This window comes from Haemaphysalis longicornis, unplaced genomic scaffold, assembly GCF_048455015.1.
Source record: "Haemaphysalis longicornis isolate Haplotype H1 unplaced genomic scaffold, Haemaphysalis longicornis Haplotype H1 scaffold_12, whole genome shotgun sequence".
Lineage (NCBI taxonomy): Eukaryota > Metazoa > Arthropoda > Arachnida > Ixodida > Ixodidae > Haemaphysalis > Haemaphysalis longicornis.
In genome coordinates this window covers 50,394,130-50,538,308 of record NW_027526225.1, presented here as the reverse complement: position 1 = coordinate 50,538,308, position 144,179 = coordinate 50,394,130, and the positions used below count along the sequence as shown (strand labels likewise).

General features: G+C 49.2%; 2 protein-coding genes across 3 annotated transcripts; one reads left to right on the top strand and one right to left on the bottom strand.

Moving 5' to 3' along the window:
• Nucleotides 1–88,398: 88,398 nt before the first annotated feature.
• On the bottom strand, nt 88,399–100,881 carry LOC144162627 (uncharacterized). The gene is made up of 3 exons (XM_077693241.1): nt 100,641–100,881; nt 94,194–96,102; nt 88,399–89,035 (listed from the first exon to the last, which is right to left on the bottom strand). The coding sequence occupies exons 1-3, from the start codon at nt 100,690–100,692 to the stop codon at nt 88,732–88,734; spliced, it is 2,265 nt and encodes a 754-aa protein (XP_077549367.1). The 5' UTR covers nt 100,693–100,881; the 3' UTR covers nt 88,399–88,731.
• Nucleotides 100,882–101,283: 402 nt separating this feature from the next.
• Nucleotides 101,284–143,793, top strand: Vha44 (V-type proton ATPase subunit Vha44). 2 transcript variants are annotated; one of them, XM_077693239.1, is made up of 13 exons: nt 101,284–101,437; nt 101,820–101,984; nt 108,801–108,868; nt 110,061–110,146; nt 118,771–118,865; nt 122,876–122,967; nt 123,956–124,054; nt 124,434–124,502; nt 128,542–128,634; nt 135,963–136,056; nt 138,390–138,487; nt 140,704–140,833; nt 143,510–143,793. In XM_077693239.1, the coding sequence occupies exons 2-13, from the start codon at nt 101,853–101,855 to the stop codon at nt 143,618–143,620; spliced, it is 1,167 nt and encodes a 388-aa protein (XP_077549365.1). In that variant the 5' UTR covers nt 101,284–101,437; nt 101,820–101,852; the 3' UTR covers nt 143,621–143,793. The 2 variants fall into 2 exon arrangements, with proteins under 2 accessions (XP_077549365.1, XP_077549366.1); XM_077693240.1 differs by having other exon boundaries at nt 101,285–101,437; nt 143,525–143,793.
• The last annotated feature ends 386 nt before the right edge of the window (nt 143,794–144,179 follow it).

Below are 144,179 nucleotides of genomic sequence, written 5' to 3'. Positions count from 1 at the left end.
TCAACCGGTACATTGGTTCAGGGAGGACTACATCACACACGTCTTTACACAACTTTTTTCCTATTTACTTGACACAAGTATTCCCAAGAAAATCGAACAGCCAAGAAACGGCATGACAGTACAAATTCTCTCATAAAACCATGCAGGCCGCCAGGTATAACATTGGACGTGACTATAATATCCGGTGACGCTCTACCCAAGCGCAATTGACAGATAGTTCTTAACGTTGGGTCCTTAACATCGCGGAGAAACAAGAAACGGTTTACAATTTGACGTACAAACAAGTGTGCTAGTCCCAAACCTCCGTCCCTGATCCTACGAAACAGGTTTGTCCGGCTTGTCCATTCCCAGTTTGACCCCCATATAAACACAGCGAATACACGATGCAGTCTTTGAACATTTGCTCGGGAACAGTGAAGAACCTGAAGGACATACCACAGTCTGCTTACAAAAAATAAGTTGCACACAGTCGTTCTTGAAAATATTGATAAGCTCCACCCTTTCCACTTTTCTGCCCTTTCTTTCATTACTTCGGCTTCCTTCCTCCAATAGGGATCGCTGTCTTTATAAAACTCCAAAGGCACACCTAAGTACTTTGCCGGTGTGCTGACCCAATTCATGTTAGCGAAGATGCTAGGGGTTGATGGCCAATTACCATGCCAAAACCCCAGGCATTTTTTCCAGTTTACGGCACTCCCATTCGCCTCACAGGATCGTTTGACGATTTCCACTACCGCATTGATGCTTTCGACATCTGAAGAAAAAACAGCAATATCGTCCGCATAGGCTAAGAGTTTAACTTCTGCCCCATGCAGCCGAAATCCGTGTACGCTGTCACTGCGTATAATACTTAAACAAAGTGATTCAATGTATAAACAAAAAAGTAACTGGCTAAGTGGGCATCCCTGGCGTACAGAGCGCTGTACTTCTATGCTTTCTCCCACAACATTATTTACTATTAACCGCGTCTTGCAACACCTGTGGCTCCGTGGGGTTCGTTGTAGATTATCTCTTCACTCTACGAAAGGCGCTTCTTCCGGTTTGTCTCTTTTAAAGAAGATAGTCTTTCTTGGGCTACTTAAACCCAGAACTTTTGGTCTGTCTGTATGTCTGTCTGTCTGTCTGTCTGTCTGTCTGTCCGTCTGTCTGTCTGTAACTCGATTCAGCCACCCGGCCAAAGTAGAACGCTTACTACGCAATAGCCTTATATACTCAGAACCAAATGTAAACGTCTAAGCCCGGTTTATATGTTCATACTTGTCAATTTTGTTGAACAAAAACAAGACATTACGCAAATATAAGACAGGAAATTAGTACACAAGGGATATTTACACTGTCCCTTTATTAAAAAAATTCCCGGATGCTTGGTTTTTCGATAGCAAATGATGCTTTTCATCTACTGCAGAACAACGTGCACCGCCTGCTGTTGTGCGCGCCACCTCCTGGCGACATATGAGAAAGCACGCGGCAACAGCAAAGGATCCACTAGCTAGGTTTCACGTTCTGCTTGGAACGCACGTGGAGCACGGCAACGCGGTTCTATAAATTTTGAAGTCGGCCGCCTCGATTCACGCGCGTCTCCGCCGTACTGCAGCGCTGACATCGAGGAACCCGGCCTGTAGCAGTGGAACGCGGTAAATTGAAATCGCCTTGAGCAAACCTTTAGTGTGTTTACCTTGGGATGAGCGCGACGGAACAGGAACAGCATGAGAGGTGAGCGGGAAAGCGAAGAGGGGCATTTCCTTGGCAAATATCTACAAAGACTATCGTCTTTCGGCGACATTTGCAACGAAAGGAGCAGATACGCGGCCAATTTTTTCGAAGACGGCAGTTCCGGCGAGGCCAGCTTTTAAAGCAAAGCTTTCTACGTCTACCAGCCAACGGTTCTTTCGTGGCGTGAGAGAAAAGAAACTCCCAACGCGGTTGGGGAGAAGGAGGGCGCTTTTCACTCGCTGAACAGTGTAGATGACGCGTCGATAGGGCGGTAATAGGGAGTTTTAGCATAGCGGGTACCATCCGCTACGCTAAGGTTAGCGGGTAGCGGGGCCGACTGGGGAGGTGCAAATTCGTTCCGGGGTGGGTTAGTTCCGCGGGCCGGCCTTCGTAGTGCCTGCGCATTCGCTTTGCTGAGGGGTAATTTCCTCGACCTCCCCGCGCGCGCCTGCGCAGCCGGTTTCCGCTAGCCCGCCGCCCTAGCCTGAGCCTCCGCAAGCCGCTATGCTAAAACTCTCTATTATCCAGCGTTCCCTGTAGTCACCCCGGCGAGCGCGTCGGCGGGACCCTTCCGTCCACTTTGTCGTTTGTTTTAGCGACGGTGTTCGGCCTGTTTTGGGGCAACTTCGCGGCCATTGCCCCAAGCACCTTCTGACTCCTGAGTAACCCGGACTCGACGGAATCCGCCACTTTCACAACGCTACTGCGCATGCGCATGGTCCTGGCGGAGGAGGCCGGAAACAGTGTGACAGGGGCACGTCCGGACTGGAGGGACGGCGAGCGCGCAATGAGACTGCGCGCCTGCCGCTCCTCCAGCCCGGCCGGTGCAGGGGTCGGCCGGTCTGCTCCGCGGTGATTCCAATGCTGTATGCGGCTGTGACTGAGCCCGTGTAGTGAAAGCTTGCCTTCGGGTTCGGCCCCCATCGAGAAAACAAAATGCAGTACGTTTTACAAATGCAACTGTGGGCCAAACTATAACATGAAGGGTGAAATTTTAAATGCAGAGCATTTCTTAGCCTCGTCTGTTCCTGCGTCGGACGGTGTCAACAGTTCCGCGTCCGCAGCAGGTGCGCCTCTCCTTCCCTCCTCTCTCTCAACAGCAGCTGGCGCGCGCATGCGTCGTAGTCAGCCCGTTCGCTCCGTCGCGGTCTCGGCGTAACAGGTGCGTGATAGCAGCGCGGTGGGGCGTGGAAGGGCGCGCGCTGCTTGCGCATGCGCGCTCTCCCCCCCGTACTGCTCTCCCTCTACTGCGCGCGCTGCAAATATAGCGGCTAGCGGTCGCTCGTGTTTCAGTCACTGCGTTGCTCCTTCCTTCCTTGGTTGACGCTTGTGTCCACGTTTACTCGTGTCTGCTACTCCAGCATCACGGAAGAAGCGATGGAAGCAACACTGTCTTCAATCAGTACTGAGGCCCCAATGCTCTGCATTTACTCGTGTTCCCCTCGCGGGAAGGCGCGGGGATTTTTTTTTGTTCCTCTCGACACACGCCAACCCCGAAACGAAAGTGAACAAATAGGAGCTCTCCGCCACGGCACCATGCATGAACGCCCGATTATGCGTCCCGTCGTTGTCATACTAGGCATTCACACCACCGGTGAGAATAACCTGCTGGCATGCCAAATCCAGAGATCGCCTTGTCATGTTACTCCGACGACGACACGAACACACCGGCCGACCGAAAGTTGCCAATAATCTTCGTACTTCTGTTTCGTAAAGCGCGAAACAGAGGTACAAAGAGCACATTTTTTACCGACTGGTGGACTCGCTATCTCCTTCCGAGCTAAAATACGCTATCGTATTTCCTGGCTTAATTAAAGTAACTAGAGTAAGAGTCGCTTAGTAGACAAGTGCTATTCAAAGAATGATGATCAGTTTCTGTGCCAGCAATACTATAAAAGAAGGTTTCTCAGATAGGTGCAAAAATATTACGTAAACCTCAGCTTTGTGTGCGTGGCATTCCAGGACGGTCGCTTGCTGCGCCGTGGTCGAGTGTTCTAGAGCGTCAGAAACACCGGCCTACTCGAATATGGTGGTACGAATCCTCTTGGGGATCTCTCTCTCTCTCTCTTGCTTTTTATTCTGACATTCTTGCGGAAAGTGATTTTTTTTTTCTCGTTGTAATCTGCCTACAGCCCTCCACTGCTGGGAAAAGTATTCATCCAAATGACGAGGAGCTTGCGATTTCAGTAGAAATGTAGTTCCGTGCACCGCTTTTTTCGCCCGTGATATATTGCCGCTGTTTAAAATGAATGAACCAATACTAACTTTTCAAACTGACAGTTATTCTAAAGAAGAAAATTTAATCGTACGACTACGATGAACAAGTGCGCTTAAGAATAAAAATGCACCCCAAAAATCAATTTTCTGAGATATGTCGGGACTTAGGTTGATTTGGACTTCGCTTTCTTCGGTCAAAACGCTTACAAAAGTAATCTGCACATGCATTTATGCTTGTTATGATAAGAAACAAAAAAAAAAGAACGGCGGAATTGAACAAATCTGCAGCCACGTATAATATTTTGCATCGCTGATATCCACATACCAGCTTCAAGAAATGATTTGTATAAAGGCCACATTAAGGGCCTGCGTTTATGCTGCTGTCTTACAGATACCCATGTGCCCCTCCCATCTCTTTAAGCGTTAGAAAAAAAATGAGGTGAGAACATCGCTTCCACAGCCTCAGATAGCCACCCTCCAGTACTGACACTTGCGTAACTGCTGCAAAAAGAAACGAGCGTCGCACGCTTGTTAGGATGTTTCTTACGTTGAAAATGCACGTCTTACAGCACATTCTTTTTTCAGCTTTAGGTTGGCAATACAATACACGTGAAACAAATAAACACCAGCAACGCAGCCCTGATTCCCCTTCCGCTGCGGTAGCAGCCCGCTCGCACCACTGCCATATCGATTCTCGGCGGCGCCACCAGAGGCCGCCACAGCGCAATGAAAAAGGCGGATTAAGTGGTCGTACGGCAAATATACGTTAAGGATTGGTTTGCAGGCGGGAAAACAAAATTTAGCTAAGAAACGGCATCTTTTGCGCACTGCTTGCCACGAATGGGACTCCGTTTTCTAAATTGCTGAATACCATTGCGGTAGTGTTACAAAAGACGAAGTGTATTACAAAATACGAATGGAGCGACTGGTTCTGATAAATAGCGATTATAAAACTTGCGTCATCTTTGTCGCAGTTCCCAAACTTACGAAACTATTTAGTTTAAATCTGTATAAATGGGAATCGGTCGCGGGTTCGATTCCCGGCCGCGGCGGCCGCTTTTCTGATGGAGGCGAAAAGCAAAAACGCCCGTGTCTACGAGATTTCGGCGCACTATAAAGATCCCCAGGTGGTCAAAATTAATCCGGAGCCCTCCACTACGGCGCGCCTCATCGCCTGCGTTGCGTCGGCGCGTTAAACCCCACAATCAATCAATCAATCAATGGGAATCACTAAGCTCACAGGCCGGATTGTTTCGGGGTCTGCGCTTGTGTCGCGCGGTGTGTAGCGCCGAACTAGCACATCAGGATGGCAAGGTTGCGCCCTCTTACCATTCGAAAGACTGTCTTCGCCGTTTTCTTTCTGCCGTCGCACGTCAGGGCCACAGCGACGGCGTCCGCCGCTCTATCCCGGCCATGGCCGACGCTGCTGCGTTCGGGACGGCGCCTCCGCGAATTCCAGGTAACGGCTGGCCGAATCTCTGGTTTCACTCTTTCTAGAGCCACGTGTGTGAATTGAAGTGACGTAGCATGTGGAATTGTTGTGAGGGTCATTCACAGCTTTGCTTTCCAAGCACCTCCAAGGCGTGGATTGGGGCCAATTTTTTTTTTTTTTGTCTGCCGCCTCGTAATGCTCGGAGACGGGGGCTGCGTTCTTTGTTGCCTGCGGACGTCGTTCTTGCACTGCCTTGTCCTCTCGGTGAGATTTTGGGGCACTCAGCACGTGGGGAACACCACTCCGGGTGCTTCGCCCATTGCAGCATGGTCCTTAGGGCAAGGGGATTAAATGGGCAATCGATGCGAAATACTTGTGACCGTGTGAGTACGCAGGCCGGGAGGCCGGTGCGCTGCTGGCTCCTGGTTCTCAGGGCCCTGGCACGCGTTTCAAAGGTCACACGGTTGATGCCCTCAGTGAGTTCATTGCTATTTGCTTTTTAGATGCGACGCATCTCTTGCTCTGAGGCATGTCCCTCCTGCGTCGGCGTCGGCGGCGTCCGCACGCCACCTGCGCATGCACGACTCTCCTCCGCTCTTCTCTCCGACAGCTTCATCAAAGCTATCTGGGGGGCTAGTTGGTCTCTTGACATAATTGAAAAATGCGCTAACAGGACGGGACTGAGGGTTTCCTTGTGTTTCCTTCCCTCAGTCCCGTCCTGTTAACGCATTTTTTAATTATCTCCGACAGCTGTGCGCAACACTCTCACTCCGTCTCATTATCATAAACAACAGCTGCGTGCGCGCGCTTCGCTCGCTTCGCTGCGCTCCTGTCGCGCAAGTGCGCGCATGCGCGACTCCCCTCCGCTGTCTCCTCTCCTTCAGGCGCTGTGAATATAAAGCGGGTAGCACGCTGCGGCGGTTCAGTCAGCGCTCGCTCTGGTTCTACTTCGCGTCACAACACGTTTCACCCGATTTAGAGAATAAACCTAACGGAAACACCAATTGAACCCCCCGATGCGTCGCATCACACCAGGGTTCCCTCGCGGGAAGATGGGCGTAATTTTTTTGTTTTGTGCGACGGACTAGGAAACAGATACCCCAATGACCTTTAAGTACGCCAAAACGTTTCTTGCCCGTACTGTCATGGACAATTGAAATACGAACCGCGGAGCGCACAGACGAAGATACCGGTTCCGTCACCTGGCAGCGGGCGTGGAAAAACGCACGGACATGCGCAGTTGAGATGTCGGGAGCGAGGCTACGTGTCCCACTGCGATATGTTGCCTTCTGCTCGCTCGCATGCTCGCCTTGTTGCCATGTCACAGGAGCGCTGAAAACAATTCTTAGCCATGCGGCGCGAGGTAGTATCTGCGGCCACTGTGTGCTCGGCTCACACGAGTGCCTGCTCCCCGTGTGTGCCGGCGCCACATTGCCGACATAGCTTTGCGTATGGGGTGCAGTAACTTCAGCAAAAAACAATGGACACTCTGGTCACACCCAAACTATGCTCAGTGCTGCCCGCTTAACAGATTTGTACAAGCACTAAGGTGCTAGCAAAAAAAAAATCGGGCTACCAAAATTGTTGCGCAATGGCAACTGGCCTTAGAATGGTTGGACCTGCCTGTATTCTTAATTTTTTGTTAATGCTAGAATTCCGCTGGCAGTAATTTTCCCTGCCCACACAATGCTTGCAGTTAATGTATGTCATTGGAGACGAATTCTGGTGGTATATCTATTGTTTGCTACAAGCACCGGACCCGCGAAATGACTCAGGGATGACTCCGTTAAACAAAGGAGCATTCTTTGCGGCCAGCTCATTCTTCAATTCCCGAGCCACTGCACCACGAACGAAAAACATAGCAGTTCCTTCAGAAATTAGGCTAGGCGGCATGTATTTATTTTATATGTGGAGCATCTTATAGTCTGGGCATGTCCCGCGTCGGCGTCCGCACTCACACTGCGCATGCGCAACTCTCCTCCTTCCCTCTCTCCCACAGCTGCGCGATACTCCCGCCACTTCTCTCGTACCAGCTGCGTGCACTTCGCATTCGCTTCTCCCGCGTTCTCGCTTCTGCTTTCGCGGCGCATCCTCGGCGCTTGCGCATCTCTCCTGCTCTCGTCTCCTCTCCTTCAACCTTGAATGTAAATCAGGTAGCGCGCTGCGCGCGTTCAGTTCAGCGCTTGCTGCGGTTGACTCCACTTCACTCCGTTCTTCCGATGAAGTTCTACGAACACAACGGAAACACAACGGAACCCCGAGATGCTCCTCATCTACTCAGCGTTCCCTTCGGGAAGATGGGGCTAATTTTTTGTCTCCATTCCTGTGCGGTGGTTTTCTTCAAGAAAGTATGATATGCTCAACAAAAAGACCTTACGAGAGCGCGCATGCCTTTCCCACGCAAGCACTGGCTACAGCTGCAGGCAATTACGCGCCGCATTGCTCTCAACGCGACCAACACATTCAGCTGCAGCGGCCGTAGTACTTGCAGTGCTTGCAGCGCTCTTGCGGCATGGCGACAAGCCAAGCATGCGAGCCAGGAGAGGGCGACATATCGCAGTGGGGCACGCACACTCGCTCGCGGCATCTCAACTGCGCATGTCCGTGCGTTTTCCACGGCTGCTGTTAGGTGGCGGCACCGGTATCTTCGGCTGTGCGCTCAGCGGTTCGTATTTGAATTGTCCATGACTGTACGTCTTCACTTTCTCTACTCGTATGCATGTCCGAATTGCTGTCTGTTTTACTGCCTGTATTTTTGTTATGTGTGTGCTATTGTTTGGCCCCCACCCCTTATGTAATACCCCGGAAGGGGCCCTTAGGGGTACTAGAAATTATTATGATTATGATGATAATAATGAAAGGTGGGCCTTTGGGGTACGATAAATTATGATGATCATGATGAAAATGGTGAAAGCTGGCACCGGCGGCACGGCGTATCCTTGTAAGGAAGGATCTCGATCGTCGCTACCCGAGGATATGTGCGACGGACTGGAAAAAAGTTCATTTTTCAGCTGTGGATTGAAGTGGTAGATTTTATGAAACAGGTTAAGCCGTGACCGTTTACTGCGAAGGAAAAGAGGAGGCGGGTTTAGCATTCGCTTTATTGAGGATACACTGGCCTTGCGAGCGTAATTAGATAGGATAGCAGCTAAAACTTGTCACCGCCCGCCAGAGCGGGACTATTGCTGAAAATCAGTTTGCAAATACGTGAAAGTTGGTGATAGTGCAGGGCACGGAGCAAGATATAAAGAGGAGCGCCGACTGTGGCCCAGAAAAATTATTTTGCTCGGGCCGATAATGTCCACGCGCCGCCGGCCGCCCAGCTTTCCCTTTGCTCTCTTCCTCCTTAGTTTGCCCTCTCGTCGCTGTGCCTCTGTACATGGCTCTTCCCTTCTTCGCTCTCCCCAGAGGCGTCGTTTCTTTCGCAACGACGTCTGTCGTATGCCTGTCCTACTATGCAGGAGGAATGCCTGCACGCGCGGAATATAAACACCCGTGCGCAGCCGGAATAGACGGCGCAGATAATCGCACGCCACCGCATACATGGCGATCGCTTATTCCCTATCGGGGGGGCGTTTATTCTGACATGAAGACCCGCTAAAAATACTGTACTAACCCAGCAGATGTAAGACGCAACTGAACGACGACGACTTTAGAATCACCAAAGAATTAGCAAGAGTAATATGAAACGCCACAACATGCAGGCTAGCGTGATTCTGCTTACGACAAACCGATGCAGCGCAAAAATTACCCTCTGTTGTTGGCCCGCTCTCCGGCCGCCTGCTTAATTATTTATGCCGCTTCTGCGCACGAACAATGCTTACAAGGGTCGCCCGGAGTCTCCATCGGCAAACGGCAATGAGACACACATTTCTGTGCCAATGACTGAATTGGACGGCTGCCCTGTTGTAATAAGTGTATACAAAAACACTGTCATCTTGATCAGGCACCCAAGAATATCAAACGCAACCTTCATTGTAACCCATACCGCAACTTAGCGCCCGATGTTCACTGTCGCTCTACGGTCGTGTTATCTCGTCGATAACGCCGTGGACTCCAAATAAAATGCTACGATTTGTATGGCTGCAATTTTGGGCCTACCAGAGTTCCCGACGTTTTTTTTTTTTTTTTTTTTTTTTTTTTTTTAAGCGGCTGACCAGCAAAACAACCGGCTCGTCAAACCTTTTCTTTTGGCGAGTCATCACCACAGAGATATAGGGTCCGGACGAATTCAAATATCGCGAAATGAAGGCTTGTAAAAAGACCGCACTGTCATTGCCTCGATCTTGAGCAGATTGCTACGTCGCGGGCAGTCGCGGGTGATGTTATCGCGTTTCTGTTATTTTTTGATGAGCGTGTGAATGCCGGTCCGTGTTCTAGGCACACTCTGTTTTGGACGTAAGTTGGAGAGCTGCGAGAAAGCTGAGGGAACTTTTATAATCGCTAGTGATCAGAACCAGTTCCTCCTTTCGCCTTTCGTAAAACCTGTTAAAACACAGCCGAATTGGTATTCACAAATTTACAAAACGGAGCCACATTTTCGGCAAGCACTGCGTAAAATGTAGTGTTTGTATAGCAGCCATATGTTTGTAAGTGGTCTCTACATTTTGTTTTCCCGCCATGCAAACCAATCCTTAACGTATCTTTGCCGTACGGCCACTCAATTCCTTCGGGTCCGGGTTACCCAGAAGGTGCTGTCGAACAAGTTAATCAAGCTGTGCGAAGGAGGAGCGCAATGAACGCGAAGCGGCGCCAACGCAGGCCCAAAGCACTCCGTGCCCAAAACTACCGTCGCCGAAGCAGACGACAAAAGCCGACGGAATGCGTTCCGCCAACGCGTCCGCCGGCGCACGGGGAACGCCGGCCGCTTAGCTGCCGGACCATTCGCTGCGCAAGACACGGCCGGACTGGAGGAGCGGCGAGCGCGCACTTTCATATGAAAGTGCGCGCCCGCCGGTCCTCCATCCCGGCCGTGATTAAGAGCCCGCAGGAAAGAGCGAAGTCGGCGTTCCTGTTTATCTTGCTCCGTGGTGCAGGGAAATATTCCGCGGGGTATCGTCGTCGTCGCGGCCTCGCAAAGCAGTGTCTGGATAACTGCGGCGATGCAAAACCTTTTCCCTGCCCTCGGTGGGACCAGTTCACCGCGACAGCGCCGCATGCCGAAATGCTAGCGAGCCGCTGTCGTCGGTAGCAATCTTCCAATGATTGTCGTCAGCGAGCATGGTGTGTTTGGAAGCCCCCCATCTGGCCTTCAAACGCTATTTTCCGCTATTGTAAAACTGACGTGCCGACGCGGGCACGGCTGGCGCGAGGTGCCGTTCGATGCGGGCCGGCCACCGACCGACCCGCCTGAGCGGTATCGGATGTAGTAGGCGGAGCTTGGCCGTCGTCGCTAAAAAAAACTACGCGTGCCGCGCCGCCGAGCGCAGCCAATGACTGCGCGCATCTCAAACCAACCCTGTTTCTCTAGGTGGTCTTGCGCCTGGTCGGTGACGTCACCGCTTCCAGAGTGCTTTGGAGGCGCGGTGAAAGAATAAATGCGCCAGGCCTTGTTGTGGGCCCTTTTTAATGAACAATAACTGTGCTAATACTGAACGCTTTTAAATTTTTGTTTTTGGGCCACGGCGTTCTTTGACTAGTTCTCCAACGATTGCGCATGTAAAATAGCAACCTTTGGAACCCTTTTTAGGGACGATTAAGGTACGTCCTCACTTGCGCATTTAATCTCGCCCCGCGCCGGGCGCTCAAAAACGCCTCCGCTTTTTTAAGGCCGTACTACTGGGAGCCCGCGATCGCGAAAGCGGCGGCGGCGGACGAGGGAACCGGTCGGAAGCCCTCCGACGGGGAAGCAGGGAAAAAACGGGTCTGCGCGCTCCGCGCCGGCGTGGCGTGCTCTTGGGGAGAGCGCTGACCTCACAGCACACGTGAACCGAGCGCTGATTGACTCGGTGAGTTTGGCGCATAGCACCTTGCCACAAAAATGGGTCCCAGACCTATCCTTGCGCGGCAGAGGGATGTTGCCGGGAAAGGGCGTTTTGCAGCGCGAGCAGCGCTGCGAGCACTTGCCGCCGCAAGGAGGGCGCTGCGGTCGCCGAGACGAGCACACGTGCCTCGCAACGGCTCCGTCGATTATGCTCAATTGCGCCGATAATTATCCGCTTATTGGAAAGTCCTTAGCACGAGGAGTTTCGATTTAACGCAGTGATCACGTGGACACCGAAATTTTGGTGAGTGGACTCATTTTCACCAATTTTCGGGCCTCGGAAGACAGCACAACGTGGCCCCGGCGCAAAGCCTAACAAGGCCTAGCACGACTCCGGGCCGGCGTGCCCCGGTCGCTCGTCCCATGGCGGCCGAGACGACAACCACGACCCTACAAACCGAAATGGACACGACTCCTGCCCTGGAACCCGGTCCTGTGCTGAGTTTTCAAGGCGGGAGAACAACGATTGCCGTCCCCGGGTCCGATGAAGATCGAGACGTCCCGAATACAAAGGCCGGTTGGCTCCACGTTCATCGTGGCCGTGGCCTACGCTCGCCCACCAACACCGAAGAGCCGCGACAACCCTCTTCCTCGGCAAGCCCCACAGTAAAGGTAGGCCCGCTTCTACTCCCACTCGGGCCCAGTTTGTCCGGAAGATAAATGCAACCATGGAGAAAGCCGCGCGCATGCCACGCGACATGGACAGGAACGAATACAAGGTTGTGATCCGACCACGTGGTGGACTCGTCGTCGGGAAAGCTAAGCCTACCACTCTCACGCGAGCCATAACGGGAGCGGCGGGCATGGATCCACAATCAGCGGCGGAAGATACGGTGTACCCCAACATCGCCCAAAATATAATTGTGGTGAGCATCCCGAGCAACGAGAGAGCTCACCGTTACTCCGACATTAGAAGCCTCATCATAGATACTCAAGCATACGAAGTCTACGCCTACGGCGCGGCACCGGACAATACAGTAAAGGGGGTGATACATAACATCCCGCTCGAAGACACACAAGAGGACATCGATCGCCACATTACAAACAGCTACAACTCGAAGATCATCGCAGCACACCGCATCGGGTCGTCGGAAGCGGTGGTCGTGTTATTTCAAGGCGACAAAGTACCGACACAAGTCAAGTACGCGGGAGTCATGATCAAATGCACCGTGTATAGGCAACACAGGGAAGTGTGCAGGACGTGCGGACTGGTCGGGCATAGGAAGGACGTGTGCCCCACGCCCAACATTACAGTGTGCTACGCCTGCGGGAAGAGCAACCCGGGACAAGACCACGAGGGTGAATGCAAGCCACACATCAAGTTGTGCGGCGGCCGCCACCCCACCGGGGACAGGCACTGCAAAAATTGCTTCAAAGTCCCCTTTCAGATAAAGAAGCGACAGTGGGAAGCTAAGAACGCGGCGGCCGCAGCAGAGGCTCGCCCGTCACCAGCGCTTAAAATCCGGGCCTCAAGAAAGGACGAGTTCCCAGAATTGCCGGGAGCGGGAAAACAACAACGCCATCCGTCATCGCGGGGCGCCAGCCGCGAAAGGTCGACCAGCAAGTCGCGAAACACGACAGCGCGTGGCGCCGCCGCCGGCGCGGCATGGGCCAAAGTAGCAGCTGCCGTAGACGGAGCCAAGCAGCCGGCGCGCCCGATGCGCCCGCGCTCGTCTAGCCGCAGCGACAGTAGAGTACAAGCGCTCGAAAAGATGGTCAAGGTCAAGAAACAATTGCAAAGCTAACGAGACAATTGGAAGAACTTTTTGTTACGGGACGATGCAACCCGACCGTGCCGCAAACGATACCCGGCAAGACACTACAGCTATCGGCGCCAAACCCGCCACAACTACTACAGCCGTTCGCACCAAGTCAGACCCCAACCATCGGAACAACCCCCAACCAGCAAGCACCAGTCCAACTCACCGCCATGCCAGTGACGCAAGCCGACACAAACGAGGAAAGGATAGAATACGAAGAGGAAGAAGAAGAAGAGGAGGAGGACTACGAGGACGGCGAGGCCGACCAAGAGAACCGCTCCCGACAACGAACACACACAAAAGACCCGTGCAAACTGGGGTACGTCACAAATGCAGCCCGGATTAGCCGAATATGGAAAAGAACGAACAAGTTAGAATCGTACGTAAAGGGACGCCTGGATACACAAGACGCAAAGATAGACCGACTCGCAGCCCGACAGGAGGAGACCAATGCCCGACTGGACCGACTCGAACAATTCTTATACGAAAAGCTAGGAGCCCCAAACCCCGGCACGGTCGGACACAACGCCGCAACAATCCAACAACAACAACAACATGGCTAGGAACGCCCGAGCAAAGCTCAAGATCTGGCATTGGAATGCCAATGGCCTCCAATGTCGAAGAGCGCTACTACAACAGCACATCAAATCCCTGAACGCCCCACCGGACATAATTATGGTACAAGAGACCCATTCGGAACGTACACCGACACTCCCCGGCTACCGGGCGCATGCTGTACCCCCAGCGCACGCACCAGCTCCAAGGGAGCGGCACAAGGGGTATGCACATTCGTCCGGAAGGGTATCACCTACATCCCACACGACCGCTTCCTCGATCAACACACGGCCCTCGAGCAATGCGCGACCGAGGTAGTGGTCGGAAGAAAGAAGCAAGAAGCGCTCTACATAGTCAATGTATACAGCGACCCGCAGCACCGCAGCCAGAGATTCAGGGCAATGTTTCACAAGACCCTGCGCAAAGTCACAAGCCACCCCACCGTAATCGCCGGGGACTTTAATGCACACCACAAGGAGCTCGGATACGGACTTACCACGGCCAAGGGCAGGAATCTACTCGAGGAAGCTACGGAGGCGGGATTCGAGCTCATCACGGACCCACAACAACCGTCCCGAATAGGCAACTCCACCTCCCGGGACACCAACCCCGACCTCGCTTTCGTGCACCTACCCGACGGTAGGACCGCAAGCTGGCGAAACGCGGGCCACAATTTAGGGAGCGATCATTACATAATTGAAGTGGAAATCCCCTTGCGAATACCGGAAGCCTCGGCAGCAACCAACAAGCGCAAACACAAGCTGACAGACTGGAACGCCTTCCGTCGGCATGAAGTCGCACCAACAATAGAAGACATCGAACAGTGGACGGCGGAACTGGTGGAAGCTACCAAGCAAGCCACCACGGAGGTCGAGACGGACGATCACATACAGAGCGTCGACCCGCGTTTGGCGCACATGATCGAGGCACGACAGTTACTGCAAAGAGGATGGAAGAAGCACCGTCACCACCGCAACCTACGCAAACGGATTGCGCGCCTGGGTCGTGAAATCGAACAGTACAGTCGTCAGCTTTGCGCCCAACAGTGGCATGTAATATGCAACGAGGCTGACGGACAGCTGCACTCAAGCCGGACGTGGAGACTGTTCCGCCACCTCAAGGATGAAACACAAGACAAAACATACCAACAACACAGACTAGCGCAAATAATACACACGGCAGCCAAAACTCTTGGTGAGAAAGAGCTGGAGAGGAGGCTCAACGAACACTACCTACCAGTCACCCCTAGCATCGATCACCCGGACTACCGAGGGACCGCAAACCCCGAACTGGACGGAGATATAGAAGAATGGGAGGTGCGCATAGCAACACAAGAATTAAATTGCAAGTCAGCGGCAGGACCGGACAGCATTCATAATAAGACCCTTCGCAACCTAAATGACACCGCAATCAAAGCACTGACAAAATTCTACAACGAGTGCTGGCGAACGGGATCGCTTCCAAAGAAATGGAAGACAGCCCGCACGATCCTGATTCCGAAACCGAATAAGCCGCCCGGCATCGAAAATCTACTGCCAATATCACTAACATCGTGTGCAGGCAAGGTGCTCGAGCATGTCCTGAACAACCGGTGGCAGAGCTACCTCGAAGACCTTAACATATACCCTGCAACAATGCTGGGTTTCAGGGCCAAGCTTTGCACGCAGGATGTAATGTTACTCCTGCAGCACGATTTGCTCGAGCACCCCAGCAGAACCGACTGCAGAGCGATCCTGGGCCTCGACCTCAAAAGTGCCTTTGACACTACTCCACTCCACCATCCTGGAACAAGTCAATAGATTGGGCCTGGGTGAGCGGACGTATAATTACATCAGAGCGTTTCTGACACACAGAACCGCAAACATCCAAGTGGGACACCTGCAACTCGAAGAGAGAGAATTGGGCAGCGTCGGCACACCGCAGGGGTCCGTCATCTCCCCCTTCTTATTCAACATCGTGATGATACCGGTGGCCGAGCGCCTTACCCGGCTACCGCAGGTGCACCACACAATATACGCCGATGACATTACGCTCTGGATGTCGAGAGGCACAAACGGACACATTGAAGAATCACTCCAAGAAGCCATCAACGAGGTCGAGGCCTGCTTGAAACACACCGGACTCCGCTGCTCCCCACAAACGTCGGAGCTGCTGATCCTGCCACCTCCTGGTCACCGAAGAAATGAGGCCGAACGCGAAATGCTCAACATCACCCTCCACACCGAGGACGGGACGACCATCCCACACGTCCGAAGTATCAGGGTACTGGGCTTCCACATAGACACTGGCAACACTAATCACACGGCCCTGGAAAAGCTCCTGACGAAGATAGGCATCGCGACCCGCCTCCTGAAGAGAGTGTCCACGAGACGTGAAGGCATGCGCGAACCTAACCTTGTGTGACTGCTGCGGTCGTTCGTGGTGAGCCACGTATCGTACGTCAGCTCGTTCCACCGATGGTTGCAGCACGAGCGAAAAAAGATAAACGCAGCAATCCGAAAATCACACAAGACAGCCTTGGGACTCCGGCAGTGCACGAGCAACCGGGCCCTGGAGTCGCTCGGAGTGCATAACACTCTGGAGGAGATATGCGAGGCCCAGCGCACCACACAGCTCGTCCGCCTTGGCACCACAAGTGCGGGTCGGCAGATCCTACAACGAGTCGGCCTCAGACCACCACTCGAGGAAGACACCGAAAGACACGGAAAGAAGATCCCCACTGCCATCGCCAGACATCTGGTGGTCTCACCGCTCCCACGCAACATCCATCCGGAGCGCAATAAGGAGCGAAGACAGGCAAGGGCACGAACACTCGCTGAAACGTATGATACGGACCACACTGCAGTGTACGTGGATGTCGCGCAGGTACCGGACAGGCCGGACACCTTTGTGGCTGTAGTGATCCGCGCCGCGAACGGGGACACGATTAACGCCTGCAGCCTTCGCGCACCCAGCGCGACACAAGCTGAGGAGGCCGCAATCGCTCCAGCACTACGGAGCGATCACAACATCACGACAGTCTTGAGCGACTCCCGGTCGGCGATCGCCAGCTTTGCCAGATGTGAGATTGGCGAGACAGCAGCCCGTATACTACCAACACTGAAGACCACTACTACCACCATCAGATGGTTCCCGGCTCACGTCGGACCCATCAGAGGAGGCACGGCCAACCGTAACGAGAGGGTGAACGCCGTCGCACGCGAGCTCGCGCACCGTGCGGCGCCCCCCTGCCCCCCGAATGCGGACGGCACAGTCCCCCACGCGGAGCCACCGACGGAGTACGGCGACATCCTGGCATGGCACAGGGAAGAACGTCGAACACTACCCCCACCTCACGGGAAGCTGGACAGACGCGAGGGCGTCCTCCTGCGTCAACTACAGACCCGGACGGTGCTTACGCCCGCCCTCGCCCGATACGTGCGTCCGGATCTTTTTGTGAGTGACCAGTGCAGTATGTGTGCGAAAGGAACTGCAACCTTGGCCCAAATCATGTGGGGGTGTAGTGTGATACAAGACGATACCGTGCAGGACTCACTACCGCCGGACATTGTAGCTCACATAAGCTCCTCCGACTCGGAGGCACAGCTAATGGCCGTCCAGCGGCTCGGGGACGCCCTGGCCCGGCAGGTGCGAACGGGAGACCTTCCTCCTCCCTGCGGGGGGAAGCGGTCCCGCCAAGTAGTCAACGCCGGGACACTGGCCTAGTGTTCCTCGAGGTCTAGATACTAGACAAGGGGCGGTGAAGCCCTGCGTGGCCTGATCCGCCCCTGCACGCCGGACTACTCAATAAAGGTCATTTTCTCTCTCTCTCTCTCGGCGCCGCAAATGGGGACGTACCTTTATGCTTACATTAGAAAGCTTCACTTTCGAACGAGATGAAAAGACCATGTCTTTTGTCTTGAAAATTTTAGTGTAACTGGTCTAGGCTTGTTATCGACAAACTTACCAAGCCTATGGGCGCGTTCGATTGCCCATTCGAAAAGCGGCGCTTCTAGGATAGAAACACCTCCCGAATTTTATTTTCAGACTGAACCCATGACTCAGTTTCACAGTTGGGTAGCCCATAAAAAACTTAAGCTTTCACGACGTTACCTATCATAAAACTCGTCAAGGCGGTGCGTAAGAGAATCCGTTTCACAGCGTATTGCTTCAGCGACGAAACCAGGTATGTCGGCCAGTGAGCATCCTTCCGACACCGCCATTTTTTTGTTCTACTGCCAGAAGTCTTTCGTTGATGTCAAATTTCTTTTTGAAAAAATTAACTGAATTTCTTTCACCTCGTTCAGTTCCGAAAGCCCTTCAACGTGATTTTTATCTATTTGGGCGTTTAGCGACTTCATCAGAGACAGAACATCGCTTTTCTCACTCGGGTCCTCAGGGGGAACAGTTTTACTAACATAATTAAGAGGGCCAGGGTTAACCTCGATGTTTGCCTTAGAGTAACTGGTTCACAACAAACATGCATTGACAAACAAAGTCACATACAGTTCCCGGGCTTGAGAGAGGCAGCAAGTTAACATTGCTAGTGCGTTTAGCAAACAAATAAGGTCTGGGAGCAGCCTGTGCAAAGCTGAGCAAAACTTGAAGCAACCGCGCGGCAGGTGCTCTCCCAAGCCCCCTCTGACGGTGTTGCATGATTTTGTAACACCGAATTGGATTTGTCAAACTTCTGTCCCTGATTGTATTCTATCGACCGGAGCAAATCAACTTTCTTTCATCGGGTACAGTTATGAAAGCAGTGTTGGAATTGCAAAGGCGGAAAGCAGAGAAAACAGTATACGTTGCGTGCAGTGGCGACAACATCTAAGCGCGAAGCTTTTTGCACCGCAGGTGTCCAAACCACCTTTTAAAGTTTTCGCATTCGCGCTCGCGGTTGTGTCAGAGGCAGCAAGTTAACATTGCTAGTGCGTTTAGCAAACAAATAAGGTCTGGGAGCAGCCTGTGCAAAGCAGAGCAAAACTTGAAGCAACCGCGTGGCAGGTGCTCTCCCAAGCCCCCTCTGACGGTGTTGCAGGATTTTTTAACACTGAATTGGATTTGTCAAACTTCTGTCCCTGATTGTATTCTATCGACCGGAGCAAATCAACATTCTTTCATCGGGTACAGTTGTGAAAGCAGTGTTGGAATTGCAAAGGCGGAAAGCAGAGAAAACAGTATACGTTGCGTGCAGTGGCGACAATCATCTAAGCGCGAAGCTTTTTGCACCGCAGGTGTCCAAACCACCTTTTAAATTTTTCGCATTCGCGCTCGTGGTTGTGTCAGAGGCAGCAAGTTAACATTGCTAGTGCGTTTAGAAAACAAATAAGGTCTGGGAGCAGCCTGTGCAAAGCAGAGCAAAACTTGAAGCAACCGCGTGGCAGGTGCTCTCCCAAGCCCCCTCTGACGGTGTTGCAGGATTTTTTAACACTGAATTGGATTTGTCAAACTTCTGTCCCTGATTGTATTCTATCGACCGGAGCAAATCAACATTCTTTCATCGGGTACAGTTGTGAAAGCAGTGTTGGAATTGCAAAGGCGGAAAGCAGAGAAAACAGTATACGTTGCGTGCAGTGGCGACAACATCTAAGCGCGAAGCTTTTTGCACCGCAGGTGTCCAAACCACCTTTTCATCTTTCATCGGGTACAGTTGTTTTTTTTTTTTGATTGAAACAAGGTTTATTTATTAGATCCTGGAGAATGTCATACCACACAATATACAGAAAGAGGTCCCAAAGTGAACACTGTAGTGGGACCTCTTGTTAGTAAATGCGAAAAGTGATATAAAAAGGTACAGAAAATGCAGTCGCGCGTACAGTAGATAACGTGAAAAATACGACAAACAAGGCCAATAAAATAATATACGTTTGTGTTTCGAAGAAATATTTTCGAAGACAGAATACATAATTATACAGTGCAACAGATTTAAAGGTTGGACATGAAGAACATAGGCGTAATAATGAATTTTCTAAGTAATCACAGCAAAAAACAGACCACATGAATTAGCGGGATAAAAATGTCCTTAGTGAGTGTTTGAATGAAGAAATAGGCGATAGATCTTTAAGTTCAAGAGGGAGGCTGTTCCAGTTCGTTATAGCAGCGAATTCTACCGTTTGTTTTCCATAGTTTGTGCGCACTCTTGGAAGCAGATAGTTGTGTTGAAGTGAGAACCGTGTGTTGTTAGGATTGGTAAGTTGCTTTCTATTGATTATGTATAAGTGTTCCGAACTTTTGGTTAAACGGTAAGCAAATATTCCCAGGTTATACAGAACGAGTTTGTCAACGGTAAAGAGGTTAAGTTTTCGAAAAAGTGGGGGCACATGCGCGTTGTACTGGCTGGATGTTATCAGTCGAACCGCTTGGTTATGAATGTGCTGAAGGGGGGTGAGGTGCGAATGATAAGTAAGGCCCCAAGACACGATACAGTAGTTGATGTGGCTATGAACAAATGCATAGTACAGGGAAATGAGCGTTGATAAGCTAAAATATTGACGCGCTTTTAGCAAAACTCTAATACCATATGCCGTCTTCTTTTTTAAATATTGAATGTGTGCAGTGAATTTAAGGGAGCAGTCCAGTTGAACACCGAGAAACAAGCATTGATTGCTTGGGAATACGGGGTGGGAGTTAATAAGTATGGTCACATTATCGTGCCTGAGCTTACGGGAACTAAATAACATGAATTGTGTTTTAGATGGATTAATTACTAGCTTATTCCTGTCGCACCACATGCTAAGTTTACTAAGGTCGTTATTTAGCTGCTGTGTTATTTCATGGATATTTTCATGGGCGGTGTAAATGGTTGTGTCGTCAGCATAAAGTAGGCAGTCGGCTGGAGTTGTTAGACAGTTTGGGAGGTCATTAATGTAAATTAGGAATAAGATTGGACCAATGATAGACCCTTGTGGTACGCCTATATTTACAATTTTTATATCCGACATTGCACCTGATACGTTAACGGTTTGTTCTCGATTTAGCAAGTAATTCCTAATGAGGTTTAAAGGGGGACCAACTATACCATATGAGGATAATTTTTGAAAAAGAATGTCATGATTTATGGAATCAAATGCCTTACTAAAATCTATGAAAACGGATCCGACTATTTTACCTTCATCGATTGCCTTCTTAAATTGATCAGTCAGCGCTATTAGAGCAAGATTAGTGGAGTAACCGGGCCGGAAACCGAACTGTCGAGGCGTCAAAATTGCGAGCTTATTGAGGTAGTTTAAAAGACGTCGTTGAATTAGCTTTTCAATCACTTTACTAAAAAATGGAAGTATAGAAATTGGTCTGTAGTTATTCATGGCAGTCTTATCCCCCTTTTTGAAGACAGGAATTAATTTACTTCTTTTCAGCTCTCGTGGGAAGACAGCAGTTTTAAAAATTAAATTTACAATGTAAGCTAGTGTATCAGATATAATATCAACAGTATCCTTGATGTAGCGCGCATGAATGTTATCAAGGCCGGCACTGGTTGTTTTAAGATTAGTGATAGTAGAACTAACTTCACTGGATGAAACTGGGAAAAGAAAGAATGATTGTGAAACTTTTCGTTGTGCAGAGGTAAAGGGTGCATTCGTTACATTTGATGTTGTCGAAAAAAATGAGCTGAAGGCGTTAGCGATTTCTTTGTTTGTGCTGAGTGAAAGACCGTTGTGTTGTATTTCTGAGATAACATTCGGAGGAGATTGTTATTCAGAAATTCGTGAATGATACGCCACTGCTTTCCGCTGTTACTACCGGCTTCACTTATTCGTCGTTCGTAATAATTCTTTTTAGCGGTTTTCAGCAATAGCGTCAAAGTAACAGAATATTTTTTGTACCGTCTGAGAAGCGCGGCGTTGAAAGGTTGCCGCTTAGTTTTTTTGTACAGGTTTTCTTTTTTACGCATGCTTTTGAGCAATCCGGGAGTTAACCAGGGGTTCTCAGGGAATGAGTAGTTTTTACGACACTTTACTGTAGATGTAGATGACGTTATGCAGTTGTTTATTATCGCTGTAAATTCACTGTACGATGACTGAGCATCTTGACACGACAAGATTCGGGACCAGGGGGCGCATGACATTAACTCTCGGAATTGCTGTTTGTTGAATATTGTTCTGTATGACTTATCTTTTGAACAGTTTTTTGCACAGTGAAAACGAAGGGCTATTGGATAATGATCAGTAATGCTTGCTCGAATGATAAACGCTTCAGGTGGGGTGAGGGCATTTGTTAGCGCATGATCAATAAGTGTCCCTGCGTTGGTGCTCGAAGAACGGGTTGGTGCGTGAATTAGTGTCTCATATCCATAGCCAAGAAAGCAATTAGTGTATTCATTAACATGCGCGGCCGAGTCATCTAGAAGGTTTATGTTTATATCCCCTAAGATCACGACGTTTTTGTTTTCGTTTGACAGAGAATACAGGAGATCATCAAAAGCGGAACAGAAGTTTGTGATAGGAGAGCTCGGCGAACGGTAAATGCAGCCAAAAACGGTTTTCTTGTTATCATTAAAAAAATTAGGACTATCAACTTCAATCCATACAGATTCGCAATCCGGTACATTAAGAGAAAGGTCAAGTCTACGTTTATAGGTTACACTACCTAGTACAAAAATGGCTGATCCACCATGGCTTGAATTTCGTCGGTGGCAGTATTCTGCGGTATAAGACGGGAAGCCATACAGGTTCTTATCACTTTCTGATAGCCATGTTTCCGAGACACAAATGACAGAAATGGGGGAGGTCGTTGACGAAAATAAAGTGTGAAATTCGTTGTAATGTTTACGGAGGCTACGGGCGTTAACGTGGACAGCAGAGTAGCACGTGTGGTCACTGATCGATTGGAATTCGTTCAGTCCAATGTAGGCCATATTTTGCTGTTATTTGCTTATTTGGGTGCCATATTAACGGAAGATGGAAAGGTCAGCCTCGTTGCGAATACGGTGAACTTTGCTGTCTTCGGTTTTCCTGGCCTTAATTTGGCAATCTTCGGTCCAGAGAAACCGCCAGTTGTTTTCTTTTTTCAGGTTTAGAGCCTTCCCAAACAAACGTTTGTTGGCAGGGGTGAGGTGGTCATTAATGTAGACCGGTTTTGGGTCAGTACCGTGAAAGTTGATTTCGTCTGTTTGCAGTCGTGCCTTCCGCGCCTTCGCGACGAATTCAGCCTTTTTGGCGCGAGAGCAAAAGCGAACGATTAGGTTTTTGACGTTTCTCTTAGCAGGAACTCGGTGCACGACATCAAGGTCAGCTTCGGAAACAGGAATTTCTATTTTTTCCGCGATTGTTTTCACAATTGCTACTACATCTTCCCCTTGCGTTTCCGGAACTCCCCTGATTTCGATATTATTTTTCCTTGAGTATTGTTCAAGTTCCGCTACTCTGCTTTCCAGTTCTTCGTTGCGTGCATTTAGCCTTTTATTGGCAGCCTTAAGCTCTTCCATTTCAGTCTTTACTAGTTCCACTAGGCCATTCAGCATGGTCATGCTTTTCTGGCATTCAGCGACTTCATTCTGCAGGGGTTCGTTCACCGAAGCGGACTCAAGCTGCAACTCTGACAGAGCGGAAGAAACGGCTGCCTCCACAGCTTTGGACAACCTATTGTCAAACGACTCCTCCAACTCCTCTATTCGCTTCGCCAGTTCAGCATTGGTTGGCATGGTTACACCACAAAAACACTGTAGCAGCAGCAGTCGCAACACAAAAGGGGTAACTAAGAATGCAGGGTACAAATGAAAGTGTGCAAACCTGTGTGCAAAACGGGTGGAATTTAGCCACTGTCACCGGCCGCGACCGCTGCTGCTGCAATGGTGATGTGGGCTCGGGATGGGCGTCCTTTATGGCTGCTGCCTCAGTGCTGCCGCCAGCGGTGGGAAGCGAACGGACGTTCGTCTGCGCAGGCGTCGAGTCTGGGCACGTGTAGTAACCGGCAGCGCTGAATCAGATGCGTGTCCTCAGCAGCTCGACAGCAATCAAGCAAGTAGAAACCTGTGTGCAAAACGGGTGGAATTTAGCCACTGTCACCGGCCGCGACCGCTGCTGCTGCAATGGTGATGTGGGCTCGGGATGGGCGTCCTTTATGGCTGCTGCCTCAGTGCTGCCGCCAGCGGTGGGAAGCGAACGGACGTTCGTCTGCGCAGGCGTCGAGTCTGGGCACGTGTAGTAACCGGCAGCGCTGAATCAGATGCGTGTCCTCAGCAGCTCGACAGCAATCAAGCAAGTAGAAACCTGTGTGCAAAACGGGTGGAATTTAGCCACTGTCACCGGCCGCGACCGCTGCAGTGTTGGAATTGCAAAGGCGGAAAGCAGAGAAAACAGTATACGTTGCGTGCAGTGGCGACAACATCTAAGCGCGAAGCTTTATGCACCGCAGGTGTCCAAACCACCTTTTAAAGTTTTCGCATTCGCGCTCGCGGTTGTGTCAGAGGCAGCAAGTTAACATTGCTAGTGCGTTTAGCAAACAAATAAGGTCTGGGAGCAGCCTGTGCAAAGCTGAGCAAAACTTGAAGCAACCTTGTGGCAGGTGCTCTCCCAAGCCCCCTCTGACGGTGTTGCAGGATTTTTTAACACTGAATTGGATTTGTCAAACTTCTGTCCCTGATTGTATTCTATCGACCGGAGCAAATCAACATTCTTTCATCGGGTACAGTTGTGAAAGCAGTGTTGGAATTGCAAAGGCGGAAAGCAGAGAAAACACTACGTTGCGTGAGGTGACGACATCTAAGCGCGAACCTTTTTGCACCGCAGGTGTCCAAACCAGCTTTTAAAGTTTTCGCATTCGCGCTCGCGGTTGTGTCAATATTACTTTTCTTTTAAAGGAAGAACTTCAGTGATATTTTTGCGACCATTGTATGTGCCGGAACGTAGTTGTGGTTTTTCCGACACAGTGGTCCTCGCCAATTTCCGTTCTCTGCAAAAACATGCTCGGCGTGCGAGTTTGATCTGAATCACCGTCAACAATGATTGGCTGATGCTGTTATCGACCGCGCATTGGTTGTTTCGAGCGGACTTGGAGTGCACGTTTTCTGTACCCCAACTTGATCGGTGATTTTAGCGGGTGTTCCAGGACTTCAGTATACTAGCAGAAAGCTCGCTTTGTTTTTTAACAGCGGATCCGAGCTCTTGTCACTGGCCGTAAGCTCGCCGTTGCCGAAAAAATACAAGGAAAATGCAAAGCGATCGTGCCCGCGTTCCTCGCGCGACCGCCGAGCGTCCTTGGCACCAACAGTGGCTTTAGCAAAAAAGAAAAACAAAACTGGCAAAACCCTGAGGAGCGAGAAAATGGCGAGCACTATGTGACCGCCGAGTGCCAGGCCCGGCCAGTGGCTTTATCAAAAAAAAAAAAAAAGAACAACTCCAGCGCTGGCGTCAAGCGCTGCCGTGCATGTAAACAAAACTCCAGCGCTAATGCTAAGGATGGAAAGACACCTTGCTTGGGAGAGGTCACCGCGGCCGCCGCATTATGGATAATTGCAGATATGGTTACGAGTGCACGGTGCACCAATCCTTCCCGGTGTGGCGTACAGATACCGCCACCACTGCCTGAGGAGGAATTTGAGGAATTTGCAATGCTGAGGAGGAATTTACATCCGCTACTCGCCGCAAAGCAGACGACGACTTATTCCTTCATTTCACGACGATTACTACCACCACAACTATACAAATAAGCAATGACACAGAAACTTCACTATGTGTTCGGCAATGCTTACCTAAAACAGCTTCCCCACTCAAGTCTTGCGTGCCAGTACAAGCTCCCCTGAACTCTTTTTTGTATTTTCAGGTGATTTGGTTTGCGCTGCAAGTTATTAACCTATAATGTATTTGCAACTCCTATACCATATGCAGTCGGAGAGGTAGATATGTATCGGATGTATGTATCGGACCTCCCCGATACATTGCATACATGGCGCATTCAAAATACCGGTCCCTTGGTTCTGGTGACAGGGAAAGTCTTATTATCCCTGCGGAATAGTCCCAGCTGTGATAACAAGTGACCGCTTACCAAAACAAGGAATAGAAAATCTGATCGATTCCCGGCCGTGGCGGCCGCTTTTCTGATGGAGGCGAAAAGCGAAAACGCCCGCGTGTACGAGATTTCGGCGCACGTTGAAGATCCCCAGGTGGTCGAAATTAATCCGGAGCCCTCCACTACGGCGCGCCTCATCGCCTGCGTTACGTTGGCGCGTTAAACCTTACAATCAATCAATCAATCAATCAATCAATCAATTAATCAATCAATCAACCAACCAACCAATCAATCAATCAATCAATCAATCAATCAACCAACCAACCAACCAACCTTGTTCATAAGTTCGAAGCAGCCGAGGGGGGAGTCAACAGCTGGCACACCCAGGCATTCCATGAGTGGGACTGAGACCGCAGCAGAGACTCCGGAGATGATGTTCCAAGCCGCGAACAAGCCGAGGTCGGCGAACCCGGAGCGCTGCGTCGACTGCAGCATACTTTCAAGCACCGGACCGATGCCCTCGAAAACCAGCACGGGCGTGACTTGACCCACCTGGCTGCCTTGTGGTAGGTGCTTGTTAACTGCAGCTAGCAAGTCGTCCACGGTAGCGCCGCCTGTGATGTTTCTGGCCAGACCACCAAAGTCGCTGAAAACTAGTCGTAGTTTCTTCTGCAAAAGCAGCGATAACGACGCAACAAAGTTTTGGAGAGCTTTAGTGATCCGCTCCGCAACGTCCGACACGACCTGTTGGCTTGCGGAGGCCGCTGTGATGGAGATGCACCGTCTTAACGTGGACTGCTCGAGTTCTGCGCCCTTCTGCATAGGGGCAGTGTCGAGGAAAAGTGCGAAGCCGTAGCGCCTGGCCGTGCCGTCGGCATTCAGAGTTTTCAGGTTTGGTACAAGGGTCAAAAGAAACGGCGTCGGCAGCCCGTAGTCGAGCGGCAGTCCCAGCAAAAACTCCAGCACGCTGAATTCCGCCGGCAGGGACGGAGAAGGCCAGTGGAGATTGAACTTCTTGAACAAGTCCAGCAGCACCTGCGAAAAGCATGCGGGACCCTTTGCTAACAGCACCGATGGTGAACGCCCGAAACTAAATTAGTTGTACTGAAATGGCGTATTTGTACTCTGACTGGAGCTGCGCACACACACAAAAAATGGGACCAGGGAAGAGAACACACACAACGCTGGTCCCGTTTTTTTTATGTGCGCAGCTCCAGTCACGAACTATTCTCAACTATCCCGGCTGTCCACTCCGCTTCAGTATTTTTACTCTGACACACTCATTTCAATATTACCTTATTTTCTTTTTATTCTGACACATTCATTTCAATATTACCTTATTTTATACATCCAGTGTTAGAAACCCTGCTCTTGAACTGAATTCACACTGTAGGGCGCGTGCATGAGAAAACGTTTCCCGCCATTTATAACGTCCAGAACTTCGCATTTTAGCTGAGGTTCAGTTCTGATAATTTAGCAACTAAGAACAGAAAATTATTTTGATCATAAGACATGTGCCGGACCTGGACCAATTAAACTTTTATGGCATAAGTGTGGCATAACATTCTGTCAGTAACACATGCTTCTTTTCAGGTACCTGCCAGCGTAACTAGCACAACACCAAGAAAAGATTTTGCAAGAGTGCCAGGTAGGGCTCTTTTCTCACGTGCTGTTCGCGCTCAAGTGGTATAAAATGTTCGCGTGCACCGGTAGTGGCACTGTCCGCATAAAATACATGCTCTTCTATTGCATTAATCCAAATACCAAGCATCCTTTGGCAATATTGTGTGTATGGTGGGAAGCAGGAGCCCGTCAAACAGCCGCTATCTTATCTACACTTCTAGGCAAAAGGGAGTAACGGGTGGGTAAATTATGACCAAACGCAGCCGTCGCGCGACGGCGCGCGTCGCGCGATGAGGCGTTGAGGTGGTGTTCGCACTTGCGATGAGCGATGATGCGACTGCGTTCAGCGCAGCTGCTTCCCGACTTGTACATACGACCTCGTTGGTGCGTCAACCATTCGAAGTCAAAGAATACGCGACAAAAGCAGGTAGAAATCAAACTAAAACACAGGCTACTAACCTGGAGCAATGCCGAAAGCATTTGCGGGTTGCGGGAGGAGCAGAAAATAACAAACTCACGAAGGCTCTTTTCAACATATTATTGCACGAAGAAATGCACACGCTTGCTTTCACGCCACAACACCCGCATCACGGCCCACAAATGTCGCTTCTTTTCACATGCGCAACGTTCTGACGCCTCCGAACTCTACGCGTGTTTACCAGTCGCCGATAGACGAAGAGGCTGCAAGTCAACCTACCGTCTCGCTGTCCACCTAGCTCCATTTACAATCCATACACGATTCTCCACACTGACGAGTTCCACGCTATTCGTTGATTAGTGCACGCGCACGCTGGAGCCACTGACCAAAGAACCGATGCACACGGGAAGTTGCTTGCCGGCCCGACCCGGCGGGTACAGTGATAGCAGGCCAAGCGCCTGGCCGCCTGGCCGAGCCAGCCGAGCGAGGCAGCGGCGGTGGCGGCGGCGGCTCGTCCTCGCCCGCCCGCAGCGTTCGAATACCGGATGTAAAGAAACGTTTCGTTTCCGGCTACGTCAGCCTACTCCGCGGCCATGATTGGCTTACCGGTGTCGTCGCAAAACGCCGAAAAGCGACGGCCGGCTCGTCGCTTTGCGATGTCGCTTTTAGTCGCGTGACGAGGCGCATCGCCAGTGGGAATGTGCCTTTAGTCTTCGCAGGCCGCCGTTCATCTTCCAGCGGAGTAACTGCGGCAGTGTGTGTACCGTGTGCACTAACCCGCACTAAATGTTCGCCCCGTCGATTTATAAAAAGCGCCGGGAAGCCGAAACGAAACATCTTGTCTCGCGGCTGCGTCATTCATCTCCTGTAATAGCGTCGTCGTTGCGATTTCGCGCATATGTCTGAGACCGTTCAGATTGATGATTGATTGTGTGGTTTAACGCGCCGACGCAACGAAGGCGATGAGGCGCGCCGTAGTGGAGGGCTCCGGATTAATTTTGACCACCTGGGGATCTTTAACGTGCGCCGATATCTCGTACACACGGGCGTTTTTGCTTTTCGCCTCCATCAGAAAAGCGGCCGCCGCGGTCGGAAATCGAACCCGCGACCTCGTGCTCAGCAGCGCAACGCCTTAGCCACTGAGCCACCGCGGCGGGTGGACCGTTCAGATTTGCGAAACACAAGTCATTGCAGTCAGCGGGTGTTTTATGAGGTACCATCTGAGAAAAAATTATTTTTAATGATAAGAAAAGCGCCTAGGTGTGTGGGTCATGGCAAGGAGTGGCGAAGCGTTACGGGCAAACGCTTCTCGGTGATATTATATTAGTATACGCTCTGTTGCATAGAATTTGCACGATTTATATGAAAGATTTCAAGTGCATCACACAATGAGACAGGAGGTAGTAAACGTAGCAAACGTTGCTCGCAAGTGTAATGAATATGTATATGTTTAATAGGCGATGAAAACGCACTAGTTGCTGAAGACAACACCGACAAATTCAAAAATTACGCCCATCTTCCCGCGAGGGAACCCTGATGTCAGCCCACTCGCTGAGGGGACCGTCGCTTCCATCACGTCTTCATCCGAAGAATCAAGTCAAGCACGGAGTCGTCAAGCAAAGTCACGCGGAGTCGAACGAGAGCGAGCGCTGAGTGAACCGCCACAGCGCGCTGCCCGCTGTATATTCACAGCGCCTGAAGGAGAGGAGACAGAGGAGGTGAGTCGCGCATGCGCGCACTTGCGCACCGGAGCAGACGCGAGCGGGGGGAAGCGCGCACACAGCTTGTTATGCTAATGCGACGGAGTGAGAGTGTTGCACACAGCTGTCGGAGAGAAGAACGGGGGAGAGTCGCGCATGCGCAGGTGGTGTGCGTCGCGCATGCGCGCACTTGCATTCGAACCACGCCCATGCCTGATGCTGAAGGTATGTAAGCGCCGGAATATAAGATTACTGTCGGGAGATTTGTATTTTCCGTCGGAGCTATGTATGGTCCCCCAAATGCCGATCGCAGTACGCTGCACGCACGGGCAGATTATATGCAACGTCGTGTTCAGGAAACTAAAAAAAATTATACTCACGGGTGACTTCAACCTACCCTCAGTAAACTGGGAAACATTAGATCACGGAACTGCGGATTCGTTCTGCGCAGAAGCACGTTGGAAGTTACTTTTAACTTTGGACTTGAACAGAATATACACGACCCAACGCGAGTCACTCAGAACCGGAGCAGCATATTTGACCTCACCTTTTCAAGTGACAGTGTTCCAGATAACACAATTTTTGGGGGGACACACTAAGTCAGATTCGTTAACGCTATACAACCCGCCACAGGCCCGAAAGAAAAATACCCAGATATATGACTGGACAAATGCGGATGACGTCAGTGTCCTCGACTTCTTAGAAGATTCTTATCATGAATTCATTTGGTGTTACAACGATGAAAGTATGTCAACTGATAACCAATGGATGCTTTTCAAGGTCAATGTTCACAAGTGTCTCATAAAATACATCCCCCCCCCCAAAAAAAAAAAAAAAACTACGACCGTACACAAATCGAGCCCATGGATATCAAGAGAGATTATACACTTAAAAGGCAAAAGTTCGAGGTTTATACTTAGACACAAAAGAATTTCATTCTTGCATTATTCAAAACCGATTAGGGGACTGTCTCGCGTGATGAATACAGCATTTAATACCGCTAAACAAAAGTACTTGGATGTAACGTTAAGTAAATTCACTAACACAACCCCTCACAAATTTTTGTACTACCACAAATCTAGGGATCCTAAGCGGATCAACGTCTGAATTGTTTTTTAATAGTTAATCACCGTAGGCAATAACATTATCCCAAATAAGTTTGTGCTCACACAGGGCATAGGTGAGGTACCGGGCGAAGTTTTTACAACGGAAGCAGGAATTCTTTCTTTTTAATCAATCTGGATATAACAACATTCAGCGGCCCTGACAATATCCCATACGCCTTTCTTAGAAAGTATGCTGAGTGTTTTTAAATACTTACTGTTGATATTTACAAAATTATTACAAACATGCAAAGTCCCATAAGAGCGGAAAATTGCTAAAATAATTCGAATACACAAATCTGGTGATGCTTCAAATCCTTCTAAATTTCGCCCTATTTCGCTGACTTTTACAGCAGGCAAAATTTAGAGCATTTAATACAAAAACATATCGTAGCCTCTGTTGAAAGCCCTTTCATAATTAACCCAAACCAACAAGAATTTAGGAGCGGTTTATCGACAGTAACCCAGTTAGTAGTGACCGTACATGACCTAGCGCTACCGATTAATAAGCAGGGACAGGTCCGCATAGTGTTCCTGGATGTATCAAAAGCGTTCGATCACGTGTCGCACCCGAAACTAGTTTATAAGTTGCGAAGCATTTTCGGACACGGCATTCTTACGAAATGGCTAAAAGCCTATTTGTCCGGACGTAAGCAGTTTGTTCACATCGAAGGCCAATCATCACAATGTGTTGACGTCTTATCCGGTGTACTTCAGGGCACCGTTTTGGCTCTCATTCTTCTTATGCTTTTCATCAACGACATAGCAAGAGATATAAAAGCAACAGTGCGCATGTTCGCATACGATTGTATCATTTGCAAAGAAATACAGACCGCGGATGGTCATAGTTTTGAACGATGACGATAAATGTAGAAAAAACTGTTTGCATGACTGTTACCAGTAAGAAAAACCCTTTATTTTTTCCGTACCAAATCCAGCACACTGAACTACAAAAGGTCAAAGAACACAAGCACTCTGGTATCATTATTTATTCTGATCTAAAATGGAACAAACAGATGCCGTACACAACAATTAAATCACTCTCATCACTTTTTCCCTCAAACGATCCCTCTGATGCGCTTCGGCAAAAACAAAGCTACTTGCATACTCGTCACTCGTTCACCCGCCGCGGTGGCTCAGTGGCTAAGGCGTTGCGCTGCTGAGCACGAGGTCGCGGGTTCGATTCCCGGCCGCGGCGGCCGCTTTTCTGATGGAGGCGAAAAGCAAAAACGCCCGTGTGTACGAGATTTCGGCGCACGTTAAAGATCCCCAGGTGGTCAAAATTAATCCGGAGCCCTCCACTACGGCGCGCCTCATCGCCTGCGTTGCGTCGGCGCGTTAAACCCTACAATCAATCAATCACGTCACTCGTTCGATCTATCATCGAATATGGCGTCATATTGTGATGATGCCAAAGAAGACGCAGTTTGCTTGAAGGAAAAAAATAAGTTTATTGGAGCGAACTTGTGTTCCCCTATTAACTCAAAAATACACAGGCGGCGAAGCAGCAGTCAACAAAGAGACGTGCGCAGGCGAGTGTCGGGGAATCGAGTATACCACGGCGTCTACTCTGTGGGCATTTATCTCTCAACGCGAGTGTTTCTGGAACCGTCGAATTGCCTCCAGAGCACTGTAGGTTAAAGAATATTATTCTAGGCTGGTATCCAGTAGTTGGATACACTCTCCCTCTCAGAGGAGATAACACGTGCGGCATAAAGAATGGAACGCGCGCTTCGCTTGGCCCAGGGATAACATAGGCAAGCATCCATTGGTTATCAGTTGTCATTCTTTTCTCGTTGCAACACCGAAGGAATTCAAGATAAGGATGCTCTAAGAAGTCGAGGACACTGACGTAATCCGCATTTGTCCAGTTATATATCTGGGTATTTTTTTCGGGCCTGTGGCGGGTTGCATAGCGTTAAAGTACAAGTGGTTGCTTTATGGTCTGCAATCGCACTTGCTGTTTCCCCAAAAAAATTGTGCCCGGCGCAGCCGGTCGGCAAAAACAAAACACAAATAAATAAACAAAATCCATGGTTCACGGCAAAATGCTGGTTCCCATACGCTAAGTATGCAATAGCAAAGTTGGAGGATGTACAAAGAAGAGCAGCTATATTCATCTATAAGAAATACCGTCGTCATGATTCACCAAACCGAATTGCTACGATTAGCCGGGCTCCCAAGAAGCAGCGATAGCGCGAGATACCTTCGGGTAAAATTTTTGTTTCTGCTCTAGAGCAATTTTCTAAAAATAGGCAAACAACCGTTTCTAACATGTTCTGATACTAGGAATTCTAGAAAAAAACACAATAAACAATTTCTCGAATACAGATTCCACAGCGGCACCTCCAAGCATTCCTATTTTGCGCAAGCCATCAGAGAATGGAATACGTTACCCGAAGAACTCATTGATTGTACGTCTCTTGACTCTTTTCTGTCTGGTTTGTGTTATCATTATTTTGTTACTACATAATAATGTAGTTTTCAGATCGTTTCAGAAATCGGCTCGTGACAAAAACTGATTGCCAGATACCTACAAGGTAAACTGGCAATTTTAACTGCAGACGACCCGTTTTGGATCAAAAATTCCGTTACAGACTACCTTAAGATTCGTACGGGAACTCTGCCGCTTGCGCAATTGACATACAGGACCTTTTCTACTCTCTACCCCATGACGAACCCATTTATACTCTCTACCCCATTTGCGTGCAGGAATGCATTGACAAGCGTGGTGTTGCGTTCTAAACAACGCAGGCACATCTGCCGGTGGGTTTTTGGGGCTCCTATCCGTGTGCCTTAGGTTCACTTATGTGTGTTTTGACGATAAGACTTTCATTCAGAGGAACGGAATATGCATTGAGTCATGTATAGCGCCAGTACTTAGCGACTTTTCCCTCGCAAAACTGGACAGAAAAAATTAACGAATATCTGGATGATTCGAAAGTGTTGAAATCATTCCGATACGTCGACGATTACCTTGTTGTTGTAGACTGCGCGGCCCAGAGCCTGGAAGCCCCCGCAGAGCGTGTCATCTCGCTCTTGAGCGAGCACCTGAAGCCTTCGCTTATTGCTAGCGAGTTACCCCATGAAGCCCACATAAGGCTTTTAGAGCTCGACCTACATTTCACCAGCAACCCAGTGGGATGATCTTACGCTCATAGGGCGAACAAACCACTCCCTCCGTTTACGTCTTCCCGCTCCAAGCTGGTCAGGAGAGCCATCGCTTCCCTGTGCGTGAGGAATGCCTTATTGTTCTCAAAATCATGTCAGCACATGATGACGGCTAGCCTGGTCCAGCAAGCTGAGCGATTAGCGAGTTCCGGCTACCCCACACACTTTCAGTGGCCGAATAGGTGGCCGAATAGGTGCTTAAAGAGGCTAAGCTGGCAGAGCGAGGCACGACGATGCCGGCAGGTGGCGCGAATCTCAATGACAAAAAAAAATGAAAATCTCGCTGATTTCTTACATCCACCAGCTGAGCCACAACCTTAAAGGGGCCCTGAAAGGCGTTTTGAGCACACTAAATGAACTAGCGGAATCGTTAGATTGGGTCGTCAACGTCATCTGTGCCAAGTATTACTCTTTTACGCGCAGCGGAAAGCTCACACTTTTATTGCAAAGTTTGTCGCTTTTTTCTCACCCTTCCCTTCATGTTTTTGGACGCCGCCATCTTCACATGTCTACGTCAACGATTCCCAGATGTTCGTCATGAGCTGGACATCCTGCTATTGGGCGACTTTTTCACGCACTTCCGGCAAAGAGATGAGTCGTCTGCTCAGCGTCGGCTCGCCGGCTGATCTGCCAGCGTACTGCCGCAGTGCTTGGACATTTTACGACAAACGAAACAAGTGTAAACAAACGCTCAACCGTTTGTATTGAATGCAACACGGCCATAACATGACATGGATATTCTCTTACCTGAGTACGTACGTTCCATAAAGAAATCGTTGAAGCCCCGTGGCACTTCTTTCGTGCAATCGCAGAGAACACCCTGAGCCGAATGCCCAGGTTTGACGCACACATTTTATTCAACTTCAAAACAATCCAGGGATGCGTTTCGAACGAACACAACGTCACAACATGCGTTGCAAGTCTCAACCGCGATTGACAGACGATGGGTTGCCTCCTCCTGCCCGTCGTAAATTCGGCACTCGCCTCGCGCGCGGTTTGCGGGGACGAACAGCAAGTCACTTAACTCTGGCGCGCAAGCCAAGATGGCTTTTAGCCACGCACACTGCACATACCCCATGCGAGGTTGAGTCGTACGTCGCTCGAGAAAGATAATCCAGAACATGGGAATCACTATCCACCCGCAGAAGCACAACGTTGCATTTCATCGCGAAACAAAGGCGCCCACAACACACACACCATCGTCTCCTGTAATGCCAAACGCATCTCGCATTTCCCAATGGGAGTGAGTGGTACGCCTGCAGTACCCACATGTCGCGAGGTGGGGCCCCGAGCTGAACCGGGATCACGGAACCGTAACTGACTTCTAGAGTGGTTTGTGCATTGTTGCCAAGGTAACCGGTGTTTGAGATTGTCAAAGAAAGGGCACTCGCTCCAGCGCTAGAAAGCTCAGAGCCGCGGTGGAGCATGTTTTGCCAACGTTGCCGCTCTCCACCACGCGTCGCCCCAAGCTGAACTGGTCACATGATTGAAGCGTTTTGTGCACGGGTTCTGTATCGGTTTAAAATGTGTTTTTCACATGCCGCCGCCAGGAATTACCACCGCCGCAAAATAAGACCCGGCACCAGCGGGGCGACATCTGATACGGCGCTTTTTGGATAAACAGTGCGCGGTGCATCAAAGAGAACGAGCGTTCGATCCTCCCCGTGCGGCTGCGAGTTCGCCGCCGATAAAAATCACGTGCCGCCGATAGAAACTGCCCCAACGTACACCGCGAAAGGGCAAGGCCAGGCCGCCACACACATGCGGCCAGATTTTTCGTTCGCTTGTCCTACCTTGAGCGGATTGCGGGATTCATGGTGTCAACAAAGCTTGCCCGTAGCAGACGGCAGTCTGGGCAGCGCAATAGCGGAAGTTCGTCACCGCTGAGGAGCGCAGCATCATGGGAGGGAAGGCTATCGCACCGTCAACAGCAGAGAGTAAGTTGAAAGGAGGAGGAAACGCGGCGCGACGATAATGCGCGGTTTTTGATTTACGATTTCTCAGCTAATACTCATCACTTTAACAAAATTCTTGCGGGAGGAGATTGCTCACATATTGCTTTATTTGGTCACATGTACATCCATGCATCGGCGGAAGGTATTTCAGGACCCCTTTAAGCGTATCGCTCGACGTGCAGGGACGAATGTGCACCCGACAAGCTTGCAAACCTTTGTCGCCAGGCCAACTGCACTCGAAAAGAAGAGAATGGGTGCCGCACGAAGCACCAAAGTAAGTTCGTTGCCTGCACGGAGGGAGTGGTTTACTTGATTCAGTTGCCATGCAAAAAAATATCCATCGTCCAAACTGACAGAAGCATTAATGATAGACTTTGTGAGCACTGTAATAATGTTGCTAACGCGAAAAGCGGACATCAGTGTACTCCAAAGAAAAAAAACTAAGGTGCACGCGAGGAGCGGTGACTCGCTCACGCTGGAAATAATACAGGCACGTGAAATTGTGCGCGCGGGTGATGTTTGCATTAGTGTCGCTTCACTATCATTGCTGGGAAAGAACTCGCGTTTCTGGATGTGGTCTAATCTGTTGGACACGGCATGTGCGTCATGGTGAAAGTATGCGTTTTTTGACGTTTTTTTTGCAGTTTTAGTTTTGTATTTTAAACTTCTCTGGGTTCCACGTGTCTACTTGCATAATCAGTCCAGTTTCATGCGCATATACGGTAAAACCAATGCATTCAATTCATCCGCACTGCCTCGTGTCATCCGCCTTTGGAATGATCTGCCTGATAACATTGCCACCATATCTAACCCCGAAACATTTCGCCGTCAGCTACTCCTGCATTACACAATTTAATGCTGTTAAAATATTTTGTGTATCACCCATTACCAGGATTTTCGTGTATGTTGTGTAGGTGTGTTTTTTTCTCACAAATTGTAGGCCACAAGTGTTCATGTACGGTGAAAAAGTGATCGCCTTGTTCTTGCAAAATATGTATAATGCATTTACAATTTGTTGTTACGATGTTCCTGTCTTCAATTTATGCTTTGTATTCTTATTGCGTTTCACACGCCCCCCTTACTCCATGCCCTCCAGTAGGGCCTGTAAGGTTTCTATGAATAAATGAGCGTGGAAATCAACTCAGTTTGGCAATCTGCGCTGTGTGGTGTATTCTTCTGTTCGTCCTGTCCTTTTGGCGCAATTTCATTTCCATTATGTCAGACCAACTAGCCCGTCAGTGTGCTTTGATGATCCAGAAGCGGCGCTTGTAGACTGAATAGAGGGCGCAACGGGCAAAGTGAATTCTTGCCGGCTACGGTCATGACCCTCCGATCGAAGCCTATGTATTGCTGAAATGTGTGTGCGGCGTGCCAGTTATCAGTCAATGCCGCATCAGTGTGCCACTTACGTTCTATTAAACATATTCCCACTTGCGGCCTTCGATTTGATTCTACACCCGTGAACGATGCGCAGTTTTTCGCATACTCCCTGAAACGTTTATCAGATTTTTGTATCCTATTCTATTTGTATGCTCTTCCCAGAACACCGCGACGACGCGCTTTTTTTACAGATACTAAGAATATGCCATATACAAACCAGTCGTGATATTTTATTAGAGCAATTACTGATCTTAATCGGGCTTTGCATAAACATAAGGCTTCTGTCTAGCGTACTTAATTATAGTTGGGAGTGCAGATACAACGAATGATTGGGAACTGCAGCAGGGTTTGTAGTTGGGCACGTTGGTACATAATTGAACGAAAAACGCGGTGCACGGGACAAAGCGAAGAGTCCCGTGCATCGCGCTGTTTCGTTAAGTAATTGGGAAGACTGCTTCGGCGGAATTAAAGGCCGAAAGCACGAGAAGTGCTAGCAAATGGATTAGAGTCCACATTTGAAAAAACTTCGATTCCCGGCCGCGGCGGCCGCTTTTCTGATGGAGGCGAAAAGCGAGAACGCCCGTGTGTGCGAGATTTCGGCGCACGTTAAAGATCCCCAGGTGGTCAAAATTAATCCGGAGCCCTCCACTACGGCGCGCCTCATCGCCTGCGTTGCGTCGGCGCGTTAAACCCTACAATCAATCAATCAATCATTTGAAAAAACGAAAACCCTTCGCCCAAACATTGGCACTGGACCGAGCCTACTTTGATCATTAACAGCAGCATTTCGCGATAGTGAAGAACCGCCGCATCAGCAGAGCAAGCTGTAGCTGGCCAACATGTTTGTCCATGGAAATGTAATGCTATGCTACTTCGAAACTAATACGATTTGTCATGACTGCTGCGAGTGGCGCATCCTCGCTCAAATACTTCTACATCGGGTGTCACATCCTGGGCACACCACAAGCGATTCTCACTCGTTTACCATCGATAAAGTGCGTGCAGTTACGCTGTATGTAGCGGTACTCGAAGCGCAGCTCGCACACCGCGCAGCTTCGTTCCTTAGGTTGATCTTCGAGCTTTGTCTCTCGATGCTAAGGTGTAATAGCCTTTTGATACGTCATGATTGATTGTAGGGTTTTAACGCGTCGACGCAACGCAGGCGATGAGGCGCGCCGTAGTGGAGGGCTCCGAAATAATTTTGACCATCTGGGGATCTTTAACGTGCGCTAAAATCTCGAACACACGGGCGTTTTTGCTTTTCGCCTCCATCGGAAAAGCGAGCTTTGACACCTGCGTAGCCGGCGCGGCATCCCGGCGCGTAGAAGAGGCGAAGGCTCTAGGCATGCCGACGACGTGGAAAGTAAACTATGAAGGCTAATCACATCACAAAATTCAATAGAGATTGATAAACAGAAGCAGCGGTTCCGCACTGTTTTAAAACCAATGACTGAATCCGACTGCGTGATCTCCGATCTGTGGCCACCCTATGCCGGCGATCGCACTTCTAAACGGCACAACCCAATCCACTGCGACCGCAGCCCCGCCAGCCAACTTTCTCAACAAACTGCGCTTCGCGAAGAAGCAGGCGCGGGGCCGGCGGATCCGTAGAGTTTCATACTAATATACGGTAGAGGACTTTTCTTTCCTCAATGGGCAGAGGGCGCTGCAATCGTTCAACTACCATGGGTAGAGTTTAGTACACTCTACCGTGGGGGTGATTGTGTGACGTATACTCTTGATTTACGAATTTGGCTTAACTTGAAGCTTGGGGGTGGTTAAGTGCACTTGGCTTCGGATTTTTCTGTGCTATCAGTTTCGGTTTCGGCATCGAGAGCGTCGAGGGCTCGTTCCGGGGCGGAATTGCTGTTAACGCCCGATTCCAGAGGCTGCCAAATACTGCTCCGCTGGAATGAAGTAGATGCGGAAAGCAGTAGCATCGCCGTGTAGCCCCTACACTAGAACTGGCCATGTCCTAGAGCATTTCTGAAAACAGGCGCGAACTCGATATTCCGCACAAGGTAGACGGTACGAGCACGCTGTTCCATGGTTCCAATCTAGTCCCGTTCATGACGGCGCTTGCGAGAACAACACGAGCGCCGTAGCCGCAAAGCCAAATAAAAAGCCTTTACCAGGAGTAAATATCTGTGTACAGCCGTCTAATTTTTATTCACAAAACAATATCGGGGGAGCTTCGTACCGCGGGTACCGGTCTCCCCCAAGTTGATCGTGGTCAGCACCTTACCACGGTAGAAAGCGGCGAAAGAAGTGAGGGTAGCTCGCATGCTCAGAAATATTCCGTCAATGCAACCGTCATCTGCTAAGCTGGCCTTTTCCGCCGGTAATCAGCAATGCGTAGTTATTGGCGTGAACAAGGCGCACGCTCAATCGCTGTCACGGCCAGTGAGCATGCAAACTCAATCACTCAATCACTCAAAATGTTTTTTTTCACCAGCACAGCATTCAGTGAAAAAGGGTTGTGGCCGGAGAAAAAGCCGCTTGTTTACGGCTTGACAAAGCTACGGGCTCCCACATGGTCGTGACAGGTCGACGCTCAAAGGAAGTAAAATAATTACAATAAAATACACAATCACAAACGCATGCTTCTTCATGACGGGTCCTCATATTGAAACATAATGGCAAGCACTACATAACAACGACCAAAATGAAACCTAAAAACCAAAAGACCACTTTCTGACAGACTCATGTTATTTCAAAACAACAGACATATATTTGCGCGTATCTTAGTTAATTAGCATTGCTCCAATTCATGCATATCTGCTACAAAAAGTTCCTGAATATGAGCTTTGCTTAAAGGGGTCCTGAAATACCTTCCGCCGATTCATGGATGTACATGTAACCAAATAAAGCAATGTATTAGCAATCTCCTCCTGCAAGAATTTTGTTAAAGCGATGAGTATTAGCTGAGAAATCGTAAATCAAAAACCGCGCATTATCGTCGCGCTGTATTTCCTCTTCCTTTCAACTTTTTTCTTCGCTGTTGTCGGCGCGAGAGCCTTCCCTCCCATGATGCTGCGCTCCTCAGCGGTGACGTACTTCCACTATTGCGCTCCTCAGATTGCCGTCTGCTACGGGCAAGCTCTTTCGGCCTTTTCATCTTTGTTGACACCATGGACATGGATCCCGCACTCCGCTCAAGGCTGGAAAAGCGAACGAAAGACCTGGTTACTTGTGTGGGGCCTGGCCTTGCCCTTTCGCGGTGTACGTTGCTGCAGTTGCTATCGGCAGCACGTGACTTTTTATCGGCGGCGAACTCGCAGCCGCACGGGTCGTGCGCTCGTTTCCTTTGTGATGCACGGCGCACTGTTTATCCAAAAAGCCGTCTCAGATGTGGCCCCGCTGGTTCCGGGTCTTATTTTGCGGCGGTGGTAATTCTACCAGCGGCATGTGAAAAATAAATTTTAAACCGACACAGAACCCGTGCACAAAACGTGCCGGATCGGATCGCTTTATCAGTGGCGATGAACGGGAAAGCGCAGAGCAAACCAGCGCCGCACTCGAGCAGCGAGCACCCGTGTTCTGACAAGCTGCACCCATGTGTTGCATTCAACACTGACGGAAAAGCGTTTGTTTGCACTTGTTTGGATACTCCTAAAATGTCCAAGCACTCCGGCACTCCGCTAGCAGCTTAGCCGGCGAGTCATTTCGCAAAACATTCGACAGATGGCACCGTATGCATTAGCGTGTCGCTACGCAAAACTGATGAGACGCTCTATTAAAACTCTCCGCACGGTGTTTACGTAGCGGGGCGCAAAAATTTAGCGTTTAGCGTATGCGAACGCAACAAACTCTGTACTAAAACTCTCCATTAGCAGCAAAATAGAGTTCGTACGTGAGGCCTCAACATGCCGGCAAATAGCGCGAGATGGAGGAAAGATTTTTTTGCTTCCGATGAACCAAGTTCTTTGCCACTGTGTTTTATACGTCATGTGGTTAGCACGTCGCCCTCACGCATTTCTGTATCGCCGTAACATCGCTGACTGTCCGAACGAAGCTTGCAGCTAAGCTAAGGCAGCGACCGAAGCTGTGTGTGTGTGTGCATCGCCTCCTGTGTTGTGGACGCGTTCGTTTCGCGATGAAATGCGACGTTGTACGTCTGCGGGTAGATAGTGCTTCCCATAGTTTGGATTAACTTTCTCGAGCGACGTACCACTCAACCTCGCATGGGGTCTGTGTAGTGTGCCTGGCTAAAAGCCATCTCGGCTTGCGCGCCAGAGATAAGTTACTTGCGGTTCGTCCCCGCAAACCGGGCGCGAGGTGAGTGCCGAATTTACGAGGGGCAGGAGGAGGCAACCCATCGTCTGTCAGTCGCGGTTCGGACTTGCAACGCATGTTGTGACGTTGTGTTCGTTCGAAACGCATCTCTGGATTGTTTTGAAGTTGAATAAAATGTATGCATCAAACCCGCGCATTCGGCTCAGGGCATTCTCTGCGATTGCGTGAAAGAAGTGCCACGGGGCTTCGACGATAGAATCGGTTAAGCGTTTGTTTACACTTGTTTCGTTTGTCGTAAAATGTCGAAGCACCCCGGCACTCCGCTGGCAGGTCAGCCGGCGAGCCTACGCTGAGCAGACGACACATCTCTTTGGCGGAAGTGCGTGAAAAAGCCAACCAATAGCAGGATGTCTACCTCATGACAGAACATTTGGGAATCGATGATGTAGAGATGTGAAGATGGCGGCGTCCAAAAACACGCAGGGAAGGGTGAGAAAAGGGTGACAAACTTTGCAACAAAAGTGTGAGCTTTCCGCTGCATGTAAAAGAGTATAATACTTGGCACAGCTGACGTTGACGACGCAATCTAACGATTGCGCTAGTTCATTTAGTGTGCTCAAAACGCCTTTCAGGGCCCCTTTAAGGTCATGACTTCCCTGTGGTGACGATGAAAATTATTTAGTATGGAAGGTAATGTATGGCTCAGTCGTTGCTGACCATAGTTTGTGCGGGAAAACGGTATTGGCCATCCTGGTTGGTATCTGTAAGAATATACAAATGTACTCGCAGGTAAGTTTGCTAAACATAGAAAAGAGTCCAAATTTCCTTGCACTTCCCTTTTGTAGCTTTGGATTACCTTATAGGCGTATATAGAAGGAGATTTTATAATTTTATTTTTAATGAACTCTCTTGTGTGTTCAAGGTAGAAAACATTTTCCACGGCCCGAACTGCTTTCTTCTGTAATAATGTTAGTTTTTGCAGTTTCTGGGCAGTGGTGGTTCCCCAAATTAACGAGCAATAATTTAGTTGCGACTTAAACAATGACTGCTAAAGTAGCCTTTTTATAGCTTGGGGCAACACGTAACGATGTCTGCTAAGGATACCAACAATCTTTTGCAGCTTCGAGCTCAAATGATTAATGTGCTCATCCAGGGCATGTGCTCTGAAAACACAACGCCGAGAGTGTTCACATACTTGGAAATGTTGATTTTCTGTGGGCCTAGTATAATAGTATCCGGAAAGGTGGGAAGGATACCTGGTGCTTGGAAAATAACATTTCGTTTTTGTTTCATTGAGGACAAAGTGGTTTGAGTGGGACCATTCTTTAAGTTTGGAGCAAACTGAGCTAGCCAGTGGCACAATACTTGTTAAACCTTTACCAGGCAAAAATACGGTACAGTCGTCCGCGTATGTAATAAACTTGCACTTTTTTTTCAAGTTTCGTAATGTCACTGACATATATCCTTGTGGCACCTCATTTTTAACTGCTTTTATTGTAGACCTAACGTTATTAATTTCAACGAATTGAACACGTTGCTTTAAATAGGACAGAGAAGTTTAAAGGCAAGTTCCGGAAACCATATCTTTCCAATGTTGCTAGTAGTAATGTATGGTTTACTCTGTCAAACGCCTTACTGAAATCCAGATAGAGGCCTAGCGTCAGCTGCTTTTTTTTTCAAACTTGTGGGATACAGTACAGCCGCCCTCATTCAGCCGCACGCCATCGCCGACTCGCACGCGAAAAAACAAACGCTTCGTCGCCTAATCAGCCTCATCCTCCGCTCCGCTACGCTCAGCCGTGTATTCCCTTAACAAATATCTTCCCGTGTGATAAAGGAATTTTCTAAACCTCAATATAAAATTAACAGGAAGAACAATTTATTTTCACGAATAATCATTTGTACACTGATCAACATTAGTTAAAGCTTTTGTATTTAAAAAAAAAGTACTTTAAGTCAATATAACTGCTGCGTCAAGCCAAGTTCGAAAATCACGCAGCCTCGAGGCATGGCCGCCTCCTGGGGGGTAGAAGCCGCCAGTAGGCGGGTCGCATAGACACTAGCAGCGCCACTGTCCCCTATAGCGTATATTAGTATGAAACCCGCGGCTCTCGTCCCCCTCAGATGCTTCTAGTACGCTCTATTTATTTATTTATTTATTTATTTATTTATTTATTTATTTATTTATTTATTTATTTATTTACAGCACTGTTAGCCCTTGCGAGATGGTCCAGGGGGGGGGGGGAATGATTTTCCACAAACACGGAACGCCACTTCCGCGATAGACAAACAATGCATTGAGAAAACGCATAATGACAGCTTACGCTCACATGATTCAGTGCTGTGTGTGTCAATAAATACATCTGCGTCATGGTTGTTCCCCTTGACTATAGTTTTTACAAGATGAGAAAATTTGAAGACAACAGCGCGTGGCACATACGGCATCATTGCATGAGAGCGACCTGTTGGTGGCGACACTCGCCCTGAGGGGGCGGGGGTGCAAGTATACTCTGGAATCCAAGTGATTTTATTATTATACAGCTGAAACAGGAATTTCAGCCTAGCTATTTTTCTGCGCGTTTAGAGTTCGAGGAAACTGGCACGCAATAATAACGCAGATACAGACTGCGTTATATAAGCACCGAAGATAAACCTTGCGGCTAGTCTTCGAATTCGCTCCAATTTATTTATCAAACCCACTTGGTGCGGATCCCCAACTATACTAGCGTACTCCAGTGAAACTCGTATTGACCTCGAGGGCCACCACTGGAGAGGCTGGCGCTGCGATCGTTTTGACGTCACTTGTAGGATCACCGCTTTCCTACCTTGCTGCACAGTTGGCTTCCAGCGTGTGACCATTCGTTTAGGACGCACATTCTAAGTGCATTTGCGTGTTAATTTTCGGCACTTTAAGGTAATTTTCCGTTTGTGAAGTGTAGTTTGACCTCATGGGGACCTAAAACCGTGTCAACCGTGGTGGGCTGCCCACAAATGACTTCGGCGTGGTGGCGGACGTATGCGACCGAACCGGGTGAAAGCGGAAGCTGCGGCTCGTTTCCCCGATCAACATTGTAGGCTACGACGATCGCCGAGCATGATTTCTAGATTTAGCTTGTCGTTCGAGACGACTAAGGCGAGGGGGAGGGGCAGGATATCTGCGGCGGCTGAGGCGGTAGTGGGTGAGGAGATCAGGGGGGGTGAGAGGGGTATCTGGGCAAGGAGACTGCCGGTCGCAGACGGCCTGGCGTGCGCAGGCAGCGGCGTGGGCCGCATCGTTTCCGGGGAGGTCAGCGTGGTCGTTCGCAAGAAATGGATGAAGCAGGAAATCATGAAGCGTTTATGCTCGCAGAAACGCTTCGCACACAAGTCCGCCGTGCCTGCCTGCAGGCGGCTCGAACCGACGCAGGTCGCAACAGCAACACCTTGTTGCCGCTGTTTAAAATCACAATGAATGCGGAAAATGAGTTAGTGAGGTGAAAAATTGTGGATGTTAGTGTGGTGAAAAATTGTGCTAGGTAGTGTCATTAGCTGGGATTTTCAAAGCGAGGCTTAAATATCTACCGCGATCTACGCCGACCGGCCGCGGACGTCGGTCCCGGCACCGCCGGCCCGTTCACGCACGGTGCGGCGAGCGGCCGAAGGGTGGCGATACCTGCGCTCAAAAATCGGCCGAGGCTGTGGCATATATCTTGGTCATCGATCACTTAAAGGGGCACTGACACAAAAAATTTTTCATCTTGCTTTTTTGTTGCGATAAGTCGCTAGTGACCTACTTATAACCTGCAGAAACCTCATTTGCTTCAGCGGGCGACGGTTGTTTAATTAATTAGAGGCATTTTGAATGCGGCCAGTCGCAGTTTCGGTTTCAGCGGGTACCTCGAAACGTTGGATTTTGTGTGAACAAAGCTAACCACGGGACCGTCGGAGGGATATCACAGAGCAGAGCTGCCGTAGCACTGTCGAATCCGCATCGCCGGCAGTTTCTGCGAATGCCCCCCCCCCCCCCCCCCCGTACTGATCTCGTGAGCCACTTAATTAAAAAGCGACCGTGGACGTGACGCAGGCGCTGCGAGTGCAAATGCTACCGCGGCTAAAGAACGACGCGCGACGCTCGAGACAGTGGGTGGCAAGACGCGCTGGGAGCAGCCGGCCGGTCTGCCTACAGGTCCGCCTACAGATGTGTTCGGCTTAGCACTGCGGCGGATATTCGATTGCCGCTCTCGTAAGCGGTGCAGATGACAATTTTTAATGCAACCCGCCATCGCATCACTAACTCCTTTCTCATATAAGCTGCCATGGTTGGGACTTGACAGCGGTAACAAGCTATCACTCGAGCTACCTCGCCGGCTTGGGCCACTTTGCCACTTTGCGGCCGTAGCCGCCGCCTTCACAGCGACCGTGCGGCTTGCTCAGTGGGCTTTTCGTGTCTCCGGCGCGTTTTCGCATCCAATGTAAATAAAAAAGTAATAGAAACAGAGTGCCTGGAATCGCTGTAGAAATTTGGTCGCGGCCAGCTGCGCGATGAGCCGACGAAATTACGGTGTCTCCGCCGCCAATGATCGGGTCGTTCGTTCTCGAGAGCAGAAGCTCCGCCCTACGGCCCTCCGATTGGAGCGGCGAGCCGGGCGAGCCGGCGAAAAACGCCGGCAGGGCGGAAGCGGCAAACACAAACTCGTGACGTGTTTGGATGTTGTTTATTTACACAATATCCACGGTATGTCGATTGCGCGTGGTCCTCAGCTGGCTGCTCGTTTGCGTTTCGCACACATTAAAATTGATTTTAAATATGTTCTAGGCTGTATACGCCGCTGATATTTTGCAGAGGATGTATATGTGTTCACACCAATCTATCTCCGAAGTTATCTCACCTTCGAAATTTTGTGTCAGTACCCCTTCAAATGGCAGTCACCGCATATACAAACTTCCGCATAAGAGAAAGGAGGTGACAGTGTGGTGAAAAGTTGTGTTAGAGACTGTCATTGGCGACTGTAACGATAGCGGCGATGAAATATTTGCCGCGACGCTAAACCTAAAGTGGCCAACATCGGACTCTGCGCATGCGAAACCGGCAGCGAGCTAGCTGTTGGAGAAGATCCTTTTCTAAAACTCACCGCGCACTCGCGTGTTGCTTTGGGTTTTCCTAACTTCTTGGGGGCCCCAAACGATTGTTTCCCGTACTCAAAAACTCCCCATTACCCCACGACGAGTTTCGTCTCGTACACAGCCGCACCTTCTGTGAGCAGTCGTGAGTTGTCGAACTTGATGCTAGAGAAAGGCGCAGGCTCATTGTAAACAGACAAAAGCCCGTGTTGTAATTGCAAATTTTTACGGCGAGGCCTTAATTAAAAATGAACATAGTCCGGTCTAAACCCACACGAAGCCATTCAAAACTCGTGTTAATACCGTTCATACATTGCGGACAACTTGTCGCGAAAAGTAAACATACCAGCAGTACAGAGTACTAGTGATCGTTAACAAAATCAGGGCGTAAATACACAAGAAAAACATTGGAGGGGAAATAGGCTATGCTTAAGCCAAACTGCAGATCGTACCAGCACTTTTAAGCAGGTGCGGCGAAGCAATCCGCTCACCGTTCTCACGTAGTCATTCATTTGCCAGGCAATGAGATCACCACTGAGCGGCAAGTTTCCGTCGCTGTTGCAAGCTCTATTTCCTTTGCACACACAGTCTTGTACATGTCACGTCGCAACTATTTCATCGGACTACTACATTGGGCAATTTAATTGGACTACTACTATTTCATTGGACAACTACAGCATTGGGCATAATTATTTACCGCAGGTGTGTGCAGTTAAATATTTTGGAGTGCATATTACGAATGACTTGAAATAGCGTGCACATGTCGAGAAAGTATGCTGTGCCTCTTACAGAAAACTGCGTTTCTTGCGAGCTAAATTACCGAATGCAACGAAAGACGTCAAGCTGCTTGCATATAAAACATTTCTGCGCCCTGTTTTAGAATATGCTTGTGCTGCCTGGAGCCCCCACCAAAAGGATTTATTAGGTAAACTGGAAGGGATTCAGAAACTTTCCGCGCGATTTATATGTTCGAAGTATAAAAGAACGGATTCAGGTACCGAGATGTTAAAACTAAGCGATTTGGAATATCTAGAAACTAGACGACAAAAGCAGCGCTTAAACTTATTCTTTCAGATATTGCAACGTCAAATCAAACTTGGAGAATTCACGTACACCCGCCGAATAAGCTCAGCAGCCGGATCAACCACGACGCGGCAGTTCACCCTTTCGGTGCTTGCACGGACGTCTTTCGTAATTCTTTTTTTCCCGATGTCATAGAAGCATGGAACAAATTTCTGCGACATATTGTTGAAAGTTCTGACGTTAACAAATTTGAATGTGGTCTTGATGTTTACTTCACCTAGCAATGAATATGACATTGTGTTATTGTTCCAAGTTGCTGAAAGTATCAATGCCTGTATTTGCTTTCCGTATTGCTTCCCTCTGTGCAATGACCGTCAGGTGAGGGTTGACAGTATAAATAAATAAATAAATAAATAAATAAATAAATAAATAAATAAATAAATAAATAAATAAATAAATAAATAAATAAAATAATGAATAAGAACATCCCCCTCGCGAGGGGCACTATCAAATGCAGAGCATTTCCGCGGGGGGCGCGCCTGCAAGTCGTATGGATTACGTATTGGTTGTTGTTGTAATTCTTGTCTTCCAGCGTAGACATTGTCGATGAAGTCGCTGGTGAAACGTGAAACGTGCCGTGAACCCCCTGCCGCGGCTATGACGCAACGTGGAGCGGCCATGACGCAACGTGGCGCGGCTATGACGCAACACAATCCAACGCAATCCACTTTAATCCAATCCAAAGCAATCCAATCCAAGCCAAGCCAAGCCAAGCCAGGCCAATCCAAGCCAATCGAATCCAATCCAATGCCCCTCGCGAGAGAGTGTTATAGCGCCGAAATCGCGCCACCACACGAACGCGTGATGTTGACGTCACGATCACGCCACATATGTTAGCGACCGGAGCGTGCGCGAACGACATATGTGGTTTAAGCGTGAACCGACCGCGGCGAGAAAGCGCGATGTGAGCGCCCCCACCTGTTCTTGCGCGCGAACCGACTGTTGCTCAGCGCGAACCCAACACGGCGAGAGAGGGTGTTGCGCACGTCCCCACCTGTTGTGCGCCCGAACCGAACGCGGCGAGAGAGGGTGTTGCGAGCGGAGAGAAGGCGAGGAGGACGCGGGGGAGAGGGCGCACCTGTGGCCGACGGTTGAATGAGTCAAGAATATAAGGCGCGTTCGTAACCTTCCATTCTGTGTAGGCTTTGTGGCGCAGTGGATAGAGCATTATGTACTTTGCGTTCCGCCCGCAGAGTCGTGGGATCGAAACCCGGCGCCGGTAAGTATTATTTTTTTATATAGTGTAGGGGGAGCGATGCGGACTACGATTACGGACGTCAACGCGGGTGACATCGTGAGTTACTGAAATACTCTGCATTTAAAAGCGTACTTTTCTCGACACCAATTGCATTGTCCTTGGCGTTCGCTGGCCGCGTACGAGCTGTTCGGTGGCGATGGTAGCAACTACCTTGCCGCTTCAGTGTCACCGGGAACAAGCGAGTCGATGATTGCTTTCTCGGATTATTCGGTCTCTAGACATCTTTCGTTCTGTAGTTTTCATCAAAACCGCAAGAAGGAGGCACACGGTGGCCACAACACAACAAAAAAAATTAACCATCTTGCTGGGGGGAACCCTGATGAGGATGCGAAGCATCATGGGGGTTTTGTGTGGTTCCATTGTGTTGCCATTATGTTGAGTGATCTGGTGTTTAGTAGCGCCAGAGGGAATTCCACGTCCGGGTCCACACCGGTGACAAAGGCACGCAAGTACTGTTGTGTTACGGTGAGTAGGTTGGTGGTGCTCGAGCCGCCGAAACTCGTCCATCATGTTCTTGTCGATGTTGTCGTCTCTGTGGTAGAACGGTAGTCTCCGTCAGCGTTGCTGAAGTAAAGGTTGTTGACGTTGGTGCACCGGCTGAGAGCAACGTAGACGCCCTCGTCTTCGCAGCTTTGTCTTCTTCTTCTTCTTCAGCGGTTCCCCTACGGGAAGATGACGACGGTGGTTGAACGCGAAGCTATCTGGTGATGGATTGTTTGGTTGGCCAATCCCTAGGGCATCCTGCAAAATCATCATCAGAAGCGCTGCGGACGGGGCGAGAGCAACGTACACACCCTCCTCTTCGCAGCTTTGTCTTCTTCTCCTTCTTCGTCTTCAGCGGTTCCCCTACGGTAAGATGATGACGGTGGCTCAACGCGAAGCTATCTCGTGATGGATTCTTTGGTTGGCCAGTCCCTAGGGGCATCCTGCCACAATCATCATCAGAGGCGCTGCGGACGGGGCACGGGCGCGGGACATCCCCGCGAGCAAGAGACGCTAACAACCTCCTCTAAAGCTTTCAGTTCGTCGTTTCCATTGACGTTCAGCTTCGCGTGCCTTCGTTGTATCAGTACCTTCTTGACGTAGTTTGAATAAGTCAAGGACATAAGGCGCGTTCGTAGCACTTGCTCCTGTCTCGGTTTTGTAGCGCAGTGGGAAGAGCGCCGCGTACCTACCGTCAGAGAGTCGTGGGATCGAAACCGGGCGCCGGTAACTATTTTTTTTTATAGTGTAGGGGGAGAGGTGCGGACAACGGGCGGACGCCGGACATAGCCCCGAGCAAGAGATGCTTTGCATCTAAAACGTGCGGTCACACAAGCACAGGAAATGTGTTGCAGCATACGGCAACATAACCCGGCGTCCTACAAGTGACGGCACTCGTAGGTGGCGCCACGGTATGTCCTCGAGGCCAATAATTGATTGGTGCGCCTCTAGCTTCGCCATAGAGGAAAGAATACTTTCCTTTCCTTCATGAGCATCGCCAATCGTGGGGCGGCCAACTTGCCTGGTGGAGTGGTCACGTGCATTATCATACGTGCATGCTATCTTCCGCGCTGGCCGTGCGTGGCGCGTCAGCCCTACGAGACCACGTGACCTGTGAACGAGGACGTCTAATTGATCTCCCACCGGCACCCTCTTTCCCTCTCCACCAAGCCTTGTTCGGCTTGGCGGTTCTGTGGCGTCACAGGCGGAGAAGGTTGATAGGGTGATCGCAGGCGCCCACCCAGCCTTCTTAGCGTACCCTGTGGAGTATGGGTATTATTATTGTTATTATTATTATTATTATTATTATTATTATTATTATTATTATTATTATTATTATTATTATTATTATTATTATTATTATCGCGATAGCGCTATTAGGCTCATTTTTCGATTTTTCCGTGCGTGCGAGGCGTCCGCTATAAGCCGTGCTCATCAAGTGCCCGCGGAAGGGCGTCATAGCTTCGAACCGGAAACTAGGATTGAGGCAGCCAGATGCGAGGGCTCGCTTGGCGCGGTAGCAATTGAAGTATGGAAAGGACGACAATGATGCCACAGCATAGACGAAATGAAATAGGCACGGCCCCTTCTCAGCGAGGTTGTTATATGCCCCGTTGACCGTCTCATACCGGCAGACTCGTTTCCCAGATCTTCCCGCAACTGATCCCACGATATCAAAACGCCTTGCTCCTCAGAACTTAATCCCGCGCCACTACTGTGTCACCTGAATAAGAAGGAGCAAAACTATAAAGGCACGTTCTCCAAAAACAAAGGAATGCCTAGATTCTGAGCAGAAACAAAGCAATATTTGAACTAATTCTAAACAAAACACATTATGTGCGTCTAAGAACAAACATTTTTGAACTTTTCGAATTTTCACCGTCGCAAGATCCGTCTAACAAACGATGGATTGCACCACTCACGGTTAATTAAAAAAAATACCCTCAAATGGTTCAGGATGTCATGCCAGAAAACAGTCGCTTGAAAGAGCCTGAGAGACAGAGGGAGCTCTTTATTGTAAACTGCATAGGTCACCCCACCGTAGCGGCAGGGCTTATCCTCGGCAATGAATAAAGCGGCAGGGCCGATTTCGCAATTGCGACAATACAGAGAAACTTTAACCGTTTGGCCCGCAGTGTAAAACACCTGACCAGTGGAATACCGAGAACGAGAAGAGAAACGGTAAGACTCACGCAGTCACTGATCGCGCCAGATATAGCGCAAAATGCGGTACCCAAAAGGTACCCACACCGAAGAAAACCAAATAAACACTGGACAGCGTATAAAGCACCCTTCGACATCTCAATTTGTACGCCTTTGAAAGGCCCCCAATCGGATCGTTATAAGATCTTTGATCAATACAGATAAGTCAGTCTCTCCTAGTACAAAACGAGAGCATGGAAAACCCGAATTCTAGAAGTGTAATTGTACGGAAGACACGACTGCATGTACGACAACATGGACATGGCACCGATTCAGCTACTCCTAAAAAACTATCCTCCTACCGGAAAACATGGATTCGAGTTCGGGTGACGCGAGTTCAAGCGAAGAGCCAAGATCAAATACTCTCGAAGAAAGTTCCAAAACCAAGAAAAAACCATGTACACTGGTGCCGGGATTTGCGAAAGTAGCAAGGACACATTTGCCGTAGTGGACTACCGTACGAGCCAATCCTTTGGCAGGAACGAAAAAGTGCAATCCGGAACCACCGTCTTGGGTATCCGCCCAGCGGAACTATCGAATAGAAGTTTAAACATCATTACAAACTCTCAAGAGGTGAATAAACATTTGGCTACGGAAAGAATATCGAAACGCTTCGGAAAGATTGTCCCATTCACAATGAAGAGAGCGGACATTTCCAAAACACCCGGGCGTGAAGATCTTGAAAGAAAATGTGGCAGTTGACTCAAAAGCACGCAAATACACATAGTACTGTGTTTCTGGCGCCAACATATCAAACAGCCTCTCCGCCAGGAACATAAAAATCGGGGGAAAAGATTAACGCCGCTCTCTCAAAAACCTAGGAAGGCCTGCGAAGACATTCCATAAAAAAAACTTCCAACACTAACTCAAAACTGCGCTAAATGCAGCAAAACACCCAATCTTTTCCACGCATCATAGTAATGTCCTGCGATATGCTGATGGGAGAACTCAAATACTAGACATTACACTTCTATCGAGGTATCGGAGGCAGCACTGACCCACCCGCCACTTCATGGTCACCGTCAACTTATTGGGAGAGTTAGAAACGAGATACTTCTTCTGGGACTGTGGACTTTGGGTTTTATTCTTGAGCTTATTGCAATATGTCTACCCATTCCCCAGTCTCCAACTATTTCTTACTGATTAAAGATGTTTTGTTTCTCTTTTTAAAAAATAAAAACGTTTACTCTGGCCATGATGGTAGTGAATAAACACTAACACACGCACTGTCGCCTTCTCGCTTAAAGTTACCAACACCCCGTATCCGCAAGATTTCGCGCACACATGGCCACACAGTCGTATATTGTCTGTGTTTTCTGTGCCACGACGACTAAATCCGTTACGACTAGTCTTCCTCAGTTCACTCTCCTTTCATTGTTAGGAAGGCTTAACCCGTAAATGTAGCGCAATACCGTTTCAAGAACGCTCCCTCAACGTCGAACTAACGCTATCGCGTCGTACAATTTAAGACCAAACCGTAGATGTCACCGGGAACGTTTTATTATCATTATTATTATTAATATTACTATTACATTACTTATTAATATATTAATTAATATATTTTTATGCAATTTTCACCACTTCAATTTGGGGCTTGCCACTTGTTTGTTTCTTGCAATATTTTTATTGTATTTTGTTTTATGTAACTATATGTGCACCAGCCCTCAGGCCTTGGCTGTTACTGGGCACGTAAATAAACATGATTAATTGTTTGATTGACTGATTGATTGAAAAAAACTGCTCAACATAGAGGCTCGAAATGTTTGGCACGCATTCCTACCACGCTGTAGATAATCAGTGTGGCTTAATTTTGAATCCACATTACATCTACGGAGTCTGGTGGCGAGGAGAAAATATTCTTGCTTCACTGTCAACACTTCGCGCATAAAAATTTGCATTACTGGAAATTCACCGCTTCTTCTGTATCGCAAGCTAAGAAATGGTGCACGACGTGGGGCCTATATATCCCCATCGATTTTTATTTCGACTGACTTTATACGCACGACGTCGTGGGGTCCGGCGGTAGCCATTATACGCACGATGCGACTGGGGCGCCAACGCGGCAGTTGCTGAAAACTGAAAGCCACGCCCTCGTGAAACGGGTTGGCGTGTTCCCCAAGCCCCTTACGGAGGCGGCATGGCATTCGAAGTTGGGGCATGGTTTAGTTGCTTTAGCGATTTCGATCGCGCCTTGACAGAACCTCAGCTCCAGAACAACGCCCTTTTCGTAGTGAAAGCTACAAAAACAGTGGGCGTCGTCAATTCGCGGCTAAGTGTAGGACTTGAACGACTGCAAAGGAAATTGAAGTGCGCAGCCGCGACAAGAGACTCGGACAATAGACTGGGGTATCGCCGTGGGTGTTAATGAAAGCGCCCTATTATTTTCTGCACGATCGGTGCAGTTCGTTGTTGAGTCTCGAGGTTGCTCGCATGACTGTTATGTTACACGCTGATACTTCCACCCGTGCCGTTCTGTTTTATTACCCGGAATAAGCTGGTTATTTCCGTTTCTTGCGTGTCGGCGCCATTTCGTAGAGGGGGGGTGAGGATCGCGAACCCTTCGCCCATGGAGGTTCCTTCACGACGTATAGGTCTTGGAATGTTCAGTGCACATTTGGTTTCTAACTTTTACTGTACGTTTCTTTGGCTAATGCCGAAAGCAAACATGAAAGCTGTTATCATTGCTTAACACATGGGGATGTGCTTAAAATTAAATGTCATCGGTATTGATTTCAAAATGTTGTAAATTGGCTTGCATGTGGTCACCGAAATAGGTTTAAGGATAAAATGAAATGAAGGTGCATCTGACTTGTTTTTTTTTTTTAATTTGTTGCAACTGAACTTCAACCTGTAACTTTCTTAACGCGCGTGAGTAGAATAATTAGCCGCATAGTTTAGGTCATCGGTCAACGTAATCCTCCATAAACGTGTTAATTCAAAAAGTAGGATAGGTGTTTCCATCCCACAGTATCAATTCGGAGGCTGCATAAGATCACCGATCCGTTATGGGTTTGATGCGATCGCCACCCATGCGCTTCTGTACGGCATTGCCTATGCAGATTGTAAGCCGGGATAAGAAATACGTGGAAATTATGATCTAGGTTATTTTTTAGGGAGCTCGAAATTTCCCATCGGTAATTGGGAATATAGTCCCTGTGTTTAGGGCGTAATGTGGCACTTTCCATGGTAAATAGGTCACATAGCTGCAATCGTAGGTAAAATAAATGCATTATCCGGTTCGATGTGCTGCTTTGCATCCATAATATCAGCTACGCTTTTTTTATTGCGACACGGAGCGCGAAAGTTGACGAAAAGCCATTTCGAGGAGAGTTGTACGGCTTTCATTTGAACCATCGGCTTCGCGACCAACGACGAGAAGAGAGCGAAGCAGAACTGGAGTGCGGCTGACGCGCCGACACCCGGGTTTATATTCCCAACGAACGCAGTAGAGGGAGAGGAGGCGGAGAGAGAGCGCGCTATCACGCCACCGTCACGCCACGACGTGCCCGCACCTGCTGTTGCTACGGTGCTTGCAACGCCGGAGCGCGCGCTGCACCTGTTGTTGCAAGCGCGTTGAGGGCGAGGAGGAGTGGGGGAGAGGGCGCATCTGCCGTGGTGCGGACGCCGAGTTACGGACGCATAACATCGTGAGTTAAAGACATGCTCTGCATTTAAAAAAGCCACCCGCATCTTCCCACGGGAGGAACTCGAGTAAATGCGTCGCATCTACTCGAGTCAAGCAAAGCGTCGCGTCAAGCGAAAGCCAAGCAAAGACGCCTTTGACTGAATTCCGAACGCGCGCTCCGCCGCTTATAAACGTTGAGGGGACTGCGTAAGCCGGTCCCAGTCGACGACGTTGGCGTTCTTGTAAAGCGGCGTGGACTCTAGGTTGCTTCGCCGGAGAACGGCACACCCGTTATATGCGCAGCGCGCCCGAAGGAGAGGAAACCGCGGAAGAGAGAGTACTGCACATGCGCCGGCCCCAGCGCGTCTGCCGCGGCTATGACGCAACGTGCCGCGGCTATGACGCAACACAATCCAACACAATCCACTTTAATCCAATCGGATCCAATCCAAATCCAATCCAATCCAAGCCAATCCAAGCCAATCCAATCGAATCCAATCCAATGTCCCTCGCGAGAGAGTGTTCGAATCCAATCCAATGCCCCTCGCGAGAGAGAGTTCGCTATCGCCTCGACTCGACGCGCATGCGCAGTGAGCGTGCGGACTACGGACGCCAACGCGGGTGACATCGTGAGTTACTGAAATGCTCTGCATTTAAAACGGCGATACAGCCGCTTGGGAATTCGGCTAAACGCTCTCTCTGATTGGGACGGCCGGAGCAACGGCGCGGCGCCGGTTGCCCCGGCTGCCGCGTTGGCGCGTCATTCGCGTCGTGCGTATAGTGGCTTCCGCCAGACTTCACGACGTCGTGCGTATAAAGTCAGTCTTATTTTTTGCAGGGGGCACGAGAGCCTGCTGGTTTAGGCCATTACCACACTCACCTTCAGGTCATCTCGTTGGCTCTTTTCCACTTCGCGACAGACCTGGAATCCAATCACGCTCCTCTGCACAGAGTCCGGAAGGGAAGGGTCGGGCGGATGCTCCAGGACGTCGAAAATGATCGCGGTCATGCGTACTTGGAGCAGCGCGAACTGGTTCACTGGTAGTATGAGACCCGGATGGCGGCGCTCCCAGTGCCCGCACACGTGCGCATAGAAGTTCTCGCAGGGGTCGACGTCCCGATCCAGGGTGGCGGCTAGTTCCTGGGCGTAGTCGTAGCAGCGCGTGGGGTGGTCGCATCGCGGGTAGAGTGCGACGGCTACTTCGTCCATGACGTATCTCGAGGCACCGTAGAGTACGCCGAGAGCGATGATTAAGCCGGGGTTCAGCGTGTACGGACGGCTGTCCGCTGGGTGTGGCACTTGGGGGGAAGGCATGGCGACAGGAACTCGGCTAGGCTTACACCTGAGGCAAATGGCGCAACGACGCGATGAGGCCCATCGCAATGCGGCTGCCTAATATGGACACGCTACATGCCCCTGAAGCATGGATTTCCAATGCTTCACTGTGAGGCGTTGTCTCTTGCGGGGCAGTTTAATCTGCCGACGAAGAACCGTTACAACAATTATAGCGACGCTTGACTTCGCGAACGCGGGTTATGCTCAAGCGCCGTGGGGGCGCCTTTCCTGCGCACTTGTCAGGCCTCGTTCAACCTGAGTTCGGCCTTTTCTGTGCGTGACGGGACGAAATTCCCATCCCACATGGGTACGAGGCCCACACCATCTAGCGGCATGAGCTGTTTTACCTGACTGCTCGCGCTGTTCCGTTGAGGGATCGGTGAAAGGGGCCCTCTGATGGGGCAACATGGATGAGGCGTGTTAGAGTAGAGGTTCTTACATTCACGGCCTGGGTTCCAGCCCAAGCGATCGCATTGCTTTCGTAAGTACAGTAAATGTTATTGTAAAATTTTTGCAGGCGTCACGTTATGCGTTTTTTGTGTAAATACGGTTATCTTGCACGTATTTTGACGGTTAGGTGTTGGCATAGAAAATGACCACGTTTTTAGCAATCTGTACCGCGGCAGAAGGGGTTGGAATGCCCCCACGTCAGAAGCGAATGTCCTCTGCGCCGTGACGCGTCGGGACGTTGGCGTCGCTGACAAACCAGCGGCTGTGAATTGGTCGTGAGGTTCTCACGGCGCTGACATTTTTTCAGGCAATTCCTCTTGAGTGGGCGCGTGAGTGCACGTTGCAGGTGGCTATGCTGGCACCGCAGCTAAATTAGAATGGGTGTATCAGACTTGAGCTTTTGTCGACTGCTGTCATCAGCACTGGCCAATCCCGCTGAGTGAGTACGTCGTTAGGCGTGCACATTTGACCTTATTTAAAAGGTGGCATTATCGTTGAGCTTAATTAACAGCGGGCCAAGTATAACTTCAAACCTATGTTGCATGAGCTAGAAGTACCGGTTTACGACATCAAATGGCGAAGGACTCACTTTGGGATGTTCAAGGCCCAGTGGAAACATCAGGCACCACCATACTAGCTGAGAAGAACTTCTTGCTGGACGGTTTGGTGAACAGTTGGTGAATAAGACGGGCGCTTGTCTTCTAGCGCTTGTCTTGTCTAGTCTGTATTCATCGTCCGTGTTTTTGTTGCGCTTCAAACCATGGCTACCATACTAACGTTCGCCTCCAATAAGCGAATCGCTGAATCCGCCCTAGTCTTCGGTGGCCTGTGCAATCATCTATATCTAGTGCGCCTGAGCTGGAATGTGGTAAACCGTCAAAGCCAACGGGGAATTTTTACGAGGGCCTATTTCGGGCTAAACGTAGCATTTTTAGGATGGGTTCCGGGCAGTGGTGTAGCCAGAAATATATTTCAGCAGGTGTTACTCGCCGCACGGGAAATAAAAAACTGAAAAGAAAAAGAGACTGCGCCAGATGGCTGAACAATATACGTATGTCCTTTTTTCTAATTGCCTACATTTCAGGGGGTGTCCTGAAATCGGGGATGTCCTGGCTACGCCCCTGGTTTCTGGGGATAGGCAGGCATGGCAGTTTTTTAGACACGGCCAAACGAGGAAACCTCGCGCTTTTCGTAAACTGACCCAAGAAGCGTAGTGCTGCTCTCTGTATAAATTCAAATTTAATGGTTTTAACGATAACACATATACTGCACAACCTCCTGAGACGTATTATGGAATACAAATTTTTCATCATTACTGACACAACGTCGCATAAAACAGGGGTACGGTGGCGAAACACGTGATCATAGAAGGGGTACTACGCTAAAAAACATTTGACGCCGCTTTTACCACCGTAAGATTGCCTTCTGGCAATCTTACGCCAGATCATTGCCCGTACGAATTCTCCATATAAGAAGTTTACGGAGAACATATATAGCTTACCCCCCGCGGTGGCTCAGTGGCTAAGGCATTGTGCTGCTGAGCACCAGGTCGCGGGTTCGATTCCCGGCCGCGGCGGCCGCTTTTCTGATAGAGGCGAAAAGCAAAAACGTCCGTGTGTGCGAGATTTCAGCGCACGTTAAAGATCCCCAGGTGCTCAAAATTATTCCGGAGACCTCCACTACGGCGCGCCTCATCGCCGGCGTTGCGTAGACGCGTTATACCTTACAATAAATCAAATCAACATATATAGCTTTATATACCGCTTTTTTGTCTATAGGTAGAAACACAAAATCTCTGTTAAACGTACCCATTCCCAGCAATGATTTTATTGTTCAAAAACTAGAGCGCGACTTGGACAACGACGGGACAAGCTCTTGTCCCGTCTTCCTTTTTAGATGCGACTGCATCTCATTCACTCGCCTTGTCCCTCCATACGGCGTTGTTGTTGTCCGTCCACACCCCTCCCCCATTCTCCTCGCCACGCGAGCTGCGCTCTCCGCCGCTCACCCCCTCTCCTCTCTGATAGGGAACACTCTCTCGCGAGGGTCATTGGATGGATTTGATTGGCTTGGCTTTGCTTGGCCTGGATTGGATTTGGATTGAATTGGATTAAATTGGATTGTATTGGATTGTGTTGCGTCATAGCCGCGCCACGTTGCGTCATAGCCGCGGCAGGGGGTTCACGGCACGTTTCACGCGATGGGAGAATCAACCTAACGGAAACAACAACGGAACCCCCTATGCGTCGCATCTACACAGGGGTTCCCGCGAGGAGAGGTGGGAGTCATTTTTACTGTCGTTGTCCAAGTCTCGCTCTATTTTTTTTTAAATCATAATGCACCAAGTTGCCCAACAGATTTGCCTAATGTTTTTATTGTATTGTTAACCCAGACAGAATATGTGCTAACTCAGTTATGCCTGAGTGCGTAATACCCTCTCCGAATTCCGCATCCTCCCAAATGGGAATATACGGAATATTTTACTGGCGGTATCGAAGAGGGCGTAGAACAAGACAAGAAACAACGCGTTTACAAAGTTTGAGCGAATGAAAAAAAAAAAAAATCTCGCACATCAGGAGAGAGCTGCACAATTGTTACGATCACTTCAATCGCTGCATGATTTCATTCAGGAGAGACTACGTTGAGAGAAACACACACATAGTGAAATTTTGTGAGATGGTTGAATATTTGTCACGAAGCCAAAGACGACGCAGTTGGCTTGAAGGAAAAGCAAGTTTATTGGAGCGAACTTGTGCTCCCCAGACCACTTAAAGGGCTGGTGAAGAGCTTTTCAAAAAAAAATTTGTTGGGGGCATTACATTATGGTTTTCCTGACGCTGATTTAGAAAAACATGTTTATTTTATGTGTCAATACACCCAAACCATCTTTTTTCGTCGATACAAACGACCCCTGCCCGCGGGCGCGGTGAGGGCCCTGGCTGCCTTTCGCGATTGGTTGGCGGCAGATGACGTCATATTCGGAAGTGCCGGCGCTGCGGGGACCGCTCGGCCTGAAGATCTCATTCTGTTGTGAATGGAGGGCTCACACAATCTTTCCTTAGAATAGGAGAGCCTGAGGGAAGTATAAACGCAACAGGTTCGCTCGCGGCGAGCTTTGAAAGGGGTTCACCCCCGACGACTCATGGCCGACTTGTTTCTCGGGTGCAGGGAAGTTGCGCAGATATTGGTTCGCCGCTTTCACTACCAGCGCTAGTCGCAATTACTAGAACAATTTTTCAACCCACCATCATCCCCATCCTCGAATGTGGAAGTTTGTTGTTACATTTGGACAGGCGGCAACAAGCTCTGTGCAGCGGCCTGCGATGCGCACTGGCAGCGCGGCCGCCGCCGGTCGCCGCGTCGCGCAGAGGTGCTGGTGCCGGGTCGCTGCTCGGCCGGTCAGCAGAACGTGACATTGCTGCACATACTCATGTTTTAGCATAGGGGAGCCGAACGTTGGTCGCCCCCCAAAAGGTAGAGGAACCCAAGCACAGCACGCTGGTCCCCGACGAGCTTTAGATCGCCTTCCCAACAGCTCCAGCCGGCTCAGGTTTCACGGATTCGCTCTTTCCAGCGACGCTAGTGACGCCGCGCGGAATTTGTCCGAAGCCGGGAGAACCTTAAAAAGTGCCGCTTCGCTTCTCGGAAACTTACCATTTTGGGCCATGTGGTTTAAAGACGGCGTCCCCCCGGATCCAGCAAAACTCTGTGCCGTGGCGGAGTTCCCAAAGCCGACTACGATGAAGGACCTGCGAAGCTTTATCGGCCTCTGCTCCTATTTCCGGAGCTTTGTACGGAACTTTGCCTCCATCATGGCTCCCTCAGGCAACTTCTCGGTGGAAGTGGGGACATTTCTGATTGGTCCTCTGATTGCGAAAGCGCTTTTCCGAGTCTACGCCATGTCCTTACGTCGCCACCCACACTCAGACATTTCAATCCACGCGCAGCAACAGAACTCCACACCGATGCCAGCGGTGTGGGATTAGGTGCAGTCCTCGCCCACGACAGGACGGCTGTGAGGAATACGTAGTAAGTTATGCGAGTCATACATTGACGAAGGCGGAAGCGAACTATTCTGTAACAGAGAAGGAATGTTTGGCTATCGTTTGGGCCATCAGCAACTTTCGCCCCTACCTGTACGGACGCCCGTTCGACGTTGTGACGGATCATCATGTGTTTTGTTGGTTGTGTTCACTAAAGGATCCCTCCGGTCGCCTCACCCGCTGGGCCCTCCGCCTTCAAGAGTATGACATCCGCGTTGTGTACAGGTCAGGACGCAAGCATAACGACGCTGACGCCCTTTCTCGCTCTCCGCTTCCATCGGACGTCGCGAGCTTTTCGACGGCAGATAACATCCTGGCGCCTCTCGCCATAGCGGACATGGCTGCTGAGCAGCGTAAGGACCCGTGGATCACCTTGATTCTCGAATATATCTCACGCCCGCTGGCAAACGTTGCTCCAAGATCACTGCGCCGGCAAGCTACCCACTGCACCGTTCGTGACGAACTCCTATACCGCCGCAATTACCACAACGACGGTCGAAAATCGCTCCTAGCGATTCCTCGCCACCTACGCAAGGAAATTTGCTCTTCCTTTCACGATGACGCGCAGTGTGCTCACGCTAAAGTCCTGAAAACGTACGAGCGCCTTGGACTTCACTACTACTGGCGCGGGATGTATACCTTTGTGAAAAAGTTTGTTAAATCCTGCCCAGACTGTCAACAGCGCAAGACTCCTCCGCAGCACACTGGCGCTCCACTTCTGCCGTTGCCCTGTCCAGCGGGTCCCTTCGGCCGAGTGGACATTGATCTATACGGCCCACTTCCCAGCACAGCTGCAAGTAACCGCTTCAGTTTCAGACTTCGCTCGACGCGCCGAGGAATGTCGCCAGCTTGCTCGTCGATTTACATCGAAAGACAAGCAGCGGCAGAAGATACGTCACGATGTTTCTGTCACAGCTCCAACTTTCCAGAAGGGATCACTCGTATTGCTCTACGTACCGTGCCCGACTCCCGGACTGTCGCCGAAATTTGTGTCGCAATACCACGGCCCCTGCCGGGTTGTGGAGCGAACACCGCCCGTGAATTACGTTGTTGAGCCTGTAACGCCCACTTCGGACTGCCGCCGTCGGGGGCGTGAGACAGTTTATGTCGCGCGGCTAAAGCCCTACTATGACCCGCTCGTATCGTGTACACCTTCGGTCGCCAGGATGGCTTCCCTTTCGGCCGGGGGTATTGTAGCAAGTATGTATGTAGCTTACAGGCAAGTGTGACGAGCATCAGCCATAACGGGCAAATCCCCATATGTGGGTATGCGCCGGATGCCGACGAGGAAGAGGACTCTCTCGTTCAGGCTCAGCCACGCGTAAAGCTGGTCGTTTCGGCTCGCTCCTCCTGCGTTGACGCCTCGTTCACGAATGAACGAGCCGATACTTCTACAGGAACGTCGAGTATATCCTTTACAAAATAAATAAATAAGAGAGAGAGACAGAGAGAGAGAGGGGGGGAGATAGAGAGAGAGGGAGAGAGAGAGAGAAATAAACGTTTATTGAAAACGAGCAAATTTGGTGCTAGATGGTAGGAACACCAGCCCTGTGGGGGGCGTCCTTAGTCCGGGATGCCTGGAATAAATAAATAAGCCTCTCCTGTGTGAGTTCAGTGGCGCGATTGTTAAGCTGTATCTTGGCCACCGAGGGATGAGTAAGAGGCTCTGGCTTCGACGGATCTGGCCTAAGGGGCGAGTCGGCCGTGGGAACGACAGCGTGTGCTTCCACGTCTATCTTGACAGTTGGGGCAGGCATCAGGTCGGGCCTCTACATGGCTGTACAAGGCGGGGATAGACATTATCCTTAGACGGAAGCCTCGGTTTTCGGTTAATAGCGCATTAATTTCTTGCTGAAGGAGCTTGTTGTCTCGCCGGTGGTTCTGATTTTTTTTTTGAATTTAAGGTGCTAAGTTGAACATCAAGCTTGCATGGTTAACATGGACTGGAACCACGAGGGGTTGTCGGATTGGGGTTCAGCCTCTGCGGTCTGGATTTCTTGTGCATGGCGGTGAAGGTTCGCGGAATTCAGGGGTGGGATCTGTGAGTGGGGTTCCGTGCGTTTTTTAACAGCGAAGCTGTTTAGCAGATCGAAATTTTTCATTTCCGCGGTTAAAAATTGCGCCCACCTCCCCGCGAGGGGAACCCTGTGTAGATGCGACGCATCGTGGGGTTCGCTTGGTGTTTCCGTTGGATTGATTCTGAAATCGCGTGAAACGTGTCGGGAACGCGTTTGATTATTATGTTTTATGATTATTATTATGTTTTATTGGCCAATCTTGGTCCATCTCTCTAAGTGGTATGCATTGGGGCTTCGCTGTCGCAACGACCTTTACTCCATCATTGTTGCTGTAAGTGGGAGCTTCTTTTCTGTTATTGCAAGTGTTAATCATTGCCCCATCATGCGTTGTATCAGTAGCATCTTGACGTATTTTGAATGAGTCAAGGATATAAGGCGCGTTCGTAGCATTTGATTCTGTCTCGGTTTTGTGGCGCAGTGGGAAGGGCACCATGTACCTCGCGTTCCGCCCACAGGGTCGTGGGATCGAAACCGGGCGCCGCTAACTATTATTTTTTTATAGTGTAGGGGGAGGTGCGGACAACGCCGTATGGAGGGACAAGGCGAGTGAATGAGATGCAGTCGCATCTAAAAATGCCAAGAAATTGCCGAGCGCGCGCACGAGAACGCGGGCCTCGCGGCGAACGCCAAGCGTCCCCTGCGCACGTTCGTCAAGGCAACCATACCCACTTAAGGAGATTGGCCAAGATTGCGGTGACGGCCCAGAACTTAAAAAAAACAAGAAAATGCCGAGAGCTCGTGTGTGCGTGGTTCGTGGCGACCACCATCGTCCCCGGAGCATGTTTGTCAAACCAAGCATACCCACTTGGCCAAGATTTGCCAAAAAAAAACCTCCAGCGTTCGCCGTGATCATCGAAACACTTGCTCAGAACGAGAAAGACTCCAGCGTTCGGCGTAATTGTGGAAACGCTTGTTCGGAACTAGAAAGACACATCACAGCGTATGCCCCTCCAAGGTGATGTCCAATGATTATCGCTTCCAAAAAAAATTAAAGAAGCTCACATTTATAGCAACAATGATAGAATAAAGGTCGTTGCGGCAGCGAAGAAGAAGCAAATCGACTGCAAGCGGGGACTTCGTGATGGTCGTGAAGGTTGCATACAGCTCTGCTTCCTTAAGTCTTACGCGTTAGTGTAGCTTCCTTCATTTGTATGCGTAGCATTCTTTGACGAGAACTCCCACAGCTAAGACCATGTAAAGCCCCGCATTTTCACAAAAATGCCCAGGTATCGCGGAAGGTCCGCCTGTAATCGTTATAATAGCGTACATGGAGATAACTCGTCGCACTAAATTAAAAAAGAAAAAAAAAACTTGAAACTAACAAAAATATATAAAAATTACGGAAAAGGACGAACTGTGTCACGGACCGGCACTTCCATAATAATGCAAATTTCGCGAACGTTCCACCTGTAATTGCTTGAATTGCTTAAATGGGATAAATGGTTGAACGAAACTCTGAGAAACTCAAAAAGAAGAACAATATAAAAAAAATAGGGAAATGGGCAAACCGCATAACGGACTGCATTTCCAAAATATTGGAGATTTTGCAAAAGGTCTACATGTAATCATATGTACGTAAGTGGAGATAATTGGTCGAACAAAACTTTGGGTCACGGTATTTTAATGAGTGAGTTGTAATGCTTCAAGACGGGATTGAAGAGATGATAAACTGATGTTTGTTTTTCAATGAGCAGTAGTAGTTGTGCGAAGCGATGACATGCTGTCGTGCAGGTACGATTTAAGTTGGGAGGAGTGGCTGTGGTCAGAGCTGCGGGAGACACGCGTTGTGCCAAGCTTACTTGTTTTGTGTCCACTTTTGAGTTGGTAGTCCCAGTCTTATCGGGTCGAGGTCCCCTGTGGCTAGATTTGCTACGCAGTCTCAAACTCGGAGTAGCAGACCGCCCCGGTCATTGCCAATACCCTTCAGCAAGTATGTGAGAATGGTGGATGGATATGGTGACGCATCATCCGAATAAGATTATGTGAATCGGCCTTACGTTTCTGACAGCAAATCTTGTTTTCAATGGCCGGTCTTCTTAAGCGGGCACGTGAAAATGTTGTCAGGCTTATATTCATGAGTAACGATAGCGTTCGTCATAACTATGGACCAAGCGAAGTCACTGTTTGCACGGCAAGCCGCGGGAACCGGTTACGACGTTAAACCTAGAAGCGTTACGTTAGACTTAACGTCTGGCCGTTGTATACGTCTGGCCGTTGTTCATCGCGCTGCGTGGACTTTGCGCTAAAGCGGGACCACAAGACTCTATCGACAGAGCAACGAAGAGGCACCACGAGGTGTGGAGTTCCCCCTCGATGCACTTCCCGACCACAACAAAAGATTTAGACAATGCCCAAGAAATCTGAAGTGCCCCATGTAGAGGGAAAAAGTAAACAGCCCTTCCTCTAGTGCACGCGCGTAGCTTGTCACCAGTCATTAGAAACCAAATTACGACTCAAAACATCAAATCCAAATCTTTACCCACTCAACCCAAACTCAAACCCTGAGCAATCACAAACGAAACCGATCCCCGCCTATCCCACTGGCTTAGCTTGACCCGGTCTTCAAACAAAACGTCACCACAAGCACCCTCTATAAAAAAAATCACCTCATCCCATCAGCGCATACAGATTCATTTCTGCTGGCGTGTCTGCTGTAAGACGATAGTTCGACCACGTGGTCCAAGCCCGCGCCCGCAGAAGCGACTACAACCGCCAAGCCGACGGAGTGCCCGGCCCCGCCGCTGAAGCAAGTAGCGAAGCGCCACGCGTCCCCGGCGCGGGAGCAAGAGGTGGAGGACGAGTGCGACGAGGACATCGGCGACGCCGGTTCCAGCATGTCGACTGCCGCCTCCAGCACAATCAGCAAGCCGACGAGTTACGCCAGCCTCAACAACCGCTACCGCAAGCTCGAGTCCCAGATGAACCGCTGGGGGAAGGACTTTGACGCCCTCGAGCGACGACTCACCAACAGAATGATACAAGTCATGCAGCAAGCAATTCAGCAGGCAATCCTGCCCGTTCAGCAACAACTCAACCAACTGGCAGCATCCGTAAGGGGTGCAGCAGAAGAGCACGGCAACCCGATCACCGTCTCTCCGCCATGATGACGACGGCCAGGCAACGCACTTCGCTCCGCATCTGGCACTGGAACGCCAACGGCTTTCGGTGCCGGAAGGCGGTCTTGCAACAACACCTTCAAACGTTGACGCCGGCGGAGCAGCCCGACGTCATCATGATACAGGAAACCCACGCAGAGAACGCGCCGTCCCTCCCCGGCTACAGGGCGCACGCTAGCCCGCCGAGCGCTCGCACCTGCGGGCGCGGAGCGGCGCAAGGCGTGTGCACCTTCGTCAGGAAGGGCATCACTTTCATCAAGCACGACGCACTCATGGGGAACCGAGGAAGCGCCATCGAGATGTGTGCGACGGAACTCTCGGTGATCACGGGCAAGCACAAGCACAAGAGCACGAGCACGATCGTCATGGCGGTCAACGTGTATAGTAACCCACAGCACAACCAGCAACGCTTCAAGTCACTACTGCACAGAGCGCGCGGGGCAGTCTCCGCATGCGACGGCGCCATCGTCGTCGCGTGCGGGGACTTCAACGCGCGACACAAGGAGCTCGGCCACGCCGCCACGACGGTCAAGGGCCGAGAGTTGTTGGAGGACGCCGCCGAAGCGGATTACGTACTTCTCACGGACCCAGCACACCCCACACGCATCGGCACGTCCGTCGTGAAAGACACCACACCAGACCTGGCGTTTCTCCACCTGCCCGACGACCGTACGGCTAGCTGGAGGAACACGGGCATAAATCTCGGCAGCGACCACTACATCGTGGAAGTCGTCATCCCGCTCCGACCCAACAGTAAGACCAGCGCCGACGACGGGCGGATCAAGCACCGGCTGACGAACTGGCACGGTTACCGCACCGAAGACCTGGGTGAAATCACGGACATAGAGCAGTGGACGCGCAAAGTCGTCGCAGCCGTCGAGAAGGCGACGTCCGTCACGGAGACGTCCGAGGAGACCACGCGAATAGACCCCCGGCTCGCGCACATGCTAGAGGCTCGAAGCTCGCTACAGCGAAGGTGGAAGCGGCAGCGGCACAACCGCGCCCTCCGCAAGCGGATCGCCATGCTCGGCCGAGAAATCGAGAAGTACAGCCGCCAGCTGTGCGCGCAGCAATGGTTCGAGCTGTGCAACGAAGCCGAAGGCCAGCTCCATCGCGGGGGAACGTGGAAACTCCTCCGTCACCTGATGGACGAAACCCAAAGCAAGGAGTATCAACGCCACCGGCTCGCGCAAATCATGTACGCGGCGACGAAGGAGCTCGGGGAACGGGAGGTACACAAGCGGCTCAACGAGCGCTACCTTCCCGAGACCGCGATGGAACAACAAGGAGAGTACGCCGGCCCGCCCAACCCTTCGCTCGACCGCGACATCGAGGAGTGGGAGGTCCGGCGCGCCACCCAGGCCCTGAACTGCCGATCGGCGGCGGGCCCGGACCGCGTCACGAACAAGGCGCTGCGTAACTTGAGCGACGCGGCCATAACATCGCTCACAAAGTACTTCAACGAGCACTGGCGAGCCGGTAGCCTCCCGCGACAGTGGAAGACGGCCAAGACAATTCTCATACCGAAGCCCAACAAGCCGCCGGGCATAGAGAGCCTGCGCCCCATCTCTCTCACGTCGTGCGTGGGGAAGGTGTTGGAGCACGTTCTCAACGACCGGTGGCAACGGTATCTCGAGTCCAACGGCCTGTACCCCGACCCGATGCTGGGCTTCCGCTCGCGGCTGGGGACACAGGACGCAATGCTGCTGCTGCAACGCGAGGTGCTGGCTCCGCCGTCGGGACCGACCTCGGACAACCGCGCCATACTGGGCCTGGACCTGCAGAGCGCCTTCGACAAGGTGAAGCACTCGGCGATCCTGGCCCAAGTGTCCCGGCTCGGCCTGGGACAACGGTCTTACAACTACGTTCGAACCTTCCTGACCGGCCGCACGGCCCGACTGGAGGTGGGCGGGACACAACTCGAGGAGCGAGAACTGGGCAGCGTCGGCACGCCGCAGGGCTCTGTCATCTCGCCGCTGCTATTCAACCTTGTAATGATCGGCGTGGCCCGCCGCCTGGACGAGCTACCCGACGTCCGCTACACCATCTACGCCGACGACATTACGCTGTGGGTGCCAGGCGGCAGCGACGGCCACATCGAGTCGGCGTTACAAGAGGCGGTGGACGGCATAGAGGAGAGCCTGCGCGGCACGGGTCTCCGATGCGCCCCGCAAAAGTCGCAACTCCTGGTCCTGCCCCCGACGGGACGTCACCGCAAAAAGACCGAAGCGGAGCGCAGCATCGTGGTGCGCGGGAGCGACGGCACGGCGATCGCCGAAGCGACGAGCATCCGCGTCCTGGGTATGCACATCGACGCCGGCCGACGCTACAACAACACCACGGTCGAACGGTTGGTAACAAAGATGGGCATCGCCACGCGCCTCGTCAAGCGCCTCGCCACGCGGGCGCGCGGCATGCGAGAAGCGAGCCTTCTGCGCCTGCTGCAGGCGTTCGTGGTCAGCCAGGTGGCCTACGTGGGAGCCTTCCACGACTGGCGGACCCAAGAGCGCGCAAAGATCGACGCGGCGATACGCAAGTCGTACCGGGCGGCCCTGGGCCTCCTCAACAGCACGAGCAACGCGGCCCTCGCGTCTCTAGGAGTACACAACACGCTCTCGGAGATCAGCGAGGCGCAGCGAACGTCGCAACTGGAGCGCCTAGGGTCGACCCGCACGGGCAGAAGGTTACTACAGCGCGTGGGACTAAGCTGCTCCTTCGGCGAGGAGGACGAGCTAGTATCGCTGCGCGACGACATCGCAAGCAGCCTGGTGATCCCGCCGCTACCCAAGAACGTGGCGCCGGGGCGAAACTCGGAGCGGAGGATGGCGCGGGCGTGCGCGCTCGCCAAGGGGTACAATGGGAGGAGCGACGCGGTGTACGTAGACGCTTCCAAACGCCGCGACAGGGAAGACACCTACGCCGTGGTGGCGATACGAGCCACCACGGGAGAAGTACTGAGTGCGGGCAGCGTGCGAGCCAAGACCGCCAGACAGGCGGAGGAGGCGGCCATAGCGCTGGCCCTGCTTCACCCCGACACGCGAACTGTGTTCAGCGACTCGAAGTCGGCCATCGCCAATCTCGCCAGGGGTATGGTCTGCAAGACAACGATGCGAGTCCTCTCCGGCATCGGGGAAGGCGCGCGCAAGAACGCAACGACGACCGTGCGCTGGTTTCCGGCCCACATGGGTCGGGAGCTGCGAGGCGGCTACAGGAACGTCAACGAGGCAGCCGACGCTGCGGCCCGTGATCTCGCCGCGTGCCGGGCCGCGCCAGCGACGGACGCCGACGTCGACGAGGAGCCAAGCAACGACGAGGACGACAACGGCGCAGAGCCCCTGACCACATACGGTGCTACGCTGTGTTGGTATAGGACAGAGAGGCAGGCCTATCCTCCGCCCCACCCGGGGCTCGCGAGGAGAGAGGCCGTGCTTCTACGACAACTGCAAACCGGGACGGTGCTTACGCCGGCGCTCGCGCGCCACGTGTGCCCGGACATGTACGAGGACGAGGTGTGCAGCGTGTGTGCGCGTGTGAACGCAGACTTGGCCCACTTGATGTGGGGATGTGCGGACCACGACTCAAGTGCGGGGAGGCCGATCCTCCCACCGGACATTGCGGACTCAGTGCGCTCTTCGGGGCGAGAAGATCAGCTAAGGGCCATCCAGCGGCTCGAGGCTGCACTGGACAGGCAAAGGCGAAAGGGGAACCTGCACTCCCCTCGGCCTCCTCCTGCGGGAGCGAGGGCTAGGGGCGACAGCGGCGGCACTCCAAGTAGCCCGCGCCGACCAGACGCAGACCTCGGGGTCGGCCCGACGCCGCGGTGAGCGGTGAAGACTACGGGACGGTGAAGCCCTGCGTGGCCTGATCCGTCCCCGACTGCCGGTACCTCAATAAAGTCCTTTCTCTCTCTCTCTCTCTAGGCAACCTTTCAATCAGCCGCTGACCTCCCAGAATGCAGCGTGGCCTATCAACGGCAGTGTCCGTGCCAACGGCGGTGCGGTAAAAAGGGATATGAGTCGTCAGCACGCCCATGTCAAATTAGCCGCTCATATCCCAGCGTGCTGTGCGGCCTAGCAACGGTGACGCCCGTGGCAACGACGCAGCTCAAGGATCACCTCCAACGCTTTGGGTAAGAATACCGTGTCCAAGGTGAGGATCAGATAACAGCAGACCTCTTGAAGGATGGCGGAGAAATTGTACTTGAAAAACTGGCAAACCTGTATACGCAATGCCTAATGACCGCGAGTGTACCGGAATCTTGGAAGAACGCGAACATCATCCTAATCCATAAGAAAGGTGACATGAAAGACTTGAAAATTACAGGCCGATTAGCTTACTGTCACTCGTCTACAGCGTACTAACCAAGGTAATCGCTAACAGAATTTCTGCCACCTTAAATTTCAGTCAACCTTAAAGAGCAAGCAGGGTTCCGTAACGGCTATTCAACAATGGACCATATTCACACAATCAATCAGGTGATAGAGAAGTGCGCTGAGTATACCGAACCCCTGAGAAAGCCTTTGACTCGGTCGAAACCTCAGCACTCCTTCAGGCATTAGGGAACCGTGGGGTAGATGAGCATTATGTAAGAAGACTAGAGGATATCTACAATATGTCCACAGCTACCATCATCATCCATAAGGAGAGCAGTAAAATACCTATAAGAAAGGGCGTCAGACAAGCAGACACAGTCTCTCCAATGTTATTCACCGCATGTTTACAAGAAGTATTCAGAGCGTCGGATTGCGAACAGGTGGGAGTAAGAGTTAATGGAGAATACCTCAGTAACCTCAGATTTGCTGATGGCATTGCCTTGCTAAATAACGCGGGGGACGAATTGCAAAGCATGCTTTCCGCACTAAACAAACTGAGTAGAACCGTGGGCCCGAAAACTAATATACAGAAAAGCAAAGTAATGATCAATAACCTCGGGACAGCACAGCGGTTTGAGATACGTGGCGAGGCAGTGGAAGTAGTAAGCAAATATATATTTGCTTAGGTCAAGTTGTGATTCTGGATCCCAACCATGAGGCAGAGATGATTAGCAGGATAAGAATGGGGTGGAGCGCATACGGCAGACATTCTCAGATAATGAATGGCAGCCTACCATTGTCCCTGAAGAAGAAAGTGTATGTCAGCTGCATCTTACCGGTACTCACCTACGGGGCAGGAACTTGGAGGCTCACAAAGAGGGTTCAACTTAAATTGAGCACGACTCAGCGGGCAATGGAGCGGAAGATGATAGGTGTAACATTAAGGTACACGAAGAGAGCGGAGTGGGTCAGGGAACAAACGCGTGTTAGGGACATATTAGTAGCAATTAAGAAGAAATGGACGTGGGCAGGGCATGTTGTGCGAACGTTTAACATTCAGTTTAACAGAGTGGATCCCTAGAGAAGGCAAGCGTTGCAGGGGGCGGCAGAAAGTTAGACGGGCAGATGAGATCAAGAAGTTTGCGTGGATAAATTGGTTGCCGTTCGCGCAGTACCGGGGTAATTGGAGAATAATGGGAGAGGCCTTTGCCCTGCAGTGGGCTTAGATAGGATTATGATGACGACGACGACGATGATGACGACGATGGTGATGATTATGATGATGGTCGTGGCCGAATGGTCAATCAGGACGACGTCGGCTTAATAACTGGAACGACCCAGGTTACATTCAGACCACGAGAAGCGTTTTTTAAATGCGAATGCATTTCTTAGTCGGGGGTTGTCGTGCTCCGTCGGCGTGCGCCTAGCAACCGGCGTGGCGCGTGGCGCGCCTAGCAACTGGAGCAGGTGGTAGCTCGGGCGGGAGTAGCGGAGGGCAAGTGGGGGGGGGGGGGAGGAGCGCGCTCGGGCGTGTGAGGGCGCTCGCATCGCGGAACTCGGCGGGCTCTCTCTCCTCTCCGCGTACCCTCTCTCCGCTCGCTGCGCTCGGAATCTATATAATGCAGTGGAGCGCGCGCCTGGCGCCTTGATAGCGATGGAAGTCGGTGAAATCGAATCCCTCGCGGCAACGATACCGCAAGCACGAAGTGTAACACAATGCAACCTGAGCATTACACCTCCCGCTGGCGGTGACGTCACTGCAGTTGCTTCAACGTCATCGTCGGTTGGAGGACTCACACTCTCGTCTCTCTTCATTAAGTACGCCATTAATAATAATTACTCGCACCGCACTCATCGGTGTACCCAATGCATTCGCATTTCCGCACGATCCCCTTCGGGGAGGTGGGGGGATTTTTTTCTTCATGAGGCGGAATCTATTTTATCGTAACTGCTTTCAGTGCCCGGAAAGAATTCATTGGTCGCAAATGTATAAATACGACCTAGCTGAGTTTGTGGAGTTCAGAAGAGCATTCGACTGTGCTAATTACAAAAATCTAGCAGATTAAACAAAGAATCATGCTCTTAGACGTCAACCAATGGGTCTTATACGTTCGTACTTGTTTCATCAATGCTTGCCAGTGTGTTGACATTAGTAGTATGTAGTGCCTCTAGGTCATTGCTCAAGCTCTACACCAACGATGGGGTCATTATAACCCACATGCTTTTTTTACAATTCATGCCGACGCTGCCACAGTACGTTTCCGTGGTAAGGACACAACATAATTAATAGATGAGGCTAACTAAAAATTTGCTGTACTCGCGAAATTGACAAACAGGAATACTTTATTAATCAATGTCTTAAGAATAAAGGGATATTTTCCCCTCAAGGGTGAAACTATGTATTTTTCTTAACCTCTAAATTTAGGTCTTAAAACATTGAAATCACCGCGTCGTTGAAACCAGTAAGTTTGTGGTTCTCAGGGAAGTTGCTTGACTGCGCACATGTGGACCAAGTCCGCCTTAAAGCAGCACAATTTCTTTGGCATCTGAATCGCAATCCTGATATATATACAACAAGGATAAAACTGCCTTGATATTAATCGTTATGTCACACCGGTATTGCTGCAGACTTGTCTGGTCGCAGCTAAAATGCAAGTCTCTGAAAAGTCGTGGAGTTGGAGACTCATAAATACATTTTTTACGAGGCTACTACATTAGCTTTACGCTACAAACGGAGAGTAAATGGCAGCTCGTCTTAGCCTTGTGGGCATGCCGAGTTGACAGGACGTGTTCCAACGTATTGTTTGCGCCACACTTGAAACTTGGCCGCACGGCACTTCCAATTTTCCTGCAGTTATTTGCCCGGGGCATCTCTGTCCGAGAAGAGCAGCGCTGTGCATGTTCCTTACTCGTCCTTGTGTGTGTTTTTATTGCGCTGTAACTTCACCATCTCTACGCCTCGCGCTAAAAATGGCAGTGAAATTGTACGACACACTGTCCTCTGCTTTGAACAACTTCGCTGAAAACGGCTTTGATATTTGCGCCGACCTGCGTTTGAAGCGATGACAAAACGCATTCCGCCATATATTTGAAACATCTTACTTCACAAAGGTTGTGCAGATAGGGTTTTTATTAACTACGGTAGTCTTTCTTGGGTTACTTAAAGAACCATGAAGAGAAAACACAAGTTTGGTTAATTCGAAAGATTGCCTCGTTAGAACCATACTAACACCACTTTTAACACAAACTTCGCTGAAATAAGCTACATAATTAGGAAAAAAGGGAATGACCATGCGACCCACCAGCTCATTTCCCGCAACAGAACCTATGATGTCACACGAGAATGCTCTGCGATTGGCGGAGGCCGGCAAAAGCAAACGCAATAGGCAGGGCTTACCAGCTTGCATAGTGAGCTATATGGCCGTTAAACATACTGCACATTCCTTTTATGACACTAAGAACGGTGGAGTAAACGGTTGAAGTTCCGAATAAACACACAAGCGTGTACGCCAATGCGTACGAAACTACCGCCAGCCGAACTCGACATCTCGCCGTCGCCACCGTCGCGCAGACGAATTTTCGGGTTCGAGGCTCTTCGGGGACAACGAACCGTCCCAGCACGCACAGCCACGACCTTGCTTGGTATCGTAATCCCTTCACAGGAGGTTGGCCGTCATATCGCCAACCAGCAAAGGTAAAAATAGAAACGAGAAGAGTAAGGAACAACAAGCAGCGACGAGATAGTGACAGTCGTCGCAGTTTCGGAATGGTGTTGGCTTGCTGCTATTGTTAGGAGCTCGTTTCCAGTTTACAACCACTGAAAACTTCAGTTTGTTCGAGTACTTTACAATGAAATTTTGTTTCTACGTTTTGAAATGCCCATGTAGTACGGGCAAATAGTCGAGGGAGTGCGACATCCCCGCCGGTGAGGAGATCTCCTTTCATGTGCTGCCCAACGACGAACCTCGGCGAAGCAAGTGGCTACGTTTTGTGAACTTTGCAAACGGAGGAGAAAGAGAGCTAAAGGAAGTACGAGTGTGCTCGCTTCATTTCCGAGGAAGTGATTACGGCAGGGACCCTTACGTTAGCTCACTCCTGGGACATGCTGGCACTCGTCGCCGACTTCGTCAAATCGCCGTCAAAGCGCTCTGACCTTGGGGGAAAAAAATGCCGTACACACCGCGCATTGACGCTCGTAGCTTTCTGGTCGAAGCAGAGAGCTCGCGCGAACGGCTTTCCATACACGACACCGGCCAACTGGCATAAGCGATACTGCTACTGAAATTGAACTATTATTAACCGTAATAAAAATACGGCACATACGTACCAGTCCGTCGCGACGAGGCTGACGAGGCAGCGGTGCCGACGGCTGGGCGCTCGTCTGTTGTGGCTATCACGGAATGGTCGCTCTCCGGTCCATCCGCGTATCCCACAACTCCTGCCGCTCGTTCACTTAGAAGCATTGAGCGTTCAAGTGGTGTGAGGTTGTTAAATGCAAGCCCGAGCTTCTCAGCGAGAGTTTTGTTCTCCGGATCAGGCGATTCCATGACTAGGGCTGCGGGTGTACTAGGTTTTACTAGTATTTTTGAAATGGCCGCCGTCTCGGTTTCGGCACGGGTTCCGGCTCCGGTTTGATTCCCGCGTGTGGGTGCTATATGGAGTTGACATACTAAGTATCTGTTTCATGGACCGGCTCGTATGACGCCATTGTTCGAGTCACGAAATGTGCAATTTAGCGGGATATTTAAAATTTTGGCTTAAATTGCCTTATTTCTCAGCGAATAAAGCATCATTTGCTTCCGGGAAAGCGCTTAGGGTACTATGAAACACCTAATCTTTCGAATAAAACAAACTTTTGTTTTTTCTTCATGGCTCCTTTAAACCCAGAAATTTTGGTCTGTCTGTATGTCTGTTTCTCTGCCTAGCTGTGGCTCCATTATGGCACCCGGCCAAGGTGAGACATAATCTGCGCAATAGTCTTATATACTCACAGCCAAATCTAGACGTCTAAGCCCGCTGAAGTGTTCATACTTGTCAACATTGTTGAACAAAAATAAGACATTACGCAAATAGAAAAAAATTTAAACATAAGGGATATTTACATGTGTTGTATTTGTTTGTTGTGTTCAGCGAGAAAAAATAAAAATGGACGTTGTGGCTCTGAGCACCCTTCACCGATTGTGAACTAACAGAAAAACAGGCACGAACGGCTGCAGTCGCGATTGCTTGAGATAATGCCTTGAGCATACTGGGGTAGGAAAGAACAGACAAGCCGGGAGATAGCGTAATGGTAAACAGACAAGCAGACAGACAAGCCGGGAGATAGCGCAATGGTAAAGGAAAATGTGGCAAGAAAAGCGACCTGAAAGGTAGAAAGTATGCAGGTTTTTTAACCGCAATGGGGGTGTCAGGTTGCAAGTCATGCACCCCATGAAGCTAGCTGCGTGTACTTGTGCGTTATACAACCGGTGTATTTAATTCGTAGGTTCTAAGGGCAGGTTGCTGCGACCCCATTGATTAATCACAGGAAGCGGGTCTTCGCATAACCGAGGGATGTATTACAACCGAGCTTTCCCTGTAACTTATTATGGCAAGTATTGTCTTTTTCAGTCCACGTGGCATAGTAAAGACAGTCATAGTAATAATTTATACATATTGATGGCTGTTCACATAAAGAACTTTTTTTACAGCAACTAAATTTCAGCATTATTTGTCTTTTTTTTACAGGACCCAAATACTGCATACTCGCACCCGACTCTGCTGTACACGTGGAGCAGCCCACTCGGGTCCGACTAAATTAAGGTGGTGTGCGAACATGTATCCGTTAACGTCTTTGACTTCACGTCAGGAATCGCTCTTGTATGTGCCATGTACTGGGCATACAACCTGCAGTACGTGAAGTCTGCAAAGCAGACTTTTACAGTTTTGGAGGAACTGATGGTGGTGCGAAAGGGCGCTTGCTTGAGCACCTTAATGCCGGCGACAAAGGTAGTCACTACCTTGAGAGCTTGTGCAGGGGCCGCGAGGGAATAAATACATTGTCCAGTGCAAGCAGATCAAGTGGTGGGTGTTGCAACATATAGCCTCCGAGTAAATTTCCGTGTTCTAAAACGAACAAAATATTCTCAGGAAAATTATAACAATCATCAGTTATGAATTTCTTAACACTCTCTTTTTAATCTTCATTTGCATTGGGTAACAGTGGTCAAAGTGGCAGTTTCATTAAGCCGAACCAAGCTGTATGTATTAAATATGAATGTGTTCAAGATTACAAATTTTTAAGCAATAACACTCTCCTAAGCTCTGTTTTGTGTCTTTTATTGTCCTGTTTTCGATTTGCGAGTTGTATTGTTCTAGAATTTTTTCACTTCAGTTGTCTAAAGTGACATTTTCAAAGATTTGTTATAATGTGGTTTTAAGAAAACTTGTGTTTTCATATTCACTTATCATTTTGGTAAGTTGTTGAGCCAGTAGCTGATGGCTGATCACTGCTGTATGGTTGTGTTTTGTATGTGTGAGCTCAGGTGTTGCTTGTCCCGTTGAATGTTACAGGTTTTTGTTATTTGAGACACAAATGTTGTCTAAGGTGATAATTTTGAATCTTGTATTTCTCACGTTTCTTCTAGTCGTGTATATGTTGACTAAGGCAAAAACTCGTGATTTTTATTTCCTGGAACATTTTTTCTATAAATGTGGTTTTAAGAAAATTTGTGTTTTCATATTCACTTATCATTTTGTTAAAGGAGTACTGACACGAAATTTCAAAGCTGAGATAACTATGTAAAACGCTTCTTTTTCATCAGGAGATATCTCCCAGCAAGTTTCAACAGCAACCGTTCAGCGAAACATATTTAAAATTCATTTTAATCTTCGCCCGCACGAGAAAGCCCAGAGCGGGCCGACGTGACATCATCTGCTACGTGCCGACGTCGGGGCTCCCGTGACGAAGCCGACGCGCTGACTGTGGTTGGCGCGCGCTGCTCGGGCGTGTGTATACGTCATGGTTTTGGGACTGACGTCATGCTGCCCGGGCCTGTGGGGACGGCGAAGACCTCGGCCGGTCTGGGCGCGCGTGCGCTCGCTCGCGCGCGCTTCCAGAGAGGCAGCGATACGGCAAGAATGGTGACGCCATGTGATACATGCTGTCATGGCGGCCGCTCGGCGTTTTTTTTGTCGAAACCGAAACTGGCACGAATAAACGACGCCGTAAATGAATGTTTACGCTGCGCTCGACCGTCTAATCTGTCATTCTATGATTAGTGGGCTGGTAGGCATGCATAGCAGCGAAAAAAACGTAACATAAAAATTTCGTGTCAGTACTCCTTTAAGTTGTTGAGCCAGCAGCTGATGGCTGTTCACTGTTGTAGGGTTGTGTTTTGTATATGTGAGCTCAAGTGTTGCTTCTCCCGTTCAATGTTATAAGTTTTTGTTATTTGAGACACAAATGTTGTCTGAGGTGATAATTTTGAATCTTGTATTTCTCACGTTTCTTGTTGTAATATGTATTTATTAATCCTATACAGGGTGTCCCAGCTATCATGCACCAAAATTTAAAAAAAGAGCAATGGCGTAACTCGAAGAAAACCTAGTGTATAATGTTTGCAGTAATGTGGAGAAGCCGGCAGCATTTTTTTTCGTTAATGAGACTTAACTAATTAATTGTAATTAATTATTTAACTCGAGAAATACTGTCCTAATCACTAAAGTGTCAATGAGGCACTTGTAGGTAACCACGAGGGGCATCTAACTGCGGCATTTTTAGCGACGAACTAATTGCGTACTCATTTATTCTGGCTGATAAAGGAAACCCGCTAAATATGAAAAATACCACGTGACGGCGCCTCCGCGCACACTCTCGGTGCGCTCGGTCATTTCTCGCCCGGGGATGCCTGCTGTGCCGTCAATGGCTTACGATGATGGTGAAGTTGTAGTCAGCTTCGTAAATTATGATTATTGTTAATACAGGACGACGAGAAAAGGGTTATATTTCTCCTGCATTCGTTGTTGACATTCATTGAGTCATTCTAAAAATACTGCCTCGTACGCAAGAATGATAACTATAAACGAACTGCGCATATTTAGGGCGAACTTGTGCCCATCAAGAAAAAAAGATACCCCTGTAGCTTTCAACTTGCGAAGCACTGCCCAACTGCCTCCTTAAACGTCCGACACCGCCTTTCTCACGTGCACAGAAATGACAACTGAATTAAAAGCTTATACAACCAACTTGTACCCAACAAGACAAAATATATCAGCGTACCTTTCTGCTTGCGTAACAGTGACCAAGTGCATCCCGTGCCTTTGAATACACCAAGCACGATTGATTGATTGGGTAAACTTTATAACAAATAGTAAGCGCAATTTTAAAGCGTCCGCTCAGTGGCAGCGTACTCAGTCCATTATGCCTTTGGAGGTGTCCTGGGTAGAGGGGTCCTAGCTAGTCGGAGCAACTCCGCCCACTGCTGCGTGGTAATATGGCCGACAGGCAGACAAATTTTTATTGTGCGAGTCGCTAGCAGGAGGCCCAGCGGAGTCTCAGTGGTGGGCCTCAGGCGGTGCGTATGTTGCCAAGCTCCCTCTCCTCGGCGACCCTTGCGAGACCAGCTGCACCCCTCCCCCTCTCTTCCTGCCTAGTCACCCCTAGTGATTATTGAGTAGGGGTGTGGGGACATTCTACGGTGATTTGGTAGAGAGCTCCCATGTTTAAATACTGACATGTGTCTGGGTATACTGGGTATGGCGTGGCAGCGTGTATATTGTGGGGAAAGGTGTTTGTATCTTGCGTCGTGTAACTGCGTCTTATCTGGGGAGAGTATGATGAGAACGATGTGGGCATATCTGTCGTTGCAGCTTATAGTCGGTGAGGATGTCAGCGTAGGTGAGGAGAGGAGTGCATGGGGTTAGATTAGATAATATGTTCACCTCTGTGGGGCAACAACGTGAACTAAAAGTGACTCAGCCGAGGATATATACAGCAAAGATACCGAAAGAATGAATGGTCTGAATCCCTCATGGGAAACACGCAAAAGTGATTGTCCTAACCAGAAAAAGACCAGCATTCATCTGTTAACGGGTAAAGAAAAAATCCCACGGGGACATAAAGTCTGCTTAGGTCCTTTGAAGAGGAAAGCCTGGTGATACTTAAATATTGTTGGTACAAAACCTACACTCGCCAAAGTGCTAAAAACAATAGGTAAAACAAATGACGTTTCGGGGCCCGTACGGGTCCCTTGTTCACATATGAAGCGAAAAATGGCTCGGCCGTAATTATACATGCTTAGAACGGTGCAAAGCGCATGCGTATGTTGTAGGCATAGGCCCACGTGTCCGATTAAGAGCGTGCGGGGTTGATTGGATGTGGAATGATTCTCGGAGTAGGCGGGTTGATAGTATTTTCTCGGTGGCAATGATGCTGGCCGAATCCCAAGCGATGACGTGGTCGGTTACGTTTTGGTGTTCTGCCAAGGCGTTTAGCTGGGTGCGGCCGTTAGCAACGTCGTTTTTGTGCTCCTTTAGTCGCCTCTTGAAGTTCCCAGTTTCACCAATGTAGGCTGCGTCGCAAGTCTGGCAAGGAATCTTATAGATCACCCCGGGGTACCTTTCGCGTTCTAGCGAATCTTTGGCATCTACGAGTTGCTGTCGGAGCTTACTTGTGGGCACGTGGCAAACCTGGACGCCGTAGTTATCGAATATTCGTGAAAGCATTTCGCTTACACCAACAGCGTAAGGAATGGCGGCGCGCTTTCGCTCCTTCCTCGGTGATGTGGGTGGGTTTGCCGATCTGCGTTGCTGAGCGTTTAGTATATGGCTGGGGTATCCGTTGCTAGCGAGGTCCTCTCTTATCTTCTTTTCTTCCGCCCTCCGCGCCACGGTAGAAGAGCACAGGCGTTGCGCGCGTGTGAAGAGTGCCGAGGCCACAGAGCGCTTGTGTCCGACCGGGTGCGCAGAAGCGAAGTCCAGGTACTGGCCGGTATGCGTGGGTTTCCGGTAGACCGTAGTCACAAAGCCGGTATTCTTGCGCTGCACTTCCACATCCAGAAAAGCGATACGACCGGCAGCCTCCTCTTCCATCGTGAACTGGATTGTTGGCTGGACGGAGTTCAGGTGTTCCAAAAGTACTGGCGCGTCTTCCCGCTTTAACACACAGAAACAGTCATCCACGTAGCGTACGAATATTTTTGGACGACGACTTAAGAGGCTTAGTGCGGTCTTCTCGACGGCTTCCAGAGCGAGGTTCGCACAAGTCACAGAAATTGAAGCGCCCATCGCAGTACCAAACACCTGCTTGTAAAACTCCTCCTTGAAAACAAAATACGTGCTCCGCAAGCAAGAGCCCAAGAGGCGGCAGAGGTCGGCATCTTCAATCGGAGTGCGGCTGGCGAGCGTCTCGTCGTTCTCGAGCACCTTCTTACAGCACTGGACCGCGAAGTCCACAGGTACACAAGTAAACATAGATTTAACGTCAAAGGACACCATTACGTCGTCGTCCTGGATGTTGACGTCGCGTAGCATCGTTACGAAATGGCCAGAATCCTTCACATAAGTCTCTGTCGTCCCAACGAGAGGCCGCAGGATGCTGTGCAGATACTTGGACAGGTTATACAGAGGGGAACGGGTGAAGTCGACAATCGGCCGTAAAGGAACATTTGGCTTATGAATCTTGGGAACACCGTAGATGGCTGGAGCTGAGCCGTTGTGACATAAGAGCCTGTAGTACAGACCCTTGCTCTGAGGCGGAACATATTTGAAAACATCCGTCAAAAGATCTTTCAGTTCGCTCTCGATTTTCCTTGTTGGGTCACGTTTTACTTTTTCATACGTAGACCTGTCTTGCAGTAGTTCGGCCATTTTTGCCAGGTAGTCTTTGCGGTCCAGTACTACGGTGGCGTTACCTTTATCAGCCGGCAATATTACGATATCCTCAGCCTTTTTTAGGCTCTTGATGGCTTCCCTTTCCGCCTGTGGCAGGACAGATTTTCTTGCTTTTGGGAGTTTCGACAAGGCTCCGATGGCACGTGTGCGTGCTTCACTTTGCAGGGAAGGTTCCACTTTGCGTACAGCTTGTTCCACTGCGCAGGCCATTGTGTCAGTCTTTGGTGGCTGTCCCGTGTTAAAGTTCAAGCCGCGGTTCAGAACGCTCAGCTCACCTGGGTTCAGCTAGCGTGACGAGAGGTTGAACACACCATTGGACCGCGGGGGATGGCCATTCCTCTGGAGTAGCAACGAGAACTTGGCGCACTGACTTTCTTGCCGCTTCTCCCGCGCCGACAGCAACTCGTAGATGCCAAAGATTCGCTAGAACGCGAAAGGTACCCCGGGGTGATCTATAAGATTCCTTGCCAGACTTGCGACGCAGCCTACATTGGTGAAACTGGGAACTTCAAGAGGCGACTAAAGGAGCACAAAAACGACGTTGCTAACGGCCGCACCCAGCTAAACGCCTTGGCAGAACACCAAAACGTAACCGACCACGTCATCGCTTGGGATTCGGCCAGCATCATTGCCACCGAGAAAATACTATCAACCCGCCTACTCCGAGAATCATTCCACATCCAATCAACCCCGCACGCTCTTAATCGGACACGTGGGCCTATGCCTACAACATACGCATGCGCTTTGCACCGTTCTAAGCGTGTATAATTACGGCCGAGCCATTTTTCGCTTCATATGTGAACAAGGGACCCGTACGGGCCCCGAAACGTCATTTGTTTTACCTATTGTTTTTAGCACTTTGGCGAGTGTAGGTTTTGTACCAACAATGTTATTTCCTCGCCAGACGAGTTTTCGTCGAACCTTGGACTATGATACTTAAATACTTTTTTGCTGCTACATTGTATTTTTGTCCTTTTCTTCTCTTTCTTCTCTCGTCTCCGGCTCAAACTACATGGACAGGCTCTTTTACTGGTATATTGGGTTTGTGTTGGCTTCTTCCTTTTCATTTCTTCGTGTTTGGCACGATTGATACAACCAGCAGACAGGTAACACACTCGACAGCCTAACCAGGATCAGAGTTACTCATGGCTGAAGTGCTCCTGATCTACTCACGTGCCGTCATGTTGGTGTGTCACATATTACAACTTTTATTCCACAACTGCCAACGTTTGAAGGTAGCGCGGTCGTAACACGCTCGAATCCTACAGCGGAGATCCGGGTTCTTACAGCGGAATCCACTTATGTACTCGAAACGAGGACGGCTTTTCGCAGAATGGACCACTTTGGCCTTTCGCTTTTAAAAAATCACACAGAATCATAGTACGCAATCATGGCTAGCCGACAGATTATCGTGCAAAGTACAGTTTCGTTCATACAACTCTAACTGTTTTTCTTCGTAGGCGGCACCGAGTTGGCGCAGCTCCGTCGGGAACATTTCTCACAGTGCATGTCGCTAAGCCGTGGCACTACTTTGTAAGGTCAAAAATACCGGTCTACTGGCTGTTCTGAAAGGCCTTAGCGGAAGATTAAAGTCCAGACCAAGACGTGATCGCCCGGACTATACTCCACCTTCCGGCAATGCAAGTTATACAGCGCGTCGTATCGGTCACCTGCTGAAAGTGGATGCGAAGTCGTGCTAACTGGCAGGCTTCTTCCGCGCGCTGGGCAACAGGTCGCTTCATAGGTAATTTCGTCGTCGGTGTCACATGGCGACATTGCGGCAAACATCGTTAGAGACTTGTAGACAACGTGAAGCGGAGATAAGCGGGTGGTCTCCTGCGTTGCGATATTATAAGCGAATGTGACGCAGGGGAACGCTTTGTGCGTACACGCTGGGCGTCTACATATACATAGAAATGATGTCTATAGCATTGTTTAGCCTTTCTGTCAATCCATTTGTTCGTGGGTGGCAGGCTGTCGTTTTCCAGTGAGACGTTTGGCTTAAGGACATCTTGCAATAATGTCGCTGCAAAGACTGTTCCCCTGTCCGTGATGACCGTTGATGAGGCGCCATGTCAGAGCACAGCGTCGTGAAGAAAAAACTTGCAACTTCGTCCGCAGTACATTTCGGTGCGGCTTTTGCCACGGCACAACGTGTTAGACAGTCTTCTACCTCAACAATCCACTGGGTCCCCGATGAGAACAGAGAAAAAATCATGCACCCCTCGGTCTAACGACGACGATGGTTGAACCCGAAGCTTCCTCGTGATGTTTTCTTGGATTGGCCAATCCCATCGAGTATGTGCCACTCTGGAGGTACGCACCACTCTTCTAGAGGAGGAGGGATAAATGTTGATTAAGTGCGAATGCACTTCTTAAGCGACCCTGAACCTGCGTCCACCGGCGATGTCCGCGCACGTGGAGATGGGCGCGCGCAGCCTGGCCGCTGACATGGCACATACCCACGTGGGGGATTGGCCAGGAATCTCCTCGTCTTCTTTGGCAACGGGGGGAGATGGGCGCGCGCTGCCTGGCCGCTGACATGGCACATACCCACGTGGGGGATTGGCCAGGAATCGGGCGTGAGAAGGGCTAATGCACCTGCTTAAAGGAGTACTGACACGAAATTTCAAAGCTGAGATCCGCTCTAGCAATCAAGTACAACGACAACACAAATAGGTGTCTGTGAATAAATGCATCTTTCTTTCTTTGTAGTTGTGTGTGTGTGTGTGTGATCTCTCTTTCGCGAACATTACCGAACCGCGCAAATTCAACTCGTGCATTCGCACTTTCACATTCTTCCCCTCGGGGAAATGCGGGGAATTTTTTTACGAGGACTGGTGCTGCTCTTAGGGCAACACCAGCCCGGCGAGGGTTGTCCCTAGTCCGGGATGCCCTGGCCTTGGCTGGCAGTCCAAGCCCTCTTCACCAGTATGCGCTGGGTCCCAGGGTCCAGACTTTCCAGGCGGGACACCCACTGCTCGTAAGAGGGGGAAGGGTTGGAGGCAGGCCTGGGGTTTGTACGCACCCCCATACTTTATGATACAGGGTGCCAGGTAAGGGACCTAATTTACAGGTGGCCAGCCACGGGGTGGGGCAGATGGCATGTAGGAGTGTGTGATAAGGGTTTTCGGCGCACGTTAAAGATCCCCAGGTGGTCAAAATTAATGCGGAGCCCTCCACTACGGCGCGCCTCATCGCCTGTGTTGCGTCGGTGTGCGATGAGGATCAGTGTTCGATGAGGATAGAAGTTTGTATTCTCCAGAGGCCGGTGGCTTCTTGTCTGGATAATTCGGGGTGGAGCTAGAAATATTCTTCTAAGGCTATAGTGGGCCAAAATATCTGCATATTTTACGAGAGGCTCTGTCTTGGGAGCAGGTGATGTGTGTCCGGGTACCCAGTCGGTTTCTTTCTCGGGTAGCTGCCCCTTGGTTTAGAGGATGAGGAGGGCTGTTTTGGAGATGCTTCCCCGTAGATAACCGCGGCATGTTGCTGGCGAACCTGTAAGCACTGTGATGGCGTCCTCACTAGTCGTTGCGGCTAGGGCAATGTACTTCCTCTGCGTTTTCCGTGTGTATTGTACGGACGGTGAGGGAGGTCATTTCTTGACCAGTTCTATTGGTGACGCATGCAGAGTGAGCTCGCCGCTGAAGATAAGTAGACGCCTCAGTGCCAGCCACTACAGGGAAGGCAGACGGCGGTACCCTGACCCGCACAAGTCGCTCAGCAGAACACAGCAAACGATCTATCGCCAAATACAAGCAGGATCCTTCCCGCACCCCTATCTCCAAAGCAGAATGTACCCCGAGATATACGAGAAAGAGTGTAGATTCTGCGGGCAATTGGGCACGCTCCGGCACGTCATCGGAGAGTGCGATTTCACCGAGGCAATCCCTCCACCCCTTACCCAACCCTCAATCACCCTTCCCACACCCTTTAACGAGCGATGGGAGACCTTGCTAACCAGCCCCGCCTTGGAAGACCAGCTCGTCCTGATCTCCAGGGGCCAGGCAGCCGCGGTAGCATATGGGTCCCGTGAAGAGGGAACCACCCCATCCGGCACGTAGTCACCGCAATTTTGTGTGGCTAAATAAAGTTGTTCTCTCTCTCTCTCTCTCTCAGTGTACGTTGTAGTCGGGTTTTGGCCATACTTTATGTTCATGACCCTGGCTCGTGCGATTCGGCGAGCTTGACTGTAAATTTGGTGCATGTGGCGTGTGGTAGTTGCGTTACACTGATGGTCTAATTAGTTGGGGAATCCTAACGTTTTTGTCTTGTGTTGGCGGTGTTGTATAATTCAATATTCTTCGTGTGGCTCCTCCTGTGGGCGTTAGCTTGGAGCCCTGTATTTGAAAGGTAGGGTAAGCCTTGTCTATTTCTTCCCAAGTATTGTGCAATCCAAGTTGAAGTAATTTCTTTGTCGAAGTCTTGGACGGCAATCCTATGGCAGTCTTATAGGCTTGGCAGATGAAGATATTCAATCTTGCCTTCTCGTTATTTTTGAGAGCCAAGTACGGTTTACCGTAGGCGATCCGGCTGACTAGCATTGCCTGTACCATGCGCAAGGTGTCTGACTCTTGGAATCCAAAGCGTAGATGTGATACGTGGCGTATGAAGTGAACCAATTGACTAAGCGTCCTTTGTAGTGAGCTATTGTGTAGAAGCATGATCCATTTTAGGGAATTGTAAGTCCCAAAGTACGTAGATGGAAGAATATCCACAACTCTCGGGTGTGCTCGGGCTTGCGTTTGAGTTTGGGGTGCACCGAATAGCTACCAATTGCCTTGCGTTCGCTTCAACCACGTCGAAATGGAGCAATCATAGACACCGGCTCCATAACGCGAGAGACCCGGGATCGATTCCCGCCACGGGAAGCGTTTTTTGTTTCACTCCACCGACGATCATTCATCATCGTAGTCACAGAAAGTTGGCTTTCCTGCAGGGCGTGCTGGTGTACAACGGAATCAGTGAGGACATTAAAGCTTCGCTTTAAAAGGCCCTGGAAAGACGACGAGGCCGGCGAAGAGGACAGCGCTTTCCTCGGTGTCATGGGCGCTTCCAATGCGGCGTCACGAATCAGCCCGAGGGGCTACGCCGTTGCTGTGTGAGCGCGGGATACGCGGGCTAAGTTTAGCACATTTTCCCGCCAGTTCGAGTTGCCATGGTTTTAAGCCTGCCAGTGTGCTACTTCATGTATCGTCGCTTTTCACTATTCACCATGCAATAAACCAGTTAGGTTGGTAATACCATCGATTATGAATTGGTAATGCCACTCTTAGAATTCTTGTTTCGGCACAAGACACGTTCGCACCTACTCGCCGCAATTGAATTACAAGCCTTCGGCTATGGTTCCTGTACAAACGTAAAAAATCTATTGCCCGTCATTTATGAATAAATCTTTAATAATGAATGCCACCAAGGCCAAAACCAAAGAGACAAGGCCACGACCTGTAGAAAAAAAAACATTCAAAGCATCGTCGTGCGACTTCGAACTGCGCTGTTTTCTGAAGACAATATTTGCACCCAAAAAGAAACTTCCAAAGGGTGGTGGACACCTACAAACCACTCAGCGTCAAAATGAGTAGTGCTTCGTTGGGTCTCTCATTTCTCCTATTTCGCAGTGAAATGAAAAATGCTGAATTTTCCAGAATAGCCTATATTTGGCAGAACGGGGTGTTATGGCGATAAATAGGAGTCATTCAAATTGTTGTCTGGGCAAACAGCATCTCTGCTAGAGCCAAAACTTACACAAAGGTCGGATTTTGTGGTTTATTACTTAAACGGATAGTGAAGGCAAACTACAACTTGGTTTAATTTGAAAGAACAAGGCTTCAGAACCTCACTCCGCTGCATTCCAGCCCAGCTAAGTAGCACATTTGTAACCGAGAAATGCAAGGAAGTACTAAAAAACCTTTACATTTTGCGGTACAGTGACGTAATATATGCAGGAGTGACGTCACATGGACCAGATATAAAACAATTTTTATCGGTGTGTAAACTGCACGTTGGCAGCCAAGTGATACCATCCAGGGAGTAATTAAGGGCGTTATAAATGACAAAACACCCTTAAAGGGTGCTTTTCTGTTTTTTTATATTAGAAGGGTGTTAGTCATAGACAGTGATTTCCACTCTTACGGATGTTAATTACCCTTAACAATAACAAAACATCTAACAGGGTGTCTTCATTTGTTGCATATAAATATATGCTTTTGATAGGGTTTAAGGGTGTTAGTTATAGAGAGTGATTTGGGTAAATCATTTTACAGTGTAACTTCCAAGTGAGGAGTGTGTCACACTGTGTCTGCCAAATAATGGGGCAGTTCCGTGTAGCGTATAAAAGATTGTTTTTTTCTTTGCATAGGCACGGCTGCTGGATGAAAAGTGCACTGTGGCATAGGGAACCTTGTATGGGGAGAGGCATTGGTCTGAATTTTTTTACGATGCATATTGAAAATCGCTCATCTCATTCGGGGTGGTGACGCTCGGGCGGCGCCACCATTCTAAGGTGGTCATGACAACCGAGATGGCCGCAGGCTCTCCCATAGGAGTCAATAGCCTTTTATTTATCTTAAGAAAAAGGAATTGTCATCGCCGTTCTTGGTGTTAGATAAAATAGACCACTAAATGCGCCCTTTGTGTAAAGTTACAGCGCGAACAGGGCCGTGGGCGCCGCCATAGCACCATAGTTCCTCTCCTACTGAACTTAGCTAGCCACATGGCTTATTCTTGCTATTGAAGCCAACAAAAAAACTGGTTTATTCCGCTGCCATAGGAATCGGTAAAACACGAAAGTGAAATGTGCAGTGAAATCTGCAGCTCAGCATGATTTGCGGGACGACCGCTGTCTTGTGGGTGTGCTTGGCGAGCGACGTCCTGCTGGCCGGTCGCTTCGGCAGAGGTGTACTGGCGTCATTTCTGCAACTGATACGACTTCTGTGAAATCTTGGTTAAAATGTAAAACCCGAAAACGAACAACCCCAAGTATAACGCAGCAGGATGGAGAGTTGGGCGAGTTGGTTAGACGAGCGCTTGTCCTGTCTGAAACTTTTCTTCGTGGTCCTGTTTTAACGCGCTGTTTCCAACCACCGAAGTATAACGTACTCTTTAGTGCTAAAGTTTGCTTCCCCGCAAGCACACCCTGCGTACTGGGATGCACCCTTTACAGGCCGCTTGCTTCATTGCAGTGGCATCATTTCCGTGACGGATATGACGTAAGTGAAATCTTCGTAAATCCCGGAATCAAACACCTTCATGTTAATAATAAAGGGGTAACATTTTTTTATTTGTCTTGCACAATATCAACAGCAAATAATTTTTTTGGAGACACATTTCTGTCAATGAAACAACTTTAAACAATCTTTGCGATATTATTGCTTTTCCCCCGCCACGGGCAACTTTTCACCTTGACGGAACGCATGACGAAACATAGCTCTCCTAGCCACAAAACTCCATGCCTTTTATAGGCAGGACTAGCGCTCAACTTGAACTGCATTCATTTCACAAAAAACAAACATCAAGGATTTATATCAAACAACTATTATTACACTCATTAAAAAAGAGGGCAAGTATGGCAAAAGAGGGCAAGTAAGGGCAAGCAGGATGCCTCAGTAAGGTGGGGCAGTTCCGGTGGTGTCCCCGATGTCATAAAGCTTCAGGTAGCGGCGCACTGCGCGCCAGCAGTAATCATTCAAGGCGTCCAACTGCGTGCGGCCGTCCTCACGCGGATGACAAGAGACGCGTTCCTTGACGACCCCGGCAAGTCGCATGAAGTCATCCATTCCCTCCATGCTCCGGAGGCCACCACAGACCATGGTGGCCGCTCGAGCCTCGTCCACCTTCTCCAGCCTGGCCACCTCTTCCACCAGCTCCGGGTGGTCGCACATTCGGTCCAGTGCCAGCGCGCAGTACCTACGGACGTGACAGCAAATTGTGTTCCGAGATAGGTACAAGCGAGGCACTTCCAGTGCAATGCAGAACTTTAATTAAAGTGATGATTTGCTGCTCCTCACTGCTAAACCAACCTAAAAGATACCGAACCACTCTTATTCACATATACAGTGAATAGTGGTCATTGCGGTGTCTAGCTGGGATGTGGGTGTTGGCTTAGTTAGGCCCCAAGGAAGAAGCACCAAACGCAGCAGCACTAAACTGAAAAATTCAGGTGGCTGTTCAGTTCAGTTCTATTTCCTAGTGACTGCGCTGCGGCTTTTGACGAGAAGCATGTCTTGGAAACATGCAACTGAGGCTATGAGAGCAGTTTGGGCAGGCTTGTTACAGGAGCAGCAATTTAGCGAGTGATAAAGTACGTTCCGTATATATTCCCTCCCTGTCCGGCGATGCCAACACGAGTATGTGCAGAGCCATCAGGGGCGGAACAAGGTACATTGGGTTTGGGAGCAGGCAAAAGTGCCTTTTGTAGCAGGCTTGAAGCAGCCAGAAAGACCTTTTGGAGCAGGATTGGAGCAGTCAGAAATGCCATTTGGCGCAGATGTAACACCGTTTCACAGCATTGTGGTGGCTCCCTAATCTCCCTACAAGCGGCTGTGCAAGGCCCTGCCTTTTGCGTTTGATCTATCTACAGGCGTTCTACCATGAACTATAACTAGGTTTGTTTGTTTTCGGGAAAAACACGATTTTACTGTATTTTTACACCCCGAACATGCTTCAGGAGAATCTGGTTAAACCCGATTTCTTCCCGAATGGACCATTTCACAGTAGCGATCTGGGTCCCAGTTCTCTAAAACGAGAGGCCCTCGTTTCGAAATGACGGGGTAGCACCATGCAAATGCATGTGCTTTGGGGTTGACGCACCGCTCTGAACTGTTTCGGAACGCGAATGTCGCTGCAGAAAAGCACTGTGGCAAGGGTTCAAAGCGACACCCACTGCCCCCCGTCGTTTCGCTTGTCGTTTCACGCCCTTGGCACAGTGCCTTTTTTTCTGCAGGGATACTCGCGTCCCGAAACAGCTCAAAGCGGTGTGTCAACCCCAAAGCACATGCATTTGCATGGTGCTTTCCCGTCGTTTCCAAACGTGGGACTCTCGTTTTAGAGAACTACCCCCTGCACAGTCATGCGCTGACGGTTCGCCATTCTCAACCAGTGCTTGCTCGAAGCAAGCCCCACAAACACGGCTTTCGAACTCATTGAGTATTGGCATGACTGTACCACTCGCTACCCCAGGCTGGAAAATGCTGCACTGACGTTGTTGTGCCCAGATAATGGAAACTGGGATGTCAAGAGAACTTTCTCACAGCTGAGATATGTTCAACAATTGCACTGGTCTTCAATGGAGACCGACATCTTGCGCATGACGACGAGAATGTACGTAAACAAGGACGTGTAAAAAATCGATGACCAGCTTTCTGCAAATAAAATGTTTCATTTCTTAAAAGTTACCAATGCTCTTCACTGTCATTATTACTGATTCATTTCCAAACAAACGCCAAATTTTAGACAGTATTTGCTAGAAAACCCTGATGTCCCCCCCCCCCCCCCGATTACCAGCTTGAAACGAATACCAATTTTAACGCGTTAGAGTTAAGAAGTTCGTGATACCTACTGATAAAATAAACCCAGTGTATTATTTATTACATCTGTGGATTTTACCCAAAAAATCCCGAATTTCGGAATGGTTTTACAAAAAACCCGAATTCTCACCGATTCTCAGTTTGAAAAATAGCACCCGATTTCTACCCCCCAATTTTAACAAAATATAAAACCCGAAAACGAACAACCCTAACTATAACCTATTCTGAACCAGGAACGCAGTTTCTTCTACTGTATCTGGAGGTTTACAAAATGCAGAGTTATCTACCTTCGGCACCCGCCGCGGTGGCTCAGTGGCTAAGACGTTGCACTGCTCAGCACGAGGTCGCGGGTTCGATTCCCGGCCGCGGCGGCCGCTTTTCTGATGGAGGCGAAAAGCAAAAACGCGCGTTCGATCGAGATTTCGACGCACGTTAAAGATCCCCAGGTGGTCGAAATTAATCCGGAGCCCTCCACTACGGCGCGCCTCATCGCCTTGCAAGCTGCAAGCTGACTTGCAAGCTGCAAGCTGCAAGCTGACTTGCAAGCAGTATGAAGCTAGGCGTCACTGGAACCAGTGACTTCAGCGACGGCTCCGGAGAGCTGTCCACTTTTGACTTGCTGACTTCAGCCGGCATTACCGTGAATTTCGCTTCCTTTCCAAAGTACAGCTAATTTTCCCTGATAGAAGCACAAATTCCATAAGATTTCCCAGAGATTTTCCAGACTATTCAAAATCCCTGAGAATTCCAGGTTTTCCCTGTTTTCCAGGTAGGTAGACACCCTGCACGCAGTGGCTGCGGCCTTCCGGCTAAGCCAAAGCCAACTTCCATAGGTGCTCACCGCCTTGATGAAACCAAAAACATGATGTTTCAGCTGAGTTTTGTGGCGCTGGGCATCACGCCAGTCGCATTTTGTGGCTCAATTCAGCCGCTGTGGCGCAGGACGGGGCTGATAAACAGGGCTGCGATGGTTCAGCGCAGGATCCCTTAGGTGAACAAGTTTGGCGTTAAATGGCGCAATTGGCGCAGCTGTTCCACCCCTATACTCGGTTACAACGTAAGAACGGCAACTGAAGTTGCCGCTGTGCCTCATCACCGCAGCCGGATGTTACTCCGCGCGGCGCAAGTAGTGCGTTACTGTGAGTATTTTGAACATGGCACGAGCCATTTCCCTCATTTTATGGATTGATATGCTTTTAAACAACTGCAGTGACGACAAATAAACTACGCGAGAAAAGGCAGGCGATATGACGCATTCATAGCAATCTCCTTTCAAAACGCGCGCGCCCGTCGACATCCGGGTCCGTCGCTTTGGTGGAGTGATGCCATGCATAAGCTGGTGCCGTTCTTTACTTGTTCCCAAGTATAGTAACCGAGAGAGAAAGATGCAAAATGAGGAGGATAGTGATAATTTTAAGAGGACCCATTCGGCAGTTGGACGCTCACGCTTTCACAGCCACTACATCGTAAGGAACGCTGGGTGTCCAAATGAAGAAAGGCGGACTAGCACTGATGGAACGCCCTCGTCAAGAATATGCGCTGTTCCTTTAGCTGTCAAGGTTACCAACTAGCTCTTCCTTCTGTGGCATAGCTTCAGGGTGCATCTTGGCTTATGTGGCATCCATGATCACGGAAACCAGTGAAGCAGTGTTTTGCACTAGTTGGAGACCCTTGACAGCTACACCAACAGTGCATATTTCTGACGAAGACTGCGGTCGCTGCCAGTCCGTTTTTTGCCAGTGTTAGGAAAATTCCGAGACTGGTGAGTTTGAGCCAAACTGTGCAAATCGCAGTAGGTGGATAATGAAGCCCACACAAGGGCACACAAGGCGACGCATGCCTTTCTCAACCATGCATATAACGTGCTTGCTTGCTTGCTTATATATTTTTTCCTGCATTCTAGCGAGAGGTTCCCGCAGTTTACTATTTAGTGGCGCATGCCGCCCTGCGCTGTATTAAAATGCACCACCACAAACATCAAACAGGAAAACAATGGAAGCTGCTGGGATATTGACTGTGATTAGAATACTCATGCCACCTGCATGGCTATTGCAGAAAGAACTTGATCATCTGTTGTCACGGGTCTGACACAACAAGTGAAGATCAAGAAAAAAATAACGCACGGGATTTCACTGTTTGGGTTCCTGACTGTAGTGACCATATCGTTACACACACTGCGTCTCAGAAACAAAAACTCCCGTCAGAAAAGCCTTGTGCTCTTCTTTTTTTTTTTTGTTTATCCTCGCTTTTTATTAGTATCAACAAGCCCTGTGTACGAGACAGTAGTATGGGTCTGCTGGCTACAGCTGGTTCGGTGATTTGACTACTTTGCAGTCAGGGCTGCGGCTAAAGAGACACTGAGGCAAATTTGTCAAAGTACTACTCGTGGCTAACTAATGTAACCCATTGTACAGCCATTGTACAACATGTACAGTCTCTGTTTATCGGCAATGCGCAGCAGAATACAAAGCACCAGGTACCATCTGTGGCTGCCGCACCAACTACTGCAACAACATCCCACATGTGCTTAACGCATTTTTGAAGCAAAGTGGAAAGCCGGGCTAGTTGAAAATGGTTGTCTGTGTTGTCTGCGTTCTCTGCGAACTGCGTTGTCTGTGTTCTCTTCTCTTGGTCCAGTTATTTCCGCGCAGTTCCAGTCATGAAGCACTTTTGATTTTTCCCAGTATGACAGTTAACACAAACGCTGTTTATGCATTGATTTTACAGGCTGAACATGCTAGCAATGCGCTAAATTTAGCCCACGAATTCGCCAGTCTGCCATAACAGCAGATGTGAGCAAGCCGGCAGGGAGGAGGGCGTGAGGAAATTGGTACTTTTGATTGAATTTTTCTCATCTAGAAACGCTTATAAATAATACCAGAAAATCTTGTCAAAGCCGAGTTTTGATGAAAATTAGCTATTTCAATACTTAATTGCGCCACACTATTCAAAATTATGTTGAATGAAGCCCATGCGGTTACTGCGTCTGCAAAAACAAAAAATTGCTTGCTTCGGAGGCAAAAACCTGGCGATACTTATTAACAGCCTATTTTCCGCTACATCGTCTTTGCGTCTCTTCCTTCGCTTTTGTTTTTGGCACAAATGATTTCTACTGGCTTCTTTTCTGCTAGGCCATGCCTGCTTTTTTTTTTTTGCTTTGGTTTCGTTTTGCGGCGTGAATTGCCTCAGCGAGCAGACTGTCACACGCTGCAGGTTCCCTAGAACGGGGTTCCGCATCGCCAGTATGCACCAGTTATACTCACATGCCAACATTTCCAGGTGTCAGGCACATGCAGGGATGTGCCATGACGAAAGGAACAACAGCGCCAACTTGTTCAACCGCCCGCAACGTGCGGGAATAACACGGTGGCAGCGCATCAGTCTGCTCCTGTGGAGACCCTTTCTCATTGCAGTGGCGGCCGTATTCGTGACCGGAAAACGACAGTTTTTCACAGACTGTTGCACTGAAGGCTTTCACTTAAAATTCTAGTTTGGGCCAACTGTAAATTCTGAGCCTGTGTGGACCAGAGGGTACGTACCTATCACGCCGGACGCCCCTGGCGAAGTCGGCAGCAGCGGTCAGCAGGCCACAGTTGCGCCTCGTTGTGTCCCGAATTCCAAATCCAAACCACACCTTTGATCTATTACGCGAATCCTCCACTGGCATGGGGATGCTGAGGAGGGTGTAGTTGTCTGCAATGCCTCCGGACAGTCTCTGCAAGAAGGTGTGTTCTTCACCACGTGAATATTCAATGTGCAACTGCACCCTGCTGATGTTCTTGCTGGCCTTGATGGTGTCCGCTAGAGGCTCAGCAAATACAGAAAAGTCTCCCCAAATGTATTCTACTTTGACTTGCAGTTCCCTCAGGCTTGTATTCAAAGCCAGGCCTAGCATCAGGGATTCCTGCCAGTAATACAGCGAGCGGTCTTCCCATGTGCTTAAAGTGAGGGTCTTAAGGATGCGAGTTGCTCCCAAAAACGTGGTGAGAGCTGAGAACAGAACTGGATGTGGGTCCCTGCCACAGAAAAGGTTGAGGTGCATTGATGTTATGTGGCCAAGCGATGGCAGCAGGCGTACCAGGAGCCCACAAGCTGTTTCCCCGTTTTCAACCCTGGCACACAGTGCGACACTTGAAAATGCCTTGCACATAAAGCTCTCGTGAAGCCCTTTGCTATCAAAGGGGCAGTCAAAGGAAACCTTCTCCTCTGCAGCCGTTCCTTTGAGGGAAACACAGAGTCCACCCACGAGAGGAGGATATTCTCCGTACAAAAATACTGTGTTGGGAACTTTGATGATCACCTTACGGAGGTTCCTGTTGGTTGGCAGTGCCTCAAACAACTCCTTCCACTGGCCCTCATCCCAAACCTCAATGGGCAAGGCCACCTGCTCAAGGGTGCGATTTCCAACGAGCGCCTTGAGGCAGCGGTCAGAGTCGACCTTAGCAGAAGGCCCTGCTGAATAGAACCCAAAATCCGATTCTATTCTAAAGCTCTGCAGAACGCTGTTGTGCTCAAAGATCTTAGACATGAGCTGGACGTCAGCTTGGCCAATTTCAGGACATGTTACGTCCACAGAAAGAACACTCCGGCTCTCAACGAGGCCTTCCAGAATGCACCTGAGCGGCATGTGTTCTACCAAGTCCGGAGTCACAGTCAAGCTTGTCAACGAGGTACTGTTCTTCAGACATTCCGTGAGCGCTGCCTGTGCGGTGGGTTGGGCATAGACAATGATACCACTAGAAAGTACAAGCTCTTTCAAAGATGAGCTTTGCCCAACTTCCCTGAAAAAGTCCTCCGAGATCGCAGAACCGAACATACCATCTTCAAGCCTCAGGGATGTCAAAGACGTCGAACCTCGCAGAAAAGTGGGAAGCTCGGCCACCATGGCCTTGGTGATGTCTTCACACTCGAGCTCCACCAGATGTGGCAGAGAGAGAACGGCGGAGGCTAGATCTTTATCAAGGCGGCAAAACGAAAACGCAAGCTTCACACTTGTGATAAACTCACTTGCTCGAATGGCATCTACCAGGAGCTCGACAAGGGAATGATCTGAATAGTCGGGAAGGACGCACCATTCGACGTGCGCCACACAGCGGTGGGTCCTCAGAAGCCAGCACACATGCTGTATCACCTGGGACTGCTGTTGTGGCGAGCAATATCTCTCGTGTGGTCCGTGAAGTGACACTAGGGAAAGTTTCCCGGCCATCCCTGGCGTCTCTCGAAGCTGCCAGAAGACCAGCCAGAGAACCTTGTTCCAGGCCGACAGGTGTGCCACGATCTGACAAGTGGTGCCCTCGGTTGCCGTGCAGGGAAGCTGGTAACTAAGGCTTGCACCAGTAAACCATCCGTCTGGGCTGTCCAGGTTGGCCGAGGAATTGGGCGCATATTCCCAATCTTCCCCCAGCAACTCCTGTGCGGTCAGTGAGTCTTCTGAGGAGCTCTCAAAGTCTGCAGCGAAGAAACAGAAGTAAAACAATAACAATGCGTATTTCCAGCCCATTCTGAAGTTCCCCTCTTACTGGTTAGCGCCTCAGCCTGCCAAGGCCATTGAGATCTCTCTGCAACTAGAATACTGCCTTCCGCTTGACGGCAGCTGTGTTTCACTGCAGAGAAACAAAAATGCAACAACCCAAAAGTGTGCACTCACTAAAAATCTAGACTGGCAGTGACAACACTGTTCCCTAAAACATTCAGCGTATGGCAAGTTCCTGAATGTGAATGGCCAGAACAGCACGTTGCACGGTGCTTATTTTCTGAATACCTTGGGATAAAAAAAGAAACTGTATATTGTGCTGGCCGCAGGCACAGTAGGCTGCAGTAGCCCACATCTAGCTTAACGCAACTGATAAAGGCAGGTCCTAACATAACTTTACCCAATCCAAGCTAACCTAATCTAACCAATAAAGGCAGGTATCAAACAAAGAACCGAAATTCAATGCCGCAACACAACCGAGCGGATCTGTATTACCTAGTACACAGTTGCTAAACAAAGTACAGTGAATAAGGACAAATAACAAAGTTAATAGCCATATAATACACGGTTGAAGGAGGTGGGGTCAAACCGGCATCTTCCTAATCAGAAACCAGAGGCGTACCCACGCTACCACGTGTGACACTGCTATCTGCTGAGACAGTGCCGGCAAAATATCCTTGCCCGTTGAAGTACTGGCTGCCAGCAATATATTCTCTTCCCTAACAAAACCTGCGAGTTCTTTGTTCTATCGCGCTCAGTTTGACTCGTGGTACGCAAGCATCAGCCGCAGCTGCTCCTTTGGTGCTCGTGGCACTGCGCAGCGAGGCATAAAAAAAATTAGTGCCCTTCCACTCTGTGAAAACGGATGACCTGTAAAGGTACACGCCCTCCACGGAGTGCATGATACAAAGCCTGTCTGTCTGTAATTTACGAGTGAGCATACTTCCTAGCCAATTACCTGAATAAAATTTGGAAAGACTCGAGCTTTATCCTAGCGGACAAACGTAGAGCTGTCTCTCTCCCTCACGCGTCGTAGGCATCTCACTCTGTAACACGCCAACCCAATCCACTCTAGCACAGATGAGACCGGTCTGGTTACATTGGGCTGTTTGGCGGTCCCGTTTAAACCTCAAAACTTCATGCCAACACAACGGACATGACATCAGTTAGGGCATAAAACCTTTACCCCCCCCCCCTCCCTCCACTCACAACCTGTGCACACATAACCCGGCAACCCGTCATGAGCACCCGGTGCTTAGAAGTGAAAGACACTGTCGCTCCGAAAGCCCTGTAAGCTGAACAAGTAATATTAGCCCGTCGGCGTTCCAATCCGGGAGGGATTCGCAGTTACTCAACGAGCTGGAACTTGAGGCGGCAACAACGGCGGCAGCGGCTTTCCGTTGTTTGCACGCCCATTCACGCTTCTGCTCAGGCTGATGCTTTTTCAGTTTCCGCTTTTCTTTCTCCAAGCGAACATGCGTCCGTCCCATAGCGAGATAACACCTCGAAGGACTCGACCCTTATTCTAGAGGACACACATGTGGGTGTCCCTTTGCTGCCAAGTCATAGGCACCTTATTGTCTGTGCAACACACCATCCCAGACCAAAACCACTCGAATGCGGAGGACAGCTGTCAGGGCGCAATGAGCCATGAGACTCCCACGTTTAAATCTTCCACCACCACAATGGGTATGTCATCGGTAGTGGCATTAAGCCCTGCTGTGGGTGCATGCCTCCTTCCTCCACCCCCAACCCATGCACGCCTAAACAGGCAACTAGGGATGGGTGCATAATTACGCGTGGAATACACTGGCAAAGTGAGAGAGAGAGAGACTTTATATGCTGCCACACTAAGATCTATTATTATTCTTCCACCAGAAGAACTACGACCAGCTGGTCAACGAGGGCAACCGACGCGACAGTTTTGCTCGGAATGGCTTTCCAGTTCAAGAATTATGCGATCATGCCGGCGTTCCAATGGGGCAAGTTGCTTTCAACCGGCAGGGACCTGCAGCTAGTGGGCGAGGTGGAATTCGATGCGGCAATGCCCGCGGCTACATTTTTGGGGGCGGCAGCTATCGGGTGTTTTTACACCCATTCGCGCTGCTATGATTCTCCGCAATCATCTGATAACTGCACTATGGCCGCTGTTAGCCGACTGAGCAGCTTGTAGAAGAGGCATCGGTTGTGGCAAGCGGAATAACCGTTGTGAAAGAGGGGTTGGCGGTGGCGAGGAGGAGCCCCAGAGTGTTGCCGAGTAAATCGGCTTCACTGGACTGAAAACTGGGGGGTGAAACATGCACTGCTTCGCAGTAAAATTGGTCGCCATCCCGCACTGCAGAAGTGGATGTCCAGCAAAGCTGTTGTAAACCACTACAAATGGTGATGGAGGCGGGTGTGAAATGTTTCTCATCGTCTCGGCGCACTTGTCACTTGCGCTCGGCTAGTGTCACTAAATAAGGGTACCGAGTATCGGCACATTTTTACCCTGTTTTTCTGTGCCGCCGCCATAACTATTGGTCAGCTCACCTTACGTGACATTTATTTACACCGCTATGGTTCATGGGCACCGCGATTCGGTTGTTTAGGTGTCAACTTTGTCAACTCTGGTACGCTTAGGTTGCCCTCTCGGTTCTGCGGCTGCGCGCAACTGACGTTACAGATGCGAATCAAAGATAACGTGTGTAACAGCATTTCACAAGGGGAAGTTTGTCCAAAGATGCGGTTTTGCTGCATCTTCAGTAGTGTGGTTAACAAATGACCCGGTTGTAGTCAATGGCAGGGTTGTAGATGCGGCAATCTCGGAACACTGATAAACAACAAAATGGCCGGCGTTGCTGCCGTTTTTTTAGATGCAATACATCTCTTTAACTCGCCTTGTCCCACGTCGTTGTCGCGGCGTAGTCCACATCCCTCCCCCAGTCTCCTCGCCGCGGCAGCTGCGTGCTCCGCCGCTCTCACCGCAGCGCCATCTGTGCGTCAGCGCGGTCAGCGCGCAGCTTGCGCTCTGCTGCGCTCGCTCCCGTCGCCGTGCCAGCTGTGCGTTAGCGCGCAGCTTGCGCTCGGTTAAAAATTTACACCATCTTCCCACGAGGGGAACCATGGGGTAGATGCGACGCATCGGGGTGAACATGCTGCGTAAATAGGATACACAAAAACGGCAATCCACACGCTGACATCGCTACCATAACGGAAACGCAACGGCGACCCCCGGTGCATTGCATCTACCCCATGGTTCCCCTCGCGGGAAGATGGTGTAATTTTTTTATTGTGGAAGTTTGTTATTCATCATAAGGAAAAACTAAATGCATAGATACACTCCGGATTCTCGAAGGAATCGGAGCAGGGGGCCATGATGTGGACCTTGCTGCTGACTTGCGGGCCTTGGCCAAACTCTAATACCTTATCTACTGGCACTGTGCTCGGTTTCTCTGGCGACAAATGCTGTGTCCTGCCTAGCCTGACGCAAGTGCTCGGCGTCTTGGGCAAGAATTACTCTATTTAGTGACAATCCTGCTAGTCTTGCGTACCCTTAGAGATGATCTGCAAACATTTCTACCAAGAACACATGGTGGGGGGCCCCATTGTTGACAGGCGCCTTATCACCCATAATGCAGCTCCAGTGCTTGTTTTGTTGTTTCCTTAAATGAATTCTGAGCTCTATGCTGTATGCCTGATTAGTCTGCCACATGCGCTCGGCATCTTAGGCCTTGGCGTTCCCACGGAGATCGTTTTTGTGCACGGTGATGAAACCGTTGGGGGTAGAGGTATAGTTTTGCTGTAAAACAAAAGAGCGAGGGCGTTAGCTCCTTCAATAATCACAAGCATTCCCCGTGGGTTCTTCCGCCAGCTGACTTTACCGTGTGGGCAACGTTCAAATGCGCCCGATATGGTTGAACTCAACGCAGCATCGAACGGCTGCTTGAGGATTGTGACGCACGATTTCCTGGCTATTATCGTAGAAATATCTGGAGTTCAGCTATCATAGATCTTCATTGTTTAAAAGAATTTAAGCCACTTAAACCTAGCACTGCGGTGTATGCGGTTATGAAATAAAGCCACAAATAACCATTTGACTGTGGGAAACATTGCACGAAAGCAAAGCGTGTAAGGAAGTGTAGCTTCAAACGAGTGTTCACAACACTTTTTAAATAGTTCCTGAAACATTTGTCACAATCGCTACTTTAGGCGCATTTCAGCATTGTGCATTTGGTACATCATAAGCAGCAGAACCCACGCGGGAGACCTCCTCTCTCTTTAGTTCTTGAATGTTTCGCTGTGCGGTGCCACGAGCGCTCGAGGAGTAGGGTGCCTTGATGCGCGCGCGCATCCGCTTCGGCCGCCGCTCGCATGTTGCGAGTCGAATTGGGCGCGATAGTACCTGACATCAGAGCTCTGCCCATGTCGATGGAGCGCTCGGAATCTGCACTGTCTTTTGCGAGACAGAAAGAAGCTCAATGCACGTCACCGTCGGGGCATTTCACGTATTAACAAAGCACGTTTTATCAATTACCTTCATCCAGGGAGGGAGGAGTCCTCGCGTCTCCGTCATCCGACCACCCCATTTTTGTCACCAAACGTTTGATTGCCTTATCTCAGTTATCTCCCTTATCGTCATTCACTTTCACAACAAAAATTAACTGCGCTCTGTAGTGATGGTGTGCTTAAAAAGGTAATTTAAACGGAAGGTGGTCGGCAAGAAAGGTTTGCCAATAACAAATTAGTCTTCAATCTGCCGCTGCAGTTACGGTACGTCACGGGAGCTACATATGACAGTCTCGGCTTGGCTTGCAACATAGCTTCTTTTGGCTACAAAGACGAGTGACACATCTTTTCATATTTTCTCGTTCGTGTCCCACGAACCAGAATTACCAGAATCTCCGTTGCATGAAGGTTTTAAAAAGAACCGTGGTAGCCGTTCTGTCACTGTTTCAGCGCCTACTCTGCTTTCTGTAATTCAAAAAGATTTGCGTACAGTTGACGTAGCCGAATGAAACGGACACAAATCGGGCCAATTCACCAAAGCAGATGGCAAGAAGTATCAAATCTGTATACGGTCGTAAAGTATCGTGCGATTGGCTTCGCGTGCAAAGCCCGTGACGTTTATGCGCACGGAGCCCACGAGCGTTGACCACTACGGGAACTACGCCACTTCCTTAATATTTACCTCGGTTTCTGTGGCGAGCCTCTCGCTCGATTTCGCTTTCGGTTTCAGTCTACCGGCAACACTGTGCAGTTGATTTCGGAGCTACCGTCGAGTAGTCACGGGATCTCTGACAGCGCTTCGCGAAACGGCGTCTTCTGCTTTGGGTAAGACGAGATTTATTCATCCTAGCCTTCGAGAAATCGCAAACGAGACCTCTTGCAAACGTACCTGCCAGCTAAGCGGGATACCGCCAAACCCTTTGGCGAGCGCTCAGAACTGACCCGCAAGGCGGCACGCCTCCGGGATGGACGTCCGTTGAGTTCCCTGCTCTTCATTCAGATGCATTTCGCTGCTCTCTTCTTTCGGATAGCTTCGTGCTAGTCTCGCCTAATTGGGGTGGCTGAAGTCGGAAGCAGAACTGTGTCGGTTTGTCTGCGCTACGCCGGCGTTCTTCCTCAACGGATCGGGTTTAGAGCCGGCGCCCGCCGCTGTGTGGAAGTGTGGCCAGCGGGTTCGCCTGATGCTGGGACCTTTCTATACATTCAGGAGGCAGCCCTAGGCGTCGCAGCAGCCGGCACCATGGCCGAGTTTTGGCTCATCTCAGCGCCCGGCGAGAAGACGTGCCAGCAGACGTGGGAGAAGCTCTGCAACGTCACCTCCAAGCAGAACAACCTCTCCACGAACTACAAGTTCCACCTGCCCGATTTAAAGGTGAGGACGTCGGTCGTTGCCTTCCGGTTTAGTGTCGTTGGACAGCGCGAAGTGAAAATGTGGGCACGCCCGTGATGGCCGTCAGTGGTAGAGTTGAACGGTCGACGCAAGACAGAAAATCTGCTTGTGCGCGGTACGTTGGACGGGGGCTCTGGCCCGGCTGTTATCGCGCATGCCCAGCATCAGCTTGGGTGAAAAGGCAGTGGTTGGGGTAAGTCTGTTGCTGAATTCGTCTTACATGTACCACAGTGTTGAGATAGATGTTGTTCGTTCATTCGATATTTCATTCGCTTCGAGGTGCAGATAGACGCAAAATCTGGCTGTGAACTGTTTGCAAATTTGTCCTGCATATGGGTCAACGAGTTCTAGTCATACCGCAGAAAGCGTGTTCAGAGTGCTTCTGTTGGAGTGCGGCTGAGACATCACGCGACCTTCCCCTGCCGTCTTGTTAACGCTAGATCATATCTAAAGAGCATTCGAGCTTCTCGTGACGTCATATTTGTAGCAGGCTTCAAACTTTTCGCTCATGTTTCTTCTCGCAAGAAGCGTTTAGCGAGGGCTATTTTTCACCGTACAGGAAAACGTCAGTGGGGGCTGTGGGACGCACTTTGCTCGTATTCTCAACTTCTTCAACGTATCACCAATTATAAGTGGTTGAGCAACCGTGTTGGGATGCCATCAAAGCCAATGCTGCAGTCTACATTGAGGGCCAACCTTTGCATTGTGATTTTGAGTAACGATACTACCCATGGGAGTCATCAAAACCAACCCTTAAAGGGGTCGTGAAGAGATTTTCAAAAAAACTGTGTTGTGTGTGCGCTTATAACCGTGGAACATTGATAAACAAACAATGCATACCCGTTTTGTCGTCCGATATCGGAAATAGGTAAACAAATGCAGTTACGGTTTCACCGTGGCTTTCCTCCTCAACTCGTGAGGTGACGTTTCAGTAAGTCAGTAAGAAGCCAATCGTAGTTCTCCCTCGTCTGCACAATATGTCGGCACAGAGCGGGCTTGCAAAGGGTCAGATAAAGCTACAACATCGGCGCCATGACGAAACTCGCCCTGCAACTGAACGGGAGACGTCTGATCTCTGATACGACTGATCAACATGGTCGAACTTTCAGTCAACGTCACCGGCGAGTGGCGCAGGGAGAAGTAACCACATTTAATCTAAACTGGGCATTTGTAAACTGTTTACGCTGTTTTCTACGAGTCTAAACTGTCGTTTTGCTAGCCGATATTCTTGCACAAGTTTGCCGACGTCTGTCTCACGTAGCCTGTAATGCGAGTTGCGCGAACGTGAAACTTCCGACCTGACGAGATGCATGACTGAACGCTTAAAATGAGAGTTTATTACATAAACACGTTTATCGAAGGAACTTCGAGTAGTCGGGACTTAAAACCCATCGATCATTCGTCATCCATCACGAGTCTGAGCTTCTCGTGATGAGGAGACGTTGAACAAAGGAAGACATCGACAACATCGAAATCACCCTCAATGGGCATGACACCACGCCGAGCAAACCCTTCAAGATTCTGGGCCTGCTGGATGGCGAGAACAACACATTGGAACAACTCGCCAAGACCACCGAGCAGGTTATGCATGCGATACACAGGGTCACGAACCGACACAGAGGCATGAAAGAGGGCAACATGGTCAAGCTTATTCAAGCGTTCGTCCTCTCACGCATAACCTACGTGGCTCCGTACACCATCCTGAGCAGAACGGAACAGGACAAGATCGACGTGCTCATACGCAAATCCCTGAAACAAGCCCTTGGATTACCCATGCATCCACAGACAAGTTGCCACGTACGGGGCTGCACGACACAGTATCAGAACTCGTTGAGGGCCACTTATCAAATCAAAGGGCACGGCTTGCTCATACGCGAATAGGCCACAGTGTACTGCCCCCTTAAGTGGGTTCCGCGAGACCAGCCCCAGTTGCAGCTGATCCCGTAATGGTGGCGTAAATGTATATAATAGTCCGCCCGATACCTAGAAATATGCACCCGAACTACCATCAGGGTCGCAGAGAAGCAAGCGCAAAAACACAGAGTTGCTTGTGTTCACTAGTGAGGCGCGCATGCAGGCAACCGTGTGAGTGCGCCGTCACATGTTACGTCGGGCTCCGCGTGATGGCGGTACTTGTCCGTGCTAAGCACATGACTGTGTTGTGCGTTGCAAACTCTATATCACCGAACGTAAAGTATTGTCTCAAATTCAATGTGAGTGCAATTAATAACATCTGCATAGACACCACAGTTGAGAATCTGGTTGAAACGGAGCAGATGAACGCATGCCTTTGTTTTCAATCTGCACGATTTTTCTAAATAGCAAGAACCAAACAACCGGAGAAATAGTGGAAGCGCTAGAAATTTTCAAAGCCGGAGACGGATGCATTAGTCAAGCATCGATTGCTTTATCAACAAAAGAGATTGCGTATTTGAAAGCCCGTGGCTCGGGAAGACGGCGATAAGAATATGTGGTGGGATATCAAATATATTTTTCCTTGTTTTTTGTTTGTGTCGCGTAGATTGCCTGTTTTTGATGTACTCCGTTGTTTCCTTCCTTCAATGAGCCAGTAGTTGCAAGTTAGCGCTTTGTCCTTGTGCATCCTTTCCACCTTTCGTCTTTTCGTTGCGCTGTACATGCCTTAAGTTCATTAGAAGGATGGCTTTGTTCTGACAACAATGATAACAATTTTACTGCAAAAAACAACTAATAGCGGAGATATTAGAGAAAACATATGAAGCAGTGGCGGCCCCCTAGCCACTTTCTGGTAACTTCTCTAAGACTCCACAGGATCTTGTTTATGCGATTGGCAGCTGCTGACCTAAGCCATCACTGAGACACATGACTGGACGATGGTAGCGGGGCCTCTAGTTTCGTACAGCATGTTGTTGGACTAGTTGGTGCAGCATCATGAAAGTGGAAAAAACTGCGCGTAAAAGACAGGACCGTGACAAGTAGACAGGACAAGCGCAGATTGTCCTGTTTGCGCTTGTCCTGTCTACTTGTCACAGTCCTGTCTTTTACGCGCAGTTTTTTCCTCTAGTTTCGTTTGATCGCATAGCCTGAAGACGAACACGCAGTTTACACTGTAAATGGTGCTTTCAATGCTGGCCCATCTAACGTCACTCCTGCCCATAACAGGTCAATGAAGCGTGAATTCTGAAAGTTTTTCGATAATTCCTGGGTTTTTCCCCCTTACAAAGACATCTGTCGGGGCTAGAATGGAGCTGAGTGATGTAGTAAAGCTTAGTCCTTTCAAATTAAACAAAGTTGTAATTCGCGTTCTTACCCCTTTAAACGGACCCTGCAACACGCTTTGAGCAGTGCAAGCGAACCTGCACGACGTTTAGATCACACTGCCAGGAATACCTGAGCCAAATACTACGCGTGCACATGAATCGGTGAGCGCAATAATCACTGTGAAAGACACGTAGTAACCAACCGCGATCTCCAATATTAGATGCAAGGCATCTCTTACACTCGGCCTGTCCCGCGTTGATCGGCGTAGTCCGCACTCCTCATGCGCAAACTCTCCTCCGTTCTTCTCTCCAACAGCTGTGCGTTATGCGCTCTCTCCGGCTCATTATCATGACAACAGCTGGCGTGCTTCACCTACGTTCGCATGTGCTCCAGCGCACTTGTGCGCGCATGTGTGCGCATGCGCAACTTTCCTCCGCTGTCTCCTCTCCTTCAAGCGCGCATATAAAGAGGTGAGCGCTCGGCGCGCTTTCGCTTGACACAGTTGCTCGACTCCGCTTGACTTTGCTCGTGCTTCACTTGATGACGACGACTCCGTTGAATCTTCCGATGAAGACGGTCTTTACGTACTTGGAACTCTACATGTGATTGAGCATCATTTAAGGTTCACTACACTTCAACCACATTTGGGTAACCAACATAACGGAAACGCGAATTGAACCCCGTGAGATGCCTTGCATCACCCCAGGGTTCCCCTCGTGGGAAGGTGGCGGAATTTTTTTCCTCATTATGCACCCCCAGCATGGCCTAAACGACGTCATTGCAGCCGTGGCTGTCCTATTGGCTGTCACTGGTCAACTTCGCGGCTTATTTCTCGCATTTCCTGTGATTATCCGCTGTCATCAATGCTGTGTACCAACCTCTTCTATGCCTGAACCTGTGTGCATAGTTTTGGCATTTCTTTTGTGTTTTGAGTGCGTGTGAAGTTTGAGTGACGAACTTAATACTCCTTTTTCAGCCAGATCACATGACAACAAACGTTTATTGCTTCAAAAACGCCCTACCAGCCTGAGCGCACGCTTGAGAGCAGGCAGCCATGCCTGCATTTTTGTGGCACCAAACCGGAAACAGATCCCTCCACGTTTTGGAGGAAGCGGAACTCCCCGGCCTGTGATATATCGAAGGCCGCTGTAGAGAACGCCGCGGGCCATTCCCCTCTCCGGGAGAGAGCGCGCAGCTTTCGTTGCGTTGTCTGCGGTTGAGTTGAGAGGGAACAATTATGCGCGATTTCTCATCGCGTGTAGTTTTGGCAATAGTGAACAGATTTTCATAATTCTTACGGGAGGAGATATCTGGGACAATAGACTTTACCCCAAAATACATTCCGAGTAGTCGATGGTGAGTGCTGCAGGGCTCCTTTAAAGGAAAGATGTACATCGTTCTCACTAACTTTGCAGTTCTTCTTTTTTTTTTTTTCGAACTGCTAAGTTTGGAAACGTTATGCAATTTCCTTTTGTAGCCGTATGGCTGAATTTCAAGGGGTGTCAGAATTTTTTCTTTGGTGGGGCTTCTCTTAATACTGGCAGCTTAGTTATGGGCTGAATATTTTTTTCTTACGAGCAATAAATGGGGGCTGCTTGTGGCGTGCAGAGGCGGTTACACATGTCAACCCTTTGGTACTTATCGATCGCTGAGAAGTAAATTTAATTGTCATTGCTTGTGGCATCACCGAAGATACCCGTGTGGACCAAAACAGATAACTGGGCAAGTTGGTTTATATTCATGTTCACTAGGCACAAATATGTTTCTGCTTTTCAAAATAAATTTCAGTTGTGAGCGTCGCCCTGTTTGTGTTTACATCTGCTTGGAACCACTGCGGTGGCTCAGTGGCTGATGCATTGTGCTGCCGTGTCAAGGGATGCACGTTCGATCCTGGCCGTCGAGGCTGCTTTTCTGAGGTGAAAAGGGAAAATTCCTGTGCCAAGGTGTCGCCGCACGTACGTTGACGATCCCCACGTGAACTGAAGTAATCTGGAGCCCTCCACTACCAGGCGTAGTTTTGCTGTATTAAAGGTACCCTGCAACACTCTTCGTGCAGTGCAAGTAAACCTGCGCGACGTTTAGATTAGACTTCCAGGAACACCCGAGCCAAATATTACACGTCCACGTGAAGCGGTAAGCGCGCAAATCGCCGTGAAAGATGCGGAAAAACCAACCGCGCTCTCTTCAATTCTCCTCATTATGCACCCCTGGCATGGCCTCTGCGATGTCAATCGGGCCATGGTTGTCCTGGCTGTCCTATTGGCTGTCGCCGGTCAACTTCGCGGCTAAATTCTGGCATTGCCTGTGACCATCAGCCGTCGTCGGCGCTGTGTATGAACCTCTTCTATGTCTGAACCTGTCCACATGCTTTTGGTGTTTCTTTTGTTTTGAGTGCGCGCGGAGTTTGAGTGACGAACTAAATATTCCACTTTCAACAAGCCCACTCGACAACAAATGTTTATTGCTCAGTTATTGCTCAGCCCGCAAGCCAGCCTGAGCGCTTGCTTGAGGGCAGGCCACCATGCCTGCTTTTTTGTGGCACCAGACCGGAAATAGACCTGTCCACGTTGCGGGGAAAAGGACGAAACTCCCCGGCCTGTGACATATCGAAGGCCGCCGAACAGAACGCCGCGCGCCGCCCCCCTCTCCGGGAGAGAGCGCGCAGCTTTCGTCGCGTTGTCCGCGGTTGAGTTGAGAGGGAACATTTATGCACGATTTTTCATTGTGCGTAGTTTCGGTGATAGTGAACGGATTTTCATAATTCTTGTGGGAGGAGATTGCTGGTGCAATAGACTTTACCACAAAATACATTGCGAGTAGTTGACGGTAAGTGTTGCAGGGTCCCTTTAAAACCCAACAATCAATTAACCACATCTGCTTGGAAAATATTGCATTTGTAAGCTAGTCCTTTCCTCATTAAAAAAAGTTATCTTAGTGAGGAGTGCAGCCTCAGTTCGTATTGTATTCTTGTAGTTCCCCAGAGGTGTAGAACTTTACATTCCTTTTGTCAAGTATAAGCTCGCTGCAAGACCTATTGATGTGTAGTGTGAGTATGCAAACACGGTTTGTTACCAAATAAAATAAAAGGCACTGCAACACAACCAAACAAAGCCACAGACAGAACCCAGCTTGCCCCTTAAATACGCAGTCATAATGTAAAACTGCTTCTTGTGAGGCAACGACGTGGCATCTCGGGAATACCGATTTAACTCTGTGACTGCCTGGAAAACAGGCTGTCGTGTTGCCTTCAAATTGTAATGGTTATTCGAGTGACAGCCACTGTAACAGGTTTGACTCAACATATGGTTACGACTAAAAATTGCTTTTTGCCCTATATGAACCGAATAAGTGAAGAGGGGTATTGCAGGTTTCTATGAAAGATGTGTTGCGCCTTAAAGCAGTAATTTCATCAGCCCATACCGTGTTATATTTTGTTTTTCATTCACTTTAGAAAAATGAACACCGATAACTCCAAAGCAGAAAGCTAGGTGCTGTCACTTTTTAAAAAGAACAACGTGGGGGCCAAGGATGAGCCTTGGGGTACACCTCTCTTGACAGGTGGGCACCCTTGACCAGCTGGTGGGCCTCTCGGACGACCTGGGCAAGCTGGACACCTACGTTGAAGGGTGAGTGAGCCACCGCTGGTGGAAATTGGGTATTGCTGTGCTCCATTTCGCTGACTGTGTCTTGGCTGCAACTCGTACTGGCCAAAAAGTGGGCTCACCAACACACCATGTCCCTTTATTGTCTGCTCACGGTGCTGCTTTCTTTCTTCTTTGCACTGTCAGTGTGGGAAAAAATTGCTGAAACAGAGCCTGCAAGTCACTAATTCACCAGTGATTCCTGTCATGAACAAAATGTGCACTTCAGTGGGTGAACCTGGGGAAGCGATCGATGCTCATGCTCTGATCTAAGGTGTGTGTTACTTTTGTGAGAACTCTTGAGACACTCGAGCTGAACAAGACATGCGGTAATTAAAATTAAGTACTAAACACGTATGGAACACATAGAAGAATAATGTGGTTTAAGGTGCATGAAAAATGGGGAGCTGTGCAGGCATTGTGCTATACAGTAAAACCTTCTTACAAAAGACAATGTTACAAGGGGCACTTGGTTATAAGAGACATTTGAATGAAAGCGGTTTGGTTGGTTTTCCTATGTTCGCCATGTTCGCAGCATTGCATACTAGAGACCTTAGTTACAAGACACACGTTTTTTTGTTCCCTTGAGTGTCTCGTGTGACGAGGTTTTACTGTACATGGAATTGTGCGGTCTTTCTGTAATTACCGCCTCTGTGCCACGTTTTCCGATCCCATTCCGCTTTAATGTCTGCAGTGCGTGGCCACATTCTATTTACTTGGGGCACCTACGACTCCTGATGGGAATAAGTTCTGTTGAAAGGTCTTGGATTTCTCTGAATAATGCATAGATTAATGCAGTGATTCTCAAATCAGGGTCTGCTGAGGAATTTCAGGGGTCCTTGAAGCCCTGCCTGAAACACACACCCCACCTCCCCTTCATTTTGCCAAACGCTGCTCGCACAAAAGGTCGCTTTGCTGAAACACTTGTACGTTTAATTTTTCCACGTAGCGGAAGTTTTACACTGGCTTTTCCCAAAGCACGCCACCTACAGCACTAGGCCGCCAATGCTGAACAGTGCTGAAGCCTCTTTACCTGTTGCTTCGGGGAAAAGGAACAGCGTTTCGAGCGACCGACTAGATGGCTCTGGTGGGGGTGTGTCTCGGTGGCCAGGTGTGTCAGTCACGCGACCCGGCTGTGGGGTGCTTAGTGTGTGCGCTCGGTGTTTCTGGGTTGCAGGATAACCCGCAAGGTGGCCACCTACCTGGGCGACGTGCTGGACGACCAGAGGGACAAGCTCGCCGACAACCTGCTCGCCAACGGCAGTGAGTGCCTCCGCTCGCCACCACCACGCGTTGCGACCGGTCCTCTCTCGCATGTCCTATACTCGGTGACAACTTAACAACGGCACTGGAAGTTGCCGCTGTGCCTTATCACCGTAGCCAGATGTTTCTCCGTGCGGCGCAACTGGGGCGTTACTGGGAATATGTTGAACATGGCGTGAGCCGTTCCCGTGATTTTTTTGGACTTAATATGCTTATAAACGACTCCAGTGACGACAAACAAACTGCGTGAGACAAGGCAGACGATATCACGCATTCATAGCAAACCCCTTTCAAAACGCGCGCGCGTCACGGGTCCGGCGCTTTGGCGGAGTGATACACTACATGAGGTGGTGCCGTTCTTGAGTTGTAACCGAGTATAGTACACCCTATCAGCGGGTGGCATGGTCTCGGGGGATGGAGCACGCTGGCTTGTGTCGGCTTTCTCTTAGCGAGCACTCCATCCACGCGCTGGCTTGCGGCATTCCGTTCCCAAGTGTGGGTGTGGGACGGGCACTTGGGGTACAATGGGGAACTTTAGTTAAGTGTGGTGATGGGCGGCCCTCTGTGCTTAAACCAGAGGTACTAACCCACCTTTATTTACGAAAAGAGTGGCTAGAACTGACCTAAGGGAGCATTTTCCTAATAAAAAATATCAAAGACCCTTTCTCGAAAGAAAGATGGTTAAATCAAGCACGAAGCCTTCCCCCGTGCAACCCGAGTCAAAATCAGTCCAAAGTCCAAATGGCCCCGACCATGTCGGAAGGGTGCAGTTGGATAGACATTGGACCCAGGTTTAGTACCGACCACAGGAAGCGTTTTTCTTTCCAGGCGCTTGATAGGTCTTCACTTATCATCATCATGGTTTTGTGAAACCTACTGTGCAAAGTTGGCCTTCCCGCAGCGCGTTTTCGTGACTGGGCAGTCGCCATCAGTGAGGCTTAGCTAGCGTCGCTTTTTTAAAAAATCTGGGACGAAAGGTAGAACTACTAGGGTCCGAACGGCAGGTGTAAGCATTAGAAGCAGTGATGCTAACCGCTGAACCATGAAGTTGCCAAAGAGCTGGCTCGTTTTATTAGCTCATCAAGATTAGTGTTCCAAGCTAAGCAGTAGACACCAGGAAGGGTCCGGCCGGCAGAATGAATGGCTCCTCTGCTTGCACAAGACTGGCTAGCTGGGCTGGCGAGTGACCGATACTGGGTTGAGAATGGCCAAATTGCTTTTAGGCTTTATCGTTCCTTTAAAGTTAGGCTTTGGGGCATTGCGAAAACAGAAGTGCCGTAGCTGACACATGACGCACACTTGCACAGGGAGTGGACAGCGGCTGTGTGCACCATTTTAGAAATGGTGGCCTGCCTGTTTGCAAGTTAAGTTTAGTACTTAATGGCTCTTGACGACATACTCCAGGGGACAGATCGACTTCTGCGTTTTTCTTTTTGACATTTTGGTGAGCTGGGGCTGCATCTTTGCAGTCTGCAAGAGAGGGAGGAGACTTTTCCATCACTCCCTTTCAAGATCAGTATGAGTGAGCATGTCACCGTAGAGGAAACACGTCCATTTGACAGCACCCTAGCCACCATGCTGCTGAGCCCAAGGTTGTGGGTTCGATCCCGGCTGCAGTGACCGCTTATAAAATGGAGGCAAGAAGTTGGACGCGCCGATGTGTCCAGATTTAGGTTAGGCATACGTCAAAGGGACAGTGAAGTGAATTTGTAAAGCTCCCGTTCTTGCTCGCACTGCGTACACGTGCTCAAACGAACACACTTTTCATTGTTTATCTGGGCGATAAGGTGGTATTTATTTTATAAAGCCTGAAAGAAGAAAAGAAAACTACCATGCACGGTTTGCGGTGGCTGCACCAACTAACCGCAGTGACGTCAGGTAAAGGTGCTGTGTGATTGGACGATGTCCAAGCTCAGCATTCAAAAAATTTCGGTTTCAGTTCTGTGAAGCAATATGCTTGGCATCTGGCGTTTTCGTTGGATGGGCAGTCTCGATATCTCAGTAATCGACATACCCCGCTTCTGTCATGTTGTCGGCCGTAAAATGCCTCAGATAAGCCTCCCAGGACAGCTTGGAATCGTAGCAATCACTAGCCGAGGCCTACGCAGTGGATGGACGCCCTCCACGTCACCGCACACGCTCAAATGCTGTGCGCTTTTCCCCCATCTTTGGAGCTTGCCTCACTCGTGCCTGTATCGTAAAAAGCGTGTTCGCACCAGGCCAAGGATCTGCCGATTCTGGCCTGCAGCCACTTCCCGGAAGCAATTGGTACCATGGAGTAATATAAAAAGGAGCACCGACTTCACTCTCTCCGACGGGCCCTTAATGTCCCTCACTAACAGAGCACATTGTAGATGGCGCGGCGAACAGGCGCTCTTAATCGGCGTTCCCTGCGCGCCAGAGCCTGCTCAGCCAGGCGGTCGCGACGGCGGGACCCATTCCGCCAGCTTTGTCGTCTGCTTTAGCGACGCTTGTTTGAAGCCTGTTTTGCGCAGCTTCGCATTCGTTGCGCGCTTCTTTCGCACGGGTTGATGTGCATGTTCGACAGCACTTCCTGGGTAACCACTACTTCACAGAGTAAAGTTGTCGCTTGGTAAAGATACCGCAAGGATTGCTTTGCAGGGCGGGAAAACAAAATGTAGAAACCACATACAGACACGTGGCCACTGGCGAAACGCTACCGTTTGCGCACTGCGTGCCACGAATGGGATTACGTCCCGTAAATTGTTGAATACAAATTCGGTCGTGTTCTACATTTACATATCACAAAAGCCGACAGAAGCCAACCAGTTCTGCCAGCCAGGTATTTAAAAGTGTATTTGTAAACTACTTGTAAGTGTATTTGTAGGTGTATTTGTTAAAGCTTTTTGTAAACTATACTCACCGGCTCAAGCTCGGTATGAATGCTAACCAGTCAGCTGACATGCCGAATTGCTTCAGTATCTCTGCTCGTGTCGTGCGTGGGTGCGCCGACCTTCTGTTCTTCTCTTTTTGGAACTGCATATGACAGTGCGCATTGCATTATGCGTAGTACACACCACACTACTGTACGGTGCAGTGCGCTCCTGAGAACTGCATCCAAACAGTCTAAAGCAGCTTGCTGCTTGCTGTAGACCGCATGTAAAACGCGGAGTGCTGCTTGAACAATGATGACTGGCGCGAGGTGTTTCAGAAGGCAACAATACGTTTCAAATCACCTTACCTTAAATCTTTGAATTGCATGAACACCTGCTCTCCTTTCATAAGCTCAGACTAGTTGAGAGTATTTCCGGAACAACCACGGCTGGGCACGCTGGGGGACGCTTCGAGAAATACTTTCATATCACGGCTGTCTCCGCAGCACTTCCCCCCTCCCTCTCCAACATGTAAACACTTGCAACCCCTTAACAGGCTGTCCAACTGTTAATTACGACACGCAGATACGACATGCATGTGGCAGACGTCTGTCGATGCTAACATTAATAAGATACCGAGACGTGTGGATGTAAGTACATGCTTCAAATTTAAGTTTTTTTTTTTTTTTTTTTTTCAACTAACTAATTTTAAAAAACACGCGAGCACTTCTTATGACGGAATATAGCTCGTTATCCGGCTTGGCTCTTTATTCTAGAAAAACTATTTTCACAAACCAGGTCATCAGAGCACGTTGCTCAGCAGTGCATCTGGCGTTATCCGCTGGTGGCATCGGCAGGATTACACGACCGCACAGTGACAGTGAACATCGGGCCCTAGTAACGACACAGGTTAAAACAAAGATAGCGTTAGGAATTCTTTGTCGCCTAGTCACGCTGACAGCACCTTTCCATATTCATTGCAAGGCGGCAGCCGTAAATTTCCTGTGTGGAAATGTGTGCATCATTGGCGCACGCCTATAGATTGTGGATGACCTTCGTTAACGTTGTTTGTGTGCAGACGAAGCATAAATCGTTAAGCATGCAGCAGGATAGCGGGCAAGGTAAAAAAGTGCGATTTTCGCGCTTCATCGCATTCCCATAAGCCGAATAAAGCTAGAGTGCATGTTGTAGGGTGTGATATTGCTCTAGCTCGTTTCTTGTTTGGTTTTTTTTTCAGAAATCGTCGTCGAACGATTGCAACTTAGATTTGCTGGGTTAAATCGATATTTTTCAGCTCACCTTGATTATTTTTGACTAAGCGTTCCTTGATATCATCACATATGTGGCGGTGTGCGATTACCCTACCGCTCGTTGCGGCAGCGCCCCATGATTTAGATTCTGCGCGCATCTCAAGAGTGTGCGCAGTTTGACATGTTAGAAGGCAGATGTCGTGGCAGACGGAAACAAGCTGCTGGTGGAGCGAGCAAAGGGAGAGCAACATGCAAAGGCACGACGACGAAAGGGTTGCGACAGAGGAAGAGAGCAAAGTGAAAGCTGGGCGGCCGGCGGCGCGGCGACATTATCGGCCCGCGCAAATGATTTTTTCTGGGCCACAGGCGGTGCTCCTCTTAATCTTACTCCGTGGTCGGTGCTTATGGCAACAGCACGCCAACGAGAACTCGCTAGCACGTCAGTTTCAGTCTGCCCGCGTTCTGCAAACTCGCTCGTGGAGCACGGCCCAAAAACGGAGACCTCAGTATAGGAAACATTGGCCGAAAACGAAAAAATCAACTTTTTTTTTTTTTTACAAAAAAAAAAGACCATGTAGCCTCAGGGATTCGAACTTGTGACTTGCAAAATAACATACCTAGCGCTCTAGTCCACTCGGCCACGGGCCAGCGCTGCCGGTGCTGGAAATATAAGGTATATAATGTATAATCAGTTTACCCTTTTATTTAGTTTTAGCATTTCAAGCAGCTTAGGTGACTATTTGTTGTATAGTGCTTGTGCAATAAGTGTCCATCAAATATCAGCAATATCTCATGTCTGGCAATTGCATTTCTTAGACGGAAAAGCGTTCGCTGTGGTCGTGCTGCTAGCTGACCGCTGTGCTTGTTCACCCAGCCCAAAAAAAGGTGCTTCCTGCTCCCTAGTTTTACACTGTACGGTAAATATTCCTGTTGATTTTATTTCCTTAGTACCTATATTACCTTCGTCAACTCTTCTCCCGCCTTCAAGTGGCCTTAGATTTTCCTACTAGCGTACTAGTCGGCGAAGCCTCGCGTGTGTGCTTGTGTGGAGCGGGCTGGACTTGGAGCTGGATACAGTGTGCAAACCAACTAACTAAAGAAAGGCACATTCTTCCATTCGCAAACGTGTCGTGGCTTAGTTTCAACTGAGCGAAAGAAGTGCGGCAACCCGTCGGCGGCCGGTGGACTAAACGCTGGGCCGACGGACTCTGTCGAAAGGTCGGCGAGCCATGCAGTAGCGCAGTCAAGCCAAATCATTTTTTCCTGATGTCACACGAAAACGCCACAGGAAATAGGCAAGGATGCAGAGAGGAGGACAGCTTTTTCGATTTGATTTTTCTACTAAATAAATTTGCGTAAACGTACCCAGAGTGGTCAAACATAGCCTAGGGATTCTGGTCTACAATTTGCGCTAGTAATCCCGCAATGTTTACAAATCACTTCAGTGGCCCTTTAAGGGTCTCTGGGTGGTTGAAATCAATCTGGAGCCCTCCGTTGTGGCTTGCCTCGAGGGCTGGGCAGAGATTTCCCGCATTGCGCAACGGGGCTGCCATCTCGTGAATGCCGCACCTTTTCCACCCTCCAATGCTTTACCAAAACAAGAGAGCAAGATGGACGCCACCGGTGTTCTGCGGCGTGTCAACTAGGTGTTCGTGGTGTTACCTTTTCTGTCAAGTTAAAACAATTATTGAAGCACACCTGAAGCTGTTACCTTGATACACAAGGGCTGCCGATCACATTATTGCGTATACTTTTTCTATTGTAGCAGTGGTAACGACACGGTGGTCACGTTCACGATGGCGTGTTTGATTAGGACACGACCTAATTTATTAACTACTGATGAGATCGAGTTATTTACGGTCTTTAAGTGAAATTTTCGTTGTCAACAGCATACACAGGCAGTTACAAATTTTAAATGCAGAGCATTTCTTTAACTCACGATGTCACCCGTTCTAGTTGTCCATCGTCGTCCGCACCCCTCCCCCTACACTATATAAAGAAAAATAATACTTACCGGCGCCTGGTTCCGATCCCACGACCCTGCGGGCGGAACGCAAGGTACATGGTGCTCTACCCACTGCGCCACAAAGCCGACACAGTATGGAGGGCTACGAACGCGCCTTATATCCTTGACTCATTGAAACTACGTCAAGAAGCTGCTGATACAACGCATTCACTACCTGTGGGCGGAACGCGAGGTACATGGTGCTCTTCCCACTGCGCCACAATAATCATACCCACCTGCTAATAAATGATGTCACGTGACCACGTAATTACGTCTCCTCATTTAATTACAATACAACAACCAACAGCAACAAGTGCAACAACATTAACGTAACGCAAACTACTTAACGTCGTGCGCCCCCGGAAATGCTGTGCATTTGATTGTGCCCCTCGCGAGGGGTATGTTTAGTTTCCTGCCGCAGCAAGAACCAGGCGGCCTCCTGCGCAGTTTGTGGCGCATACCCACTTGGGGGATTGGCCAGGATCGTTTCACTTACTACATGCCGGTTACGGCAGGGTTTGACTTTTTCTGACGGCTACATCTTAATGCGTGTCGCAAAGGGTTAAAATACGGGTACCAAGATACATTTAAGTTTGACATAACAAGATATTCCAGAAATACTTTTGCAGGCACCGAGAAAAGTATTCCAAAATACAGATAAAAGATACAGATACTGAAATACTTTTTTTTATTTTGGCAACTTCATGCTCTAAAATACACATTTATACAGTGCTATGTATTTCAAAACCAATACATGCACTAAAGTGAATCACTGATACAAGTGAATTGTTAAGAGAATTACTCAGATTCACTCGCCACACAAGAAAATATGAGTTGTACTTAAGCAAAAGCAGCTTCTCAAACCGGACAACTTCTATTTCATCTGAGCACGAAGTTAGCAAACGAGAAAAGTCTCTCTACCGCTGCAGAAGAGCACAAGTTTGTGTTCGAACAAGCAGACGCTGCCTTCTTGGATGGAAAGTCCTGCAGCATGGCGAAATCCTTCCTCAGGTAATTGAGGTATCGAAACTTCAGCCCAAACATACTTCTGCTTCGACTGTCCTGATGTCGGCAAGGCTTTATCTTCAAAGTGGTAGAAGCCGTGGTTCATTGTAGCTGATAGTACCTCGTCACACGAGTCCTTATGGTGCAGTCCATAAATTTCTGTGGTTCGCAAGAGCAAGCTTGCGAAATCTGAAGCTCTTGCAACTTCGTTTGCGGCCCACCGTGCCAGCTTGCTGCAATTACCTCCTCTTCATTTTCTATCCTTAAAGGGGCCCCGAAAAGCTTTGTGAAGGTGGCAATCAAATGCATTCAGTTGGTAGAACACATAACGGGGGATTTTTGAGCCAAGTGTGAGCCCCGTACGTTGTACGGATAATTTGTGAGCAGTTTTTGAAGATCGATAATTTGTAAACAATTTTCGAAGATCGCCTTTCTCAGCCGATGAGTGCGCCGCCGCAGCGAGCCGACCGCGGCTGACGCAATGGCGAACGCGGCTGACGCAACGGCGAGGCGCCCCCCTGATTCGGCCGATCGTCGGTCGCCGGCAACGTCACTGCCATTGGCTTCCGGTTGCTCTTCCTCCTTCCTGCGCGATCCCGAGGCAAAGGCGGGTCTGCAGCGATTGACGCATGCCTAGGCGCAGGAATGTAGCTAGCGGAGAATGGAAGTCGAGCGTCGCGATGTCACATGGCTATTCCCAGTGTTTCCAGCTGCTTTGAAAGAAGCAGAGAGGGAGGAGGAATCGATCAGCAAATGGGGACAGGTGCACTTAATTGCTTCTGGTGCAGCTAATACTGAATGTAGATCAGTAATTCCAACGGCATTGCATCGCTATATTGGTACTACGCGACAATAAAGGCCTTTTGTAACTTTTACAAAAGGCTTTTCTGGGTCCCTTTAAGAGCCCAAAAAACGACTTCTGCAAGCCCGAATCCCTCGCTTTCCTTTGTGCGACTGCCCGAACCAAGAAGAGCCAGAACACATACTACATGTGCCTTGTGGGGGCAATTATCTACCCAGCATTTCAAGCTAACACTGCCATCCACAGAAGGAAGCCAGGGGATGTGAGAACTTAGAGAGGGCATAGGAAAGCAAGCGGTGTGGCTCCAACCGAATATATAAAAAAAAAAGTGGGCATCTTCTGCGCCCTGAAAATAATTGTAACAAGATGCTCACACCTGCCTGAGCATCGCAATATATTCGATACACTGTGAAAGTGTTTCACTGCTGAGGTACAAGTACATTTTTCAAAGTTATTTCGATACTGAAATACAGATACTCAAAAGTATCCCCAAGATACTATTGCGATACCCTAGTATTGCAACACTGCTCAGCCTGGCTTGCTACTTCGGCGTATTAGGTGTAGCTCCTCCCCCCCCCCCCCCCCCCCCCCCTTTTCCCCCCTTTTTTAAGTGAAGAAGCCTGTTGCCTGCCTGCTGTCCTTGTGGTCTCATGTTGCCCTGGCCTAGAGAATAGGGTTCCAGGCGGTACCGGTAATGGCCCCTTTCTCTTTGGTGCTGCTGTGTGCAGTGGACATGGAGACATACCTGACACGCTTCCAGTGGGACATGGCCAAGTACCCCATCAAGCAGTCCCTCAAGAATATCACGGAAATCATCAGCAAGGTACGACCGCTGCGGCTCTGGCTGTGGCTGGCTTTGTTGCGGGAAGGAAGTCCACCTCCATTGTCTCCGAGGTGCCTAAAGTGGGCCATGAGGAAATACAAAATTCAAGCTTGGTTCATTTTTTTAAAAAGACTGATTTGTCCCTATAACAATGTTGCCAACTTAATCGGGAATTTCCAACAAATAGACCAGGCAGGGTATCACGGCGATCATTGGAACACTTCAAAATTTTTTCCTGAGTGAACCACCGCTCTGTTTGCGCTCAAACTTCACACGAAGGTCGCATTTTGTGGTCTATTTTGTTTGACACTGGGAACAACACCGGTACTCAAGCGTTTATTCTGAAAATAAAAAAGATTTTCGCCTAAGGGAAAATGGTGGCTGATTTGGACATGCGAGCCAGTGCAAGCTGATCTTGGAATGACGACGCCACCTGGGGTATGCTGAGCAAAACGGGCGATAGGAATTCACGGTAGGAAGGAGCCAAATTGTGTAGCAGACGATCAGAAAATCCCCTTCGTCCCTAGCATACGATCATCACAAATACTTGCATAACAGCTGATACCAACCAGAATAAAATATCCTCACGGTTTATCGTTTGAAATAAACGTTCGACTTGTTTCCTCACCTGCTTTCACATTTTCTGATCGTCTGCTACCCCATTTGGCTCCTTCCTGCCGTGGAAGGAGTGTTAATCTGCAATTGGCAGTCGCCGATCTGAGCCACCGCCCGGAAACGTGACTGGAAGGTAGTAGCGGGGCCTCTAGTTCTGTTTTCATCACTTCCGTTAAATGTTAAAACCTTGATAATTTCGTTTTTTGTACTTTCCCATAGTACGTCACTCCTCCACATAACACGTCACTGTGGCGCTAAATTTGGAAGTTTTTCACTGTGTCTTCCTTTTTTGTGTTCTTCTGTTCAGCACATCTCTTGTGGTTGAAATGAAGCTGAGTTACCATAGGCTAGTCCTTTCAAATAGATCAAGGTTCTGTTTTGTCCTCACAGCCCCTGTAAAGAAGCCGTGAAGACGAAATACAACTTTGGTTCATTAAAAAGACTGAATATGTCCCGATAACAACAGTACCAATTTTATCGCAAACTTTGAATACGTAATGGAGATATTAAAGAACACATATTAAAGAAACCACTTTCCGATGTTTTTTCAATGTCTTCACAGAATCTTTTTTGTGCCATTGGCAACCGCTGAACTAACCCATCGTTAAGACGCATGACTGGACAATTGCAGTGGGGCCTCTATAGTTCTGTTTGATTGCATCACTTGAATGCCAACTGAAAGTAAGTTTTAGTGCTGGTTCATCCCTGCCCATTACACATCACGGCAGCATGAAATTTGAAAGTTTTGCAGTGCTTGTGTTTTTTTTTTTTTAGATAGGAAATGTCTGTTGTGGCTGGAAAGGAGCTGAGTGAGAACTGAAACTTAGTTAGTTTTTTTATATATATATATATTAAACAAACTTGTACTTTTTCCTCATGGCCCCTTTAAAAATGAGGCTATGTGGGCTCACGCACTGATTTAAACTAGTTAGCTGAAAAGCGCGCATTTCCTTTCTACAGGGGTGTGTGTCTGAGCAATCCAAAGAGTCCATTTTTTCTCGATTCTAGTCGTGATTTTTTTCTTTCTGATAAAAAAAAAAAGATGTGGCAGAATTTGGCAAAGAATAATAAATCTGAACATGCTTACAGGAGGGTCTCAGTTAGCACCTGGTTAAGTGTTAGTTTTCTCATTTTGTAAACCAAAGTATGACTCATTGAAAAATATTTCAGCACGTCAGTTTTGTGGTGTTCACGTATTAACTTTGCTACTTGTTTTGTTAGAAATACGTCCGCATTTAAAGCTAAAACAACTGGTTGGAACAGGGACATAGTAGCATTCTAGCTAACACATTGAACAGTTCACATAACTCGTTGATTGGAAGTAGATAGTTGATATTTGGACTTGATTTTATGACCCTGCAGTTGTTTTGGAACACACACTGCCTCTTGGAAGTGTACCATCAACCGGCCTCTTAAAAAACTGCTGCCCCATTTGTCAGGGCTTATACTGTTGATGTCACAGTCACTTCTTTGTGCAAAGTGATTTATGTTGCGTAATTGAAAGCCAGGGATCTGTATGCATGAGCATTCCACCAGTGGATTTGAATAAATAGTGGGTGCTTGCATTGCAATGTGAAGGAATTCTTAACACATGCTCTTTTTTTGCTAAACACTTTTTTTTAATTGAGTTAAGGGCAGTTGATTGATAGGAATCTTTACCATTGCCTCCCTGTGAGTTTCTTGACTGTTAAAACTGATTAGCCGGAGGCCCAGTGTACTGACCAGTGTATCGAAACTGGGAGTTTGCAATTTCTTCCTTTTGCATTCTGCTTTAAAAAAAAAAAGTGTGTGCTATGAACCGTCTTGCAACCGCAAAGCATCCTAGAGCCCCTACAAGGCTATCTTGCGGTCGGAGACATTTCACATTCTTTCCAAAACATTTCCACAGCCAAGTTTCTGTCATGGGTAAAGTCGCATTTAACGATATTGAAGCAAGCCGCGGTGTAGTTTAGCAATACACAACATTGCAATCCCTCTGGTGCTGTCATAAAGGAGTACCTTATGTTGCGACCACAATTCTTTTGTTTTTAATGGGAAAGCAATAATAATGGTCCATTGAGCGAAAAAGCCAGTGTCTGGGTTCTGTAGCAGCAAAACGGACCCTAAACCACCCATTGACTGCAACACACAGCACACACCCATGGAGGGGCACTGGCTTTACTGGGTTTACTCGGATTTTCCTGACCTTATGCTGTGTGCTGTGCTTCGAGGTCTAACAGTGTCAACAGGTATCTGCAGCTTGACGTACGAGTTTGACATTGCTTTCTGCGTTGTTGGAGCTGCCTGAAAACCTGAACCATCCACGTGGTTCTCAGACGGAACCTTGGCAGTGGTGAAACATTACAGCAGTTCACCATAGACGCCCCACAGGAAAACAAGAAATCATCCACCCCTCTGTCCGACGACAATGATGGTTGAACGCGAAGCTTTCTCGCGAGGGATTCCTTGGTTAATGGGAGGCTGATTGATTGTGGGGTTTTACGCGCCGACACAACGCAGGCGATGAGGCGCGCCATAGTGGAGGGCTCCGGATTGATCTTGACCACCCGGGGATCTTTAACGGGCGCCGAAATCTCGTACATTGGGGCGTTTTGCTTTTCGCCTCCATCAGAAAAGCGGCCGCAGCGGCCGGGAATAGAACCCGCGACCTCGTGCTCAGCAGCGCAACGCCTTAGCCACTGAGCCAACGCGGGGGGTGGTTAATGGGAGGCTTGGCGCAGATAAGACGAGGATGGCGGCTGACGAGACTGGCACTTTTTGTGGAATTCCTTGGTCTGAGTTTGGACTTTGTCTGAGTTTGGACTTTGAGTCGCAGTTGGTTGGACTTTGACTCACCTGCAGTTTGTACTGCTGATTACAGTGGCTTTGACTTTGACTGTCCTCCATTTGATATCGCAAAAAAAAAAGGAAAGAAAGCTCCGCATTTAACCATCGTCGTCGTTAGATGGGGGCGGCATGATTTTTCTGTCTAGTATTGCATGTCCGTGCGCCCCTCCCTAAATTCAAGCTGCTTCGACAGTGCTGGAAGGGTGCAATCGGACAGACGTGGTCCACTTCATAACGCAAGGAACCCAGATTCGATTCCGACCATGTAAAGAATTTTTTTGTTTCACTTCGCCCACAATCATTATCATCATCAGAGAAAGTGGGCTTTCTTTTCCATGCGACATACGCCATCAGGAAACACAGAAAGCTTCGCTTTAAAGCATAACTCACACCGCAAAACTTGGGAGGGGGGGGGGGACTTTCGGTGGCGTTCAGATAGACAATAATGCTTTCACACTCGCAATTTATGGGAAAGGCTTGAGTGCCCTCACATTCCTTTTCTGACTTTTAGTGGCCTGGTGAGTTGAGCTTGCGGAATTGATTCTTGTCTCTCCCCTATTTCCACGCAGCAAATGGGCCAGATTGACGCGGACCTGAAGAGCAAGTCGTCGGCATATAACAACCTCAAGACGCAACTGCAGTCCATCGAGCGCAAGTCCACGTGAGTCTCGGAGCAGTCCAGTCATGTGCCAAGGAAGCCCACGTGGACTTATAAGTCAATCCGGAGCCCTGCACTGAAATAGCCCAAATGTAGCTTCCATGTGCAAAGAAAGTCCCCTGCTTTACTTTAAGTTTTTCAAAAAGTCAAGTAGCGCTGCAAGCTGATTGGGTTGTGACATTGCAGTCAGCACCAAATTTTGTCACCTTCGAAATTTTGGAAGTGAATTTTGATTCCCCAATGTGTGTATTTGAACTATATTTTGGGCTCAAAATCCACCATGTAAATTGATTTCACAGAGGTTTTTAGGCGAAAGAAGGCAAACATTATAACAAATGATTCTGTAACATGTTTAACAAAATTAACGTAATTTATGCTGTATTTGAAATGCATTGAGCGCAGGTGTGTTTCACTACCCGAGTGAGTCCCATCTTTCGTGTTAATGCTATCAGGGTGCAGGCTTTATCGATCCGTCTAACCATCTGTATTTCCATTGGTACCAGTCCCTCCCCCCCATTCTAGTGCAATGATGCATAGATGGCACCACTAGTCCGTATGCTTGAGAATTCCTGATAGGAGAGGACCAGATTTTTACCACAGACCTTGTAGCCTAACTGGAAAAAAAGTTCATTTTCAAATCGCTCCAATCTGAGCCAAGCCAATCCTAGCAGACGAGTGTCTGTCCCCGCCCCCCCCCCCCCCCCCCTTCCCCTTTCCGCAGACCTTCTAGCCCAATGGGAAAGAAGTGCGTGTGGCTTTCATTAATCAGAAGGATACACAGGAAGAGCTTTATGTAGCCATAAAAATCTGAGCCAATCCAATGCGAGCCGATGAGTGTTTCTCCGCCACTCCCACACGCCTCTAGCCCTATGGGAAAAAACTGCCTGTGACTTTCAATTAACCGGGAGGATGCGCAGGGAGTGCTTTATAGAGCCATGCTAATCCAGGCCAAGCCAATCCGAGCCGACGGGTGTGTCTGGTGGTGTTTCAGGGGCAGCCTGCTGGTGCGGAGCTTGGCCGACCTGGTGCGCAAGGAGCACTTTGTGCTCAACTCGGAATACCTCACCACCCTGCTGGTCGTCGTGCCCAAGTGAGTGCCGTGTTGGGGCCTGCGGGATTCCTCGGCCGAGTGCCCCGAGCGACGACATTCCGCTTCCGCTGTATGCACTCCATACTCCTGAATTTGTAGAGTAGAGTGCATGCCTAGCTGCTACAAAAAATGGAGATTTAAGGCGTACCGAACGGATTGTCATCTTTTGAGAGTTGGCGGCATGTTGGGAAGCTGTCTCTGTAGGCCGTGTCATCTCCAGTGGACCATCCGAGTTTACCTGTTTTTTTCCCCCCCTCCTTTTTCCTTTTCGGTGCTGTAAGCGCGTATCAACCAGCCCAGTTGTCAGTCAGAATAATTTCCGCCTTTACTTGGCTTGTGTCGGCTCGCAGTGCTCAGTTATCCTCTCCCTCTTGCGCAGGATGCTGTTCAAGGACTGGAACACGACGTACGAGCGCCTGGCCAACATGGTGGTGCCCAACTCGTCCCAGTGAGTGACAGTCTCCTTTGCACTGTGCCATAGGAGGTTGTGGTTGCACTTGACTGCTGTCTGGGCTGCTGCTTTGCTCACGTTGGGGTTATGGCGTACGTTGCATCAAAAACGCACTGCAGGTAAGCCAACTTCCTCTGACAATGATGATGATCATGGATGAAGTGAAAAAAAACTTGAAACACTTCCGATGATTAGAATCGTACCTGGGTCCCTTACGTTATTAAGCCGACATCTATCTGACAGCGCCAGTCTGGCATGGTGGAAGCAGTTTGGATTTGGAGAGGGATGCACAGACGTGCAAGATAAGGCAGAAAAAATTATGCACTCCTCTGTCTAACAGCGGCGACAGTTGAATGCGCAGCCGTCCTTGTGCAAAATCAAATGGCGAAGGATCAAAATCAAAGTCGCTGTGATCAAAAGTTAAAACTTCATCCGAGTCGAAGTCAAAGCTGAGAGAGTCAAAGTCCAAATTCAGACGACAACTAAAAAGTCCCCCACGAGAAATCTTCACTTTGCGGTACTGGGGTCCTAGCACCCAGCCACAGTGCCTGAGAACGACACAGAGTCCCCGGAAAACCACACCTTTACTGGAAGTCCCGTGTGTCAATGTCCGATACCCAGCAGGTCCCGCTGCACATGCACAGTCCCGCGCTGTCCACGGTGTCCTATATCGCCACCTCCTTGTCTTCACCTAGCACACAGTGGTAAGCAAATCCATGTTGTGGGATTCACCATTGCCACCGTTGTCCGATTACCACTCCCCCCCCCCCCCCCCCCCCCCCCCCCCCCCCCCCCCCTCCCATCTGAAAAAAAAAAAAAAGTTGAGACACAGTCTCCGAGTTCGCCGAGTATGAACGGAGAGTAGCTGCACAGTATACACTCTGGAACCTCAGGATGATGCCGTAGTCCGTGGAAGCTTGAGGATGGCCTCCACGAGAGTAGCCACACAATCGGGCCAGCACAGGTACCGCTAGAGAAGCCTCTGGATTGCTGGCATTGCTGGGGGAGCCCATTAACAGGTGAGGATGTGTTCAACAGCTTCGAAGCTCCAACCTGGCCAGAAGGAAGCAGCGCCGGAGTGAAGCTGAGCGCACCACCAAACAGTCCGGCTGAATGCCCAGAGCATGCACGCCAAGGTAGTACCAGAGTCCTTCAATGCCTTTCTGGTCATGAAACTTCGCCGTCACGCTATGGGAGAGCTTCGTACGCTGTTGCGCTGCGGCGCTGGTGTTGATCGGAGGGCAGCCGGGGGCGTGGTCAGAGCGCGTTTGGCAGGGAACGGACCACGGAGTAAGATAAGACAGATGCTCGCCGCCTTATCAGCAGTGCGCTTTCGCTTTACATGTCGTGGGCCGCTCAAATGGACTTGTCATTTTGTGAGTGGCGAAAGAATTTGGTGTGAACGAGCATGCTGCTACTGCGTTCCTGCCTGCCGGTCTGGCTACAGAGCAGCGGCGGCCGCCCGATGCCCTCCGATCTGCGGTGGCGCCCCTCGCGGTAGCCTTTGTCCCCGTACGAAACTTGGCCGGGAGTTTCATGACCAGAGAAGCATTGAAGGACTCTGGTAGTACAGTGGAGAGAAGAGAACAGCGATGGCCCGGAGTCGCCGGGAATGGGGTCCCAAGGCCAGGAAGTCACGAACCTAGGATGTCACCGGGTGAGGCACGACACGCACGTCAATGTTTCAGCGGTGAGAATCCCCCTAATTGTGCGGCGGTGAATGCGGGTGCAGCCGGAGCAAAGGCCAAAATGGGCACTGGATGCAAAAGAAGATAAAATTAGCACCCGAAAACAAACATGACACTAGCTGGGGGAAAAAAAAGAAAGGAACGCGTCACCTGGGACTGATCAACATCCAAATTCAGAGACAAGAAAAGGTGGACAGAGAACAAAAGAACCCTACAAAGTATACAGCAGAACTGAACATGCCCTAGAAAGTTAATATTCCGTGTGTGCAGGTGGCATTGCGAAAAAAAGAGTGGTCTCAGCCAAAAAACAGAGCAGTCGTAGTGGTACTGTTAAGGCTGCTATGTTTACCAGGCCTGCATGTTCACCTGTACTACGGTTTCATAAAACAAATGTTATGGAAGACAGCTTCTCACTCACGGTAACTCATTTAGGGGCTAGCGATACGGCAAACTTGCGTCGCACATGTGCCGGAGCTCGCTAACTGCGGACTGAACTTCTCGCCGACGAAGACTTTACTGGGTGAGGACGTGATTATTTCGTGTTACGGTTGGTATAGCATACGTAAGATAGCTGTCATCACAAAGCTGTTATCTGCTGTTATCTGTTATAGCTGTTATAGCTATAGCTGTTATAGCTATAGCTGTTATAGCTGTTATCTGAGTGAATGATACCGTTCAAGAATTTCAGCGGATCGCTATCGCGTCGCGTAGAAAGTGAGGCAAAGTTTAAAGTTGTAAGGGAGGATGTAGGTGAAAAATTACGGTCATAGCGGCGACAAATGAAGCAGAATGTGCTTCTTTTTTTTACGGATTCAATTTGTTTGATTTCTCCTTTTTTTATACGGACACCAAACGATTGAGGCGTAATCAAGAACCGGATGAATTAGTGTTTTGTACATTAGTAATTTAGTTTCCTGTGGGGATGTAGTGTATTAGCCTGTCTTCTCTCCTATTCTAAGTTTCATTATGGCGTGAGCAGGCTTGTCTTCCAAGCCTTGCTTCATCCTTCCTGCCCAGCTGTTTTTTGCTTCTTTTAATATTCTGGGCAGAAAAGCTAAAAGCTTTCTTTGTTGTTGTTCCAACCGTATAAAAACGTTCCTTTTTTCTTGCTCTCGTAGGGCCAAAGCATCTTGGTCTCATTTAAATTCCTTCCTGTTTATTATTTTTCTTCTTTTTCTGTTTTTTTCCCCCTAGTTTTGTTTGGAAATTTTGTGCTAGTAATGCACTACGACACTCTGTAAGAGATGTACACCCTTTGTTGAGAATTGCCTTATCCAGTAAAAAAGTTGTACCGGATACAAATGAGGTTAAATTATTGCGAAGATAATTATGTGCTAATTAGGATGTTCAGGTGTTTGCAAAACATTTTCGTATGATATCCTTCAAAACATCGCACCACCCAAAGCGGCAGCTGGCAGCCAGCATGTGGATAGCAACACTCCCTTGGCTGCTTTGGTCGCATCTGACCTGCCACGGCCAACTTGGGTGCGCTGCTGAGACGAGACGAAGCGACGAGGGTGGAGAAACATGCTCTCGATCTGTGGCCTGAAACTTAGCCGACACGCCCACAAAACTTATCTTGCACAAGTTGTGAGGGTGGTGGCAGTGAAAGGGTTAGGGAGCAGGAGGGGAAAAGTGTTTCATGCTTTCAAGAGTTATCCGAGGTAGGGATGTCATCCCAGGGTGAGTTACAAGTAAAACTATATTACCGTATTTTCCGGTGTATAAGTTGCAGTTTTTTTCTGAAATTTTCGTTGGTGCGTTTTATCTACCGGTGCGACTTATGTATGAAATTAATTTGGTACGCGGCGGCTGCACGTGGTCGGCGCTTGAAAAGGTGCTTGTGCGCTGCGTGATGTCAGCGCACGTTAAGAGACGCAGCTCTATGGTCTAATGAATGAATTATCTGTTAGCAATTGGAGGAAGAAGACTCCGATGGTTTTGCCTAAACGCCACCAGTAAGTACATGCCATCTGTGTGCATCAATAAACCATTTTTGAGAAGTTACGTCTGGACTTCGGATGGTATATGCACATGTCTAGCACTGCTTACCGGGGGATGCATTCAGAGGCGGCAGCCGCCCCAACCATGTACTTTTGCTGAACTTTCCAACGAACTGATCCTTTACGGGTTTACCTGATTAACAAGTGCATTTTGTACACTCTTATACACTGGTGCAACTTGTGTACGTTTTTTTTTGGGGGGGGGGGGGGGGGAACTGCCGTTTTGAGGGGGGGGGCTTGACTTCTACAAAAGTGTGACTTATAGACCGGAAAATACGGTAAGTTACAGGTGATGCCAGCTCGCTTCATTGCTTGAGATGAACGAGAGATGCCGGTCCCATGCAGGCTGGTCTACGAAGACTCTGAGCACGGCCTGTACACGGTCACCCTCTTCAAGAAGGTCGTGGACGAGTTCAGGGGGAACTGCCGGAAATACCGGTGAGCCTCCATTCCTTAACTTTTCGGATTTTTAGAGACCCTCTGAGTACAATTCCTTTTTAGTGCTAGGATTGGGCAATGTCCAAGATGTCTCAGTGTTTGTTGGATGACGGAAGCCACTTTGCACGCTTGTGAACTAAAAAAGTAGGGCATAAACGGTGGAGCAGGAGGTCAAGTCACTCCTTTTCAGAGCGCATCTGGGTCCTTGAAAAACCTTGACAACCCTTAAAGGGACAGACAACCGATTTTTGTCGCGTATATGTTCTCTAGCTCATATGAAAGCCAGCGTGTTATATAGCCCGGTAACGACAAGCAATTTATAAACAGATCGGCGGAAATAATTTTAATTTGGCAGCAAACTTTCTGAAATCGGAAGGGTGGCGGTTCGTAGTGTCGAAACTTGGCACTACAATATGTGTCCCTGTCACGTGACCTGCAAACCTAGCAGCTACTGTAACTGCTGAAACGTTTATTTACGTGTTGAAAACCTTTTAACACAAGTATTTATGCAAGGTTAAATTGTATATGTATTTCTAAACATTATTTTGAAAATTCTAAAGACACGCCGCCCGCCGCCGCTGGGTTGCTCTCAGTGTGGCTAACTGAGCCACCATGCCCAGAATCAACGGCAGCGTTCAGTAAACAGACCCAGTGAAGGAGCTTTGACGATTCTGCCTGAGGCATAGGCGTTTGTTCTGCCAAAATATTTGATTTCTGTTTCCAAATACGCCAACTGCAGCTTAAAAAAAAAAAAGAAAACGTCGCGCCGGGGAGAATCGAACTTCCCGCCTCCACAACGTGAAGCCAGATTCTACCTATCGTCTATCCCAACAGATGGCGCATTCATGCCCAATAGACCGTTGCGTTAAAAAACACATAGCGGAACAGGAAAGCCTGCGATTCAAACTTTTTTTAGCTAGGGACAAGTTTTTGAATATCGTTTTTTATTTCGCATACAGACAAAAGTATGTTGCCGGGCTGCCCTATGTCATGGTTGCCAGCATCATGCATCATTTTTGGGAGGGACACATACGCATCGCAGATCCAAAAATTTCGATTTAAAAAGTTCTGGGGCGTTATCAGCAAAACCCTTTCTCGTCAAGGTGCTTTAAGTGATGCCCTTTCATTTGGGATAGAGAATATATACTCGACGAAAATCGGTTGTCTGTCCCTTTAAATTACCGTATTTACTCGCGTAATCCTCGCACTCGCGTAATCCTCGCACCCCTAATGTGAGCCACCAAAACCTGGATTTTTTGGTTCCTCGCATAATCCTCGCACCCCCAACTTTGCAGCGGCGAAAGTTGCCCGTTCACGAAACCCGCATGGTGCACACGCTCTCCAACGCGCGCCCTCCCCCGCCGCCTCTCCGTTCGGCGGAGAGCGCTGTGTACCCAAGGCCATCAGGCGCGTGCGCGCAACTAGACTTCGCGTGCGCGCAACTAGACTAGTCGCCATGGGGAAGAGCGCCAGCTACACTGCCGCTTTCAAATTGAAAGCGATAGAGTACGCGATCGAACACGACAACCGGGCCGCAAACAGGCACTTCGGCGTCACCGACTTCAACGTGCGTTACTGTCGAGCTTCACAAGTACGGCACGCACATGACGACGACGACGACGACGAGATAGGGCGCGCGCCAGAAAGCAAAGGCGGCAATTTCATGATCGCTGATCGACGGGATACTGTTTACGTTGTAAATTATAAAATAAAATAAAAATTGCTGCTGTTGGCAACACTGAGCTTACATATACAAAAAACGACCGCTACATTTAGCGGGATTGGCAGAAGGCAAATTGGCAACACTGTGCACCATATTTTTTTCCTCGCATAATAGACCCTATGCAAAATGCGCCCCGCCATCTCACGTCGACTCCGGTAACTAGGTCCGCCATTTTGGTACGGTCGTTTGAAACCGAAACCAATTAGCAAAACATAGAAGGCGGGCATTGACCGCTCTTGGTGATGGACTACAATGCCGGAGCATTGCTTCGTGCCGCAGAGCACGCAATGCAGAATTACCGGTTCAAATGGAGAAAAGGTACGTGAAGTTCCACGCTTTTGAACGAACTTTGTGACGCGAACTCTGCCGGCGCGAGCAACCTTTGTGACACGCTGGGCGCGGTGCGCTTGGAGCGAATATTTGTCGTTGGTTCGCTAAGCGCGGGGTTCCGTAGTCGCTGTCCGTATGAAAAATACAGCTGCGTTGGAGTTCTCTTGTCCAGCCTTTGTATTCTAAATGAAGCCTGAGCGTGCGCCGCCTATTCACGCGACTGACAGCGACGTTCGACCGGGAAAACAGTACCACACGTTGCCAAAATTAGGCTGTTTCTTTACTCGTCCCTGTGGCTCTGCGACCGCTTCATTTCATTGTTAAATGGTACCACTTAGCCCCTACACGAGCCTTTATCTTACCTAGGGCTGTAAACAAACTTTTCTTGCCGCACTACGCCGTCGAAAATTTCCTCTGTAGCGGGCGCGCACGGTATGGGAGTACGTTGCATTTAGCCGCGTGTCGTTGCAGAAGTGGCGAACGCTGTTTTATGATGATCTAACGGTGGAAAATCTGAGCTTTTGCACTTGGTTCCCGATTTTCCAGGCTGAAAGGTTTGTTGTTACGTCAAGTTAACTTGGTGCCCATTGTCATTCCAGCAACGATGTATTTACTGTAGAATATTTTGCGACTAAAATACACACTCACTCCTCTAGTTTGTCACACGCTGCATGCATGCCTCCGACGTAATGATAGTGGCCATTGATGTAGGTAGCTGAGACAATTTTCAAGTTTTATTCAAAAAGAAAACGGCCACAGTTGCTGCCGCGCATCAGCTTGAGAGCTTTTGCGTTTTTTGTATCCACAGTGAAAATCCCAGTAAATTAAACTACTTCGCTGATTTATAGCGCGTGCAGTATAGCAAACTGTGGATATAAATGGAACAAAAAGAAGCATTCGCGCACCCCTGCATGTCGCGGTCTAGTAAACGCGACGTTGCCCAGCCTCTGCGTGCTCCTGAATGCTTGCTGGTAGCTCATAGGTGACCCTTCAGGTGCCATGCCAGTCCTTGTTTCTGTCACTGGCATGGGGGCGGGGGGGGGGGGGCGGGGGGAGGAGCGGGAGGCCAGCACAACTGGGGCAAAAAACTCATTCCCAAGGCTACCAAGTTTTCTCCCAAGCGCCTGCACGGCACTTCCTGTACTCGACATGCATCGAACAGACAAGGGAGGGGCCATTTTATCGCGGGCTTCTCCAGTCAATGTTTTGGACACTCGCTGGCTTGATGCCCTGCTGTCTCGGACGTCTCCACTGTTGTGGCAGCTCAGTGCACGCAAGCTTTGGTGGCGCCTCTTAAAACCTTCGGCTTGCAAGAGGGCGAGTAGGTGCACAGCAGCCAGGATGTGACTCCATGCTACACTGCAACCCGCCGGGCAATCGCACGCTGCCTCCCCAATCGCCGCACTGTCCGTCTCAAAGGTGAGGCACACAACTTAGGGCCGGCCACTTTTCTTCTGGGAGCGAAAGCAGCTGCTGAGCACATGGATGAGGCCCAACCTGCAAGAACAGAGAGAATATAAGTAAATAACAATCAATGAAGAACAGGACTAGTCCGCTACAGTTTATGGTAAAGGGACAGAGCAGAAAGAAGTGGCCGCAAGGAACAGACTCAAAAAATGACCAGATTTTGTGTCTTCCTTAACACTGTTGCAAGGGCAATAATATACACCTCAAACAGCAATGATGTCAAAATTGTTTGTCAAGTTTGAACGTGCAAGTATCTGTGCATGCTTTGTTAATGCATTTTTCAAGAGAAGGAAGTTTAACATTTAAAAACCTCAGCGTGGGTAATGATACCAGTACCCGCATAATCGTGTTCGTCATAACTTAAGCAAGCAATAATATGATTATCTGGAACTCACTTCCAGAATCTTTCGAGATAAACAGGTAAACATTTGGGCTATACCGATGACCCATCGAATTAAAAAAAATCTTCTAGTTCAGTGAGTTCGAGCTAACGAGGTTTTACTGTATTATCTATTCGTGCACACCAAAAACATGCGCTTTAGAAACAAACACAACCACCCCACCGCCAAAAAAGGAGAAGAAAGACACACAAACAGATTTTTGCGTAGAACATGCGCAATAAATAATGAAAACACACAAAAAAAGAAAATTCAAGGCGTACGCGCGCTTTTGTAGTTGACTTCGCCGCAAAGCACGATTGCTTTGCGGCAAACGCGCGGAAAACGGCCGCAACCTTTCCGTAAACATCTTCGCCAAAAATCATCCCGTAAATTTGATCTACAGCATTTGAAAATACCTAATCCACCCACTAGCGGTATGGTCTGGCGATTGTCGCTTTCCTCTTTCAGAGTTACTGCAACAGGGTCGCCGCTGCGCATTTGCATGGTAAACAACGGTGAACAAAGTGCCATACAAATGCTCATACCGGTTAACTCGTGTCAAGTAAAAAACAAAGAAGGATTTACTTACTGCGAGTCGCTCGTGTTTGTCCGCACCGATGAAGGCGAGCAATGCGCCTCGGTGGCGAGGCGGCATGCCCTGCTCCGCTGCCGCTCGGATGGGTCTTTGGCGCGGCACCCCGAGTGGTATGAGTTTTCACACACAGTCGGCAGAGCAGACAAGTCCTTCGTCCACAATCCGCGGTCGGGAGCCGGAAAACGCCGTCCAGTTTGAGCCATACCGCGTTACCGTCACCTGCTCTTCCACAGTAAACATTTACGAGACTTCCCGATCGACGCCCGTATCAATATGGCCGACGGTCTCGTTTACATCAGTGTTGCTAGATCACCAAGCAATTTCGCATAGGGTGTATTCTCGCACCTTTAACTTCGCATTGACTTTTCAGAAAAAAAAGTGCGAGGATTATGCGAGTAAATACGGTAGCTTGTTTTCAAGGCCTTGAGTGTCTTGGAACTTTTTACAGGCCTATGAGAGTCTTCTAACTTCTTGAGTTATTCTTTTTTTTATATAAGCATAAAAGCAACATGAGGCTACATAAAGACTTAGTGTCTGTTGCTTGGTTGATCTCCTTTAGGAAATGCAAGTGTGCTTTTGTAACACACTGAAAGTGTGCATCCGTGCATTTCTAAGAAACACTTATGAGGAATCATCGAAGACTGATGCCACTGGAGCCATCAGTTTGGCAAGGGAAATTGTCTCAAGTCAAGTAACCATGTTAAAATGTTGGTTCCCATGGCGTTCTCATTTTTGACAATTTTTCACCATTTCAACCCTTTGTCTTCCCTGAACGTTGGTTTTATTTAGATTTCTAACAGACAATGAAATTCTTTAAAATCCACACAGAAAGCCTTGGAAAGGTAGAAATCTGGGCCAGTTGGCTCATAGTTTTTGTAGTGGGAACCAGTGTTAAGACCCTACACAAGGGCAGATGATGGACACGTACAGCACTGGAAACATTGTCCACCATTGTGATTTGTGACGAACCATTGAACGGACAGTTTGTTATAAAGGTGATGTCTATTGTTTCTACACTGAATCATTTCATGGCTCGTGAAAGGCTTTTGTTGTCTGATCGTGTTTATTTTTTTAGTAGTGTACATGTTGTTCTATTGCTAGAAATGACCTTTCTTTTATTCAGCATCCCTTTAACATGCTGGGTCCTGCTGGACTGATACAAACAGACAAGCTCACCACCGGAGCCAGTAAATATAGAAACAACTGGAGCATCTGCCACAGTAGGGTATCACAAGTACGCAAATGTGTCAATCACCGAAACGCTCGAAAAAAGATTTCTCTGAGTTAAAAAGGACCACCGACATATCATTGACACAATTATCGCCTTTTCGCTTGATATAACAAGCTTCCGAGAGTTCCCGTGCTGTCGCATCTCTGCTCCTACCCATAATCTTAACCTCCCCCAGAAGTGGCTCACACTTGCAGGCACCTCATCGTGTGGGCAAATGCGCATTTCCTTTATTCTTTACCGACAATTCATGTTCCCTTGCTCGGTCGTAGATACATCGGTTGGTCTGCCTAACATAGACTCCTGCATTTAAGTGGAATTTGATAAACCATGCGTGTAGCAGAGTCCACAAGGGGCCTAGCGTGCTTCTTGTTGCATCCTTGCTTTTTGCAACCATTGCAAGAAGTGCGCACGCGAAGTCGGGCGAGCTTGCGCGGCACCGAGAACAGGATCGGAATGCCATGCCTGTTGGCCACCTTCTTGAGGTGATGGGAGACTTTGTGGATATACGGCACCACTTCGGGTTTTGCCGTACTTTGCGCCGGCTCAGGCGATCTTCTAGAGGTGCCTCCTCTAACCTTCTTGAGGAGTGCCTCAGCGACTGAGTTCAAAACCGTGCACGGGAAGCCGGCTGAAAGCAGCCTTTCAATTTGCTTATCAAAGCTAGCTTGCATGGAGTGGGGACACGACTTGGAGAGAGCCGACTCCAGGCACGAGTGAGCGATTGCTCTTTTCACCGTCTTGGAGTGCACAGAGTCAAAAGGGAGGAGCTCTTTCTGTTCCCGTGGGGAATAACGCCAGCAGATGTCCCTTGAAATAGTGCAATTGTTGGATACTCTGCCAGTAGAGATGGCAGGGTGCGAATGGTTTGATAGAAGCAAGTTTGCGAGGCGTCAGGGTAGACGGGACACTGCATCACAGTGGATAAAACGCCACCCTGGGCCCCAGCGTCCACGAAGGCCTCTACCGCCCCGTGCTGGGACTCAGCCGTCTGTAGTGATCCTCTCGCACATGCGTTTCCGGTAGATCGAGTGTGAAGTCGCGTCACTGGTCGATTGTCGGTCACCTGGTGATACAGCCACAACGGCCTGGTTACAGGGCGATCTGGTGAAGCAGGTAGGGAACAGCCCACGTAACTAGCCAAGGCCGCTGCTTCCACAACAAAAGTACATTTGTGCAGACAGGCACAGTGACGTTGCTTGACCAGTTCGTCCAGCGTGTTCAGCTGAGCCTGAGCTTGGAGCGATGGTATCGGGGTAATTCTAGGGAGGCATGTGGTGGTGCGCATTGCGGCTCTGTTAATAGCCTCAAGTCGGGACCACCCCGTCTGAGTCATGTACTGGAATCCGTTACACTTTAAAACCGAAAAAAAAAAAAGAAAACAGGCACAGCAAAATTGTTCTGTTAAAACTGCTATAGGGCTTCCTTGGAGAACCAAACACCTCTAATTTCGGTTTGAAGACTGAGATTTTTGTTAAAAGTTACAAATTAGATGGGAATTTCTCTGCCAAAGCCGTTTGGAGGCGAGCATTGGAACATTGTTGGCGGGGTGCATTCAAGTGTTGCACGGAACGTCGAATTGAGTGCGGTGCGTTCCCATTGCAGGTACGTGGTGCGAGAATTCGAGTACGACGAGGCTGCGTTGCTTGCCGGCAAGAACGAGATAGCCAAGCTGGAAAGTGACAAGAAGAAGCAATATGCAAGTGTCACCCCTTGCTATTCCCCTCAGCATGAGAGTAATGTGTCTACACTGTGCTACACTGCATTACACTGAGGTACACTACACTGCACTGGACTAAGCTACACTGCACTACACTAAGCTGCACTACACCACACTGCACTAAACAGTACACACAGGAGCAGGTTACTTTCAGTGTTTTGAGCACGTAATGGCACAATAGTGTTAGATTTGTTTGCTAACCTAGTATGCTCGAAAAACGCAAGATGCTGACTGCCGATCAGGTGATGGTTAAACAAAGGTGATTGTCGTGTGGTGGTTGCTGCATTGTGGCAATTCAAAGGGCGTATTGCAAGAGGCAATGACAGTCGTGCACCTTCTTACCGACGTTGTTAGTGGCCACCTATACCATGTTATCAGCCCCTCACATTGAGTGCTTTAAGGGGGGACACTGCTCTTAAAAAACAGCTTCCTTGTGTTGTTAAGTAAACCCTCTGAAACTTGTCAGTTTTGCTGCTTTTTTCCTTCTGAATTCAGATATGCCATCATTTTTTCAGTTGGTCAATTAGTTCCCGAGATAATTGAAGATAATTAGTCATTTTTGGAGTAATAATAGACAGAACAGTGTTGGTCATAAAACTGTAATCTCTATATTTTCCAATACTATGAACCGTGGGTAGTGCAATGAGAGAATCGGTTTGTTTGATGCACCGATTGGAACTAATTTTACAGCTCATTAAACTTCGGTGGTACCAGTGGCAAGGAACCATTTCAAGTGCCCATTTCAAACACCAAGGTTTAACCCTTTGAGGGTCAAATTTTTTTTTTTTTAAAACTTTCCCTGGTGGTCAAATTAGTTTATTGCGGATTTGGAATGTACAAAATGTCTAAAGTCGAGATTAAATGGTAAAAAAATATCAGGAACAGTATTTTGGGGTCAGCATCACTTAGAACTGAAAAATGTTCAATAGTATTTCAGAGTGTGGTATTCCTTGAAACACGGGTCTATGCACAGTGCCTTATCGCAGTCTGCACGCATAAAACACATGTCCGAAAATGAGCTGTCTTCTTCCGAAGAAAGACTGTCTTCCGATTCAGACTCGGTGGAAGTAGCAAAGTCAGAGTCAGAAAAGTCATCGCGGTCAGTGGCATCAGAGCGGGCAGTTCGTTGGGCCATATCGCCGCTTTGCCGTGCATCTGAAGAACTCGAAGGCTCGAAGAACTCGAAGTGAACTAAGAGAGCGAGAATAACTCATGCGCGCCGGTGATAAACAAGCTAATAGCAGCGCCAATATAGATAGAAATCAACTTCCGCCGCCCCCGCAACGGAGTCTCCGATTAGGTTACTTCAGTTCCAAGCAAGGAGGGCAAGAATACCTAGTGAGTGTGGGTAATAAACAAGATAAGAGCAGCACCAATATAGATCAAAATCAACTTCCGCCGCCCCTGATAGCGAGCGCCGATCAAGTTTCGCGCGCCTCCTATGCGATCACGTGGCGAAACTGAAACCACGAAACGCGTTGACACGTACAGACGCCTTAACGCGCCGAAGCCCGAGAGTTCTGTTTTTCACCGCAAGGAGGTAGCACAATCAAGTTTCAAACACTTCTTGTAAGTCCCAGGAGGTGGCAGCACCTCCCAGGGAGCATGCATCATTAATGTGGCGCGAAATTTCAAACGGATGCTCGAAATCGTACCCGTACGGCAAAGACCTTGCGGGACGGAAAACCGCCGCAGTACACGTACGGCAAAAACCCTCAAAGGGTTAATGAGTTGTAAAATTAGTTCAAATCCGCACGGCCGCACCCAAACTCCTGCCTCCTGTCCTGGCCACGGTTGGCTGCTCTCGTGTTTGTATCATCCGCGCAGCAGTGATTAATGTGTACGGATCATCTGAATTTTTCGGAATTTTAAATTCGTGTTACAACGAAATTTTTATCAATTGAAATCGTATCATCGAGATTCCACTGTAAACATCATCTAATCTGCTCTATGGTAACACTCAAGCTAGGTCTTGTGACTCCTGTATGATGGCTGAAGTACAAAAGCAGCTTATTGAACCGCAACTGAAGAAAACAAATCCGAGCCGCTTGTGTAAGTTGGCTTTCCTGCAGTGCAACTTTTAGGACGATGGACGGTGCCCATGAGGCATAGAAAGCTTCGATTTAAAAGAGGGTGCTTTCACTTGTGCGACTCACACGCATGCTTTGGCGTGCACGCCACAATTCCACTGCGGTACACAAAAGTGAATAAGTGCAAATTTTTGTGTGCACGAAATTCACAATGCACGATTCCAACACCAGTGTAACACCAAGTCACGATCTGAGCTCGCTTTTTCTCTGCACCCCGCTCAGGGCCTTCTGGTGCGCTGGCTGAAGGTGAACTTCAGCGAGGCCTTCACTGCCTGGGTGCACGTCAAGGCGCTGCGGCTGTTTGTCGAGTCCGTGCTCAGGTGAGCGGGTGCAGCACCAGTGTAGCACCAGGTGGGCTGGTGCCTGTTGTCGCAGCGGTGCACTGCTGAGGTTCGTCGTGACTGTCTAATCAAAGATCGGGGAAATGCGCCCAATCACTTGCTTATCTGGGGTTGGATCTTGTACTGAAACCAAGACTTGCAGGCTTACTGTAGTTGATACTTAAAAAACAAAAAAGGGCTGGAAAATTTTGAACGGCGCCTTGCCGTAGCCAAAAGCGTTGATGTAATGTTGTTGGTGCCTCATATAAAGTGCGCAGCTTTTCTATTGGGAAGGGTGGGGGCTGGGAAAGCATCTTATCATTTCATCCGAGTTCTGCTGTTTTATATCTATGGGAAATCTGAGTGCAGTAACGTTTTTAACCACGTGCTCTTTCTTTTTAATCATTTCTTTAGCACCCCGTGAAAATAACTGCAGAAACTCTGAAGCCATAGCCAGCGAAAAGGACAAGCTGTGTTGGATTGGCATCTCTAGTTGCGTACAGTTAATTTGATTATGGGAGTATAGAGCCCTTTACATTGCAGCAGCAGCAGCAGCTTTCATATTGACGACTCCCTTTCTGCTTGCGTGTCAGGATCTTTGCAGCTTTTTTCTTGTCTCGCACTGTTGTATGTAATAATTCCCCCCCCCCCCCCCCCCATGCACCTGTGCAAATTTCAGTTGTAATATGAGAACTGATCGTCACGCCTGGTGTCATTTAAAACATCGCTGCCGCCCCCCCCCCCCCCCTCACTTCTCCTTTTTCCTTGTTTCTGACAACATACCGTTTTTTACTCACCTTCAATAAACGCCCTCTTGCCCACCCCTCCTCCCTGGAATCATGTCTGATGACCGTATGCTTGTTAAATCTGGCACTAACCGACACCGTTAACATCTGAAAGCAACAAAGATCGCATGTTTGCTTAAGTGAAGCGTAAAAATAAAACAAGCCAAAATTACTAGGTAATTTATCGATGAGATGTGTTGGATAAACTCCTTGATCATACTATATGTGTGATATTTCGGTCAGGCGCAAGCACTGTACATATGTTAGTGAAGTACTTATTAGTACGAATGAATGGCAAACTGTACATAGAAACAAATTGTGAAGCGCCTGAATTATACAACGCAAGAGTAAATGTGGTTTTCTTCATACGAGTGCAAAACTGGAAATTGGTCCTGGTGTTCCTTCTTAATGACTTGAGCTTCTCTATGCTTGTTCTGATACTTTTGGGAGATGTCGGCCTGGTACAACACGTTATCCAGAGCAGTGCGACTTCAATTACCTAATGTACACCAGTTGTAGAACTCCCCCGCCCCCCCATGTATCAAAAACTGGTTTGTGGTTGTCCCCCTGCCCTGTGGTCAAACAGGGGCATGTTGACTAGCCTGCCACCTGTCGCCCAAAAGTTGAAGTAGTAGTAAAGTGCTTGCGGCTGCTGCCGTAAGGCTATAAAGAGAAACGGTGAAAGGATAAGTGAATATAGTACCTAATTTATTGGTTCCCAAGTTAAAAAGAAGGTTTATTTTCTTAAGTTGCGCTGGTGAGTAAATGTTTAGCGAAGTTCATGTTTGGGGGCCTATGTGCTACATCATTACACAAGCCCCTCAGCTTAAACGCTGCAAAGTTGAATTTTGCCACTGCTGTATATTGAGGAACACGGGTGTGAGGTCACTTCTAGCTGCACCCGCTTGAGGACTGCAGTGGTCTGGCCCAAAACAGGCAGCAGTGGGTGAGCGAGTTCATAGGTGCCTTTGCTTCCACGTACAAAATCAAAGCCCCTTTCTTAGGGGAAAGGTGGTTAAAATGCAGAGACTTCACAATGCAAGCTAAGTCAAAGTACAAAATCCGAACTGCCAAAGTCCAAAGCCAAAGTCCACTTCAACTCAGCCGAAGTCCAGAGCCCGCGCAACGAACCCACAGATGCTGACCTACTCAAATGCGAATGTTCATCATGGTGATCAGGGATTCTATTACAATGCAAATGCGTCTTCCACTGCTATGCCACATTGTGTTTTGTGCGTAACGACTGCCCACTGCCCACGTGTGTGGTATGACCGATGTGCCTCTGTGGAAACGCACCGTGTGAAGGTGCCTTTCCTGCAGTGCACTTCGGCGTAACTTCATCGCCACCAGTGAGGTGTACAAAGCTTGGCTTTAAAATAAGGTGCTGCTGCCACTGAGGGTGGGGGTAACGGAGACACCCCCTGGTTGCAGGTATGGGCTCCCGGTGAACTTCCAGGGCATGCTGCTTCAGCCGCAGAAGAAGACGGCCAAGCGGCTGCGGGAGGTGCTGGGCCAGCTGTACAGCCACCTGGACGCCAGCGCGGGCCAGGGCCCCATCGACGTGAGTGCTCCGCACACTGTCCCCTAGACTACTGGGTGGTGGGGGAAACTGAAGGAATGGCCGTCAAGCACATTTGGCGACTCATCGTAACGAGTGCGGGTGTACAGCAAGGTTCGGAGCAACCACTTGCACATGCAAGCACAGAGAGCGGCAAACCGGGGAAGTGATAGAAGTTCGTGCAATATAAAAAAAAAACGCTAAGACAGATGCGTAAGTTAGCCGTCACTCGCGCAGTCTCAAAAAAAAATGCCGTATTTGGATAAGAACCTAGCTGCAACGTGATGCCGGGTACCAGTTTGTGACGCGCGTCGAGTCTGTATATGTTTCTTCCTCAAAAAAATATATGTATATATATTTGGGAGTGGCAGCCCGTTTGTTTACACTTCAAGCTTCATCAGTGTCTTCTTGCACGGTTTTACAGAGGACATGCAGGCAAAATACAAGTTTGTTTTATTCAAAAGATTTCATATTTTATAGTTCCCCCCCTCCCCTCCCCCGCTTGTCTGGCAGCAAAGGATGCTTTAGTATTTACTGAGAAATTATTCAATTTTAGTTGAAATTACCGCACCATTCTTACTGCTGCGAAATGAATATGCATTACATTCAAGCACAACTGGCTCGTTTGTTTTTGCCGGCCTCAGCCAATCGCACAGCACGGCATATGACAGCATAGGTCCCGTTGCAGGAAATGAGCTAGTGGGTCACATGGCCATTCCCTTCTCCCCTAATTATATAGCTTATTTGAGCGAAGTGTGTGTTAAAAGTGATGTCGGTATGATTCTAACCAGGCAACCTTTTGAATGAACGAAACTTGTGCTTTGTCTGCGTGGCCCCTTTAAAACAGCAAGAGCGGATGGGTATTTTCGTAAACCTTGCACAACAAACCACACTCTAGCCAGCAACTGTGGTGAATAATTTTTGCTTGTGCTCTGTAAATAACAAAAAAAGCTTCATGCTCTACACTAGTGGTCTTTCATGTGTGGGGAAGCTTAGCTTTATTGCTCCCACTCGAAGCGCGTTTCAACAGCACCTCTTCCGCATACCGTCGTCGTCTCCTGTCGTGGAACGCGCATGCGAAGAAGCGCACTTGCACTGCTCAAAGGTCTTTTTCACACACTCTCCTTGGCGACTGTGTCGTGTTGTTTTCACAGGCACTGCTATGTGAACGCCACACATGTACTGCCACATTTCACCTGAAATTGACGGTGGAAAAATGGGGAATTTTAAAATAATCTGCTTGACACACTGATCTTAAAAAGAGGCTATCAAGACAAAACACAAGCCTGATTCATTAAAAAGACTATTTGGCCCCAATAACAATAATACCAATTTTACCACCAACTTCAAACAAATAATCGAGATACCATATTTTTGCAATTCTAAGCACCCCCCCGATTCTAAATACCCCCTACTTTCAGAAAAAAAATTTGAAATAAAGTTTGCATGTGAATCTAAACACCCCCTTCTCTGCGAGGAAGCACGCCTTGCCCAGGCTATATATTTAACACTGCCCAGGCTGCCAACGACACTTCTCGCTTTGTTCTTGAGCTTTTCACTGTACTTAGAGTCATTTAGCATAAATGTTTGAGGGAACAAAAGACAACTAGCTGTGAGATACTCGGAGCGGGGGCTCAAGTGGTGCTGCACACTCGAGTGGTATTGAGAGTGACTCAGTATCAGACGTGAGCGGTGAGGTCACTTTCTGTGCGTGGCTACTTGTTTTAATATTTGCTATATCAAACATTATTCCTCGCCCCTCTCTCATCTAGCTACTGCAGCGAAAAGTGTGTGTGTGTGTAAGGGGGGGGGGGGTCATTTTAGATTTTTCGAATCTATGCATCCCCCTCACTTTGGGCATTGTGATTTTAGAAAAAAAAGGGGGTGCCAAGTAGTGGAGACTGCATAGCCACTTTTCAGCAACATTTCTGTGATGTCACGGAATCTTGTTTGTGCTATTTGCTGCTACTGACCTAAGCCGCAGCCAAGAAACATCACTGGGCGATTGTAGTGGGGCCTCTAGTTCTGTTTTACTGTCTCACTTGAATGCTGACGTGCCGGGAACGCACTGATAACTATACTTTTAGTATTGACCCATTTCACGTCACTCTTGCACATAAAGCCAAAATTTGAATGTTCTTCACTTTTGTTGCGTTTTTTTTTTTTTTTTTTTTTTTTCAGCTAAAAGATATTTTTTGTGGCTAGGATGGAGCTGAGTGAGTTACCAAGGCTGCTGCTCTCAAACCTAACAAAGTTCTAATTTGCATTCACAGCCCCTTTAACCTGCCTTACTAATTATTACTCGTAATCTCTGTTCATTAATCAACTTCGGCGAGCCGCAATCAACATATGTGATAGCAGGAAAACTGCACCAGAGCGCAAACGTGGTCCTCCATGGCGCAGTTTCTGCCTGTGAGGTCACGTGACTTGTGGTACCATTCATGCTGCAATCACTTTCTGCATCCACTTTTAAAGTTTGATGAGACGTACCAACATTGCCATAACAAAGACAGTAAATATTTTCGGGTTTTAGCCAGTGACCTTCCAATAAGACAATGTCCACGTGGAGACAGTGATGATTCTGCCTGCTGCTTACAACTATTCTGCTGCGAGATGCCGCTCCAAAACTTGTTGGTGTGTCTCTCATGTCGGAGTGGTGCCCACTCTTGCCCACGCCAGATTTCTTGGTTGCAGGACATTCCGGGCCTGAACATGGGCCAGCAGGAGTACTACCCATACGTCTACTTCAAGATCTGCATCGACATGGCCGACACGCACGTGCGGCTCTGATGCTGAGGGCGGGGTGCTGCCTGCCTGCCTGCCTGCCTCTAGTCAGGCCCAACACATTCCACCGGCCGTATCAATGTGTTTAGCGCAACTGTACAGAATTAGTAGTGTCTCTTCATCGTGATTCTTGTGTGTGCCACGCAATAACCTAAGGAGAATATAATACGCGAGGGCCAGCACTGTCTCGGGTCTCTCTCCCTCTGCTCCTCTTGTGTCTCCGTTGCGGGACAGGCTTTGTCCTGCAGCGATGCAGCAACACAGGTTTTACGACATCACTCGTGGCGAAGGAGGTGACCTCTAGAAAAAGGCCGCCTCTACTGAACAAAAAAATTCAACCACCTTTGCAATTGATATGTGAAAACTGAGGGCGGAGCTGGGGGTCTTGGGCGGGAGTGAAAAACTACAGAAAAGTGGCCACACCGCCAACCAAAACTGCGGAGGTATCGAGAATAAATCGGAGATAGGTAAACTTTGAGGTCAATCGCCGAAAGGGCAAATAAGTGACCACATGAACACATGAATAGATGATTCGCGTTTATTTTGTTCGCTCATCGGCACTAAA

Excerpts from the sequence above, each read along its gene's own strand:
- Vha44 (XM_077693239.1), top strand. The coding sequence starts at position 101,853 with ATGGCCGAGTTTTGGCTCATCTCAGCGCCCGGCGAGAAGACGTGCCAG. Across the intron at positions 101,985-108,800 it reads TCCACCTGCCCGATTTAAAG|GTGGGCACCCTTGACCAGCT; the intron begins GTGAGGACGTCG and ends CTCTCTTGACAG. Across the intron at positions 128,635-135,962 it reads GGGAACTGCCGGAAATACCG|GTACGTGGTGCGAGAATTCG; the intron begins GTGAGCCTCCAT and ends TTCCCATTGCAG.
- LOC144162627 (XM_077693241.1), bottom strand. The coding sequence starts at position 100,692 with ATGGGGTGGTCGGATGACGGAGACGCGAGGACTCCTCCCTCCCTGGAT. Across the intron at positions 96,103-100,640 it reads TCCTCCCTCCCTGGATGAAG|ACTTTGAGAGCTCCTCAGAA; the intron begins GTAATTGATAAA and ends TCTTCGCTGCAG. Across the intron at positions 89,036-94,193 it reads AGGGGCGTCCGGCGTGATAG|GTACTGCGCGCTGGCACTGG; the intron begins GTACGTACCCTC and ends TCACGTCCGTAG.